The sequence below is a fragment of the Urtica dioica genome, chromosome 7, assembly GCF_054948205.1.
Source record: "Urtica dioica subsp. dioica isolate 48M chromosome 7, U.dioica_male_clone48M_v1_H2, whole genome shotgun sequence".
NCBI lineage: Eukaryota > Viridiplantae > Streptophyta > Magnoliopsida > Rosales > Urticaceae > Urtica > Urtica dioica.
In genome coordinates this window covers 44,444,114-44,582,888 of record NC_142762.1, presented here as the reverse complement: position 1 = coordinate 44,582,888, position 138,775 = coordinate 44,444,114, and the positions used below count along the sequence as shown (strand labels likewise).

The following is a 138,775-nucleotide window of genomic DNA, read 5'->3' as shown; positions in this document are numbered from 1 at the left end:
CAACCCTAAATAACTCCTCGGGAGACCTTACGTTATCCTCATCATCATTTTCTTCAAAATGTTTTTTTTCTACGGATGACTCTTTTTTCACGAAATTTAGGATTTATGTTCATCTATTTTGCAATTTCTTTTGCCGAAGTCATAGCTGATGTAAATCCATCTTCACGATAATTTTCAAGAAAAGAAACAAGGCCTTTTAGTTGATCTACAGCATCGTCAATATGAATATCTTCACTCTGAAAGCTTTTGCTAACCGAATTAACAACAAACAAAATATCATACCAAATAGTCATACCTAACAAAAATTCAAAATCTTCCAATTCATATATTGCTAAACATTTAGCTTCACTTTTTATTTTGGTATGTTCACTTGTTTCTTCTAACTCGAATAAAGCATTTCGAATTTTAGGAGCTTGAAATTTAATTGCCTAAACATTTTCAATACGACTTTCCCAACGAGTTTGTGATAGTGACTTGACTGTAAGACTAGATATATTATTTTTTAAAATTTTCCATCGTTTGGGAGAAGAATAAAATAACGAATAGATTCGTTGAAGAACTCCAAAAAAAGATACGGCCCTAACACAAGAGTTCGCAACATCACAAATTACTAGATTAAGACTATGACAACCACAACGAGTATATAATGCTTTAGGATTTATATCTAACAATTTTTTTTACACACCTTGATTTTTCCCTTTCATATTAGATCCATTATCATATCCTTGACCTCTTGCATATTGTATATCAAGCTCTAAGCATTTAAGTTCTTCTACAAGCATTTAACTTCGCATACCAAACAAAAAATGATCTATAACTTTGATTTTTTGACCATTAAGTAAATACAAAAGAAAATAAAAATATATTTTATTAATGATATTTTTGTACCAACATATATAAAGAAATCATACTTTTTGATTAGTTTTGACTTATTGAACTTTGATCATAAAGTACTTAAGATGTCATAATTTAAGAATAATCTTATACTATATATATATATATATATATATATATATATATATCTACACATATAATTACCAGATATAATAAAATTTTGAAAATAAAAACAAAATAAAACATTTCTACAAAATATTAAAATTTTCTATTAAATCCCGAATCTTAATATCCATCGTAATGCTAATGGTTTGCTTAGTAAACTATAGCATTGCAATTAGAATATAATTAATAATAAATAAATGTTTCCAAATCATGTTAAAAAAAATAAATAAATAAAAATTCTTTTCAGAATTGGAAAGAATGCAACAAATTTAGCGCTAGATACGACAAAAATTATCCAATTCGAAGCCGACTTTAAGACCCAAGTTCAGTCGGATTTATTAAATTAAAACAAATAATAAAAGCAAACCAATTTTTTTGATAGCGTTACAATTACGCAAAGAAACCTATAAATACAAACCTTTACGAATCAAACCATCAAAGCCATCAAAAACTCAAACCTAAAGATCTCTCAGACGTCAAATATCTCCCAAACCAAAAACACGATACACCACTTTTCCAACAAATCAATTATGGCTGCTCTGAAAAGCTCAGTCCAATCTTTTCGACTCCTCGAGATCGACCTGATCTCGGCCTTCGATCTGAACCCGCCGACGGGAATCGCCGCCAGCGACGTCAACACCTACGCCATCGTTTCGATAAACACTAACCAGAAGTTCAGGTCTTGCGTCTCCAAATCCACCAACCCGAAGTGGAACGACAAGTTCGTGTTCATCGTCGACGACCACACTCTCAACTCTTTCACCACCGCCGAGTTGGTCGTGGAGCTCTACGCCGCCAGTGAGAAGAAGAAGGAGGACCAGCTTTTGGGGATTTCTAGGGCTTCGCTCTCAACCTTGACCATCAATTGTGGCCGCGACTATCGCTGCAGAGGATCGATCGGAGCGCTTAAGGCTTTGAACGTTCGTCTATCGGAAGGTCTTCATCGTCGTCACAGCGAAGGTGTTTTGCAACTCGGAGTCACGCTCTTGGAAGGCTTGGTTTGCAAGGCGATCAACGAGGCTCCGGCAATTGGATCGCCGATCCACTGCAAAAAGATCGCCCCCGGGAACAAGGTCGCCGATATGTTCGGACATTTGTTCGAAAGTAAGTAGACAATTTCTCTTTCGGCCATAGTTTAGATATTACTTTGTGAAAGTTTTGTATTTATTTTTGGCGCCACTTATTGCAGAGGATAGAACGCGGTTCCTGGAACAACTGTGTTTGAAGACCCGAGTGCTCTTTTTCCCTCTCTAGAGATGTTTGAGAGGTTTTTAGTGAGGCTCGGTTGCAATGGTAAGCCTCCAAAGGGAGAGTTTAGGCTTGACTTTGTGGAGGTTACCCTCAGAGTCCGAGTCCGAGTACGAGTCAGAGTCAGAGTCAGAGTCGGCGTCCGAGTAGAGAAGACATTTTCCCACAATTATTAGTTTGGGCAGTCTTTGTGATTTATGTAATATATTTAATCCAAAGCATACATTGTTTGTACATATTACATTAGTTATGTGAATTGAATCAAAGATAGTCATACAGATGATAGAAGTTTTAGCAGGTGCCAACCTAGTTGGGATGTGTTGGAATTTCTTGATGTTTGATGTATTTGTTACTATTTCTGTGCGTCAATATTTCTTATAATGGATTAACTGGATATGGTTTGATGTCTTGTGTTGGATCCTTGCCAATATCGCTCTAGCGCCTATGTCTTTTTAAAAAAAGAACGAACATTGAAGATTTGATATATAGTATCTCAGATGCATGTAAAAAATTTTGATGAATGAGAAACTGATTTGGTTTAATGGAAGATGGGAGTTTTTGTTACTTGGAGAAGAATATCACAGTACAAAATATCATTCAAGGCGAGCTTAGTAGAAATATGCGGACTGCAGACAAATATCTTGATACATCTATCATTAAATGACTAAATAATGAAATCTGAAAATGTAATAAGAGGCAACATTGATGCAACAGCCTTGATGGTAAGCCATGCCACTCGATGAAGAACTCAATCAGAAATAAGTCTCCACTTTCGACTGCTCATTGGTATGTTGCAACGCCTCAAATGCCCTAATATTGGTCACTCTTCCACGAGGACACTCTAGTCGTGACTAAGTTTGGTCATCATTTTGAGTGACCCAAAAATATCTCATGTGGTGTGTTTATTTGAGAGAACATTATTAAGAAAGAAAAAAGTCAATATATAAAATGCTCTGATGTCCTCAAAACAGAGGACATACCCCAAATGATGTCCCGAAAATATTCGATTGTAGCGTTCTCCGGTTAGAAGACAATTTTAAGCAATTTTCTATAGGAGCACTTTCCATCTTTGATGTAAGGGACTCTTCTTAGACCTTCATCGAGACCTCACATTCCTCTCCAAATCGCTCAGCTCCAAGCATCCTATATGCTCTCTTCACCAAAAAAAAGCCCGGTTCGAGTCTTCACTCAATAATTGCCGCCTAGTTCTCATTATTTTGTCGGCGATCTTTGCTGAGAAAATCAGTTTTGTTTTCTCAGCCTTCCTCAATTTCCATCCATTGGAGAGTGACATTTAGATTCTTTTGTATGGTGATAAACATCTGATACAGCTTTTTTCACTTGTTTTTAGTTCCTCATCTCAATTTTTTTTTTTTATCATGTAAGAAGATATTATCGATATTATGAAAGAGAGTTAAGTATCAATACTGGTGAGCTGGCTGTTGATAGTAGTAGCTAGGTTGGTTATGACTTATATCTAAATTTGTGTGAACCTGATTCTTGAAGCTTTGATATTTCAGTATACTGATTGTGGAAACATTTGCATTGATAAAAAAGACATGAAAAACCAGAGTTAAAGAAAATTTAAATAAAATGTTGTTCCCAAAATAGAAGAGTTCATCAAATTGCCATGTTTGGCTTAGTTCCGTTGTTTGCCTATTATCGCAGACAGCTCTCCGGAACCTGTTGATGCATCAAATTGCCTTCTCCAAAATCCATCACGGTATCTGTTGCATAGTCGGCATAGACATGATATGGTTTAATCGAAGCTCGTAAATGATGAAACACGTATTACTCTTGTCGTACTTTTAGTGTGTGAGAGATTGATTTAAACTGAAATAGCACAGCTTCAAGAATCAGGTTGACACAAATTTTCTGATTGTTAATGTTGATTATTCATAAGTCAACATCAACAATTTAACATTCTATTAATAATAACCTCTCAAAAATAATATCAACAATATCTCCTTACATGATAAAAAGGAGATTGAGAAGTGGAACTAAAAACAAGTGAAAAAGCTGTATAAGAGGTTTAAGCCTTAAGGCAATTCAAAATAATCTAAATGTCACTCCACAATGAATAAAAATTGATCCATTGATGGGATACGGTTAGAAGCCAGTTGAAAATAAAGCAAGCAAGAATAACTACAGGCAGAGCATTTTACAAATTGATTTTTTTTTTCTTCTTTTCTAATGTTCTCCCAAATAAACACCTTACATGAGATATATTTGGCTCACTCAAAGCGATGACCAATCTCAGGCACAACGAGAGTGTCTGCATGGAAGAGTGACCAAACTCATTCCGGTCACACACATACCAATGGGAAATCAAAAGTAGAGACTTGTTTCGGATTGAGGTCTTCATCGAGTGGCATGGCTTACCATCAAGGCTGTTGCATCGATGTTGCCTCTTATTACATTTTCGGATTTAATTATTTAGTCATTTGCTATTGGTAAGAGAATTGCCAGGTATTTGTCTGCATTTCGCATATTTCTACTAAGCTCATCTTGACTGATATATTGTACTGGTGTTCTTCTCCAAGTGAAAAAACTCCCATCCTTCTTTGATCAAAATCAGTTTTTCATTCATCAAAATTGTTTACATATATCTGAGATAACTATCATATCTTCATTATTCGTTCTTTTCTAAAAAGACACAGGCGCTAGAGCGATATTGGCAAGGATCCAACACAAGACATTTCCATTCTCTCTATAAAAAGAAGAAAAAAAACTAAGAAATATTGACGCACAGAAATGGTAACAAATACATTAAACATCAAGAAATTCCAGCGCATCCCAACTAGGTTGGCACCTGCTAAAACTTCTGTCATCTGTATGACTATCTTTGATTCAATTCACATAAATAATGTAATATCTACAAACAATGTGTGTTTTGGAATAAATATTACATAAATCACAAACACTGCCCAAATTAAAAACTGTGGGAAAATGTCTTCTCTACTCCGACGCCGACTCTGACTCTGACTCTGACTCCGAGGGTAATTTCCACAAAGTCAAGCCTAAACTCTCTCTTTGGAGGATTACCATAGCAACCGAGCCTCAGTAAAAACCTCTCAGAAGCCTAGAGAGGGAAAAAGAGCACTCGGGTCTTCAAACGCAGTTCTAGAAAACCACATTCTATTCTCTGCAATAAGTGGCGCCAAAATTAAATACAAAACTTTCACAAATTAATATCCAAACTATGGCGGAAAGAGAAATCGTCTACTTACTTTCGAACATATCGGCGACCTTGTTCCTGGCGGCGATCTTTTTGCAGTGGATCGGTGATCCAATCGCCGGAGCCTCGTTGATTGCCTTGTAAACCAAGCCTTCCAAGAGCGTGACTCCGAGTTGCAAAACACCTTCACTGTGACGACGATGAAGACTGTTGTAAATTGTCGATCCTACGAATGAACTAGCGTTGCAAGATTTGAACAGAAAATAAAAGAACAACACAACCTTTTTACCGAGGTTCACACAAACCGAGATTTGTGCTAATCCTCGTTGAGCTCCAATCGGAAAAGCTCTGCGCACTAGTATCCTTGTTCAGTTACACCCTCAAGACAATCGCCTCACCTCTCAGAATCTCACCCAGTAATCACTCAGTGTTTTACAAGTTCTCACGCTATTCACGATCAAGACGATCGAACGTATCCAAGAACACTCTCAGCAAAACTCACACGATTACAATCAAGATCTCAAAACACACTCAGAGTACAAACCCTAGTATCAGAAGAGAGAAGACGAAGTAGTCAAACCACGGCTGACTCTCGACTTTTATACAGGTTATGAGGCTTTGGCTTCTTGTCCATTGGATTGAGTCAGATCGAACGGGCAACGACTCTGGCACGTCATCAAACACAGGGTAAAGTCGGTTTAAGGACTTTATGTCGTTTTCGGTACCAGTAGTGCTACAACTCGTCGTTCTCTGACTAATGGGCTTGGGCCTCAATCCTCGGAGATGTGGGCTTCACTTCCAACAGTCTCCACCTTGAAGCTCCATCGACCCGTGTACTGAAGTTTCTAACTAATGCGCAGGCTTCTTCAACGATTTTCATCGCTCCCTGCCAGGTTGAACTATCCCACGTACAGCAAGTCCAGGCAGTGCCTAAACTTGTTGCAAGTAACCACCTTCGTGCCCATATCTGCAGGATTATCTTCTGTTGAAACTTTTAACAGCTTCACAGTATGGTTAGCAATCAAATCTCGGATAAAATGAAATCTAACATCAACATGTTTAGTACGCTCATGATAAACCGGATTTTTACTAAGATGCAAAGCACTTTGACTATCAGTAAAAATAGTCACAACAGAATTTACCAACTGGGCTTCCCTCAGTAAACCTTGGAGCCACACAGCTTCCTTGAAAGCATCGGCCACGGCAATGTACTCTGCCTCCGTGGTTGACTGGGCTACCAAGGGTTGAAGCTGAGATTTCCATGTGATACAATTCTTACCAAGCGTAAAACAATAAGCAGTTGTTGACTTCCTATTGTCTCGATCACCTGCAAAATCAGAGTCTACAAAACCAACCAAGTCGAAAGCAACATTTCTCTTACCATAGCACAAACCATAATCAACAGTGCTATTAATGTAGGCAATAACCCATTTCAAAGCAACCCAATGATCATAGCCCGGATTTGACATAAACCTGCTAAGAAGAGATATAGCAAAAGACAAATCTGGCCGGGTACTTATCATAGCATACATTATAGAGCCAATAGCGTTTGCATAAGGTATATGCTCCATCTTAAGAATATCAGACTTGGATTGAGGACACTGATTTTTGCTCAACATAAAATGAGCTGCTAAAGGCATATTCACAGACTTTGTGTTCTTATTTCCAAACTTATCAACCAGTTTCATCAAGTAAGGTTTTTGATGAACCTTAAGAGTACAGTTCTTTCTGTTTCTTTCAATATACATTCCCAGAATTCGCTTAGCTGGACCAAGGTCCTTCATATCGAATTCAGAGTTCAAGTTCTGCTTTAAATTGTCAATTTTCTCAAGGGAACTACTAATCAACAACATATCATCAACATAAAGCAGAATGTAAACAGGTTTATTATCAAGAGAACAGAAGTAGAAACAAGAGTCAAAATTACTCCGAGTAAAACCAAGTTTAAGAACAAAAAAGTCAAAGCGTTTATACCATTGCCTCGGAGATTGTTTTAGTCCATACAAGGACTTTTTCAGCAAACACACATGACCAGGGTGTTTCTTGTCTTCAAACCCCTCGGGCTGTCTCATGAAGATAGTCTCCTCAAGCTCACCATGCAAGAACGCAGTCTTAACATCTAGTTGTTCTAACTCTAGGTCTAGGCAAGCTACAAGGGAAAGCATGAATCTAATGGTTTTGAACTTAACTACTGGTGAAAAGATCTCATTAAAATCTATGCCCTCTCTCTGAGTATACCCTTTAGCAACCAGTCTAGCCTTATACCTAGGTGGATCTGAGATTCCTATCCCTTCTTTCAGCTTGAACAACCACCTACACTCAACCAGCTTTTGTTTCTCAGGCTTAACCAGGACCCAGGTTTTATTCACAGCTAGGGAGTTCATCTCTTCTTTCATAGCCTCTACCCACTTATCACTATCCTTAGACTCTAAGGCTTCTAGATAACTTTCTGGTTCGGAACTCTGAACTTCATGAGCAGCAACCAAAGCAGTAAACACAAGATCAGCAACGGAAAACCTATTAGGAGGCCTTATGGTTCTCCTATCTCTATCTCTAGCAAGCTGGTAGTGATCTAGATCATTGTGGTTAGAGATATCTAGGTTTTCTTCTAGGTCAGGATGTTCATGCTCTATGGGTTCATTGTCAGGGTGCTTTTCATCAACAGGAGGTTCAAGCACAGGTTCTGGTTCTACTTGATCAGTAGGCGCTCTAGGCTCCACCTCAAACTGAGTACTAGGTTGAGGATCAGATTCTACCACAGGTTCTATGGCAGGCTGGGAGGTGTTATTTTTACACGGGAACGAAGTTTCATCAAAGACTACATCACGGCTGATAATGATCTTCACACCTCTCGAGTCTTTTTCCCACAATCTATAGCCTTTGGTTCCATAGGGTTGTTGGTAGCCTATAAAGACACACCTAAGAGATCTAGGGTCTAATTTTCCCTCACGGTTATGGGCATAGGCAGAGCAGCCAAAGATTCTTAGGTGGTCTAGACTAGGTTTCCTACCATCCCAAACTTCCATAGGGCTCTTAAGGTTCAAGGACCTATTGGGGCTCCTATTTATCAGGTAGGCTGCTGTGGATAAGGCTTCACCCCAGAACGGTTTAGCTAGGCCAGAGGTAAACAAGAGGCATCTCACTTTTTCCAACAAAGTCCGATTCATCCTCTCAGCAACCCCATTTTGCTGAGGGGTTTTTCGGACTGTGTTATGTCTCAAGATACCGTGTTCCTTACAATAGGCATCAAACTCAGAGTTACAGAATTCCAAACCGTTATCAGTCCTAAGGGCTTTGAGTTTTCTGCCTATTTGGTTTTCCTCTAAGACCTTCCACTCTCTAAACCTAGAAAAGGCTTCATCCTTAGTCCTAAGGAGGCAGGTCCACATTCTCCTAGAAAAATCATCTACTATGGACAGGAAATATCTATTGTTCCCATGGGTTTCACACTTTTCTGGTCCCCACAGATCCGCATGCACATAGTCTAACCTATCCTTAGACAAATGTACACCCGTGCCAAACTTCAATCTATGTTGTTTGGCTAGGACACAAGGCTCACAGAAACTAAGGACAGAGATAGGATCCTTACCGAGCATACCTTGTTTGCTTAGTTCATTCAGGCCACCTTGACTCATATGCCCAAGCCTTAGATGCCATTTCTCTGTACCTGAAAAGTTAGTTCCAGCAGTAGTGGTATTCGCAGAAGCAGTACAATGAATACCATTCAATACATAAAGGCCATGCCTTTTAGTACCCGTCATGAGAACCTTACCATTTTTCCATACCTTTAACACACCATTTTCTGCTCCATATGGATAGCCTTTGTCATCAAGAACACCAAGTGAAATCAGGTTCCTCTTGAGGCCAGGGATCAATCTGACCTCTGTGAGGGTTACCTTTTTCCCACTATCAAGAAGAAAGGTGATGGAGCCAGTACCAGTCACGTTACATGAGTTGTTGTTCCCCATGAACACATACTCATTAGTGATAGGCTTTAGGTCGCTAAACCAGTCTGCATTCGGACTCATGTGAAAGGTACAACCAGAATCTAATATCCAATTCTCATGACTTACCAAGTCTGAGACATTCAGTACCTCAGATGTGGAATTTTGGTCTGGGGCTGCTGCAAGGTTGGTCTCAGGATTGGTCTGTTTGTTCTTGTTCAAGAACTTATAGCAATCTTTCTTGATGTGCCCAGTCTTGTTGCAGTAGTAGCATTTTCTGGACTCTGTCTTGTTACTGGTGTCTGACTTGGAGGATTTGCTATGCTTCTTTGACTTGTTTGAACCAGAAGAGGTACCTGCATCCTGCTTACTCTTCACAAACAAATTAGTACCAGATCGTTTCTGGTTTTTCAACTCAATTTCTCGAGTCTTCAAACCAGTAACAATCAGATCAAAAGAAGGCATAGTACCAGTGTATTGAAAGGCGTCCTTGACAACTTGATAATTATCTGGTATTGAATTCAATAAGATCATAGATAGGCTAGTCTCACTCAAGGCAAGATCGGTGCCTTTCAATACCAGAGTCATCTTAAGAAGTTCATCAAGGTTTTCATCAATGGATTTAGAGGAATCCATTTTGTACCCAAACAGAGAGCCTTTCAAGAAAGCAAGGTTAGAGGAAGACTTAGCCTGAAATATGGAGGCCAACTTTGACCACAGCTTCAGAGGTGTGTCTTCACCATCAACCTTTCGAAGAACCCCATCAGAGAGGTTCAGGACCAGGAGACTGTAGGCTTCGTCGTCGATTTCTGACTTCCGAGCCTTTGACGCTTCTGGCCACTTCTCGGGATCCTTTTCCAGCGCAATTGCAACCTTGTGATGGGTCAGCAGAGCCTTCATCTTCTTTTGCCAGACTCCGAAATCCACTTTGCCGTCGAAGACGGACATGTCGAGGCGAGTCGTGGCCATGAAAGAAGACACACAGAAAAGAGGAGGAACAAATCAGAGCAGATCTATTCACGGGTAACAGGAACACGATATTATAAACTAGCAAGAGCAAAGATTAGGGCAAAGAAATAAGAAACCCTAATTTCTTTTCCAAAGAACTCAAAAAAGAAAACACAGGGAGAGCCAAAAGAAAAAAAAACGCAGCGGAAGATTAAAGGACCGAACAAAAAAAAGAATCGATCTAAAGATACCAAAAGCTCTGATACCACTGTTGTAAATTGTCGATCCTACGAATGAACTAGCGTTGCAAGATTTGAACAGAAAATAAAAGAACAACACAACCTTTTTACCGAGGTTCACACAAACCGAGATTTGTGCTAATCCTCGTTGAGCTCCAATCGGAAAAGCTCTGCGCACTAGTATCCTTGTTCAGTTACACCCTCAAGACAATCGCCTCACCTCTCAGAATCTCACCCAGTAATCACTCAGTGTTTTACAAGTTCTCACGCTATTCACGATCAAGACGATCGAACGTATCCAAGAACACTCTCAGCAAAACTCACACGATTACAATCAAGATCTCAAAACACACTCAGAGTACAAACCCTAGTATCAGAAGAGAGAAGACGAAGTAGTCAAACCACGGCTGACTCTCGACTTTTATACAGGTTATGAGGCTTTGGCTTCTTGTCCATTGGATTGAGTCAGATCGAACGGGCAACGACTCTGGCACGTCATCAAACACAGGGTAAAGTCGGTTTAAGGACTTTATGTCGTTTTCGGTACCAGTAGTGCTACAACTCGTCGTTCTCTGACTAATGGGCTTGGGCCTCAATCCTCGGAGATGTGGGCTTCACTTCCAACAAGGACCTTCCGATAGACGAATGTTCAAAGCCTTAAACGCTCCGATCGATCCTCTGCAGCAATACTCGCGGCCACAATTGATGGTCAAGGTTGAGAGCGAAACCCTAGAAATCCCCAAAAGCTTGTCCTTCTTCTTCTTCTCACTGGCGGCGTAGAGCTCCACGACCAGCTCGGCGGTGGTGAAAGAGTTGAGAGTGTGTTCGTCGACGATGAACACGAACTTGTCGTTCCACTTCGGGTTGGTGGATTTGGAGACGCAAGACCTGAACTTCTGGTTAGTGTTTATCGAAACGACGGCGTAGATGTTGACGTCCCTGGCGGCTATTCCCTTGGGCGGGTTCAGATCGAAGGCCGAGATTAGGTCGATCTCGATGAGTTGGAAAGATTGGACTGAGCTTTTCAGAGCAGCCATAATTGGTTTGTTGGAAAAGTGGTGTATCGTGTTTTTGGTTTGGGAGATATTTGACGTCTGAGAGATCTTTAGGTTTGAGTTTTTGACGGGGCTTTGTTTCGTAAACTCGTGTATTTATAGGTTTCTTTGCGTAATTGTAACGCTGTCGAACAAAGTTGGTTTTATATTACGGGTAAATTAGCAAAATAGCCAAATCAAACCTTATGATTTGCTATATAGCCAAGGTTTTGTAAATACTAAGTAAATAGTCACTCGGATGACGTGGTCCAATAATATGTTTTTTCATATCCAAAATTTACCCCTGTTGCGTTTGAATTTCGAATTTTTATGAAATTTCTGATTATATAACTTCCCGGTTTTTTTGAATTTAAATTCCTCATATAAGTGTGAACATGATTTAGTCAACTTAATGATTCCCTTTATTTTAGGAACTAATTTGGACGTGGCAGTTGCAATTTATTTGTTTCCTATTATATTATTTTCTTATATTTACTGCATGATTTATCTTGTCTTGTTTTATTATTTAAATTTCTTGTTTCTAACGCACATATATTTCAAACGTTGTTATATCTCTCTTCCACGCCAGGTTCATCCCAGTTTATTAATGTATTTACGTATATTTACATACTGTTATAATGCAGTATATTTACATGCTGTTATTTACGTATATTTACATGTTGTTATAACGCACATAAATGATGTTCCTGTGGCGGCTATGAGCATGATTGCACTTCGGGGTAACTTTGAATTCAGGGTCCAGAGATCTAGCAAAACCCGATATAGTATTGTTTGTTTGACCTACATCCTTGTAAATCCAAAAACACCAATTTTAAACTCATTTACAATGGTATTATGTGTAAATAATGACTTACAAATAATCTGGGCGTGTCTGACATTTACACATATTTACTGCAAAATATGTCAATCATATTTCCTTCTAATATCCAAAGACACCAATTCTTCAAACACATTTACAATGGTATTACTCGTACACTAACACACATTAAAACAGAATCAATACACTACTCAACAAGATCTAGATATAACACATCAAGTTTTAGACATCATACCCAAACCACCAACATTTAAACATTTAAAAAAGATTTACAATAAACATTTAAAAATGGAAATCAAAATAAAATATATTCGTTAACCAGGTTCCCCTATAATTTTAACATATTTACAATCACTAAATGACACATGCATAGGTGTATTATAAACACAATAGTCGGATCCCCCAAAATACATTGTGAAGATTAGGGTTTTGTGAAATTTTTCGGATAAATGAACAATAATCCATTGATTCATTACACAGAGGAAGAAGAATAAGCAATACCATCTTATTTCATAACCGATTCCTAAAAAAACACTTTTTCCATGTTTTAATGGGTAAATCGATGTTGAACATTAGTAAATACGAGTTACAATCGGAATGAATTACACATGCATACATGTTTGAGATCCCCTCGCCGAAATCGGTAGTCGGAGAAGATGGATGCAGTTCGTCGGAGAAAGTGACGCGAGTTGGAAATTTTTTTTGGGAGAAATCTTTTTTTTTTCTTAATTGCCGTGTGATAAGAGGTTGTGAGTTGATAGGTTTTAAATTTGCAGTTATTACTCCCCTCAAATCTCGGAATCACGTTTTTTTTTTAAAGTCAACTGCTGTGACTTATGGGCGGGAATCATTTGGGCGTTTTTATAAATTTAGGAGTGTATTAAATGATATCTGACTATTTACTTAGTATTTACAAAACCTTGGCTATTTAACAATTTTAAAGGTTTGAGTTGGCTATTTTGCTAAATAATTGTTATATTATTTTAAAAAATTCGAATGAACTTTGGGTTAAGTCGGCTTCGAATTGGATTACTTTCGTCGTATCTAGCGCTATACTTCAAATTTGTTTAAATATTCGTCTTATGCGAATTGTTCATTGAATTTTTAAAATTTATTTATTATTAATTATATAGTAATTGTAAGCTGACGAAGCAATATTGGCATTATGATGGAAATTAAGATTCAGAATTTAATAGAAAACTTTAATCTTTTGTAAAAAAATGTTGTATTTTTTTTTGCAATTTTTTATTATATCTGGTACTGGTAGTTATATATGTACATATGTATATTATGTCTTTTGATCGAATTTATTTGTGTATAGCCAACTTTGATAACTTTTTTTTTTTTAGTAAATCAGGACTGGTTTTATTACTAACTGGAAACAAATGAGGTCGCCTCGGCCATCATAAGTTCATGAATACAATTTGGAGGTTCGGCAAGCCAAGTAGCCGACCTAGAAATAGAATAACAAGTAGCAATGGTATGAGCAACCTTGTTGCCTATTCTATTAATCCAACTTTATACGTATATGCTTTTCGTATTAGAAATTATATAGCACATAGTAAGTTAAGCTTAGAAAATCATAAATGGACATTTCCTTGGCTAGGACTAACTTAAGGCCCATTTCCAATTTCCTACTTTTTTCAAAGATTTACCAAACTACGACTAGTAAAAAAAAAAAAATCTTTTACTTGATGGGCTGAGCGGGAAAAGAGATAGAAAGAGAAAAAATAAGAGATTTTATTGGGGAAGATGATAGGTTGGTAATTAGTATGATGGTATAATAGGTAGAATTTAGTGTATCTCTCGTTTGACTTTTTTTTTTACTAGTCCTAGTTTAGTAAACTTTTGAAAATAGTAGGAAATTGGAAATTGGTCTTAATTTAGTCATACTTTTGGCAATTTTCCCTAAATATTTTATCATGTTTAGTTTTTAAAATTTGTTTATGGATATATGTGTATTTTTTTTAAAAAAAAAAAAGGCTTTTTAGATCTCTAGAAATAAAACTTTTCGTTAATGACCAAATTCATATTTTAAAAAATTTAAAAAAGTTAGGTAGCTAATTAAGAGACGTTGATTTTGAAAAATGTGTGAAAAAATCATAAGAGAAAAACAATACAAGTATCAAAATATGGTTACAAGCCACGAGATAAAAACTATTTTATCAATATTATGGCATTGATTTAATATAATAATAATTTTCTCCTTCTAAATTCACAAGCTCCAAAAGTCTTTATGAACACCAAACAATCATGAGTAAAAGTCAAGACTTTAAACTCAAAGCAGAATCAAAATGATTATTAAAAAGTGTGCTAATAGTGAACCAACGGTGTTACAAAATCAAATTTTTGAAGAACAAAACTCAGCGAGGCGCTCAAGGGGAAGAGAAGAGAAAAGAGAACACTAGATCACAAAAAAAAAAAAAAAAAATGAATTAATTAACTACGTTCTCTCTCTTTGCATTTAAATATCAAAATTCAACTAATATGAAATTTTGCAAAGTGTTAAGACCATTTAGGAGCTTATCAATAACACTTTGTCCGATCATATACTCGTCCACAAAATAAATTCATGTCTCACTAACAAGTTGACAACTAAGCAATCTCTACCAAAAGTTATAAACTATACTAATATAATTACAAGTATCATTTTGTAATAAATTCTATACCATTAAATTTAGACATTTTGGCCATATAATAATAATTATACACGACGATATGAGTAAAAATAAAGCCATGATACAATCACACGTCCCTTTCAATTATACTTGGGTTCTGATAGCTTTGTGATGACTCTCATTAGATGACTCGCCATGGAATTTCATTTCTCAATTTTCCGATCAAATTGCTTTGCGTTTATTAAGCCAAGGCCGTGGCCGAGGGTGGTTTGTGATTGCGAGAGCCTCCTCAAGTTTCAAGGTGATATTTTAAGTACATTTAGGAAGTAGATATTTGTACCCCAGCAAAAAAAAAAAAAACAAAAAAAGGATAAGATATGCTAATAATACCCTTTTTATTGTTATTTTACTTAATGATTTGCTTGAATTTTTTTAGTATATTTCATATGTGAACAAAAATATCACTCACCTCATAAAATTTAGTTTCTCTCTCTAATTTTCGCTGAAACGTAGGGCCTTTTCTTCTATCAGTGCATTGCATAATGGTGTTCACGGTCCGGTCTGAGGTAAAACCGGTCTCCGAACTTGACAGAGTCGTTTTAAACGTTGGTGCGTCCTTCCCAGTCCTCTCTTACTAGGGAAAGGTCCTCTCCATTGTACTGCGCTCTCCAAGTGTGCTTGTTCCTCCCTTCTTCCTTACCAAGGCAAGTCTTTGTGAACTAACCCCGATGAAGATAATTCCTATATTAGGGTATGTTCTTTATTTCTAAGGTCTATTCTTAGGCTTTAATGAAACAGAGGATGAGAGAGACAGGCCATCGATCAGTTGCAAACTTCAGATCATAAGAAAAAATATAATCTTGAGCCTTCATCTGCAATCGTTCAATGTGTCCGGCAATTCTATTTTCATAACTTATCAATCTATTTCGGGACTCGCGGGGAAGGAAAGGACGGACTTGTATAGATCAACTCTTTCAGTCTTAGTCTTTCAGAGTGCCGGTTTCGTTTTCCCATTCCTTAATCCTTAACTTGACCTTCCGTTACTCTTTTCCAAACCCTTCGCCCTTCTATCTATTACAACGATAATAAATAGGTTGTATCGGATTTCATTAAATCTCACATTCTTTTTCCCTCTACGATGAAAATTTGTAGATCGGACTGGACCGGATCATTTAAGAAAATAAACCAAACCATTTTTTTACTGGTCCAATCCGGTTAGTATTTTTTAATTTTAACATAAACATATATTAATTAAGATTTCTAACTCAAATTAGTTCATTCCAATGCCTTAGAATTATTTAAAATAAATAAAAAACTTAGAAAATTAAGATCGGTCCGTTCCGGTCTAAACTGCGGTCTGGAATTTTCATATTGGAAAGGATTGTATTAGACATGTCCAAAAAACCAGACCGGATTAGACAAAAACCGTTTTAAATCGGATCGAAAATTTTAAAAACTGACGATCCGTTCTGATTTATGGTTTTTCGCTTTTTTCCCATCCATATTGCATATGATTGTAAATTAAATAATTTCATTGAAGTGAAGTGAGCGATGTAGACTATTGAGAAAACTGAAAGAAATTACATGGAAATGCACATCTATTTTTAATCAACAATTTAAAAAAAAATGACAATACTTGTTAGTTTGATCTTTTGAGCCATACTATCTCCCTAGTCTACTATTGACACATCCATTGATCTTTAGAGCAACATGGCGTGCATAAGTAGAGAATTAGTAGTCATAAACATGCTTATGGTGTTTGCATTTTTATATGAAAATTCGTGAGTTTTTGTCAGTCGAATGTTTGAGCATATTTTAATTTTAACGGAACTTAATATACAATGAGTTTTTGTCTTTTGAATATTTGGCCTAAACGAGTTTATGCATTCGATATATCTGCTTCTCGCATGTCGCCAAGTTCTCATTGTGCCATGGTTTAATGTATGATTTGTGAGTCGCAAGAACATTAGCGCATGATTTATAACGTATACAAATTTATTATCGCCTTTAAACCGGTCTAACTTTTGCGGGGGTGGAGGGGAATTAATCTATTGAGGAGCAGAGAAATACCATAACAAAATGAAATGATTCGAAGTACATGCGCTTGCAGGCACGAAGCCAAGTGGAGAGCCCCCCCTCAAAAAATTTTTTTTTTGCACTTTTTACCCAGTTTTTAATTTATTTTTACATTTTTTTACCCTCAAAATTTACAAATCAGCCCCCCCTGAACTTTTTGTTGCAAATTAACCCCCCTAATCTATATTCTTGGCTTCGTCCATGTGCGCTTGTGTTAAAAATATTTTGTGAATGTAGTTCTAAAGATATGAATGGCAAACAATAACGTAAGCGTCTATGCTCGAATCAATCCAAGTTAAATGCCGTTAGAACTATGATCCGCTCCAATTTTCGAAAGACAAAAGCCCCATAAGAATTTTCAAAGAAAAATGCAAAACACCATAGGCACGACATGTTATCTTGAAAGTTCATAGGTGTTCACTCGGTTTATAATGTTATGTTAGGGTCAACCATATAATAGGAAGATAGTGTGTGTGACTCAAACGATCAAACTAACAAACATTGTGATATTTTTTGAAATCGTTCATTAAAAAATCGATATGTTTTTCCGTGAAAATTCTTTTCGGTTTTGTCACGAGTCTACATTGCCTACTCCACTTCAATGAAATTATTTAATTTGCAGTCGTATGCAATGCATTGATAAATAATAAAATAAAAAATAAAAAAAGTCCCTGTATTTTTAGCGAAAATTAGAGAGTGAGAAAGTGAATTTTATGAGGTGAGTGATATTTTTGTTCACATGTTATATATACTTTAAATCAAAATCAAATTTAGCAATAATTAAGGGGTTTTTTTTTTTTTTTTTTTTTTTTTTTGGCATATTATCCCCTGTTTTATCTGTGGGGTACAAATTTATCGTTTCTAAACGTACTAAAAATTCCGATAAAAAAAAGTACTAAAAATATCACCTTGAAACTTGAGGGCTCTCTATACAAAGCGAAATAGAGTGAAGAGCAAAAATAAACGCAAAGCAAACGTGATCGGAAAATAGAGAAACCAAATTCAATGGCGATGAGAGACATCACAAAGCGATCGATAGCCACACTGGGAACGTGTGGCTTCAGAAAAGCAGGTTTCGTCTTCAACAATCAGATTCAGAGCCAACAATGGCGAGCACTTCCTTCGCCCCAATTTCTTCGCCGATTTTGCAGCTCGTCTCGGCGCTCCAAAACTGGCTTCGTCGGATGGTATCTGAACAAACTAGATACGCGTCCCATTTTGACCAAAACTATATCCTCGTCGCTCATCTACGCAGCTTCCGATTATACCTCCCAGGTTTCATAACAATTCCTTCTTCTTTTCCTGTGTAGTGATTATTAGACTAAAAAAGAATTCGTTTCGTTCGTTACCTGAGTTCTTCTTTAGCTAAATTAGATTCTTTCATTTTGTGTTTGTTCATTCTTGAGTGCATTTTGTTACGATTTATCAAGAAAATCCTGTAGCCTGATTCTTCACAGAATATGAAGACAGTAATTGTTGATGCCAAAAAAAAAAAAAAAAAAATGAAGACACTAATTGGGGATTCTTTGTGTCCACAACTTTTGAAAGAAGGCCACCAATGCAATCTGATTTAGTTAAAAAAAAAAAAAAAAAATTGTAATCTGATAAATGTATGATGATAAAAAAAAAAAAAAAAAAAGCTGTGCAGTATTGCTTTGGATGGATTATGTCTTATATTTTTTAATGAAATTAGCAAGAACATTGGCTGGAATGAATTTGGGTTCAACTGTTACTAGTAAAAATATTTGGGTTCAACTGAATGATCTCTCTTTTTCAAGTCACAGCTTTGAGGTTTTTCTAGTTCAGGTTTCATAATCCAGGCATTTAATTCATACACTCAATTTATTCAATGTATTTCAATTTTTAAAATAGCTGATCACAGCTCCGGATTCTGGCTCTTTCGACCCCATAAGGACGCTACGCATGGCTGCTTATGGATTGCTAATTTTAGGGCCGTCGCAGCATTTGTGGTTCGGTTTCTTGTCTAAAGTGTTGCCAAAACGGGATCTTCTTACGACGCTGAAGAAGATCTTCGTGGGCCAGGCTGTTTTTGGCCCGTGTATCACGACTGTTTTCTTCTCTTACAATGCAGGGCTACAAGGTAATAATAAATAAGAACATATTCACTCGCACATCTCTTAGCTTTCGTTCTTCCGAGTCTTATATGCCACGGCCATGTACGCTCAGGCGAGAATGGTGGTGAGATTGTCGCCAGATTGAAGCGAGACTTGGTTCCGACTCTGGTTAATGGGGTCATGTTTTGGCCCGTTTGTGATTATATCACGTTCAAATTTGTACCTGTTGGCCTACAGGTATGTTCTTTTTTAGCCTCGGTTTTGTTGTCCTAAATTAAGCTGTTTACTTATTCGTTCGGCGATGTTTATGGCAGCCATTGATGAATAGTTCGTGCGCATACCTGTGGACCATTTATTTGACTTACATGGCAAGCTTAGGAAAGGTGGCCACAGAGTAGTTTTGGAATTTTGACTTGCAGAGTTGAAATTCAATTCTGTGTCCAATTTTTTTTTCTCCCTTCATTATAAGTAAAAGTTGTAAAACTGTTTGATATCATATTACAAAATTACTTTCAGTAAAAAAGTTGTTATATCAAAATTACAAAAGAAGAAGATCGATACGTTGCTTCATGAGGTATACGATTGCCACAATTTTTTTAGCGGAATAATTATTGTTATTTATTTGGAGTATTGAAGAATCCTTATCCCTCGAGAGTTTGGTCACCAATTAAGTCTAAGGTACTCTTTCTAAGGCCACGATTCTAAAAATCATGTGTCTAACGTCCGTATCTTATAGCCAATAATTTTGATAACTTGGACTAAAATAGTAGCAATTATGTTTTTTTTGACACTTTTACGAGAATCTGTAGACATGAAAGTATACAATTATTATAAAATGTTGATTTACAAATCTGCAATTAATAATAATTGTAAATAAGTCAATAGTTACTAGTAAAAGTGTCCAAAAACATAATTACTACTATTTTAGTTCAAAGTATCAAAATTGCTACTAATTAAGTCCATTTCTCACCCTATAATTGATCCGACCCTTTAGGCCCAGGTCAAAAAACATAATTACTACTATTTTAGTTCAAAGTATCAAAATTGCTACTAATTAAGTCTATTTCTCACCCTATAATTGATCTGACCCTTTAGGCCCGGGTCATATCGAAGATAATAAAAAAGTAATATTTTGGACAACTTTGCCTTCAAAAAATCAATGAAAATATTTATCTATTGTAATATTTACATGTGAAGTGATTTAATCAATAAATTGAAAAATTTAAGCAAATGCAATAAATGAAACATTTCAGAAAATGTAAGCATTTGAAGTTGAAAATAAATAAGTTGCCATAATGTAAATATTTCCATAAAACATTTCTGTGTTTTAGCTAATTGCCGATTTACAAAGATCTATGTGTTTGCACCATGTCTCAATATGTTTTTTGAAAGTGAAAAATTGTTACAATATTTTTATTGACAATTAAAAAAAAGTGGACAACTTTTACTATTTTGATAGTCAATTAGTTTAAAATGGATCATTTATAAATATAAATAATTTTTAAGTAGTACTTATTCAAAATATAAACAGTTTCAATATAAACATTTTTATATTTCTTAACTCGCTTTCTTCTATATATTCATGTATGGATAATGCCATAATGGATAATGAGATGACATATATGGTTATGTGTTAAGACGATTATACCATCAAATATACAGTTTTCAGTATACATTTTACAGTATTCAGTATAAAATTTTCAGTATATATATATGTAATTAGTATACATTTTTCAAGCATTTGATTCAATATATATTTGTTGAACTGTGCATAAACATACATGTATAAAACTGTATACATTCATAGTAATGTAAACAAAAAAATTAAAGTGATAACGATGACATAGTATAGAAAATGATTTAATGAGGATAAAATTGACACTTCATTGGAGACACGAGCTATCTTCAATATAAAATCATTGTGCATGCTATTTTAGCGATAATTTATGTTTCTAATGTTACGTTTTAGTTACGCCGTAAGTATTTCATCTGTTAAGTTTGATGGAAACACACGTGGTAGCTTCTAATTTGATGAAATATATATATATATATATATATATATATATATATATATTTATAATACAAAAAAAATACTATCACACCTCAACCTCATGAATATACAAAAAAAAAAAATCAAACTAATTAAACATTACTGTTAGGAATCTCACATCGAAAGTGAATGGGAACTAACAAGAGCTTATAAAGGTCATGAGTTACTCCTCTCATAACCAATTGGTTTTGAGATGAAACCACATGATACTTTCACATGGTATCAGAGTCCATTAAGTCCAAACGGGTATCCGATCCAATCGTTGGGATTCGGCCCAAGATGAGCGAACGCAAAGAGCCGTCATCTTGAGGGGACGTGTTAGGAATCTCACATCGAAAGTGAATGAGAACTAACAAGAGCTTATAAAAGTCATGAGTTACTCATCTCATAACCAATTGGTTTTGAGATGGAACCCATGATACTTTCACAATTACTTATTTACAAGGATATTTATTAAAAAAAAACACACAATATACGCAGAAAAAAAAAGACTATATAAAAAAAATACTAAAAATACATCTTGATATAACCTATATATAATGTGATAAAATTTACAACATTTAGAAAATAAAAGAATCAAATTTACTATTAAAATCTTAATCCTAATATTCCAATTTAGAAGCCGACTTTAAAACCCAAGTTCAGTCAAATTTTTAAAATAAAACAAAATAAAATATCCAATCAAATTTGTTGGATAGCTAGCTTTACAGTTACGCTTAGAAAACTATAAATACACGGTACCCCGAAGAACTCAATCAAAAACGGAAACTTAGAGATTTCTCAGACCTCAAAATCTAGACCCACCCAGAAAACACGATACACCACTTTTCCAACAAATCAGTTATGGCTGCTCCGAAACGCTCAGTCCAATCTTTCAGAATCCTCGAGATCGACCTGATCTCGGCCTTCGATCTCAACCCGCCGAAGGGAATCGCCGCCGGGGACGTCAACATCTACGCCGTCGTTTCGATAAACCCTAACCAGAAGTTCAGGTCTTCCGTCTCCAAATCCACCAACCCGAAGTGGAACGACAAGTTCGTGTTCATCGTCGACGACCACACTCTCAACTCTTTCACCACCGCCGAGCTGGTCGTGGAGCTCTACGGCGCCAGTGAGAAGAAGAAGGAGGACCAGCTTTTGGGGATTTCTAGGGCTTCGCTCTCAACCTTGACCATCAATTGTGGCCGCGACTATCGCTGCAGAGGTTCGATCGGAGCGTTGAAGGCTTTGAACGTTCGTCTATCGGAAGGTCTTCATCGTCCTCACAGCGAAGGTGTTTTGCAACTCGGAGTCACGCTCTTGGAAGGCTTGGTTTGCAAGGCGATCAACGAGGCTCCGGTGATTGGATCACCGATCCACTGCAAAAAGATTGCCACCGGGAACAAGGTCGCCGATATGTTCAGACATTTGTTCGAAAGTAAGTAGACAATTTCTCTTTCAGCCATAGTTTGGATATTACTTTGTGAAAGTTTTGTATTTATTTTTGGCGCCACTTATTGCAGAGGATAGAACGCGGTTCCTAGAACAACTGTGTTTGAAGACCCGAGTGCTCTTTTTCCCTCTTTAGAGATGTTTGTGAGGTTTTTAGTGAGGCTCGGTTGCAATGGTAAGCCTCCAAAGTCAGAGTCGGATCGGCGTCCGAGTAGAGAAGACATTTTCCCACAGTTATTAGTCTGGGCAGTCTTTTTGATTTATGTAATATATTTAATCCAAAGCATACATTGTTTGTACATATTACATTATTTACATGAACTGAATCAAAGATAGTCATACAGATGATAGAAGTTTTAGCAGGTGCCAACATAGTTGGGATGTGTTAGAATTTCTTGATGTTTGATGTATTTGTTACTATTTCTGTGCGTCAGTATTTCTTAGTTTTTCTTGTTTTGATGTTTAATGTTTGATATACATGTATGATGGATGAACTGGAAATGGTTTGATGTGTTGTTTTGTATCGTTGCCAATATCGCTCTAGCACCTATGTCTTATAGGAAAGGAAAGAATAATGAAGATTTGATAGCATCTCATATGTATGTAAACAATTTTGATGAATGAAAAAACTGATTTGGATTGAAGGAAGAGTTTCTATTTTTTGGAGAAGAAGATCAGTACAAAATATTATTCAAAGTGAGCTTAGTAGCTAGAAATATGCAAAATGCAGACAAGTTAAAGCGTTTTCTGAGCAGTGAAATGCAATCTGATTCAGTTTTAAAAAAGAAAAATTGCAGTCTGATAAATATGTATCATAAAAAAATGTTGTGCAATGTTGTTTATCTTTTTCTATTGAAATAAGCAAGAAAATAGGCTAGAATGAATTTGGGTTCAACTGAAAGATCTTTCTTTTTCAGTTTACAGTTTTGAGTTGTTTCTAGTTCTGGTTTCATAATGCAGACATTTAGGCGATAGTCGTGTTTTGGCCCGTGTGTGATTATATCATCACGTTCAAATTTGTACCTGTTGGCCTATAGGTATGTTCTTTTTAGAGGCTTCTTTTTCAAAAGAATTGTGATTTCAAAATATATCGAAAATGTTGTTCCTCGAATATTTAGGACGATATTACCAATCAATATAAAGTTTGTATACATTATACATTCTCGGTATAAATTTTCAATATATATGTAATCAATATACATCTATAAAACATTTGAATCAATATATATTGGTTGAACTTTATTTCACATTTTAAATGTGCAACATACATGTATAATACATTTATAGTATTGTATAAAATAAAATTAAAGTGACAACAATGACATCGTATAAAAAAAAGGTTAATAGCGGCAAAAATATATCTAATGTTTACCCAAATAATATTTAAATACTTTTTTCCGACAATAATACCGAATGTTACGTTTTAGTTACACCGTAAGTACTTCATCTGTTAAGTTGGATGGAAACACACGTGGTAGCCTATAATTTGATGAAAAATTAATATTTTTTTTCTTAAAATTAGTTCAATATATATATATATATATATATAAAAAAACTCTCACACCTCAACCTCATGAATATACAAAAAAAATCTTCAAACTAATTAAACATTACTTATATCAGTATATAATACAAAAACTTTAATAACTATATTTTTTAAACTAGTAAAGATTAATTATATTAATGTATAACACAAAAAAATTATTAAGAACTTTTCTTAAAAATGACTAAACGTTTATTATATCATTTTATAATACAAAACATATCAATAAATTTTTTTTAACAATAGTAAAATATTTCTTACAATATTTTTTTGTATTAGTGAAGAAATATATTTTTTTCTTTCAATTTTTTTTTTGTGTGCAGTAAGCAATGATATGATAAATGTTTGTTTAGTTTTAAAAAGAATTGATAATTTGTATATATTAATGAGGAGATTTTTTTTCTTTATAATTTTTTGTATTATAAAATGATATAATTAAAGTTGAATTTATTTTAAGAAAAATATTAATTTTTCATTAGATCAAAGGCTGCTACGTGTTTTTCTATCCAACTTAACGGATGAAATATCTACTTTGCAACTAAAACGTAACATTAGCTATTATTGCCAACGCAAAAAAAAAAAAGGTATATAAGTATGATTTTGGTTAAACATTATAAATTTTTTCCGCCATTAACCCAATAAAAAATAAAATTGATACTTCACTAGATACACGAGCTATATTCGATATAAAACGACTGCGCATGCTAACTTTTGCGATAACTTTTTAAACCACAACAGCACGTGTAATTTTCAACGATATTAGTTAAAAGAGAAACCCCATCATAAAGAATAGCTATCATAGGTTTTCCTTCGAAATAAAAGATACATTAAATAGACGGTTATGATTTGTAGCTAACCAAGCCATGCATTTGCACACAAGATTAATGGAAAGTATAAAACTGCGGTTTTTCTTGAACTGCGGGAAACCGGAAGTAATTCGCTAGAAAACCACAAATTACCGAGAAAACTACGGTTTCTATGGGTCCCTTTTTGACACAGCCTAGAACAAATATTATCAAAACTAGGGTATTTGTCTATTTACCACACACAAAATTTTATAGAGAAGCGACTTTTGCGGATAAAGAAGCCAAACCATCAAGAGATTATGTGCTAAAAACACTAGGTAACTATGAGCTTTGTTCATATTTCGACCAGGCAACACCCCCAACTTTTTTAAATTTATTATGGAATTGTTATAATTAAGCTTAATTTTAAGTTTATTTAGCTTATATAGATATGCTCTTTAATTTCCGTAGTTAAAAAAATGAGATTCGTTAATAACTAGCTTTCTACAGGGGATATTAAAATAATAGCCAAACTATGCATTTACTTGAGAATATAGCCAATATTAGCCCAGAGTCTCTAAAATACCCTTTTCTCCAACTCCAACTGTCTCTTTCTCTCCCACGTTTAATCCACTCTTTTCGTGAGCTCCATCTCCGCCGCCACAAAACTCTCCCCAAATCCCTCCTCCGATTTAACGATCAACGCCTTTACCGGAAAAACCACTGCATAGCTCCATCGAAGCGGACCAAATCATCGTCGGCGAAGAGAACTCTGACTCCAGATCTAGACAGAGAAGAGTGAAAGTGAATAGAGGAGGAGAGTTCGATCGAAATTGATCTCCTCAGCCAAGTCCGGCGACGGAGACGAGAAATTCACCAAGAAATAAACACACACGCTCTCTCCTTCACACAGAGCCGCAACGCAGAATTGTCGACCACCGTCGAGAATCAGCCTCCGTCGTCGGCGTCGGAGGAGGAGAACAACGACGAGTCAAAATCTGGAAGTTTACGGCGACGAGTCACAGCTATTTTTCCCTCCTATCTTTCTTCCATCTCTGTCGCTCTCTCGTCTCCGTTTGATTTCTCTTATTTTTCAGATTCCGACGATTCGAATCACAATCTTTCCATTTTGAGTCACTCTTCTTTCTCGCGATTTCAATAAAAAGGTATATACATCTCTTCATTCTTTTGATTAATTCAATGATTTGGTCTCTCTTTCTTTCGATTTGTAAAGATCTAGGTTTTTTGTTTGTTTTATATATGTACGAACATGTATAACTGACCTCTTCTTTTTTAAATGAGTAATTAAAGTGAATATATACAAAATCACAACGGCGATGGCGATGTTGCCGACGGTGCGCAGAGGCACTGCGTATGCGGCGGCGGCGGCGACAGCAACAGCGTTCACTATGGACTCCTACTACTCCACTGATTCAGCTTCAAACATTCTCTCCGTCCTTTTCCATTCCTCTCGCGCCTTCTCTACGGTCCCTCACTTTTTTTCTCTCTTCTTGTTCCTTTTCTCATCTTTCTTCCAATTTTAGAATCTTCGATTCTTCTTTTCTCAGATTGCGCTCACCGCCGCCGATTACAAGCTTTCCTTACGTGGATTGCAGTCTGACTCCGATCAGTACCGTCGAAAGCTCTCCGAGGTCGCTCTCTTTTTGTCGTTTTTGTTCTTTGTCTGTTTGGTTTATGATCAAATGAATGTTGCCGATAAATTCGTGTTTGATTTTGTGCGTGTTTGTTCATCCTTGTATAAAACCACGTGATCTGTCTTGTCTCAACAAGCAATTGATTCTTTAAGGAGATTTGTCTTTTCCAAGGCTTTTTTTGGCTGATCAGCTAGCTGAGCTCTTTTTGAAAATTGAGAAATGGAAGAAGAAATTAGTTTACTAAGTTAGTTAACCTGATTAACTAACCTGGAATCAAGCTAATGTATAAATCGGTTGATAAATATGTAAGTTAATCTAGTTTACTAAGGAAGTTAATTTGATCTGTTGGTAAATATGTTAGTTAATCTAGTTTACTAAGTAAGTTAACCTGAATAACTAACCTGGAATTAAGCAAATGTTTAAATCGGTTGGTAAATATGATAGTTAATCTAGTTTACTAAGTAAGTTAATCTGATTAACTAACCTAGAATCAAGTTAATCTTCAGGATCGGTTGGTAAATATGTATTCTATTTATACGTTGTTGTGGGGTTTAAAGCTTATGTCATCCCTTCCGATCAACATTTCATTCACCTTCCTCATCGCGAACTCTATCCCCACGCCGGGCGTCGCGTCCTCCACCGCTTCGGCGGCGGCGATCGTCGCCGCTGCCTCCTCCGCCACCATCCTGGCGGCTCCGGAGCCAGAGCCAATGGTCAAGGCTCGGAGAACCTCGTCGAGCTGCTGGCCGTGGCGATCGCCGGTGCGGTCGATGCGGTCGAAGCGCTCGTCGGCGGCTGATCTTCTCCATCTTCTGCGTGAGTTTGTAGTTCTTATAGACGTTGTAGCGGTTTGAACGGAGAGCCGTGTCGACGAGCTCGAGACCTTCGCGGAGGGTTTCGGAGAACCTGTCGAGCTGAGATTGCCGGAACTCCGGGAGCTCGACGCCGGAGAACTTGATCTCCTGTATGATTGGGAAGGTCTTAGCGATGGAGGCGTGGAAGTTCTCGACGACGGACTTGCGGAAGTAGGACTTGCGGAAGTAGGATTTACTGTTATATTTACCATAGAAACGAATGATTTACTCAATGGTTAATATGATTTACTTTCGGATTTTTAGTTCTCGATTTGTTCACGGAAATAATTAGTAAATCGTATTTACTGTTAGATTAACTAGTCATATTTACCATAGAAACGAATGATTTACTCAATGGTTAATATGATTTACTGTCGGATTTTTAGTCCACGATTGTTCACGGAAATAATTAGTAAATCGTATTTATTGTTAGATTAACTAGTCATATTTACCATAGAAACGAATGATTTACTCAATGGTTAATATGATTTACTGTCGAATTGTTAGTCCTCGATTATTCACGGAAATAATTAGTAAATCATATTTACCGTTAGATTAACTAGTCATCATCTCTGATACTTTTCCTGGTAGATTAACTACAAAATGTTACGGTAAATAAAATTTACTTTTGTTCTTGTTATGGTAAATAAGATTTACTGTTGTTCTTATTACGGTAAATAAAATTTATTGTTTTCTTGTTACGGTAAATAAGATTTACTATTGTTCTTGTTACGGTAAATAAGATTTACTATTATTCTTGTTACGACAAATAAGATTTAATGTAGTTTTTCTTATTGTTAATTAGATTTACTAATTTTTTTGTTATGGATGATATTATTTACTATGATAGTTAATAATATTAACCTAAGGGTATAATTGGAATATTGGAATGTTGTCGTGATAAATTGGCTATTTTCCTAAATATGTTAATTGTTTGGCTATAATTTTAAAGTAGGAGTGTCATTTTGGCTAGTTCTTTAGCCGACCCTAAAAAAATCTACGCAGAAATGTATATAACTTCTATATATACAAGCATATATTTATTAAAAAAAATCTAATACAATACACGCAGAAAAACTAAAAAATATATATAACCACAACTGTGATAAAATTTACAACAATTAGAATATAAAATATTCAAATTTACTATTAAAATCTTAATCCTTATAATATCAATGCTTTCCTTCGTCTGCAATAGCGTTAAAATCAATATAGAATTAATAATAAATAAATGTTTCCTTAACAAAATAGGAAAAAAAAAAAAAAAAAAAAAAAAGAAAAGCAAAGTGTCAACAAACCTGAAAGGATAGTTCTGGTCGCTAGATACGCCAAAATAATCCAATTAGAAGCCGACTTAAAACCCAAGTTCAGTCGAATTTTTAAAATAAAACAAAATAAAATATTCGATCAAATTTGTTGGATAGCTAGCTTTACAGTTACGCATAATAAACTATAAATACACGGTACCCCAAGAACTCAATAAAAAACGCAAACAGAGATTTCTCAGACCTCAAAATCTCTCCCCGCCCAGAAACACGATACACCACTTTTCCAACAAATCAGTTATGGCTGCTCTGAAACGCTCAGTCCAATCTTTCAGAATCCTCGAGATCGACCTGATCTCGGCCTTCGATCTCAACCCGCCGAAGGAAATCGCAGCCGGGAACGTCAACATCTACGCCGTCGTTTCGATAAACCCTAACCAGAAGTTCAGGTCTTGCGTCTCCAAATCCACCAACCCGAAGTGGAACGACAAGTTCGTGTTCATCGTCGACGACCACACTCTCAACTCTTTCAGCACCGCCGAGCTGATCGTGGAGCTCTACGGCGCCAGTGAGAAGAAGAAGGAGGACCAGCTTTTGGGGATTTCTAGGGCTTCGCTCTCAACCTTGACCATCAATTGTGGCCGCGACTATCGCTGCAGAGGATCGATCGGAGCGTTTAAGGCTTTGAACGTTCGTCTATCGGAAGGTCTTCATCGTCGTCACAGCGAAGGTGTTTTGCAACTCGGAGTCACGCTCTTGGAAGGCTTGGTTTGCAAGGCGATCAACGAGGCTCCGGTGATTGGATCACCGATCCACTGCAAAAAGATTGCCACCGGGAACAAGGTCGCCGATATGTTCGGACATTTGTTCGAAAGTAAGTAGACAATTTCTCTTTCAGCCATAGTTTGGATATTACTTTGTGAAAGTTTTGTATTTATTTTTGGCGCCACTTATTGCAGAGGATAGAACGCGGTTCCTAGAACAACTGTGTTTGAAGACCCGAGTGCTCTTTTTCCCTCTCTAGAGATGTTTGAGAGGTTTTTAGTGAGGCTCGGTTGCAATGGTAAGCCTCCAAAGGGAGAGTTTAGGCTTGACTTTGTGGAGGTTACCCTCAGAGTCCGAGTCGGAGTCGGAGTCAGAGTCAGAGTCAGAGTCGGCGTCCGAGTAGAGAAGACATTTTCCCACAGTTATTAGTTTGGGCAGTGTTTGTGATTTATGTAATATATTTAATCCAAAGCATACATTGTTTGTACATATTACATTATTTATGCGAATTGAATCAAAAATAGCCATACAGATGATAGAAGTTTAGCAGGTGCCAACCTAGTTGGGATGTGTTGGAACTTCTTGATGTTTGATGTATTTGTTACTATTTCTGTGCGTCAATATTTCTTAGTTTTTCTTACTTTGATGTTTGATGTTTGACATACATGTATGATGGATGAACTGGAAATGGTTTGATGTGTTGTTTTGTATCCTTGCCAATATCGCTCTAGCACCTATGTCTTCTAGGAAAAGAACGAATAATGAAGATTTGATAGCATCTCATATGTATGTAAACAATTTGATGAATGAAAAACTGATTTCGATCAAAGGAAGAGTTTCTATTACTTGGAGAAGAAGATCAGTACAAAATATTATTCAAAGTGAGCTTAGTAGAAATATGCAAAATGCAGACAAGTTAAAGGGTTTTCTGAGCCGTGTAATGCAATCTGATTCAGTTTAAAAAAGAAAAATTGTAGTATGATAAATATGTATAACAAAAAAAATGCTGCGCAATGTTAGATTTATCTTTTTCTATTGAAATTAGCAAGAAAATTGGCTAGAATGAATTTGGGTTCAACTGAATGATCTTTCTTTTTCAGTTTACAGTTTTGAGTTTTTTCTAGTTCTGGTTTCACAATGCACAGACATTTAGGCGATAGTCGTGTTTTGGCCCGTGTGTGATTATATCACGTTCAAATTTGTACCTGTTGGCCTACAGGTATGTTCTTTTTAGAGGCTTCTTTTTCAAAAGATTTGTGATTTCAAAATATATCGAAAATGTTGTTCCTCAAATATTTAGGACGATATTGCCATTCAATATACAGTTTTCAGTATACATTATACATTCTCTGTATAAATTATCAATATATATGTAATCAGTATACATCTATAAAACATTTGAATAATATATATTGGTTGAACTTTATTTCACATTTTAAATGTGCATAAACATACATGTATAATACACTTATAGTATTGTATATAAAAAAAATTAAAGTGACAACAATGACATCGTTTAAAAAAAGGTTAATAACGGAAAAAATATCTAATGTTTACCCAAATAATACTTAAATACCTTTTTTTCGCCGATAATAATACTTAATATTTCGTTTTAGTTACGCCGTAAGTACTTCATCTGTTAAGTTGGATGGAAACATACGTGGTAGCCTCTAATTTGATGAAAAATTAATATTTTTTTCTTAAAATTAGTTCAATATATATATATATATATATATAATACAAAAAAAAAAAAAAAAAAAAAAAAAACTCACACCTCAACCTCATGAATATACAAAAAAAATAAAAAAACCTTCAAACTAATTAAACATTTCTTATATCAGTATATAATACAAAAACTTTAATAACTATATTTTTTAAAACTAGTAAAGATTAATTATATTAATTTATAACACAAAAAAATTATTATGAACTTTTTTAAAAAATGATTAAACGTTTAATATATCATTTTATAATACAAAACATATAATAACTTTTTTTAACAATAGTAAAATATTTCTTATAATATTTTTTGTATTAGTGAAGAAATATATTTTTTTCTTCATTTTTTTTTTTGCAGTAAACAATGATATGATAAATGTTTGTTTAGTTTTAAAAAGAATTGATAATTTGTATATATTAATGAGGAGATTTTTTTCCTTTTTAATTTTATGTATTATAAAATGATATAATTAATGTTGAATTAATTTTAAGAAAAAAATATTAATTTTTCATTAGATCAAAAGCTGTTACGTTTTTTTCCATCCAACTTAACCGATGAAATATCTACTGCGCACAAAAACGTAACATTAGCTATTATTGCTAACGCAAAAAAAAAAAAAAAAAAATTGACACTTCATTAGACACACGAGCTATATTTGATATAAAACGATTGCGCATGCTAACTTTTGCGATAACTTTTTAAACCACAATAGCACATGTAATTTCCAACAATATTATTTTAAAAAATCGAAACCCATCATAAAGAATAGCTATCATAGGTTTTCCTTCGAAATAAAAGATACATTAAATAGACGGTTATGATTTGTAGTTAGCCAAGCCATGCATTTGCACACAAGATTAATGCAAAGGATAAAACTATGCGGTTTTTCTTGAACCGCGGGAAACCGGAAGTAATTCGCTAGAAACCACAAATTACCGAGAAAACTACGGTTTCTACGGGTCCGTTTTTGACACAGCCTAGAACAAATATTATCAAAACTAAGGTATTTGTCTATTTACCACACACAAAATTTTATAGAGAAGCGACTTTTGCGGATAAAGAAACCAAACCATCAAGAGATAATGTGCTAAAAACACTAGGTAACTATGAGCTTTGTTCATATTTCGACCAGGCAACACCCCCAACTTTTTTAAATTTATTATGGAATTGTTATAAGTAAGCTTAATTTTGAGTTTATTAAGCTTATGCAGAATATGATCTTTAATTTCCGTAGTTCAAAAAAATCTACGCAGAAATGTATATAATTCTATATATACAAGCATATATTTATTTAAAAAAATCTAATACAATACACGCAGAAAAACTAAAAAAATATATATAACCACAAATGTGATAGAATTTACAACAATTAGAATATAAAATATTCAAATTTACTATTAAAATCTTAATCCTTATATCCTTATAATATCAATGCTTTCCTTCGTCTGCAATAGCGTTAAAATCAATATAGAATTAATAATAAATAAATGTTTCCTTAACAAAATTGGAAAAAAAAAAAGAAGTGAACCTGAAAGGATATTTCTGGTCGCTAGATACGCCAAAATAATCCAATTAGAAGCCGACTTAAAACCCAAGTTCAGTCGAATTTTTAAAATAAAACAAAATAAAATATTCGATCAAATTTGTTGGATAGCTAGCTTTACAGTTACGCATAATAAACTATAAATACACGGTACCCAAGAACTCAATAAAAAACGCAAACAGAGATTTCTCAGACCTCAAAACCTCTCTCCGCCCAGAAACACGATACACCACTTTTCCAACAAATCAGTTATGGCTGCACTGAAACGCTCAGTCCAATCTTTCAGAATCCTCGAGATCGACCTGATCTCGGCCTTCGATCTCAACCCGCCGAAGGAAATCGCCGCCGGGGACGTCAACATCTACGCCGTCGTTTCGATAAACCCTAACCAGAAGTTCAGGTCTTGCGTCTCCAAATCCACCAACCCGAAGTGGAACGACAAGTTCGTGTTCATCGTCGACGACCACACTCTCAACTCTTTCACCACCGCCGAGCTGGTCGTGGAGCTCTACGCCGCCAGTGAGAAGAAGAAGAAGGACCAGCTTTTGGGGATTTCTAGGGTTTCGCTATCAACCTTGACCATCAATTGTGGCCGCGACTATCGCTGCAGAGAATCGATCGGAGCGTTTAAGGCGTTGAATGTTCGTCTATCGGAAGGTCTTCATCGTCGTCACAGCGAAGGTGTTTTGCAACTCGGAATCACGCTCTTGGAAGGCTTGGTTTGCAAGGCGATCAACGAGGCTCCGGTGATTGGATCACCGATCCACTGCAAAAAGCTTACCGCCGGGAACAAGGTCGCCAATATGTTCGGACACTTGTTCGAAAGTAAGTAGAAGATTTCTCTTTCGGCCATACTTTGGATATTACTTTGTGAAAGTTTTGTATTTATTTTTGGCGCCACTTATTGCAGAGGATAGAACGCGGTTCCTAGAACAACTGTGTTTGAAGACCCGAGTGCTCTTTTTCTCTCTCTAGAGATGTTTGAGAGGTTTTTACTGAGGCTCGGTTGCAATGGTAAGCCTCCAAAGGGAGAGTTTAGGCTTGACTTTGTGGAGGTTACCCTCAGAGTACGAGTCAGAGAGTCAGAGTCGGCATCGGATTCGTCGGAGTCGGAGTAGAGTAGACATATTCCCAGAGTTGTTAGTCTGGGCAGTTGTTTTGATTCATGTAATATATTTAATCCAAAGCATACATTGTTTGTACATATTACATTATTTACATGAACTGAATCAAAGATAGTCATACAGATGATAGAAGTTTTAGCAGGTGCCAACCTAGTTGGGATGTGTTGGAATTTCTTGATGTTTGATGTATTTGTTACTATTTCTGTGCGTCAATATAAAAAATTTGAATATATATTATAGCAAATTAAAGCAGCAAAATGTGTTGGACGAAACTGGGTATCTGTCCCAATTACCAATTGAGAGAATTGGGGTAAGGTTTAGAGGAATTTTTTTATATGTGCAGTAAATCTAGGTCAATGCTGTATAAAACTTTAATAATCAACCAAATCATCTAAAGACACAAAGTACGCAACACTGAAAGAAAATTTCTTAGTGCTTCTGAATCAGCAATGACACTATGGTAAATCAACGCTGAAGCAACTGTAAAAGAGCATACATACCTTGTCTTTGCTCATAGACTCGAATAGTACTTGCAAGCGAAATTGTTAAAAATCACCATTAATTCTGCAAATTTCATTTACCATATTAATTAGAACACACAATCTAGAGCTTATTAATAAAGTACTAAAATTCCGTTCTGCATAGAATTCATAGTCATGAATATAAATAAATAAGCCAAGGCCTGTAATTTCATCTCAACCATATTTATGTTTGACCATCCTAACAAACATGTATCAGACTTGAAGAAAGCTAGTAAAACTCCCAAGAGTCTTTGATGGCATCAAGTCTTCATACGAGCTCAATATAATCAAAAGATTGATCTCAACATTAACAAGGAAGCAAAGCAAGCAAGAATTTTAATTTTGACCAATTACCCAAACTCATAAGATAAAGCCAAAACTACTAAACTCAAAAGTATAGTCAACGAAATAATATTGCAGTCAATTTGAGAGCTAAATACATAACACCAATCTAATAAATAAATAAAGATAAATTTCATTTTATAGACCTAAAAATTAACAAAATATCGAGATTTGACCTCATACTTTAAAAATATCTAAAAATTGACTTTTGTCCCAATTTCGGACACAAATACCCTTTTCAACAAATACACTCATTTCACTTTCACTCTCTATCTTCTCAATCCCTCATTCGATCTTTCACCCTCGATTCCGACAAGATATAACTAAATTCGATGAGATACGAGGGAATCCGACGAGCTATGATAACCTAGAATGACAAAGGTTCACTTTGACTTTTTTCACTTAAAATACCCAAAAAGTATGAATTTTATCGTATAACATCGTACATTATCGTATGGTATCGTACACTATCGTATATTATCGTACATTATAACACAATTTCATTTATATGAATTTTATCGTACATTATAATTATAATGTATCGTATTATATCGTACACTATCGTACAACATCGTATATTATCGTACGTTATAATTATAATGTACGATATTATACGATGTCGTACGATAGTGTACTATATAATACGATGTCGTACGATAGTGTACGATATGATACGATACATTATAATTATATTGTATGGTAAAATTCATACAAATTATAATGTACATTATAATTATAACGTACGATAATATACGATGTCGTACGATAGTGTACGATATAATACGATGACATACGATACATTATAATTATAATGTATGATAAAATTCATACAAATGAAATTGCGTTATAATGTACGATACCGTACGATAATGTACGATGTTATCCGACACAGGTTTTCGCAGTGATGTAAAAAAACGGAATGAGACTATTAAGTCTTATCAGATCAGTTCATAAAACCGAACCTCAACCAGAACTCAAACATCTCAATCCTCATTTTTCAAATTCTTGGACCAAATATTCCTCAGATAAGAAAACTTCTTTACCTTGACGAACTCATCAGAAATCGAGCTACAATTCAAACTTCAATCCCAAAACCCTAATTTTCTCTTTTTAAATTCAAAGAGAAGAAGACTTCAAGTAGATATTTGAGTGATTTTCAAGTCCTATAGATTGACAATGACTAGAGCTTTAGACCATCCACATCCCATCTCTATTTTTTATCTCTATTTTACATATTTACATCAGTGAACAATATTTTTTATTTGCACTCCATCTTTATTTTACATCTTCTTCAAAGAATATTCTAAGTATATAATCTCTCACTATAATTTTTTATAATTGAGTTTTAACTCATTATTGTTTTTATATATTAAAAATTTTACTAACACCATTAATTTTGTTCATATTAGTCCAAATATATATATATATATATATATATATATATATATATTATTAATAATATATCCGAAAATTAAAAAAAATTATTCATTAACTGCACAAATATGACAATACATTAATTGAAAATAGAGTACATAAATTAAAATATTACATTTCATAATAAAATAAAATAAAAACACACCACAACATAAGTAAATGCATTATTCATTAATTGTCTATTTAGTATTGTGACTTAAGTTTTTTAATTATGTAATTTTTAAATGTCTTGATATTTTTTTAATTATCTATGTAAAATATTGTGATTTCCATTGTAGTAATTTAATTTTATTTTTTCAAGTATGAGTTGTTTTTTAATTAATAATTTTTAGAATACACTAATTTACAAATAAATACATAATACATATAAGTATTAAATTGTAGTTATATATTAAATTTTGGGCTAATAATATAATTTTTAAAAGTTTTGGGCAAATATAGAGATGGAATAGTGTATCAAGAATGGAGATATATTTGAAGATGCATTGCATCTCTATCTCTATCTCTATCTTCATTATACATATGCATTGTGGATGGTCTTTAAATGATACCAAACTTGCTTGTCAGAAGTTGCTAAGTGCCATGAAAGTTTGCTGGAGAGGAACTGAGGAACTACGTCCTTCTAGTGAGTTCTGCCGAGCAAATTTTTTTAAATTAGACTAAATATTTTTAAAAATATTATACATGAACATCTTATTTAAGAAATTTTTCCAAATAAACTTTTGTTCCTATTTCACGTAAAAATACTCCACATTCCATTTAAACTTGATTTTTCTTTTTTATTTAAAAAAATTATTTCAAACTTTATTATTGAAAAAAATATTGAATTTTATTCAAATTATCGGAAATTCATTGAACAAAATATAAGACTAGGTTTTATTTTTATTTATCTTACTAGTTGTAACTCAACAAATAATTTGCAACCGCATAGTTATCCTTACGATGTTAAGCATTCAAATTCGGTACTAGAAACTGTTTATTTGGTCAACAAAATCTGTAATTCAGAATTAATCGGTCTAAAAAATCTATAATTCGATATCAATTGGTTACAAACCTCAAATATTGTTGATCGATCAACCACAAATTTTTTAGAATTGGACATGAAATTTTGAGAATTTGTGATGAATCGATTATGAAATTTTGAGAATTCGTGACCGAGTTCATAAGGGCATAAGAGACTTTTCACAATTCATTTTCCGTAAAATTTAAATTTTGGTAAAGTATTCTTGAAACGGTAATATTTAAGTAAATATCCCAAATTTTGAGCAAAAAAATATATATACACCAAGGAAAAAAATGCCGTTTTCGTTGCCGTTTCGAGCCTCCTGATTTACGGAAAGTCGTCATGCCGATGGAATTTCCAACGGAAAAATTGTGGAAATGGGCAAGTAAAATGCCGTTTTCAAATGCCGATTTCCATGGAAAACCGACGTGCCGACGGATAACCGAACGGAAATAATGTGGCGAAACAAACACATAAATATATATATTTTTAAATGTAGTTCAAATTTAAAACACTTCAAATCATACATATCTAGCATAAATGTTCCATTTGTTCATGAAATAAATATGTTTCACAACCATATAGTTACAATATTAAAAAAAAAATATCAATAGAATCCCGATGGACGTCCCGGTTGGATAAAACTCGGTTGGTTTTCTTGAAGTTCAAATTTATTTCAACATGTCAAACATTTCTATTCAAAGTTCAAACTAATTTCATTTCAATTCAAAACGTAACAATTTCAATATATCAATAAATTCATACACTGAAGTCTTAAATAATTTCATTTCTAGCATATACAAGATACAAATTAAACACATAAACTTACTTAAAAAAAGAAATAAAACTTGAACTTCGGTTTTTTCAGTCGCCGGAAAATTCAAGGTTCGCCGGAAAAAATGGTGTTTCGCCGGAAAATTTCAAGGTTCGTCGGAATTTCACCAAAAAATCTGGAAAAAATATATACGATAGATCGTCACATTACAAACAACTTTCATGAAGAGGATTATATGAAAAAAAATCAAATTACTCAAGAAATTGAAGGTGCAAGTTTCAGAAGAGAAATTTCATTTTCTAGACTCAAAAGTTATGGAAATATCTCAATTAGACCCGCTAGTTAAAAAATATCCAAAATTGGACTTTTGTACCAATTTTGGACGAAAATACCCTTAATTAAAAAATAAACCCTCTCTCCATCTCTTTCATTCTCACTCTCATTTTCTCTCCACACCAAAGAACACCAAATCCGACGTGAGCCCCATTCCGACGCCCAACCACACCAAATCCGACGAGTTCCAACGCCCACCACACCAAATTCGACCGAATTGGAGGTTAATTTTTTTTTTATTTTTTTTAAGGTTGATTTGAATGAGATTTAGAGGTGATTTTTTTTTTTTTTTTTTAAAACTGGGAATTTCCGATGAAGATCATCGGAATCCATCGGATTCCGACCGAAATCGATGGATTCCGATGGTCTTCATCGGAAATTTCCGATGGATTCCGACGAAGACCATCGGAATCCATCGGATTCGGTCGGAATCCGATGGATTCTGATGATCTTCATCGGAAATTCCCAGTTTAAAAAAAAAAAAAAAAATTCACCTCCAAATATGGATTCCGACACGTTCCGACGAGTTCCGATGGATTCCGACACGTTCTGACGAGTTCCGAAACCCTCAAAAACTATGGAATTTTTTTCAAAAACGATGCGAAACCCTCAAAATCGAAGCTAAACATATACCAAAATTCCTAAAAAAAAAAAAAAATTCGAAAGTTCTAATCCTAGCGCAAACAATTCGAAAGTGACAAGAATTGTGATGAAGATGATTTGAAAATGAGAGAAGAATATGAGTTATTTTGAATTAAGGGTATTTTCATCCAAAATTGGTACAAAAGTCCAATTTTAGATATTTTTTAACTAGCGGGTCTAATTGAGATATTTCCATAACTTTTGGGTCTAGAAAATGAAATTTCTCTTTCAGAATCTAGGGTTATCAAAACGACTTGGAAATTCCTTCAAATCGGAGGAAATTCGTCGACATCTTGGCATCGTTTGACAAAGCTTTGTTTTAAAAAAAAACGCTTTTAGTTTCAGTTTTTGGAAAAAACTGTTTTTTTTAACTGATAGGTGTTTGGTAAACTGTTTATAAAACAGTTGTTGCTGGTAACAAAAGCTGATTTTGCGTTTGGTAAAATAAATGTATTATAGTAAAAAGACTAAAATAGACATAAAATAAATATTTAACAGTGTTATGGATAATCACGTGAGGATATTAAAGTAATTTTATATCAAATACAAAAACGCTTTTTCTAAAAGCTAAGATTCGTAGCTTTTGTGACTCATGTACAATTTTTAAAATCGCTTTTGAAATTTTTTCTAAAAACTGTTTTACCAAACAGTAATATTGCAGTTTAGTTTTTGCTAACAGCAAAAACAGGCTTAAAAAAGCTGTTCCAAACACACCCCTTGTTGATTTATATCTTGAGCGTGACGAAAATGGTGGAAACTCGTCGATCGCCGTCGAATTCCTCCGACACCCACGTTCTATCCTTCACAGCCGCGAGTTTTTTTTTTTTTTTTTTTCTTTTCCTTCGAATTTCCTGGATATGAAGATGGTTTTATACACAAAATGGAACGACATCAACCGGCATTAAACGACAGTTCTTGGAAATTCCAGCGACATCACACATGGAAACGACATATGTCTCTTCCGCTCGCCGTTGACCCATGGAAATTAGGGATGGCAACGGGTACGGGTAAGGCCGGGTACACCTATTCCGTTACCCGTACCCGTTATAATTTTTTACCCGTTACCCGGACCCGTTTACTCGGATTTTGAGACGGGCCGGGTAACGGGGATACCCGTCGGGTAAACGGGTTAAAAATGTTGGACCCGTTACCCGTTTACCCGGTTTAAAAAAAAGGTAGCGGGTCGGGTAGACCCGCTTACCAGTTTATAAAATAAAAATCTATCAACAATATAAAGTTTAAAAATAATATATCATCTTTAGGTAAACATATGATTTATTATATTTTTTAAAAACAATGTTTAAAATAAATCATCTAATTATGTAAACATATGATTTATTATATTTTTAAATATTTAAAAGTTAACGGGTCGGGTCCCGGGTAACCGGGTACGGGATGACTATTCCGTTACCCGTACCCGGACTCGTTAAAACCTTAACGGGTATTACCCGTTTACCCAAAAAGAACGGGTATTACCCGACCCGAATAAATCGGGTAACGGGTCGGAACGCGGATAACGGGTCAAATTGCCATCCCTAATGGAAATGGAATTTTCAGCCGAAATTCCGGGAAATTCGCCGGCATTTAGTTCCTTGATATACACAAAACAAAACCGAAAAATATAGAGCATGGCTTCGTGTCACTTTACTTCATTGCTCTCTCTCCGCGCACAGCACACGCGATTTCCCGCACGTGTTATAAAACCGATACTGTCGGTCGGTCACCGGGTATTGAAGAACCATAAACAGACGAGAGACGTGATGACATGGGTCTCCACTAACGACAAATAATATTTTAATAAAGAAATGCACGCTCAACCATAATAGGACACGTGTACAACAACGACCGGTTGTATTGAATTGTTTACTCGATCCGGACAAAAGCCAACGGACTGGAAAATACGTGGCGGTCGTTGGCCAGGCCTTCCCATCCAGGTGGGTCCCGCGCTCGGCAACTAAAAGAAATATAAAAACGACCAACCGAGTTAAATAAAATCAGAATAAGATAATCCCCTTCACACAAGTTACACAACAACGTGGACAAGAAGAAGAACACTGAGGAAATTGCAAAGAACAAAAAAAAAAAAAAAAACTAAATCTCTCAATTCCGGCGAGAAGAAGAAAGAGAGCGAGTGAAGAATCAGAGAGCCAAAAAGAAGGTTTGTTTGGTTCGTTATTAGTTGCTAATTTTTATATTGTTGTGTAATATATATTTGTTAATTTATTATTTTCTTCTTGTTGGAGGTGATATTTTATTATTATTTCGCGATTTGGTGCTTTAATAATTGCTTATTGTATTCGATGTCACCATTGAGTATAATAGGAATATTTATATTCCGATTCCTTTTGTGATTTGGTATTGTTATAAAATTGGGCATTACTGATATACAGGTTCGGTGAAGAAGGCAATAAAATTAAAAGCCCTATATATTTGTGGCTCTGCTTCTTCACATATTGTTTGGGAGTGAAATTATGGAGAAGATCTCCGGTGGAACGGCGTGGTGGCCAAAGGTAGCTTTTCCGGCGCGCAGAGTCTGGAACGGCGTCGCTTCTCGCCTCGGGATTCGCAAACGCGGTTAGTCTCTCATCACTCTCTCATCAATATGTGTATTTATCATATATATATATATAAATACAATATTAGGGGTGGAGTTAGAATTTAAACTGAGGAGGCCGGGCGTATTTGATAAAAAAAAAAAAAAAAAAAAAAATCAGAGGGGAAAAATATGAAGAAAACATAAAAATTTGGGATAAAAATAATAAAATCGATCTAATTGTATTTGGACGAAATTGATGGGAATAAAGTTTTGTTCAACTCTAGTCTGCTTTTTCAGTTTGAATTTTTTATTTTTTGGCCGATGGGTTTTTCACGCCGTTAATAATCCGATATTATTTAAGATGTTTGTAGGTGGTTAGTCTTAGTCATGTCATGTTGTTGCATATTTTATATTTTATTTTTCAGTACTTTAGTTATTTTAATATTTAGGTAGATTTTTTTGATCGGAATATTTAGATAGATTAGATTAGAGGTCTTGCAATTGGAAGAGATTAATCGATCTAATTGTATTTGGAAGAAATTGATGGAATAAAGTTCTGATCATTCTCGACTGCTTTTCAAGTCTTCACTTTGTTAATAATGCGATATTCAAGAAGTTTGTAAGTGGTTAGTACTTAGTCCTAGTCATGTAGTCATTTTTTATAATATTTTTTTAATGCGTTAGATATTTTAATATTTAGATTATATTAGAGGTCTTGAAAAATCGGAAGCTTGATTAATTAATAATAATAGTTATAGTGGTTGGCGATTAGCTGTGCGACTGTGAATGTGATTGAGGAACTTTGTTGTCGTGTCTCGCATATTGTTGTGTTTCATATTTTATTTTAACGCATAGTATAAAATTTAAAAGAGTCAATAGCTCATGAAACGGGTATTAAATTATTTCTGTTGGATTTGATTCAATTGCCTTGTCTTTCCACGGCTGATTTTTATAGAGCACACAAACCACGACTGAAATTATATATAAAAAGGGCTAAAAATATTTTCCTGAATTTTATTTCTTTCTAATAAGAGATTTTTAAATCCTAAACAGGTTCTGTATTGAATGCCAATGATTCGTAAACTTTTTGACCCTTGGCTGCCAAAAAAAAAAATTTGTTACGTGATAATAATAGCTACTAATTAATTAGTTAGATTGCATTCATAAATATATAAAACAAATAAATAAAATAAAATTAATTTTCGATTAGCTGTGCGACTGTGAATGTGATTGAGGAACTTTGTTGTCGTGTCTCGCATATTGTTGTGTTTCATATTTTATTTTAACGCATAGTATAAAATTTAAAAGAGTCAATAGCTCATGAAACGGGTATTAAATTATTTCTGTTGGATTTGATTCAATTGCCTTGTCTTTCCACGGCTGATTTTTATAGAGCACACAAACCACGACTGAAATTATATATAAAAAGGGCTAAAAATATTTTCCTGAATTTTATTTCTTTCTAATAAGAGATTTTTAAATCCTAAACAGGTTCTGTATTGAATGCCAATGATTCGTTAACTTTTTGACCCTTGGCTGCCAAAAAAAAAAATTGTTACATGATAATAATAGCCTACTAATTAATTAGTTAGATTGCATTCATAAATATATAAAATAAATAAAAAAATAAAATTAATTTTCGTGTGTGCATATTTTGTGTGAATAATAGGAAACCTGAAACGCGACGTCCAGGCTTGTCAGTACGAGGACGTGCAAATAATGTGGGAAATGCTTCAGAGAAACGAGAGCGATCAATCAATGGGAAAAAAGAGCGATGACCGCCTCTTTTGGAGGTTCTTTTGGTGGGCCCACCCACAGCGTCTCTCGGAGGAAAAATAAAAATAAAAATAAATAATAGGGTTCTAAATATCTGAGATGATCTGCTGATCTCCTATAGCTGCTTGTAGATACATGACTGAATAAAGTTTCTCTTGACTTTGATGCTTTTGTTATGTGTGTCCATGCTTTTGTTTCCGTGAAATAAAGGTTTCTTTGTGACATCCTTAAATATGCGTGTTTTGGCAAAAAAATGGTTTGATCTAGATTCATTTGCAAGCGCTTTCAGTTATACCAATATAATCTTCATATTCAGAGCAAAAAAAAAATATAATCTTCATACGAATTGATAGTTTACGAGATTGTGTTTGTGCAATCTTTTCTGGGTAGTGGCCGTGGGTGACTCGTATATGAATATGATCTCATCTTTATGTATAAATTTTAGTTTTTGCAGGGTTGGATTTCAGTTTTATTCCGTACCAAACTGTTGAATCAATCGAGTTTTTTAGCATAGGGTGTACAAATTTATCAAGAATAACATCATCCAAAAGAAATTCGTCAAGATTTTTTAGAATGTTTTTTTATTATTAAAATACATACTATATAATTCACATGTAAAAATAAATAAATTAATACTTGAGATCCAAATGATTAATACGAATTCACAAATCATTCAAAAATAAATAAAATAGTCTTGTAGGACATAAATTCGAAGAACAATCTATTTTCAAAAAATTAGGAAAATAGCCAATTTAAACGTTTGACATTGTTAAATAGCCAACGTTTGGTAAATTTTAAGTAAATAACCACGTTCAGACGTAAATCTTATGTAAATGATCAACATTTAGTATATGAAACTGGCTATTTACATAAGATTTACGTCTGAAATTGGCTATTTACTTAAAATTTACCAAACGTTGGCTATTTAACAATGTCAAATGTTTAAATTTTCTATTTTCCTAATAGACCCATCTATTTTTAATATGTAGGAACAACAATTACCCATATTAGTATATTAATTAGATGAAAATTTCATATAAGTCTTAGATGAAGAAGGTAAGCACGAATACATCGAACATCACTTCTCACTCTCACGGTCTTACCCCATTCATTTGTGCAATTTTTTTTTTTATGCCTATAGAATCTTTGGCGTCACCTAAATTGTCAAAAAAAAAAAAAAATCAGACTTGCTGACAACAATAGGGAGAAAATAATATTTAAAAAATTAAGGAAAATTTTGGTTGATGTAATAGGTATCAAGTATAATCTTATAAGATTTTTTTTTCCAAAGACTTGGCACGTGGGATATTTTAGGTTTTGATTTCAAACACATATTATTCAAAGAACACTTTTGTCCACTTTGAGGTAACTAAGTAATTTCACTTTGTGATTAATATATCACCGATCTACGAACATACAAATCTATAAAATAAAATAAAAAATATTATGTATCAGCATGCTGACAATGTTAATACACTCAAATAAAGTGAAACCCACACATGGGAGTACTATTGACATGTCAGCGCGCTGTTAAATATCTATGTTTTTTTTTTTTTTTTTTGAGAAAACAGGTCTCCGACCTTAGATATCATTAGGCATTTCCGCCAAAACTCGCTCTTGTAAATCAAGAGGAGGCAAAGAGTTCCAGATTACATCCGAGGCAAAATAAAGAGCTTTCTTGGCAAGGATATGAGCAATAGAGTTACAGTTACGTGGAATAAAAACCACTTTACACCAGCAAAAAGTGCTCATAATGCTAAAAATGTCCACCAAAACAAGACCAACTTCCGTCGGCGGCGCCGTAGTAGCATGAATAAATTTCACCATCGTCTCGCAGTCCGATTGCACCAACACCCGCTTGAACCCTCGAGTTAGAGCTTCTTCAAGTCCTCGCCGAATCGCCACCGCTTCCGAAATCAAGGGCGTGTAACTTCGGTGTAGCGGAGCACTGTAGGAAAGGAGAACAACACCAAAAGAATTCCGGAAAATACCTCTCACTCCGCCATTCCCGCCGTTGCTCCCGGTCGCCGCGTCAACACTTACCGCCACGATGTCCGGAGGAGGATGAGGCCACCGGGGCTTTTGGTGGGGAGCAGCCCGAGTAACGTTTGGGCAACCGGACACACTTCGGAACTCACCAAGGAACCCAATGGCATCGTTGATGATATCGGCCGGAGAGCCCACCGGTGTGTGATGTATCATTTTATTCCGGCGATTCCACACCCCCCAAAGAACCATAGCGAGGAGCTCAACCTCTTGAGTAGGTAGAGTCGAGGTAAGGTGCATGAGGAGATCGAGAGTCTCCCCACAAAAGTTGTTCTTGATCATCTTCCACCAACCAAGAGATTTCCACACCATGATGCTTTCCCGACATTCCCAAAGAGCGTGGTAGGTAGATTCCTTACCTTTTGGGCACCGAGGACAAGAGGGGTCAACCATCATACCCCGTTTCGCGAGATTACCGACGGTAGGGATCCAATCCTTCGCCACTCTCCAAAGGAACATACGAACCTTCGGCGGCACCCGGAGCTTCCAAACACGCCCCCACCAATCCTCCACATCTCGAGATGAGGAGGGACCCGCCACACACCACGAGTCGCTCGCAACCCGATACCCGCTCCGCACCGAATAATCTCCATCGGAGCTATAGTGCCATATAATACCATCCAAAGAAGACGACCGGGATTCCGGGATTCGTAGCACCGCTTCCACATCATCTTCGCAAAGGACATTCCGAAGGAGATTGACGTTCCATCTCCCGTAGTCGTCTTTGAGCTCCGACACCTTCATATCATCCGGAATTCGTGAGGAGTCCCGAACGCAAAACCCCCCGTCCCGAGGGAGCCAACGGTCTCTCTTAGCGTCAACCAATTCACCGGTTCCAATCCTCCATCTAGAGCCTCCTATAATGATTCTTCGTCTCCAACGCATGCCATTCCAAATGCTAGACGCTTTGTAGGTCCAATTTGAGTTGAGAACGCACGATTCGGGAAAATAACACCCCTTTAGCACCCGCGAGGCAAGGGAGTCGGGAAAACGGATAACTCGCCATACGGTCTTCGCGAGAAGGGCTTGGTTAAACCACTCGAGGTTCCGGAAGCCCAAACCCCCCTTAGACTTACGACGGCAAAGTTTTTCCCATGTCCCCCAATGAGTCTTCCTTTTCTCGTCATCGCTTCCCCACCAAAAGTTTGCCGCCATGCGGTGAAGTTCGCTAATGAGACCCTTAGGAAGCTTGAAACAACACATAACATAGCTCGGTATAGCTTGTATTATTGCTTTGATAATCACCTCTTTACCGGCCGCGGAGAAAAAATTACGTTTCCAATTCCGGATCTTGGCCCAAACTCGGTCTCGGATGTATTGGAACACTTCTTTCTTGCATCGTCCCACCGTCATCGGGAGACCCAAATACCGGTCAAGACCCTCCGAGAACCGCACCCCCAAACTGCGAGCAAGGTCTTTGCCATCGTCTTTTCCAATACTTTTTCCAAAACACACTTCCGATTTGTCAAAGTTGATCACTTGGCCGGACGCTCGTGCATAGGTCTCAAGGCATGTCTTCACTTCCCGACTTTCCTCCCGGTTGGCTTTGAAAAAAACCAAGCTATCATCCGCGAAAAACAAGTGAGACACGAAAACCCCCGGGTTCCCGAACTTTAGTCCTCTAAGATTCCCAAGATTCTCCGCCCGTTTGAGGATGGCCGATAATCCCTCCGAACAAAAGAGGAATAAGAAGGGCGAGAGGGGGTCTCCTTGACGGAGGCCTCGTTGGGGGATAATATTGCCGACCAAGGTCCCGTTAATATTGAGAGTGAACCGCACCAATCTAACACATCTCATGATCAAATCAACCCACTTCCCTTCATACCCAAGGCTTCTCATGACCGCCTCGAGGTAGTTCCATTCTACTCGATCGTAGGCCTTCGACATGTCAAGCTTCAAAGCACCACATTTACCGTTGCCAAACCTACCAAGCCTCATAGAATGGGACCCTTCAAACCCCACAATCACATTGTCAAAGATTTGACGTCCCCCTACAAAGGCGCTTTGATTCTCCGAGATTGTCTCCGCCATCGTCTTCCGAAGCCGCTTAGTAATGCATTTTGAGACAATTTTGTAGAGCACGGTGCATAAACTAATTGGCCGGAAATCCTTCACCCTCTTAGGCTCCTTGACTTTCGGAATGAGGGAAATGATGGTGTCGTTGTGGTCCCCGAGTTCCCGGTTGTCATTTAGTATACCCAGGCACTCTTTGGTTACTTCATCACCTACTATGTGCCAAAACTTTTGGAAGAAAAGCCCCGGAAGACCGTCCCGCCCCGGCGCCTTTAGAGCCCCGATGTCAAAAACTGCCCCCTTGACTTCCTCGCTTGTGAACTTTTCGGCAAGAAGCTCATTCATCTCCCTCGTAACCGTGGGCCGCAAACAGCTCGTCACTAAATCAATGTCACTCGGAGAGGGTTGAGATGACGAGAAGATATCCGAGAAATAGCTAGAAATCGTACCTTCAACCACCTTTAGGTCTTCGGTCCAAATGTCGTTGGAGTCAAACAGCCCGGATATGGAATTTTTCTTCCTCCTTAGGCTAGCTTTCCGGTGGAAGAAGCTAGTATTTCGGTCCCCGCTCCGAAGCCAAGCCACTTTGCTCCGTTGGCGCCAATACTTGTCTTCCTTCTCGCAAAGGGCATTTAGAGTCATCTCTTCCCTTCTTATCGCCTCCGAATCGAAAGTTGAGGTCGAGGAGTTGAGGTTTTCTAGGACGCGTTTATGCTTACCAATCTCCGTCTTCAAATAAGAGAATTTGTCCTTCCCCCATGAAGAAAGGGAGCTGGTACATTCCTTCACGGCTCGCCTATACCCCGATTTCCAAGAACTCTCGATGATCTTTTCGCACTCTTGCTCCTCGCACCAAGCCTCTTCAAAGAAGAATCTCTTATGTCTCCGCCGAGGGCCTTGCGAAGAAACCGGGCTCTCCCCCTCGGGTGCCAAGAGGAGGGGTCGGTGATCGGAGCCCCAAAAATCAAGATGGGTAACCGTGGCACGGGGGAAAGCCTCCAGCCAGTCCCCATTCGCTACACACCTATCGAGTCTCTCGACAGTGGCCTCCACCAACTTCTTACTCCTCCAAGTGAACGGGTCCCCGGAATAGCCCACATCTTCAAGATTGCACTCATCGAGCGCACATCTAAAAGCTCTCATAGGCCCTGCCTCCTTCGGGGTCCCTCCTTGTTTTTCGAAATTGTAAAGGATTTCGTTGAAATCTCCTCCGCAAAGCCATGGCCCCTGAGTCAAGCCATGCACCTTCCGGAGGAGTTCCCACGTGAATCGACGTTGGGAAGGGTTGGGATTCCCGTAAATCCCCATGAACCGCCATCCCTTCCCATTAGTTTCCATACACCTTGCTTCAATGTGAAACCTAGAAAAAGAGCCAATACGAATGTCTTTGTCTTCCTTCCAATAGAGCACCAACCCACCACTCATACCCACCCGGTCCACCGCAAAGCATCCCCCGAATCCCAAAGAGAAACGCAATCTCTCCACATAAAGCTTTGAAGATTTTGTTTCCGACAAGAAGATGAAATCCGGGTTATGGACTTTGATGTGATCCCGGAGAGCATTCATCGTCCCGGGGCCTTTCAGCCCTTGGACGTTCCAGATCAAACCTATCATTGCGCCCGGTCGCCCATCTCCGAGGAGGGCGCCGATATCTTGGAAATAGAGCAATCGGTCTCATCTCCACGGGGCGGAGAACAAACCGGATTGGTAACGGGGACCGCAGAGGAAACACCTTCAGATAGGCCTTCGACGGTAGTCGTGTCGTGAGTGGGGGGAGAAGCAGGCAGAACAGCCGGAGTCTCATCCTGAGGAGGAAGGAAGAGAGCATGGCAGCCACGTTTCCTCGGTTTAAACCCAGGTCGGTTCGGTGTGTGAGCCAGCAAAGCTCCTTTTCTCTGGGAGACATTTCTTTTTTTTTGGGATAGCCGTGGTATTAACTTGACCAAAGCCAAGAAAAGACTTCTGCAGATGGGCCGAAAATGCAAGGACTTCACCTTTTGAGGGAGAGGAAAAGGATGGCCCAACCAGCCCGGGCCCATTAGTCCCAGCCCGAGATGGAGAGAGGAGAGAATTAATTGCACCTAGCGGGCCTGTTTCCATAGGCTCCGGCCCAAAGCCCAACTTGGTACCCTTAGTATAAACCCTATTCTCTTTCCTCTGCTCCCCATTTGTACTCGTGCCTCCCAACAAAGAAAAGGGCGCAGTAACCTTTCCAATCTTCAGGGAGTCCAACGCCTCAGGATCAACCGAAGTGGCAAGGGTTTGACGTGACTCGCCGACACCGCCAGGCTGAGGAACCCCAGGCGCACAGGTTCTCAGATCTGATCCAGTACGCTTCTCGGTGGATGATTTCGGTGGGCGTGCATCCCGAGGTGTACTTTTTGCAGAGGCTCCAACGTCTTTCTCGTACCCAGACTCTCTCTCCTCGGCCTGGGCTAATGGTGGTGAACAGGTTTTCCGGCCGCCATTCGTGAAGCAAGACGCGGTTTGCGAGAGGTGGTGGATCCAATCGCCATACAGAGGTACTGCCGGAGTTCCAGGTTTCTCCACACACGCTTCCTTTCTCCGGGAACACTCACCTTGGCTATGGCCCAGGACACCACAGGTAAAGCAAAAAGTTCCCAGATTCTCAAACTTTGCTTGGATCCACAGAGGAGGGAGGTTCGGTCTTTCCAGGAAAAAACCCGGAAAAAGTGGCTTGGTGACCAGGACATTCACTCGGAGCCGGAGAGACGACGCAAACCGAGTTCCGGCCTTCACCCGACAGTCCAAGACCTCCCCAAACAAACCGGCGAACTTCATAACACTCTGGGTGTGTATCAGTGCCGGGGGTAGACCAACGAGGTGAACCCAAAACGGGCATTTAAGAAAACTCACTTCCTCCAAGCTGAGATTCTCTGGCCACGGTTGGATCAGAAGGTGCGTCCCCTTCACGGTCCAGGGGCAGTTAGCTATGTAATCTATGGTCTAACTTTGATTCTCTTTATCCCCTCACATTTTTTCACTAAATGACTTTCATTTATTTCAAACTTAGTCCGTTAAATACTTGATTTATTTTTGCTCTAAATACTTTATTTGTATTTATTATTATTATTTTTTTTAACTTTTTATTCATTGTTTAAATTTTTATTAAGATAAGAAAAATAAAAATAAAAAAGCAATTGTGAAAGATTTGAAAATTAGAATTATTCATAGACAATAGCATTTCAAGTGTGGTTATTTGTGTAACTCTCCCAACTTTTGCTGGAGGGATCAGACTAGGCCTGGACCGTGAGTTCTACCTTTATGTTACCCAAAAAAAAAAAAAAAAAAAAAAAAACAATACAAAACAAAACGACAACATAAAAAAGGACACGAAAGAACGACATGCTTGCGTATTCCAAAACATAAATAGGGTTTGAAATCTTAGGTTTTAGTAGAGACGATCAGATAGTAGACGACCAAATCCGCGGCGCAAGAACGGAACGAGAGACCATTAGCTTCATAGAATCTGAAGAACAAGAAAAATGGGTCACTCCAATGTCTGGAATTCTCACCCTAAGACCTACGGTCCTGGGTCTCGTGCTTGGTATATTTTCCCCCTAATTTCCTATTTTCGATTTTCGCACCTAAATTGATTTGAAGACATTGATGAACTACACATACATAGTTACAACTTACAACTACAAGAGATCTCACTGATCAATTGCGTTTTCTTTACCAGCCGAGTGTGTGGAAACCCTCACGCCATAATCCGAAAGTACGGCCTCAATTGTTGCAGGCAATGCTTTCGCAGCAACGCCAAGGAGATCGGATTCATCAAGGTCTGGCTTTTTTTTACATGTTGACTTATTTTTATTGTTTCCATTTATTAGGCGAAAAGCTTATTTATACGTGTCACGTCTGTCTTCTTTGCAGTACCGCTGAAATGCCCTGAGGAAGTATGAATCTGCATCGAGCTCAAGTAATGAAGTTTGAGAGCTTATCCATGTATTGCTTTCAACTAGTTTTTATAGCTCGAGACTCTCTTTGTTTGGTGAACAGTTTTTGCTTTAGATTGCTAGTATAATTTGAGTTTTTTGTTTATCTCTTTCATTTGTGTTCTGCTATCCATAAATACCAACCTCTTTCAATATAATACAAGTTTATTCGTCAAGTATTTCAGCTGTTTCTAGTTATAGCTGTGAAACCTTATTTTTGTTTCCGAGTTGTTTTTTAGCCATTAGATTCGTAAGTGTCACATTAGTTTTTTTTTTTTTTTTTCCTTTTTATAACGTCATTATGTTTATAAAGTATAAACAAGAAGTAAAGATCACAGAGAATTAGAAAGACGAAGAATCAGAGGACGAGTGAAGTTTAGGTTTAGAAGGGTGAAAAGAGGATTAAGTTAACAATTAGTGTCCTGTTAAAGAATGGTATGATTTTGTTGTGTGTTAATTGTGTTGGTTCTTGCATTACAACACTTGTGTTGGTCGTATTAGTGGTTGAGGTGCGTTAGGAGTTACAACTCAGATGGGCATATATGTGAATATGGTTAAAATGAACGTTGGTTCTCTGGTTTATTTACTTTGAAACTGTTTTCTTTGTTGATATGTGAATAAAGGGTTGGTGAGGTTGTGTGATAAAGTGTATGGTGAATATAGTGAATATGCAGTTTAGAACTTTGGTCAAGACTTAGTTGTGCTTTGACATGAAATAGAGAGATGTGTCCAATAGAAAATTTAAGCTCTACATGAGCACATTACATTTCCAAGTTAGTAGTGACATAAATTCGAATTTTTTTTTTTAAGGGCAGCTTTGCTGCTGGTAGGGAATGGGGATTAAACCCGCAACTTATGCTTTGGAGGTGGTTTAGAATCACCAATTAGATTATGTTAGGTACCACATTAATTTGATTATTATGTGCGTTTTAATCAATTTATCTTTAAATTTATAAATCATGATAATACTTATGAAATATTTTAGTGTAAAATCCTCTAATATTTGAGTTATTTTTTATTTTTTTTAAATGATGTTGAAATTGAAAATGCGCGGTTATGCCACAATGACTATCAGGAAGGGAAAAAAAAAAGTTGTGGTTTTATGGTGTGCACACTTAATATGAGCACTTATCACATGGTGAAAATTACATTTTCAATGCTATAACTATTTTGGGGTTATTTTACACTATAAATAATACAAAATCTTTATTTTTTCCAGTAGTCCACACCATATTTTACATTAAAGAGAATATCTTAAGAATTTATTTTGAGTTTAATTGATTTAGTTTTATTATCTACTAATTATATGTCTAACCTAATATATAAACTTTAAACAGGTAATATGAATTGATTAGATTATAAAAATTAGCAAAAGGAATTGTACACTACTCATTAAATTACATCTAGTATAGAGTTTTTGTGTGCTATTGGAGCGCGCCTCGACTCTTATTTATGAAATTTTGGTGAGTTACTAATTTAAAGCATTTAATACGTATTGAAAACCAAACTTTAGATATTTTTGTGTAATAGCGAGGTTGAAAAATGAGCATAAATATTTTCATAGGCAAATAACAAAATAGTATGAAAAAGCAGATTATCAAGTGCACTTGGTTGAGAAGCACTTTTTCTATTGCTCTCTCTCATCGCTCTAAATAACCAATTTTCTCTCAGGATTTTCCCTAAAATCTATCGTCTCCTCCTTCTTGGAGTGATCAGACGCCACCATTGTCTTGATTAGAAGCTTTGACCTAGGAGAAGAGTCTCTGAAAACATATTTCTTCAATGATTATCCTCGATCGATTCCATATCCGCCTTGTACATGGACTCTATGACCATCTTGCAACACACTGTTATTCAAGTTTCGTTATTGGTTTGTTTCATTTGTCGCTGACTAACCTCGGCAATGACAAGTTTTAATCGCGGTAGACTTGTTTACATGTCGAGCTTGTCATCATTTTCCCTCGTCTCAGTCTGACGAAGCTATGCTACCTTCACCGACATGTTATGGGGCCAGCCATTCCCTGTGGGTGTCGGGTGGTTGTTTTTGGTTTTGCATTGTTAGCGGCGATCGGATGTGGGTATATGTGTGTGCGGTTTTTGGATTAAGTGCTTCTCAAAGGAGGGGTCAATTGCTTTTTAGACCAAAGTACTGTGGTTTTCTTTTAGTAATCTAGTAATTTTGATTTCATGTTGATTATCTTTGTTTGTTCATGTCAATCATGTCTTAGCTTTTTGCTCATGGATTATGTACATATGAATACGGGAATGATTTTTGACACGACCTCACGACTCATGATTGAAGCCACCAAAGTGATAAACACCAAAAACTCTTTAAAATTGTTCCACTTGTCAAAAGCCGTGTGGATCGTCCAAAATCGTGAGAGTGTTGAATAGCAGTGCTCATATGAATATGATTTTATCTTGTCTGATCATGATGTGTCATTAATTTTTAATAATTGTAAAATATTTTATAAGAAATGAATTTATTGAATATGAGAATCAGGGGAGAAGAAGAAAGAAAAGAAAGAAGGGATAAGCTTTTGGTTTGACAGAATAACAGACATTCAAAAATTTAAATACAACCGAGAAAAAGAGATGAGTCAAAGAACGACATAATTTCCATATACTCATAGACAACCAAAACTAATCAAAACGAAAGTAAAAGTAAAAAGGCTTTAAACAAGCGTAATAACTAAGCAATGATTCTAAGCTCCAAAAAATTTGAGTCCATACTTCAAATGTGAGATGAAAAATTCAGTCCCACATTGATAGAAAAATCCAACATAGGGAAGATAAATGCTTATAAAATAATGAAACAACACAAATTCAAAGCATATGATAAACTTTCTTCGAACATAGTAAATACAAAAAATTATACAATGCTAAAAACTTAGTAGACCATGTCTTCTATATGAATAAATCTCTTACAAAAACAGCATCAGCAAAGGATTCGAAAAAAAATACAGACAAAATCCACATTGATGTCTAATGTTTTAGTGATGACAAAATTTAATTGGTTGGTCTTATGAAAAGTAAAATTACATTCATATTTATACTTACATTCATTAACTCCATGCTCATGCATCTCATCCACAATAACATGAAATTCGGGTAGTGCAAAATAAAGAGGCGAATCTTATATCACAATTTAGAAAGAAAAAAAGAAAAAAAAGTGTTAGAACGAGAGATTAAGTGGTTATTGCATTATCCCGAGATAAGTGAGTAGAGAGTATTTGGAAAGTTACTTGCCCAGTGCTACTCCATTACTACAAAAGAGACTTTTAGTTGTAGATAACTTTTAGATGCGACATGTGACACTTAAAAGATCTTTGAATGCGATTTGTTGCCTCCAAAGTCATCATTAAATTTCACAAAAAACAATGATTTTTTAGTTGGATTTTAATGTTTAGATACGACAAATGTTAGTGGCATTAGATGCAACATTTATCACATCTAAAAGTAAAAAAAAATTAACGTAATATACTTCCCTCTTTTTTATTCATTTATTAAATTAGATCATATCTCTCTCTCTCTCTCTCTCTCTCTCTCTCTCTCTCAAAGCTAGGTATAATATGTTTAAAGCCATTTTTGTCTTTTCTTTTGTTTTTATGATTCCTTCGTCTTCCTTTTCACTCTGACTACAAGCTCTCACCCACGTCTCCGACTAGACATCTCCTCACCGTCGTCGATCCCTTCACCTCGCTCTCTCTCGCCCGCCAACTCTCTCTCCCTCCTGTGGTAAGAGTCTTTAACATTTCGAGATTTGGTTTTACATTTCGAGATTTTTGGTTTTGCGTTTTTAGCTCAAAGTACAACTCAAATGACAACTTTTTTAATATTTGCGATCTTTTTTACCGATTACTGGTGGCTCAAACAAGTTGTTCTAGTGTTTAAGTGATGAAGTGACATTCGACTTACTTGCAATTGACCACGTTGGCACTAAGATAAAATTTAAAAATTAATTCTTTTCATAGTAAAATTTCATTCGTGTTTATATGTACAACATATATAAATATTATATATCTCATATGTAGATATTATATATATATAATGTGGTGGTGGTAATTACATATTGTCTTAAAAAAGAAGATGCAAAAACAAAAACAAAAATTGTGAGAGCAATAATAATATAAAGGGAAATTTAGATGACCATGATCATTTCAACACCACTTTATTAAAATTAAAATAAAGAAAATTGGGAGTTTTCCAAAACTAGGAGTAAATAGAGGGCAAATGACTTTTTTGGACGTTTTTTTTAAAAGGTCAGCAATAGGACCTCTTCATTTATTTCTATTTATGTAATTACTATTATACCCTTATTTATTTTCTATTTATTTTTTTTTAAGAATCCTAAAAACTAAACCCTACTCTCAATCTCTCCTTTCTTTTCATTTCGGCTTCATCTTCTTCTCCACTGCACTTGTTTCATCTCCTCCATTGTCTCCGTCGCATCACCTCCATTGGCGTCGTGTCCCATTGTCGTCGGGGTGTCTGGATCTCAGCCGGCGTCCGTCCTCTCTCTCAAACTTGACGGCCATCCCTCATCTCTCTCTTAGTTCGCGCCGTCCGTCGTCTTCCAAGGCCACCCACCTTCGCCGCCGTCTCTCTCTGCCCTTTCCGGCGCAGCAAGCTCCCACATTGACACTCTTTTCGCTCTTTATTCCGGTAAGCTCCCTCATACATAGCCATTTCGTTACAGTGTTTGTGACCAACATTGTCACGAAAGATTCAGCATGACTCAATATTTTCGTGACAATATAGTCACAAAACGAAATTATTTCGTGACTGTCACGAAACTAAATTATTTCGTGACACCTATAGTCACGAAAGCTTCAGCATGACTCCATATTTCGTGACAATATAGTCACAAAACGAAATTATTTCGTGACACTATTGTCACGAAATTAAATTATTTCGTGACACCCATAGTCACGAAAGCTTCAGCAGGACTCCATATTTTGTCATTGCAGACTTTAGTTTCGTGACACTATTGTCACGATATTAAATTATTTCGTGACACTATTGTCACGAAATTAAATTATTTCGTGACACTATTGTCACGAAACTAAAGTCTGCAATGAAAAAATATGAACGATATTATATAATATGGATTCAAGTGCTTACTATATATCTGCGCATATAATAAAGTTTTATGAGAAAATAATTTAATGTGACTTTATCTCCACTATTTGTAGTTATGAAAGACATTCATACCTTCGTCAAGCATAGCGGTAGATGGGTGAAACATGAACGATACGAGGCTGGCCCTGGGTGTGCAGTGGGAATCTTAATACCGGCAAAAGCAACGTACGAGGTGTTTATGCAGCTATTGTATGCCACGCTCAATCGCTCACCTAAAAATCAAGTCCTCCGTGTTTCTTATGAGACAGAAGGGTCGGTACCCCCAGTAAGTATTGACTCCGACCTAAGTTTGAAATGTTACTTGCATCTTCGGAAGGAGAAACCGGACAGATCCAAATTTAGTTTGGTAGTAGATATAGAGCCATTGAAGCAAGAGCCGTTGGTTTCGGACTCAGGCGTTGGTTCAACTCCGACCACCGGTCAACCAGCACAAGCGGACATTCAGGCTAGTTCTCCTAAGTCGGAGGCTAGTTCTCCTAAGTCGGAGGCTAGTTCTCCCGAGATCCCCGACCCGAATCAGAGTCATTCAGGCACACCATGGCAGACCCCTCCGCGCTCAGGCACTCCAAAACGGTTTAGTACGCCTTGCTCTAGAACGAGGAGGACGAGTCAATGCGATACGCCTTCCACGGATAACCAAAATATGCATCCTGACCTTGATGTGTCAGATATGCACTCTCCGCTGAGACTAGTCAAAGGAGGATTGTACGCCAACAAAGCAACTCTGAAGAAACATTTATGCATGTTAGCAATCACGAAACATTTTACGTTCAAGACGAAGACTTCTAACAAACGGTATATCCATGTTGTTTGTCGAGATGACTCATGCGCGTGGTCTGTTCGTGGAGTAAAAAAGACTACATCCGAGATCTTTGAAGTGAGGAGGTGACTTATTACTTATTTCTACATTGATATTATCGTGGTGACCCGAAATTAACATTGCTCTTACATTCTTGCAGGTATGATTCTGAGCACACGTGTGCTACACAATTCAGACAAGGAGAACATCCTCAGGCTACGTCCACATTTGTAGGCGAGACTATGAAACACAGGTACATCGATCCCTCATGTTCACCATGCAAACCCAAAGACATCATGTCCTACATGCAACAAGATTTTGGAGTGGACATGTCCTACAAAAAAGCATGGAGGTCAAGACAGGCGGCACTAACATCATTGTTTGGCACCGATGATGCATCGTATAGATCTCTGCCTAAATTCATGTACATGTGGTCGACTAACAATCCAGGTTCGTCATTCGACCTTGTCACAACTCCTCGATCCCACCGTTTCAAATACTTTTTCATGTCGTTTAGTGCTTGGAAAAGGGGGTGGAAGTATCTACGGCCCGTAGTTATCATCGACGGCACTTTTTTGAAGAGTTACTATAAAGGCACACTGTTTTCAGCATGTGGTATGGATGCGAATGAACAAGTTTACCCCCTCGCATTCGGCGCTGGTGATTCAGAATCTACTGAATCGTGGGTTTACTTCTTGACAAGGTTAAAGGAAGCAATCGGGGAGAGGTCACATCAGGTCATAGTGTCTGACAGGAACGCGGGAATCATTAACAGTGTGAAAAAGGTTTTCACTAACTCAGACCATGGTTATTGCATGTTTCATCTTTTGAAGAACGTGAAGAACCAAATCAAAGGTCTATCAAAAGAGGTGAATTGGACGTTCTATGCTGCAGCAAAGGCATACACGTATGCAGAGTTTGAAAAGTATATGCTTATGATAGATGAGGAAGATCCAAGAGTCCGAGCGTATCTTCAGAACGACGTAGGCTACGAAAAATGGGCTCGTAGTTTCTACACGGAGAAGAGGTACTCAATAATGACATCAAACAATGCCGAGTCGCTGAATGCAATGAATGTCAAACCGAGAGAGTTCCCTATTGCCAAGCTATTTGATTTTCTCCGGGAGAGAATGAGTAAATGGTTTTACGAACGTAGAGAAAAAGCGTTGGGAACATTGACGATCCTTTGCGTTGACGCGAATAAAAAACTTGAAGAATACCACGCTAAATCTACTGGACTGGGGGTACGTGATAGGCATTCAATTTTTAATTTTTTTTATAAGATGTTTTTTTATTATAACCCGTAAACAAAATGGTATTGGGTGCGGAACAGGTGCGTCCATCATCGGTGTACGAGTTTGAAGTCGTTGATAGAGAGGGGCAAAAGTGGGCTGTAAATTTGAGAGAGAAGACATGTAGTTGCCGTGTCTTTCAAACTGACAACTTTATCTGTCCCCACGGCATTGCGGCTTGCGGTGTTCGAAACTTCGCAGTTGAGAAGTACATATCAAATTACTACACCACCGAATATTGGAGAAGTTGTTATGCAGGTGTAATTCATCCAATTGGCAGCGAGGAGTCGTGGAATTTTCCAGAGGAAGTCACGCAAAAAATAGTAAATCCACCTCATGTTGCGGCTCGTGCCGCCGGAAGACCGAAAAAGAAAAGAATACCCTCTCAATGGGAAGGGGATGAGGATAGAAGGAATAAATGCAGTCGCTGTGGTGGAGTAGGACATAATCGAGCCACATGTCGCAACGCGATCCCGACCCACCATAGCCGACCCCGAACATGAGCTCGATTGTTCCTTTTTTTAAAACTTTTTATTTGATGTACCAATTTGGATTTGTACTTTACTTTATTTCTCACTTAGTTTGTTATGTTTGTTATGGATTTTTATATTTCTCATTCGTGACGTTTTAGTCCCATTAAACAATTTCTCACTGACAGAGAAGTCACGAAATAACAATTCTTCGTGACATAGAAGTCACGACATCAAATTTTTTCGTGACAGAGACGTCATGAAATCATCATTTTTCATGACATATAAGTCACGACATCCAATTATTTCGTGACAGCGAAGTCACGACATCATCATTTTTCATGACATAGAAGTCACGACATCCAATTATTTCGTGACAGCGAAGTCACGACATCATCATTTTTCATGACATAGAAGTCACGACATCCAATTGTTTCGTGACAGGGAAGTCACGAAATCATCATTTTTCATGACATAGAAATCACGACATTCAATTGTTTCGTGACAGAGAAGTCACGATATCATCATTTTAGTGACAGAGAAGTCACGACATCAAGGGGCTTAAAGCATTTTATTTTATTTTATTTTAAAACCTCTTTAAACCATTTGTACGTATAAAACAATTGAGAATTATTTGAAACCCTAAATCCCCAAATTCGACCCAGATCTCTTTTGCTGTCTCTCGTCTGATCTATCTTCATCGCCGGTGAGGTTTCAACTTGAGAATGGCAGTGAACCGCGCTTCTTCATCGCAACACTCTTATTCTTCGCACACGAAGCACGAACGCAGAGACTCGACAACGACGAGAGACTCGACGACGATGAGAGACTCTCCAGGTGAATTTCTGTGTAAATGCGGCGTGCAATGGGTCGAGAGGACGTCATGGACCAAGGATAATCCCGGTAGGAGGTTCAGAAATTGCCACGTGACGACGGTAAGGATTTTGATTTTGAATGTTTGGTTGAAATTGATTAAAATCCTATTCTGAGAGTGGTTTGGATTTTTGGGTATTTGGGTTTTTCGTCCCAAAGGTATTTGGTTAATATTGGACTTGCAGTTGTCCACTTTGCAGCTAGCCCGGATATTGTATCCTGTTTGAATACAACCAGAACTCATATATGCTCTAATACAAGAAACAAATACCTGATTTTTGAGGCTATAATTGGTGATTTTCAGGCAGAGGGTGGGTGTGGTTTTTTTCAATGGGTTGATCCTGAAGTTTCTGAAAGAGCAAAGAAAATCATTCCAGGATTGCTGAGAAGAATTGACCAGTTGCAGTTGGATATTGAGCATCACTGTCGAGCAAATCGGAGGCTGAGATTGATTATTGTGTTGTTGGTTATTATGATGTTTGCTGTAATATATGTGTGTATGATGTAAACAGATTTCAAGGTAACAGATTTATGTGTGTATGTGTTGTATTGGATTATGTATTGTGTTTTGACCGACTTGGTAATTGGGATATGGATATTTAATATCAATAAATGGCATTAATAGCAATTAAATTACTGAACAACTAACTTTGGAAGTTAGGTAAGAAAATTTATTTTAGCATTTACGTACAAAAGTTAGGTAAGGAATCCTCATATTTATCCGACCTTAAATATTTACCTCAGATCAAACTGATAATATTGTTCGAAAGAGTCTAACGGTGAAATGGACGCTAAAGATCCAACGACGAAGGGAAGCGATTCGAGTAAAAAGGTGTCGACGGTGAATGAGACGTCGGAGATGCCTTCAGGAAGTAGAAACTCGACCGCGAGATATTACATGATTCCATATCCGCGCCCTCCCAGGAAATTAAAGAAGCGTCATGACATGAGCGACGCTGAATACAACGAGTATGTAGAGATGCATGCAGGTGAGGATTACAAATCTCCGGTTTTGATGGCTAACTCCGTTCTTGAAGAAATATTCGGCGAGAATTGGGAGGAATTTTTGAAATCAAAGGGAGCTATTATCGAAGACCATAAAGATTTTCCGGCTTGCCAAAGGGGGGTTGACGGAAAGAAATAAAATGTAGTTCGAGATGAGGTACTCAATATTTACAATGTTTTAATGTTTTAATGTTTTGATTTTAATTCCGTGACTGGTATGTCACGAAAACGTACCGTTTCGTGACTTGAAAACTTCATTTTCGTGACAGGAACGTCACGAAATCCCCATGTTTCGTGACTGGAACGTCACGAAATCCCCATGTTTCGTGACGGGAACGTCACGAAATCCCCATTTTTCGTGACAGGAACGTCACGAATTCCCCATGTTTCGTGACGGGAACGTCACGAAGTCCCCAGTTTTCGTGACAGGAACGTCACGAAGTCCCCATGTTTCGTGACAGGAACGTCACGAAGTCCCCATTTTTCGTGACAGGAACGTCACGAGATCACTATTTTGCGTGACAGGAACGTCATGACATTCCCTTCTAGACTCTTAAATGAGTTGTTTTGGGAGGACTACCAACGCTATTAAAATTCCAACATTAAGGAGAAATTAGAGTTGAAAACGAAATGTCGGACGACATGACGTTCAACCTCATTCACCTATGTTCATATGTTTATTAGAGTACTTTAAATTCTGTCCCTTTGAGATGATGAAATGAAATGGGACAAATGAATGTATGTTAACAACACTTCACGATACAAAACACATTAGCTCGTCAAGATGTTCTAGGTAAGTAGAACTCACTTACCATTTATCCTTCTCATATTTTCTTGATATTCAAGGTAAGTAGAACGGCTGTCCATTTATTTTTCAAATTTTATCATTTTAATATTCATAACAACCATTTATCCCCTACGACGGATTTAATGAAAAGAAGAAGAGATTTCTCATTAAATTCCATCAAAGGGAACAATTTCGTGACTGGTATGTCACGAAAACGTACCGTTTCGTGACTTGAAGACTTCATTTTCGTGACAGGAACGTCACGAAATCACCATTTTTCGTGACAGGAACGTCACGAAGCCCCCATTTTTCGTGACAGGAACGTCACGAAATCCCCATTTTTCGTGACAGTAACGTCACGAAGTGCACAATATTCGTGACAGTAACGTCACGAAGTGCACAATATTCGTGACAGGAACGTCACGAAGTGCCCCTTTTTTTCGTGACAGGAACGTCATGACATCTTATAGACTCTTAAATGAGTTGTTTTGGGAGGACTACGAACGCTATTAATAAAAAAATTCCAACATTAAGGATAAATTAGATTTGAAATCGACATGTCGGACGACATGACGTTCAACCTCATTTACCTATGTTTATATGTTTATTAGAGTACTTTAAATTCTGTCCCTTTGAGATGATGAAATGAAATGGGACAAATGAATGTATGTCAACAACACTTCACGATACAAAACACATTAGCTCGTCAAGATGTTCTAGGTAAGTAGAACTCACTTACCATTTATCATTCTCATATTTTCTTGATATTCTAGGTAAGTAGAACGGCTGTCCATTTATTTTTCAAATTTTATCATTTTAATATTCATAACAACCATTTATCCCCTACGACGGATTTAATGAAAAGAAGAAGAGATTTCTCATTAAATTCCATCAAAGGGAACAATTTCGTGACTGGTATGTCACGAAAACGTACCGTTTCGTGACTTGAAGACTTCATTTTCGTGACAGGAACGTCACGAAATCACCATTTTTCGTGACAGGAACGTCACGAAGCCCCCATTTTTCGTGACAGTAACGTCACGAAATCCCCATTTTTCGTGACAGGAACGTCACGAAGCCCCCATTTTTCGTGACAGGAACGTCACGAAATCCCCATTTTTCGTGACAGTAACGTCACGAAGTGCACAATATTCGTGACAGGAACGTCACGAAGTGCCCCTTTTTCGTGACAGGGAAGTAACGAAGTTGCCACTGTTCGTGACAGAGAAGTAACGAAATCCCCTTTTTTCATATAAATCATATGAATTGTATTTCATATAATCACATCCAAAAGAGTATAGAGTTACATATTTAATAATTTACTGGCCCCTATACGTACTTATAAAACATAGACCATGTCTTAGTGACGACCTTGTCACACAAATTCTACAAAGGAGAATTAAGAGTCACACCGCCATCACAAAGACATTCCAAAACAATACACTTCACCCTATTTAAAAAGTTTGGATCACTAATCGCTTCTCCTACTTTCAATTCTCTTCGTCTGACTCAACATTGTTTGCCATCTTTAATGCCCCGTGCTTGTACAACTCGGTTGCCATCTTCTTTCTGTACATGGAAATATTGTCTTGATGCAAACTACTCACCGGAATCCCATGGATCATAAATTCGGCGGCCTTTACGCAAAACATGCCACAGTCTCCCCTGTTCATGGTTGCTTACTAGTATTAAATATACATCAAAATAGAACATGATATGAGAAGAGATCTTACCCATTGGATTGTTGTGGCATAGGCGCTATTACTATTTTAAATGGCTCCGAGTTGCCATCTCCCAAACCGACGACGGCCAACACAATGGGGATAAAATCCGCCATCATCTGTATGCTATCACGAACATTGCGTGCATACTTCGAGTCCATAGAGTCGTATATTGTTAGCGCTCTACGGCTTAGGGAAATTACGACAAGGAGCCAGTGGTCCGGCACATGGACAGGGACGTAGATAGTGTTAACATCTGCCCATGGAGTGTTTGCAAAACCTGTTTGTTTTTCGGCAGTTATGTAGTCAAGCACAACTAAATGGTCCGTCCAATCAAACACGTCCTTGTTCTTCGCTTTGGACCAAGCATCATGGCATCGGGTGAGCATTGGTAGAAAGTACGAGTTGGTTGTCGTAAACGGCTTTCGGACATTTCCATACTTCCCCTTCTTTCTCAAGTAGTAGAAAATGACGTCCATATGCTGCAAAATAAAAAATTCACAGAAATCAGTGACATATAAGTGTTCACTTCGTGATAATATTGTCACCAGATTCTTATCTTCATGTGGTGACAACAACACAGTTTCTGGTGACAATGTTGTCACGTACTAAATATTAACAACAAATAAATGCAGTTGACTATTACATGAAGTTCAAAAAACCAAATAAAAAACAGGTCACAACAAATAAATCCAGGTTCAGAAATTCAGTGTCACGACATATAGAATTTATTACATGAAGTTCAAAAAACCAAATAAAAAACAGGTCACAACAAAGCTAGAAAAATCATGGTTTTATCTATTTACATTGACACAAACAAAAAACAAAAAACGTCACGAAGTGCAGTGGTGTTTGTCATCCCTGGCTCTAAAAAACCTGGTTGAGCGGACGTACCTCTCCCGTAAGCCACTCAACCGGGGTCCACAAAGAGTAAAACCACGTCTTCGATGTAATCTCAACCACCGTAAAATGGAACGAGGGAGATAAATCTTCTTCTGGTGACTTGTACTTCGGACTGCTGAAAAATCACAAGTATTAGATCTCATTTTTATTTAAAATTACCAGACAATATATGTAAGAAGGAGAAAGATACTTACGCATTTTTGTGATTCGATTTAAGACCAACTTTAATCCATTTAGCCATTGCTGCAATATCTCCCACAGAAATCTCGTCTTTAGGGTAGGAGAATGGATAGACTGACGGTGGCCGAAGTGGTCGTGTGAACCTCGTAAACACAGCCGGCGCGGGTGTCGGTGTGAAGACCGCTGGCGCCCTCCTATGGCGAGTAGGCTTTTCATCAGATGATGAAATCATTATGAGCTTTCCAGGCATCTTCAACAACGAGGAACAGACCTCATCAGCCGCCTCTGGACGTCGCACAGGCGTTTTAGACTCCTGGGTCTCTTCAGCTCGGGCCTGGTCCTCGCCGGCTTGGGTCTGGTCCTCGCCGCCATCAGCGTGCGTTTGGTTCCTGTCTACTTCTTTTGGCCCTTCATCTTCAGGACCTCTCCCACCGTCTTCGTCGTCTTCACTATCATCTTTTTTCTTCTGCAGATCATCTTCTTTACATTGGCCTCCAATAGATGGCTGATCTTCATCATTTTTCTCGGCTTCTTTGTTCTCCAACTCATTTGATTTGTCCACAACTACTTCTTCCTTCTCCTCTTCTTTGTCCTTCTCCTCTCCCTTGTTCTCTTCTTTGTCCTTCTCATCTTCTTTGTCCTTCACTTCTTCTTTGTCCTGTTCCTCTTCCTTGTTCTCTTCTTCTTCTCCTTGCTTCTCCGTCACCTCCTCCTCATATTTCTAGAGGTTGACAAAATCATCATCCTGAGATTGTTGCTTGTCCAGAACCTCTTTCAAGGTTTCTGAAATGGATCGCATTTCAGTGGAAAACTGCTTCTTCCACTCAAGAAACTCAATTCTGAAATGTTTCAGATCCTTTTCCATTGCGGACATGCGTATCTGCAATGTACAAATAATTTTGTATGAGAATAGAATCACGAAATTAAGTATTTTCGTGACATACAAGTCACGAAATCAATTATATTCGTGACATACTTTCGTGACGTAGATGTCACGACATCACGTATACTCGTGCCATAAAATCACGAATTTACTTTACTTAAGAAACCATTACCTCAATTGATGATGATGCAACAATGTCTTCTTTTTTCTTCTTCCCCCTCTTCTCAGAAGGGCTCACAACAGTCCTCGCAGTTTTCGCAGACTCTACCTCACCACCGATCGGCTTGAATTCGATCTGGAAGAGGTCCGAAGTTAATCAAAATTTAATTAAATGTACATATTCTTATCAATCATATTCATACCTCTTGGAATCGAATCTTTTGTAGTTGGGACTCCAAGACCTTCCCTGATTTAGTAGCCCAACGCCTCATCAGCGGCGTTGCGTCGGCAACGAGTATTGAGGCGAACTCCAGCTCCACGAATCGTGGGATGCACTCGTAACCCCATATCTGGAGTGGGAGCACGAAACCCGGCAGGTGGAGTTTTGGGTTCTTACCCTCCTTGATGGTCTTGGCCTTGCTCACAAAGCCCACGATAGAACCTAGAAAGAAGTTCCAGGCGACGTCTCCCCATGGGTAGTTGTTGAAAACAACCGGGTCATCCACCATTTTGATGTAGCTATCGCAGGGGAGGTTGACGGTCTTCTCGGCCGCCAAGAGAACATTGTACAGAAAGTGGAGGAGGAGTAGTCTCACCCTCCTCTCATCTGGCCATTCGTGGCTACTCTCAAGGACTGCACCAATGTTGGCCCTTTTCCGGCAAAGAGCACCATTACAGAAGGTGACATTGTATAGCCCTCCCTCAACCACATTAGCGTACCGTGGTTGTTCTGCGTAGTTTTCGCTGAATCTTAACCCTGTGATCAGGGAAAAGTGCTCTTTGGTGAACTCGCGGGGTCTTCCACCAATCTCCATGACCAGAGAATCGTTAGATGCACCGGCCTCATCATAATAACCAGATCTCAACACCAAATGGCTTATTATTCTGGACGATTTTGTTATCAAGGGCATGTCTAGAAACTGCCCAAAACACGTCTTTTTGAATAAGTCTTTTTGGTTGGCGGTCATGCCGGTCTCCTTTTCGAAATCGTCCAAGTTCCCATGGAAGTTGAACGAGTAGCCGGACTCTATTTCATCTTCTTTTATCCTTCGTATGAAACCCTAAAAATTACAACATTAAACACATAAAAGTTAAAACATTAAACACATATGAGTTGGAACATTAAACACATAAACATTGTGGTTTTCGTGACAATTGTGTCACGACATTTCTGGGTTTCGTGACTCTTGTGTCACGAAACTTCTGCGTTTCGTGATAATTGTGTCACGACATTTTTAGGGTTTCGTGACACCTATGTCACGAAATTTATGGGGTTCGCTACAATTGTGTCACGAATTTCAGGGTATCGTGACATAGTTGTCACGATACCCAGAAATTCGTGATATAGTTGTCACGATACCCAGAAATTTCGTCACATAGGTGTCACGAAACCCATATATTTCGTGACACAATTGTCACAGAAATCCATAAATTTCATGACACAATTATCACGATACCCAGAAATGTGTGACACAAAACAATTCATAGAACCTACATCTAATATGAGCAAGCCTAGAAAAATCTAATTTTCTTACAAAATACACACATAATCCCCAATAACGTAAAAAATGAACACTTTTGTCAAACTAACAGTTACATGAAACACACAATAAACATGCAAACCCATGAATCAACACAAAATCCACACATAATCAACACAAAATTAACATGCAAGTAAAAAAACTCACCTTCTGATGTCTCTCGGATGTACAAGGAACAGAGGAGTCAGAATTTGAAGGCGACTCAAGAACCACCTTCCTCTTCTTCTTCGGCGGCGCAAGAACCTTCTTCCATTTCTTCGCCGGGGAGTTTTGCATTGGTGACTCCGAGCCAAAAGTCACGCGTGGACTCCGACGCGGGGATGCATGCGTCACTGGAGGTGGAGTTTCAGCCGATGATTGAGGAAGACTCCTCTTTTTAGGGTTTGGTTTTGGAACTTTAGGGGGGCGTTTGGTCGGCGACTTGTTCTTTATCTTCATTTCTTGGGCGAAGAATGGACGAGAGTGACGAAGAGATTATGGAGTTTGAAAAACAAATCGAGACGATTTGGTTAAGGAAGTTGGACGGTTTTTTTTTTTTTTTGTCGCTCGCTCTCACTCTCTCTCTCTCTCTTGTGGTTAAACTCGGTCAATGAAGAAATGAAGAGGAAGGTGACGTGGAGGCAAGGTAAATGAAGAGGAAGGTGACGTGGAGGCAAGGTAAATGAAGAGGAAGGTGAATCCGGTCATTAATAAAATAGTAACATTTTTTATTTAAATTTTAATATTCACGGGGGTAAAAGGGTAATTACATAAATCAAAATTAATTACCAAGTCCTATTTGTGACCTTTTTGAAAAAAAGTCCAAAAAAGTAAAAAGCCTTTTATTTACTCCTATTTAGAGCAATTTCCCAAGAAAATTTTAATGGATTTATTACATGTGCACGGCGGGCCCATGGGATTTATTACAAGTGTTAGTATAACTATATTTTTGTAGTATTGAATAATCAAAACACATGCTTAATTTTACAAGTGTTTTTTTTTTTTTTTTTTTTTTTTTTTTTTTTTTTTTGCTTAGATGATGACTTGTTTTTGCCTGCGAAGTATATAACAACTTCGACATTTCAATTTCAGTAGGAAATTCGGCGATGGTCAAAACTCTTGGACAATCACTTGTTTCTTATTGTTTTCGCTAGGCCTTTATTCGTGTTGGAACTTTATAATTATTTTATGTGCGAATAGCCGAGAATATCGACTTGAATCGCCCCAAAAGAAATTATAATGTTAGATCAGTTTCAGCTCATGTAAAATTGATTGAATCAATCCAATTATACCCACACTAACATGAGTTTCTTAGGCCTTTATTTGTAGTGCAAACTTTATGATTATTTTATGTGACAAGTAACTGAGAATACCGACTCGAATCGCTCCAAACCAAATCGATGAATGTTACTTCGCAACTCTTCTTCAAAGTTGGCCTATATTATAAAATATCATAGAGTTGGACCATATTATTATGGGCGGTTTTCATAGCATTATTCGAGATAAGATACTGCCTAAATTAAGGGTCATTGTCTCTTATGCCATACGTACTGACTCGCCTATGCCCATGATTATTCGATGTAGCATTCTTTCTGTCCATTCCATTCTCTTTACGGCAATGGAAACGGTATTGTCAAGTGTCACGTAACTGTTGAGAGCATATAAACATATATAATAAAATCATCACACCGGAAAAGAAAACACTAAATTAAAATAAGTAACAAAAGAGCAAAAAAGTTGGAGGTGCGGGGAATCGAACCCCGTGCCTCTCGCATGCGAAGCGAGCGCTCTACCATATGAGCTACACCCCCAATTGTTGACTAAATGGGAATTAATTTCTATTTAATTAAAAAAAAACTTAAAATGACTCTAACGGCTCACATTCCACCGCATGCATTTATGAGTGTTTTCCTTTCCCTGCAAAACCCACTGAGCAAGCGCAATAACTTCTCTCTCTCTCTTGAGTTTTAAAAAGCTTGTTAATATATTTATGACAAACGAGACACATGTTCGATTGCATATTTTACCTCTTAAAAAAAAATAGCATTATTATTGCTCCACATTCAAAGCCAACGCACTCATATCATATGGGTTCTTCTTACTTTCTTTTAAATCTTCTGTCTCTACTCTCAAGCTGACTTTCGGTGTTGGCTCTAAAATGAGCTAGCTTTTCAAACTCAGATTTTGTTTGGGAGATCTTTCTTATGGTGGTTTGGTCTTAAAGACTCTGCTTATTATTATCATTATTATCTTTTCAGGCTTCTTCAGATTTCTTTGCATAATGAAGGTCTCTTTTGGCTTATTTTTTATCTTCTCTGTGTTGCTCTTCTGTTCTCTTTCTCCCATATCTGCCTCCAAAATCCATGGTAATTCCTTTTTCTTACTTCTGAGGATTTCATTTTCCTCCCTCTTTTAATTAGGGATAGAAAAAATTTCGTGATTTTCATGACTCTCGCCTCAGTTTGAATGTTTCTAATATTTAGAACAAGTCTTGCCATAAAGAAGAAGAAAAAAAAAACAATTATTTGTGGCAACTGGCAAGTATATTTATCGCATGCAAAAATTTGGGGAAAATTGTCGTATTTCTGTACAAACCAAGATTCTGTGAAGTTATGTCCTTTTTGTATCTACTCAAATTAATAAAAGCAGTTGTGATCAGCAGTGACGAAATGTCGTCTAAAATCAATATGCACATCATTAGCTGAGAGAGTCGAAACGAATTTCGTACAATTTATGCAATATTATACCATCAGTGACACATGATCAAATAGCTTATTCTTATCATATTATTGAATGGTCCAATTCCTACGTTTTCCCTCAAATTACCCATTTGAACTAATTTATTTAATTTGATTTTTTTTTTTACAAGTTTCAGACATGTTTCACAATCACCATGGTGGCGATTCTTCAACCGTGACAATAATTAGCAGGAAGCTCATGGTAATTAACTTCACTCAAAACTCACAACTTAGGCAAAAAAATTTATATGATCTTATTATTCTAATTGCTTCTTAATTAATTGTCTAGGAGAAGCAAGGTTTGAGCAAGGTGATTCTGGAAGACTATCATCCCATAGACCCGAGTCCGAGCTCAAAGGCCTCGGTGAAGCCCGGGCCCATCGAGCACGGGGCTCCGATGATCCCATACATCCCAAGGCCCGCTCCTCCGGGCCCGGCCCCCGGTGGGTCCCGCTAAGTCCTCCATGTAACTCAATTATGTGATCTCCAACTCCAACAATATTAATTAATCATGTTTCAGTAAATTATATGATGTGCTACAAGAAACTAAACTAGACAGTAATGTTGCCACTTTGTTTATTTTTATTTTATGCTCTAGAGTTCTAATTAAGACAGCTTGTATATTACATACACTGCTGATGAAACTCAAAACTTTGTTACTATGCTTGTGAGTTGTGAGTCATACTATTTTGCAGTGTTGGAAGTATTTTATGAGGTGATTGTTGCGTTTGTCTTTGGATGGGAATAATTAATTTTGTGACATGGATATTTTTGTCTTTAGGTCTGTTTTTGTTTGGTGTTTTTGAGTTTTAAGTTTTAACATATAATTCCCGTGCGTTTGTAGGGTCAGGGTGTAGGGGAAATGCTAATATGATTATTATTTATTATTATTGTTAAATGGCATAGCGCATACGCGGCATACCCACTCGATCTTACCAAACCCAACTACGACATTAATACGATATAGGATATAAATCGACAAAATATTTTTTTTATTTTTACATAGTTTTTTTGTTTTATAGTTGCCTCTCGAAAAGCCTCGAAAATTCGTATAATTTTTCGCTAAAATCCATTTTATTTTGTTTAATAAGGTTTTGTCTACATACTAATCTATCTATGCTACATAGCACCGTACAAATTAAAACCTGCATATTTATATTGTTGTTTTAAAACCTAGAGTGATTTTTTTTTTTTTAGGATTTGATTTATACAGGTTGAAGAGTTATACTATTCATGGTCATCGAATCGAAATTGATTGGATCTTTCCATAAATCATCATGGATAATTTGAAAGAGTCATATATATGCTCGAATTTTATTGTGCTAATCGTTCTTTTTTTTCGGAAGTAGACACAAAATGTGCGATAGCATTAACTTAATGTTATATTCACTTCGGCTTAGGTCGTTGGCGCTTCTTGTACTAAAGTGTTATGCTCTTGTATTTATGGGTGTTTTACCATCTTTCTAATGGAATCTTCGCAAAATTTCCAAAAAAAAGGCAAAATTTTAAAGCGGGTTGCTTCAGATTGGATTGTGTCATTTTTTCAGCATGTATGACTCAAATGTGATTTTATATTTGATGTTGGATTTTAACAAATTTAAACAGAAAAATAAGATAAAAGGAGGGAAATTTAATTTCCTCAACATTTTGACCTAAATGCTTACCCTTAACGCTCACGCGCTTTAGTTTTACTTTCGAGATACTTTCTTTTATTTTCTTAAGTGTTTTTCTGAATTTAGAGGCTTAGAGTTATTCTTACTCTCTTGGGTGTGTTTTTTCTAGTTGTGTACTTTCTATACAAGTACCTTGACCTTGAGCCTGTATTGATTAGAAGTAGACGTTATGTTTATGTTTTTGTGTGAGAACATATGCATGGAAAAGGAGTCACGAAATGAGATTTTATGTGAAAGTGAGTAGACCTCGGACTTAGGAGAGTTTTGAGTTGCACTCACTAAGGTAGACATAGCCTTCGTAGCTAGTAATAAAGTCATTGAGTGTCGATTCATATTGTAACGTGTTTGACATATCATGGGATTGATTTCCACCGATCTAAGGCACCATACATAAGTGATGGTCACTGAATTGAGTTACCACATCGTGTATTTTTTATTATTTCAAAATTATATATATTATTCTCTCCGCAATTAAACTGAAGAGTCATTTATACATAAAATCTGAACATATAATTTGATCGACATTTCTCTTTTTCATTGATACCGGAAATCGAAAGTAAATTTTCATTTCTTTTAAAATATTCGTCAAAAATTGGTATATATGTTAGCAATAATCGACATTTTTTGCAACTTAGAAAATAATTTGTGATTTGGATATCTTTTGTTTGTAGTTATCTGTGGTTTATAAAATAATTTAATTATATACGGCTCGGATAATTTACAATATATTTTTTATAGTTACAATTTTCAGTAGAATAGTTAATAATGTAAGCGATGAACTACTATGTCAAAACTATGCTCTGCATTTGTATTCAAATTAATCCATAAAGTTGGCAATATTTCTAATTTAGTAATCAACTATATTAATCGTTTATATTTTTGTTTTATTGTAATTTTTATTAGTATATATATAATCTAGATATATAAATAATCATAAATTTGATATGATATCTTAGACATCCTCAGAAAAAGGGACATTTGACTAAATTAAGGCTCATTTCCACTTTCCTACTTTTTTCAAAAATTTATCAAACTAGGACTAGTAAAAAAAAAAAAAATTCTCGATGGGCCGAGCGGGAAAATAGAAAGAAAGAAAAAATAAGAGATTTTATTTGGGAAGATGGTAGGTTGGTAATTAGGATGATGGTATAATAGGTAGAATTTTGTGTATCTCTCATTAGACTTTTTTTTACTAGTCCTAGTTTGTTAAATTTTTTAAAATAGTAGGAAATTGGAAATTGACCTTAATTTAGTCTTACTTTTGGCAATTTTCCCAGAAAAAAATCAAACAGAAACAATTGGCTGTCTTGTCCAATATACATCAGCTTTTAACATCATAGAGCACCCCTCTAAAAAATATCTTCCACTGCCAAAGAAGTGAAATTCACGCATGGATTTTCATCACTAAAACCTTTTTCTTCTAACATAAAAAAAGAATCAACAAGTTGATCGTTCTGGAACTGCTTTTAAATTGCATAAGGAAATACCAACCATAGTTTCCTAATATGAGAAGATCATAATCTTTGGCTAATTAAACACGTAATAGTATGAAAAAACACATAAGAGACTTGTCCCCACGGTTTAATATCATTTGGCCTCATTAAATAAAAAGCCTGAAAGTCTTCATATACTTAATACATCCCTTAATTACAAAGCATAAATATTCCACTACTCTTTATAATCAAGCACATATATATCTACCAGCACTATAGTATTACTAATTTAGCTACATGCTTATTTTAAAATGTTGGTTGACGTGACCTACCCATTGGCAACAAGCACACAAATGCAATAAAAAAAAATGCAAATGAACGATCATAATGTTTTACATAAGGAGTGCTTACTGATATATATATATATATATATATATATATATATATATATATATATATCTGTGTATTTATGGTGCATTATTTGGAGGATGGCCAAACTCGCTGAATGCACCGAAACCCCATTTATAAAGTAGGAATGATACACCAACTTCATTGACCAGTCACTATACTCACTCTCACTAAATAAAAATATTTTATTTGTTAGTTTCTTCTTGTTCAAGCTAAATGTAATAGTCTTATAGTCTTTTCTAAGAAATTATAATAAGACTAAGAGTAAGATTTATGTCAATAAACTATTCATTAGGCTATAATTTGGATTTGTAGCATTTTACTCATTTTCAAAAAAGATATTTTCTCATATAATCAACGCCGAAATAGCTTAAAGCATATTTGAATATAGAAATAACTTGTTTAAACTCTTAGAAAATACCATTTAAAAAAATATCATCCCAAAAATCTAAAGTTGTTTAAATTTAGTTTAGTGTTTCTTAGAGTACTGGTAAAAAAACAATTTGTTTGTTTTAAAAGAATACAAGTTAGTTGTAAGCATCTCAAAGGTGTGGGGTTCCATCTAAAACCAAGCTTGGTATCAGAGCGGGGCCCATTCTCGGTTGTGGGTTACCTGATCGGGCCTATACTTCACGCTTCCAGTGTCTGTGCCAATGTGTGCCTGTGCCTGTGCGCGTGAGGGGGTGTATCAAGGATATTCCCACATCGACTGGGTATTACGATCATGGGCTCTTTATAAGGCTTGTGGGTTACTCCTCTAATTACCAAGCTTGGTTTTAGATGGAACCCCACACCTTTAAGATGGTATCAGAGCGGGGTCCATTCTCGGTTGTGGGCTACCTGATCGGGCCTATACTTCACGCTTCCAGTGCATGTGCTAATGTGTGCATGTGCCTGTGCGCGTGAGGGGGTGTATCAAGGATAGTTCCACATCGAGTGGGTATTAAGATCTTGGGCTCTTTATAAGGTTTGTGGGTTACTCCTCTAATTACCAAGCTTGGTTTTAGATGGAACCTGGCACAGGCACTGGAAGCGTGAAGTATAGGCCCGATCAGGTAGCCCACAATCGAGAATGGGCCCCGCTCTGATACCATCTCAAAGGTGTGGGGTTCCATCTAAAACCAAGCTTGGTAATTAGAGGAGTAACCCACAAGCCTTATAAAGAGCCCAGGATCGTAATACCCAGTCGATGTGGGACTATCCTTGATAAAGCATGTAAATATATTTTAAGTTGTTTACTTGGGTTTGGATTTCATAAATTTAAATTTATTTTTTAGCAGATGACTAAAATGCTACAAAATCAACAATTTAAGGATATATGTGCTGAAAAATACTTATAGAGACCAAAATATTACTCTCATGATTATTAAAGAACTATTTATGTTAAAAAAAAATATTTCAATACTACACTTGCTCCTTAACGGACCATTCACATCACATAAAAAAAAAAAAAAAAAATTGGCTACTTAAGCCACCTAAACTATATGAATTGTAAATTAGTCAACCTTTAGTAAATACTTTGTAAATAGCCAACTTGCATACGTGACAGCATATTAACTACTTTTTTTATATGTTTGACTAGATTAAATAAGTCTTTTATTAATCTGTTAATAAGTTAACTTGGCTATTTACAAGAAATTAACGAAAGGTGGGTTATATCTCAATTCACTATAACCGTGTGACTATATAACTTAATAACCCAAAAAAAAATTGTTTCTTCTTCCCTAAATACTCTAGCCAGTAGTCTTGTTACTAGGGTATGTCTATTTGTTAAGCATTAATATTTAAGATTTCATTTAAAAAGAGTCTTATTTTCTAGGTATAGAAACATATGGTCACACACTCACATTTTTTTCCATAGGTGAAGTGGAAAGAAGAATCATGACAGTGAAATATAACAATGGGACCATTAATTTAAATATCAATTCTTTTCTTTTGTGGGGTATATAGAATCACTTTCAACGTGGGTTCATATAGGTGAAAGTCATGGGAATGAATGAATGTTGCTTAATCCGAATGTTTGTTACTCTTACTAAACCTTGATTATATTATAAGTATTTCTCAATTCATGAAACCCTTAGAACTTCAAACCTTTTCATGATTTCTTAATGAAAGCCATGCTTTAAGTTTAATGTTTACCTTTATCACTTTTGTTAACTAATAAGCCCATTGATTATTATTGGCACATGTCAAGTCCAACCACATGCTATCCTATCGAACAGTTATACTTTTTCAATTAATTAATTAATTAAATTCTGTTGATTTATACTTTTATTTTTGCTCTTTTGCTGTCTGATGCTCATCCTTACTTTTAAGTATCTTACTATTTTTTTTTTTTTTTGAAAAAAGTATCTTACTAATTTAGTGGACCCGTTTTGACTGATCATATGGTCACTCCTTTCTCTGGCACATTCATATGATTGTCACGCTTACGCATAATGATTTAAAATCAAAATTGATTTCAAGCCATACTTCTTCTTAATTAAAAATTTATTACATCCTATAATGCCCTTTTTATTCCCAAAATTTAATACTGATATAAGTAATAAATTTTGTAGCTGTGTACTTCTTGAAGGAGTTAAATATGACAATTGACATATTTAAATATTGTCTAGTTATATGGTGACATTCTCCTTTGTCTGAATTCATGTTTTGTGAAAATTTTATTTGCAGAAGATACTAAAGAAGAGAACCCAGGGATTGAGCTATGCCAGGCTGTAGACAATGCACTATGTATTAATAATAATTAATAAGTCACTTTTTTAAAAAGTTAATAAGTCACTTTCTTGGTCACTTGAAATGTCTCAAATTACTATCCAAACAGGGCATCTTCAAAATCAGGGTTTATTTCAGACCAAACAACACAACTGATTAATTGAATAATCATATTCAGTCATCAATTTCATAGAATAACCATGCATGTACGTGTCAATTGTTTTTTTTTTGTTATAATTGTTATTAAAAAGAAGAATGTGAGCATATTCATAATAATCATGAGAAGTACTTGTCAAATTAATTAAAGTACGGTTAATATGAATATTGATGCTCGAATAAATGACCATTCATGAGCTAATCGAAGATCAATTCGATAGAAGCTTGCTCGCGCTAGACTCGTTTAATAAACTTGTCAAACTTGAAGTTGAAGGTTTTCTATAGCTCATATAAATTAATTATTCTTGAATTCTCATACATTCGTCTCAAATACGCTTGTAAACCTCGTTTAAAGCCCATGAATAAGCTCGCTTATGAGCTTTGTAACCTTGATTTCCAAGAGTTTGCTAGCAAGCTAATTGACTATCAATTAATGATTTCGGAGAACCATATCAATGTTGGCAAATATATATATATATATATATATATATATATATATATATATATATATATTGTTTAAACGGTCAAGCTCTAAATGAGTGTGTATTAATTTGAGCTTCTTAAACGAGTAAATGTGGGTTAAGCTCAAATTGAGCTCATACTCTATACGAATAAGGTTCAACTCGAAATTGAGTTGTTAGCTTAATCAATCTCGAACATTCTTCTTCTTCTTTTTTTCGTTCAAATTTTTTGTTATCATTTACATTAGATATTCAAACACAAAGAACAATCAATATTATTCAAAACTTTCACCTTCATATACAAGATGTATAACGACGTCATATCATTAGATGTTCAAGTGGATTTTTTTTTCTTTTGCTCCAAGACGAGAACTTTCAACATTATCGTGACTTGTATTAGAGCGTACGATTTTCTAAATGATTGTGTGTAAGCTTCATCTTGTATTTTTGTTGAAAGTTCTAATACATTTTATTATTGTATAATCATATGTCGTTGCTACTGAGACTCAACCATCTCAAGTTCCAAGATCACCCAAGTTTCCATAGACTCGATAAATATATATATATATATATATTGAATTGGAGGAAACGCAAGTTGAGTAGCGAAGAAGGAAGAGCTTTTTGGAAGGTGGTCCATAATTTTCACGCGCTATGAATCCCCCCCGCCATGTGCAGTGTCTTTATACCTTTTTCTACAATGTGATTTTGATACCCTCACACATGCATGGTTCGCGTAATTTATATCTGTTTACTTTTATCATCTGATATTACATTGTCAATCATATTTTGATTAGTAGATAATTAGAATTATGAACCACATTTCATACCATAATCATTTATACAATGTCATTTAACACAAGTTATTAAAATCGTGGCAACGAATGATTCAAGTGGGAGTAGAATCACGTAAGGAATATTAAGGAGAAAAAAAAGGGAAAGACCACAAAAAAAAAAAAAAAAATCGGCCAAGAAAAACTAAAATAAAATTAGCTTATGGGAATTAATAATTTTATAGGAATATGGAGGTTAGAGATAGGTTGGTGAGCTTATAATGTTGTTAGGAAAAGGGTCATGATGTCTAATTAATAAGAATGCCTTTAGATTAACTTAAAGAAAATTGAGTTATTTAAACTCAAAGGTGGCATTAGTACCTTTCTTTATTTATTTTACTTTTTAAGATATTCCATTCAAGCTTTGTTGTAGAGAAATTTGGTTATTCCTGACGTGAATGAATCTGTCAAGTTAGTTATCAGCCAACTACCTTTTTACCGCAAATAAACACTATATGTACAAGGCAATACTTATGATGACGCACTAATGTCAAAATACACTAATGTCAAATGAATATTATTGTAAAAATATTAAGTAAATAAACACATCAGCAAGGCTTGGGTCTAACTGTTCGATTGAGCTCCAAAATTTGAGAGAGATATATATATATATATATATATATTCAATCCAACAAAATTTTGGGTATATACTATATATATACTCAATCCAATATACTATATGGAAACTAAATCCAAAAAATTTGAGTATATTTTTTATATTTAAATTTTTGTTACTTTCCGAAGGTCCCAAAATATTAATTCGCCTAGGACATCTAATGAATTCGGACCGGTCCTGCACATCAGTATTAATTATAAAGCTCTAAATATCACAAGTTTTATTCAAGTGTCATACGTGTTTTGCTGTATAAGTCCACAATATTGTCGTATGTTAATGAAATATTTATACAAAATAATTATCAAAAACTTGTTAATTAATAGAATAGTAGTGGTATCTACCATATGCTAATTGATACTTTCACGCCACTTTTAAAATAGAGGTCGTGAGTTCAATAAGCACCTTATTTTTATTCTAATTATTTCCTTATGCTAGATAATCCATGACTAGCGTACTACGTACCTACTTTTATTAGTTCATAAATGATCATAACTAAAGAGTGCAAAACAGATAATACAACTATCAGTCCTTCAAAAATAAATAAATAAAAAGCAATGAAAAAATAATAATTTTATGGATAGTGTTTCAACAAAACATTATTATGTTCGTTGTTAAGGAAAAGGAAATTATACTTTGAATGATTTTGTTTGTATGTTGTCATTTACACATCAGATCATATAAAACCAAGCATTAGGATTAGGGTATGTAGTTTTATTATTTTAGTCCTGCTTTTTAGTGATAACATAAAAATTTTCATTAAAAAAAGGTAATTAATACTCACAAATGCATACATTAAAATAGTTTTATCAATAAATTAAAACCTTAAGTTATAAACGATTTAAAGCTAGAATCAAATGATAGTCTAAAAAGATTAAATACACTGAATTTGGATCAATTACATGCTTCGTTCAGAAATCCCTTGAAAGTTGATGGATGAATCAAACACCTAAAAACCAACCACCTCTAAAAATGGCGTCCGAACATCAGAATGGTCAAAATTTCGAAAGAAAATTAATGTTAAAGATAGCTATCCCATATTCAGAATAAAATACCCACATTTGGAACGTGGACATTACAAATAGTCGCCTGACACGACACGTATATAAAATGTAAATAAAAAAATCAACCAAATTCAACTTCATAAAACTCATATAAAAAGTGCCTATTTGACTCGTAAATAGTTTTGGATCGTACTAGTGCGCCACTTATTACCCGAAATAGAAGTGATTACTAAGAGTCAACAATCATGACAAACGAATAGTACATACCTCCTCTAAGTGAATCTCAATAACAAGAACGACAAGAACGGTGAGCAGCCTCCGGCTATAATTAGCTGACCATATAGGAAATGAGAAAAACTCATATTATGAACTGTGGTACCAGAACTTTTGTCCCGAAACTATCCATTAAATGGGACGGAACCGAGATTCTCGTTTAGCATCATTTAGTACCATTTTTTAAACTTTTTGTCATACAGATATTATTAAGTTATATAGCCACACGGATATAGTGGATTGAGATATAGCCCACCTTTGGTTAATTTCTTGTAAATAGCCAAGTAAACTTATTAACAAATTAATAAAAGCCTTATTTAACACAACCAAACATATATTTTAGGTAGTTAATAGCCTGCCACGTATGCAAGTTGGCTATTTACAAATTATTTACCAAAGGTTGGCTAATTTACAATTCCTATAGTTTAGGTGGCTTACGTAGCCAATTTTTTTCAATTGTATTCATGATTAAAATAAAAGAAAAAATATGAGAATCCCGAAACCGCGAAATATAGTACCGAGAATTCTTTGCACCATTGAAAATGCTTCTGGAATTTCTTTGTACCGTTTTTGAAGATTTCGAGAGTCTCATTTCCCTCAAAATGTGGGATGGGACCAGGAGGTTCAATTTTTCGAATTCTACATGGCCAACTTTAACTATTATCATTGCATTCAACGATTTCCGGATTTTCTGGTATCGCTTTTGATGATTTCGGGACTCTCATTTCCTGCAAAATATAAGACGGGACCAAAGAATTCTATTTTACGAGTTCCATATGGTCAACTTTAATATTATTTATTACCATTGCAGTCTATGATTTTTTTTTCTTTCCATGGCTTCCACAAATTAAAATTTAAAATATGCTTTCTAAGCCTTCAACTTTCTTTGTCTCTCGTTTCTTTCTTTCTTATAACTATTTTCTAACTCAAATTGTAGGTTCATAGAATGATACGTTTTCATATTTCGAAACAAGCAAGTAAATCTTCATAAAAAGGCAGCCGCTCACAAAAATTACATAAATACTCACGAGAAAATTTACATTAATACTCTATTAATTATGTCATTAGTAGGCTCAACAAACCTTAATTTGGTCAGACTTTTGAGCATTCGACGCCAAATTACAACGGCCATTTTGCTTAATCCCATCACTATCCGCAAAAAAGAAAAAATCAATTAAATGCGAAAATTCTTGTGTCGTTTACGTAACGTCTCTGCGAAGACTTCACACGTCTCCACATACCACAAAATCCAACGGTTCTAAAGTATCCACGTCAGCATCACGCCTTTCTAATGAATTTCCGATTTCCCGATCGATAACCTTAGCAATACCTGACTATTCTCTCCCTCGCTTTTCTCCTCATCCATTCAATCATCGAGCGTGTCAATCACGTGCCAAATCAACTTTTACTAAAACACCCTCGATTCGCAAAAGCAGATCGCGTGTGTTACAATATCCCCAATGTAGCGCGTAGAAGGGTAGTTTATTTTGGGTCTCTTAATAAGAAGAAAATTAGTTAAAAGAAATATGTAGTGTACGAGTACGACAGTTATGCTTATGCTCTCTTAAATCTCGCATTAACAAACTCTCTCCCTCTCTCTCTCGCCGTCGTCCGTAACGGTCATATTTGCTGGTGGCTCTCTCTCATACTCACTCTTTGAAATCCTTCCAATTAATACCACTACGCTCTCTCTCTCTCTCAAATTTTTGTTTCGCGTGTTTGGTTTCGGTGGTTTTAAGATTGTGTTTGATATTTTGAAGAATGAGATTTGAAGACGAAGTGGACTCCAAATGTGCACCACGAGAATGGTAGCAGCGGTCCGTACGAATCCAAACCCTAAACCGCTCTCCCATGGCGGAGGCGGAGGCGGAAGAGTAAGGACGACTAGGCCTCCTCTGACTCCGTCGGAGCCGGAGAATTCCCTCGCTCCTCCTCCGCCGCCGCAGCCTCGCCGGTCGAAGCCTCGCGATGTCACGTCTCGATATCAATCCTCTTCGCCATCGCCGTCTCTCTCCGCTTCTTCCAACCCGAGGCGATGTCCGTCGCCGATTGTCTCGAGAACGCCGGCGCCGAGCAAGATGGCTCCGACTCCATCGCCGGCAGCGAAACGGTCTCAATCGGCGGAGCGACGGCGACCGGTGACACCGCACTCGAGCGCTTCCGATTCGAGAAACTGGAGCGGCGGCGGAGAAGTTTCTTCCGCGCAGAAGATGCTTTGCACATCGACGAGGAGTTTATCGGTCTCGTTTCAGGGAGGATCGTTCTCGTTCCAGGTCAGCAAGGCGAAACCGGCTCCGTCATCGGCGATGACCTGTGCGAGCGCGAGGAGAGGCACGCCGGAGAGGAGGAGGACAGCGGCGGCGACGCCGATCGAGCAGCAGAGGTGGCCGGGGCGGCTGAGCCAGCCGCCGCCGCAGCCGAGTTGCGCCGTCAGGAGCCTCAGCTTCGACGAAGAGCGGAGGAGCGGGAATTGTGGATCTGGCGCGAATGTGGGAAGAGGAGTCAGTTCTTACGCCGGGGAGGTTTACTCTCCCGCGACTGGATCTGAGTCAGCTTCTGAAGATTCCGAGAGCGTTTCCTCCGGCGGAAGTCTAGGGCGGCGTGGTTCACGGGGGTTCGTGGTTCCGGCCAGGTTTCGGGAAGAGCCTATCTCTGTCGCGGCGGTGAGAGCTTTTGCCACGGGCTCAAACCTCATGGTTCCTCCGAAGAAATTGTCAATGGAATGCTCTGTGGTGAGCGTCAGAAGACAGGCCTCGCCGGCCCGAGGGGCGTATCGGCCGGCCTCGCCTGGCAGGGCCATGATTCCGACGCCGTCGAGGGGAATCAGTCCTTCTCGAGCGAGGAGCTTGGTTCCGGGAGTGAGCGGAGGCAACTACTCGTCGCCGTCGATTCTGAACTTCGCGGCGGACTTGAGAAGGGGAAAGGTGGCGGAGAATCGGATAGTGGACGCCCATGTATTAAGACTGTTGTACAACCGTCTCATGCAATGGCGGTTCGTGAACGCTAGGGCTGATATTGCGCTCTCCGCACAGAAGTTGAACGCAGAGGTAATACTCGGTATTCATGATTGATTGAGATGCTTATATCAGTATTCTTGTTTTTAACTCTTTGTCTAGCTTAACCACACTGTTTGATATTCTTCAGTTTCACTGATTTGGACTTGCTTTAATGCCTTTCTTCTAGTTAAGGAGCTGGGTTTTCCTAATGTGATGATTCCTTACGTGAATTTATCTAGTTGATTGCGATGTGTGACCCAATAATTGATATCAAATACCACTTATGGAAGGATTGGAAAACCGTTTTGTTTTTTGGCAATTAATAAAAAATACATCTAAAAAAGCTCATTCTTAGTTAGGAAATGCAAGTGAGGGCCAAGGGGGTAAAGGGGATTTGTTTAAAGGGGTTTGTTTAATCTTAGTAAAGATTTCTGCATATTTAACAAGTAGACTGTACGAATTGCATTTCTTAGATTGATATACGAGAAAAGGGATTTTTTTTTTCCAATCCAGGAGAGTGACATTTAGGCTAAGTTCACTATTACTCACAGTTAATGATGAGTTGGGTAATTAATAATTGACTGGAAACTAGTGTAGAAAGGGAATGGTGTTATTCCTACGTTTGTATTTTCATAGACCGTTTCTCTGTTTATTTTATACGAGGTTAGACATGGACTTAGCACAGTTACGAAACGAGGTTAGTATTTGGCCATGACTTGATGAACATAGGCACCTGGTGGTTTGATTGTCCAGTAACAGTCATATTTCACCACCAACGGGTTACATTTATAAGAAGAAAACATTACTTTATTAATATGTGTCTTGATGAATTTATCGTTTTCATTGTGCTGATATAAGAGTAAATAAATATATAATTACGTAAAGTAACATTGTGGGGATGGGAATATCTATATTGATGCTTTATTAACTCTCCTCTGAAGGGATGTTATCGTCTGCTGTTTCTTTTTGCATCAGGAAAGCCTTTATAGTGCTTGGATTAACACTGGAAAACTCCGAGAATCTGTCAAAGCCAAAAGAGCTGAATTACAATTCATGAGGCAGACTTTGAAGCTAATTTCTATACTCAAGGGGCAAGTAAGACTACTTGCCACAATTTCAAGATTTCAGAACAATTTCAGTCGAATTTTTTTTCTCAAACCTGCCTTTCTTAGTTATTTGCAGTTAAAATTAGGGTTATTAAGCTATATAGCCACACGGATATAGTGGATTGAGATATAGCCCACCTTTAGTTAATTTCTTGTAAATAGCCAAGTAAACTTATTAACAGATTAATAAAAGACTTATTTAACACAGTCAAACATATATTTTAGGTAGTTAATAGGCTGCCACATATGCAAGTTGGCTATTTACAAAGTATTTACCAAAGATTGGCTAATTTACAATTCCTATAGTTTAGGTGGCTTATGTAGCCAATTTTTTGTTAAAATTATGCTTGTATTCAACGAACTTGAGTGTATCTATTTATTTTATAATTTTTAGAGATTGCTTGTCTTGTACTTCATGGTCATGGCTACCACTGGGTTATACTCGTGGAAAATCATACTCAAATAGCAGTAAAATCAATAGCAATCAAGCACTAGATATATCTCACACAGTTCTCTTTTTCATTATCTGTCCGTTCGATCTCCGAAACCAAACACGAATAGGAGACTGATTAGTGCAACAAAACGTAAGGGGTTTTAATTGATTGTTTTGCCTTGATTACAGATGGTGTATTTGGATGAGTGGTCACTCGTTGACCAGGCTTATACGGGAGCATTGTCAGGAGCCATTGAATCTCTGAGGGCTAGCACTCTACGCCTTCCAGTTATTGGCGGTGCAAGGGTACGAGGATTATATTATGTTTTACCTTCTTACCTCTTTAGCTTCTCCTTTTCTACCATTTTTCATATTTAGACTAACTTGGATCATCCTTATGAGGATCCATATTTCAGGTTGGTTGCTTTTAGTAATTCTGACTTCTAAGTTCTTCTGCACTTTTGGTTTCTATAGGCAGAGATACAGGACGTAAAAGATGCTATTTGTTCGGCAGTTGATGTGTTGCAGGCAATGGTATCTTCAATAAGCTTGTTGTCGCCAAGGGTGAGAATATCCCTCTGATTACATTTTCTTTAATGCTAATGCCGTTGTGTGTTAATAGAAGAATATCGCACTTTCTGTTCTGTTTTGAGCATTGAGTTGTAACCTTGCAACGTATTCATCTTTCAACTCATCTCATTTACACGATTCTTTTGTATTCACATGATCTTTGAAATCATTTTCCATTGAACTATATTTCTTTAAACAGGGTTTTTTTTTTCTAACTTGTTTGTCATGCCATTTATTCACATTTATAATCTTTCAAATGGGATCGATTCAATCATCTTCTCTGAATAGCTACAAGTATCACCACAATAAAGTTTTCTTTGAAAACACTATGCCGACAAAAGCTCTCTGAGCCTTCACTAGTACTGTGATACCATTAGGCACTTGACTTGATTACACTTTTTTGGTTTGTTAGGTTGAGCAAGTGAACTCTTCAGTCGGAGAGCTTTCAACTCTCACGGCAAAGGAGCGTGCTTCGCTTAGTCACTGCAAAATTCTATTATCAACCATCGCAGCTCTTCAGGTCAGTTATATATCTCCTTCAGGTTCTAGAGATTCCTGAAAATAAAGGAAATCAGTTTCTGTATAATCTAATGAGACTAAATCTGAAAACGGGTGCGCTGATAATCAGGTGAAAGAGACCAGCATCAAAACCCAGGTCGTACAACTAACACGCATGCAAACATGATATAGCCGGGCCAAGTGTAAAGCTTCAACTCATTAGCTAACAACAAAAATGATATGAGAGTCTTTCTCTTTCCTTTGTCTGATCCTTTGATTGTTTTCTTGGTTTGTGAAGCCATGGTTTAATAATAAGGGTAACGGTTTGGTTTGTGTTAACAGTAGGAGAAGAGAATCAGATTAGATTACTAGGAAACGTTTTGGTTGGTTTGGTTTGGTCTGGCTTTGGTTTTGGGTTTTATTCAAGCTGTCATGTATTCGTAGGTGTCAATATCAGATTAGATTGTACACTTCGTTCATTAAGAGGATTATATATGTAAATATATGCAGTGATAAATTTTTCCTATCTAGCAAGATTAACTTTCTGGTCAAATGTATTATAAGCCACTCGGCGTTGGTTACTTGATAGCCGTAATGTAATGTGTTTTTTTTATAAATATTTTCTTGTTTCTCTTCCCTTGAGAAGTACAGAGTTTGATGAGCATAAAAACTTTATATCAGATTAGATTACTTGTTGAGTGGACTTAAACTCGGCTAGTTTTTGTGCGAAGTAACATATCGTCCTTCCAAGATTTTTTTTTTTTTTTTTTTTTTTGAAGGATCCTTCCAAGATATCATAAATGTACTTTCTTTTGTCTCTTTGAAATATTAGTTTTTATCACATTTGTACGATAGCGAATAAATTATGGCCCACGGAATCCTAATCCTGTTTTTGTGTGATACTTTAGTCTGGACCTGTGAAATTCCATAATGAATTCGATGCTTGACTGCCAAGCTTTTTGAAAATTGTATCCATTTTGATTGGGACATATAGGGCGTTTAGTCTTTGCGTATTGAATTACAATGGTGTAATATAAGTGCTTGTTTCATAATCATTAAGTGCTCTGAAATAGCTATTACTTGAGCCAAACTACCCTAGTGGCAGGTCTTAATTGACCTTGAAAATTTGTCTCTTAATTCAATTATGTAATTATTAAAACGCCCCCTCTATATAAATAATTCGAGGTAAGATCGTAAAATATTTCTAGGGCCGTCTACTGCGTTTACTATATTAATTATTGCTTTTATATAGTAAAAAAAATTATTGCTTTTATGAGAAACTAGCCGGCTTAAAAAAATTAATTTTAATAGTTACTTCCCATTTTTCAAAATTACTACTATAAGAAAAGAAAATTAGGTGAGCACATTTAATAATAGCTGAAATCTGGGATTATTATTATATCATTATATGATAGAATAATTGGAGATGTGGAGAAAAATAAAATTTAAGCAGGGTGTATTTTCATTTATGGGTGTATGAGCAGACCTAATGTTTGGAGGGAAACTTGAGGACAGTTTAATTTGTTGGTCAAAATATTTATCTGTGATTATCTGTTAACATTAATTTTTTATTTCTACCATTCCACTTTAGCTCATTTATGCGTCAATATGTTGGATACTTTATCAATATTTTCTTCTTCTCATATAGTGCTTGCTTATAAGTTATAACTGTTGATGATGGTGTCTATTTAAATGCTACCAACTCTAAATTCAACAACCTAAAATATTTGTATACCTTCTATTAAATTATTATACTATTGAGTATTGCCATTGTTATCATTTGTGTTTTTATCAATGTAATGTAATAAGTTTTGTTGACTATATTTAATAGACAGATGAGTTTAACTACCTTTTTTTATATATTTACCTTTGTTATATCACGTATCAGTTAAATAAGAGTTCTGATGACGGAAGGTTCAAAATATCAACGATATATTGTTTTTTGAAGAGTCTCGATAAATTATCAGCTATAATCGTTATCATTTTATAAATATCGTTAAAATATCAATGATACATCGAAAAATTATCGATATTTTTTAATAGTTAAAAAATCCAAAATATCGACAAAATACTGTCCAAATTTAAATTATTTTAATAAAAGAAAATAAACAATTCATTTTTTCTTTATTTTTTATTTATTATATCTTATTCTTTATATCTTTTATTTATTAATTTTATTTAGTATTATCAATATTTCCTTATTTATATTTTATAATATATATAAATATATATGACAATACCTATTTATATGTATATAATATATATATGTAAAATAAAAAATCAAGCTTTTGAATATATATATATATATATATATATTATTTATAATTGTTATAGGATTTTTGTCGATATATTAATCGGGATCGATATATATATATATATATATATATATATATATATATATATATGGGATCAATATATATATATATATATGTATATATATATATATATATATCATCGGTACTATCGGTAGTCGATATTAAAAATGTTATTGGATATTCATTGATATATTCGTCGGTAATCGATATATCAATAAAATCATAACTTCGATATCGATACCGATTTCAGTATTTTAATCTTTGGCTATGAGTGAGTAAAACTTGACACGGTAACGGTATGCAAAAAATTTGTTCGGGACTTGAGACTCAGTTTAGTAGCTCTCTGATGAGACCTTATTCTTCTTAAAATAAAGGAAAAGATTCGACATCTATAAATCAAGAGTTCAAATAATTATAATACCAGGAAAAGGTGGTAAATGGGGTGGTTAAAAAGACACGTCTTATGTATGTGATTTTCATGTGATGCCCTATGAGGCTTAGCCTCTCGTGCAGTCAGTAGTGGAATATTTTCTATTTTCATAGTATCTTTGACATGTTTGAAAATATTACCATACCCAGAACCCAAACTAAGTGTCTGTTTCCTTTTCCTCTCTCTCTCTCTCAGACACACACATACTTTCGAGATTGAGAGTTACTTTTCGAGAACAATGAATGTTGCTAATAATACAAAGTCTTCTTATTTAATAAACTAAAAGCCTCAAAATCACCAAACCAACTTGCATGTATTACGTAATCGGTTTTGTACTTCTTTTCATTGAAAATTATGAAAAAGGAAAACTTCGTGACAAAGACAAGAAAAAGAGAAAACTTGGGTCTGCCAATTATCGTATCATTTGGAGGAGGGTGACGGAAGTAAAATCTATTAATTATTGTGAAACAAAGAAAGTAGTAACAATATATTATATTTATATATTGTAACATATTCCCATCGTCAGTAGTGTCACTCAACTTATAATTATGTTTATTGGCCATCTTCGTATGAGGGTAGAAATAGAATAGTACTATTAATACGCATATGATGATGAATTAGCAATATATAGCTATTCTCATTTAGCAATATAATGTCTCATTTTACGTCTGGTGGAAGTGGGACTAGTCCATGTGCTATTGGGACGCGGCGAAACGAATGTGATGTTGTCGTTTTCATGCTTTAGTAAATAATGTAAAATCCCTAAAAAAATATTAATTATTAAAAAAAATTAATTCGGAAAATAGGTGGTGATGCCGTGGAACCCACTTCCTATGGCGGAGGACAAAGTCCTCCGAGCCCATGGCTGACGTGCAACGCACCAAAAAACAATTCTTTTTATTTTTATTATTATTTTGTTAAATATTTTACAATTTATATAGACCACACTACAAAGTCCTATATATATATATATATATATATATATATATATATATATATACTTTGGGTCCCACCGTTTTCATTTTACATAAAAGAAAGAAGAAAAACTTCCTCCGATCGCTGCATAACATTGTGATCCACAAGTCCATTGGCTTAATAAAGGTATTTACATAATTTCCTTATCAGCAATTACTAGATATTGACACAGCTGTTTAATTAAAAGAGAGTTCTATGGTAGGACTAGAATTTCCTTAACTTGAGTGGACATGGTTTAAGGAATTCCCACGCAAAGTGATATCTGAAATTGTAAAGGTCTAAACTTGCACTTCAAACTACTGCTCAAATTATAAATATAACTATTTATGGTCTGTACTTTTCCAACTTATTTTGTTTATTGAGCATGAAGGAAAGAAAACGTTTGATAGTTCAAGTTTTTATGAAACTAATCCCGCGTGAATTTATATGGGTAGGTCTGTTGGTTAATCTAAAAAGGCCACAAAATTAAGAACTCGTATAAAGATTAATTGAAATTATTCTTGGCAGTAGATTAGTTTTACTCAGAAAAATGATGTTATTACTTGAAATTAACCACAAAAAATAAAGTATTTTGTGTATTGTTGGTGTAAAAAATGATTTTCTCAACCAGCTGAGATTAATAATATTAACTCTTTCTTTACCTTGTAAATATAATAATTAATCGAAATCAATATTCCAAATATGTGAACATTTATTTATGCTATTTAAAATAATATCCCCAAACATATATGAAATTTATTTATGCTATATATTAAAATATATATATATATATACACACACACACACACACACACACACATATATTAGGTCGTCAAATTTAAATCGAATATATTTTGGTTTATATTACATGCTTTCAAAAACTATTTCAACATTCCTTTGTTATTATTTTTCTCTGATCATTTAACTGCTATGTATTGTTCTAAAATGTCTTATATATTTTTATTCGATATGGAAAAATAGTTGAAATAAAATCCCTGTATAAAACTAGCTAATATTCTCTCTAGCACAACAAGGTGTACTAATGCCAAATTACTTGCTTTCTCCCAAATAACATATCAAAGCGCATTAATGCGAACGAATATTATTATTATTATTATTTTAATTATTATTATTGTTGTTATTATTCACTGGTGACGTAATTCTGTGAAGAGTGTGTTCATTAAAATTTGGCATATACCAACCTTAAAAATGTCAAAGTGACACGCCAGTTAATGGTAAGTTTTAATTTTATGTTTAGGAATTGGAAAAATAAACGCACACGCCATCACTTTATTACTCAATTAATCATCAATCTAGACTTTTAAAAATACTTTCTCAGTTACAACGAGAAAAGGGCTCATAGAGTTTCAGTTGACGTCATCTGAAAATAGGTTCGTCTTGTTTCGGAATTTGGTTCGACCGACCTATATCTCCTATTTTCTATTGAACATTTTACATGGATAAGTCACATTAGATACTCACCCTGTATATAAAATTATTTTTGTTTTTCATCGCTGCAAATATGTACACTTTTCTCTTTGAATTTAGTGATGAAATAAAATTATTTGAGAGATTAAAGACAATGTAAGTTCTTGTATATGTTTTATATGGGGGACCAACTACGAGTCACCGCAATGCTTATTTGACCTCAAATGATTAAATCATCATGTGCGTCACAGATGGATATTTAATTTCATGTTATGAAGATTTAATTGGAGTGGTGATGTACAACTATGATTATAATTTTTCAACTTGTGCTTGTATACGCGAGGAAAGAAGACGTCTAGTTCCATTTGAATATCTACTTTTTTAATACATTTTTTTAGAATTGGATATGGTAAGCAAAATGGACGTCAACAATAAAGAATTTGAGGTGTCATTTTCATTTTTTTTTTATAAAATATGTTTGATTGGATGGTGTTACTATTGTGGGTTCCAAATATGAATCCCTTAAGGTGTTGACTTTCTAAGTGCACTTAATTTGATGGAATTTTCAATTTTGTGTGTTCTGATATCATATATCGAATGTAATAAGAATTCAACAACATCAATCGATTAACACATCATCTTATAAGTACTTTTAATTTTTATTTATTAATTATTTTATACGGAATCTATATATTCTGGAATATAATTAAATCAATATCTTTGTGATTAGTCACGATTAAGGAATAAGGTTTTGAATATATACCCTCTTCAAACTCAACTTGTGTGGCGTACGACCTCAATAACAACTAATATTATGTTATGATCGATCGAGAGTGATGACTCAGCTAGAGGTTTTGTTATAGGCCAATATAGTAGGAAGACATTGAGGAGTTTAGACGTGTAAGTGTAACTATAGAAAAGTCTTCTGAAAATCACGAAGAAGTCTTTGTGGGATATGTTGGTAAGGAGTTTATATGTCCACGAAGTCAGTGAGTTTCATGTCAGATGCTCATCGATTTCTATTCGGGGTACCTTGGCGTAAATTTATCCAACCCGACACCCTTTCTAGATGAAAGACTTTAATGGCATCATCGTGCTATGATGGCTGACGATGTTCTCCAACGCGATAGTCAATTCTACTGGTGGGACTTGCAACGTGTTGTATGTAAATCACGAGAGGATAAAAATGATGCGGGCTATGTTATGAGTCGTGTTAGTATTCAGGTGCACGTGTCACTCTTAGTCAAGTGTATGCATACTTGGGAAAAGCCTATGAACACCCTTTTAGAATGAGCTATTACTGACTAAGTCTTTATCAGAGCTTATTACATGCAACATCCGTGTAGAGATTTACTTGGGACAACGCTGATGCGGCGTATGCCTTGACGAGTATAAATAACACATTTAGAAGCGACAAAAAAGTCGCTTCTAAAAGGTAAAAAAGTCGCTTATATTTGGCTTTAAAAAGCAGTAAATTCGCTTCTAAAACAAAGTTGTCACTTCTAAAAGTGAAATTTGTTGTAGTGTACGAGGGTCTATGAACGAGACAAATGTTTACGATATGAAGTGTCACCATTTCTTGACACAACGATGTAATTGTGATCAGCTTTGGTGAGACTCTTTGAGAAAAATTATTATCAATCATGTCTGAATTAAAAGACATGATGTGTGAAGGTTATTGAAAGAAAATCGAGAAAAAAAAATATTGGCGTTGACTCTCGGAATCTCAACGCCGAACATCAGAGTTATTCTATTTATGTTGGCAAAAGATTCCCCACAGTTAATTCATCACAATAGTGTTCGAAAAATAAATATAGAATTCAAAAGTTAAGCTAATAATTAACCAAAAATTTGTATAGAAATATTCAATTCCACATCTTGTATCAAATTTTATAATAGAAAGAATAAGATTCTCAAATTTTATTGGACCAAACAAATGTGAAAGTAGATTCAAGGGAGAAATAAAATATATAGAGCTGAAATCTTTATTCCCACCACACCATTATTATATTATAACTTTTTTCTAGAGTTAAATATAATTGTTTAGATATGCGTGTATTGATAATACTCGTGTGTATAGTGTATGATGATGAGATTCGCCTAATTCGGGGTTAGGCCATGAAATCAGGGAAAGCGCACGTAAAGCGCAAGAAACGACGGTGTTTTATCTGCGTTTTGTTAACGAAACGCACACACACATTTTTTTGTTTCGTAACGCTCTAATTGGAGAGGTGTTTGTTTGGCGGACAAAACCACACCACCATCACAGGAAGCTGACAAAATTAAAGCCCGTCGAAAAGTGCTTTTTACTAAATGCCAACCCATGTCCACGTCATTCTTTCTCAAGCATCAAATCCCCCAATTATCCGCCCCAAAATTAAATAACATATTATTATTATTATAATTATGCAAAAGAAAAACAAGTCTGAGATGTCGCCGGAGGATTCAAAATCGCCGGTGAACAAAGGAGAATGTTTTTCATTATATCAAGCATCTCCTCTTACATTTCTTATTCGCTAGCTCAATTCTTCTATCAAAACTCTCACTCTCTCTCACTATATATATGGATAGATTATTATTATTATATATAGATGATTCAGAAAAAGAGGTTTAGAAGCTTTCGTTCCTTCCGATCTCCGATTCCGTATCCCGAGCTCATAACCGACTCCTCAGACACCTGGTGGTGGTCTCGCCGAAGCCACTCTCCGCCGCTCGATCTCTGCGCCGCCGCGGACGACAGATCGAAGCCGTCGAAGGTCACCGACGAAGAGTTCGAGCGCCGATTAGACGCCGCGGAGCCTCGGCACGTGTCGTCACCGCCGAGCCTCGCCGCGGGCGAGGGAGGAGCCAGGATCCCCTGCATCGGACGCACGGTGCCTCCGGCTAGGACCGTCTCCACCGCCGCCTGGCACACGTGCCAGTTCCCGCTCGATAGCAGCCCCACCGCTCCGTTGACCGGGTTGACCGTACGGCCACACGCCTCGAACAGCAGCGACTGAAATAGCGCTGCCAAAAAAAAAAAAAAAAATCAGAAATCACCATTATTAATTTATTTATGATTATTATTATTATACCTGGGCGTTGGTTTTGGGGGACAGCGGAGATGAAGGAGAGAAGGTCGCTTCGGCCGAAGAACTTGGCGAGGAACAACGTGGCGTTTCCTTGGGCCTCCGGGGTTTCGATCCACTGCAGGCACGTCCTCAGTACGCACCCTTCGCTGCATCCTTTCCGTAGCACTCTGCACCCGTTGCAACTCATGATCACCGCACACGATCGCACCTCTCAGTTTCTGTTGCTTTCTTGACCGCGAAGCAACAAAGAGAGAAAGAGAAAGATAGAAGAAGAAGAAGAAGAAGAAGAGTCTGTCACTGCCAGCCTTGGAGTGTGTGCGTGAGATAGAGAGAGACAGAGAAAGAGGTTTTGTCTTTGTTAAGGAAAGAAGAGAAGTTTGGAGAGTGGAAAAATGTATATGAATGAATGAAAGAAGGAATGAGAGGGCGTGAGTGGGGTTGAGTTTACACAGCATGAGTTGCTATAAAGGCAAACCATGGTTGAACTTTTTTTTTTTTTTTTTTATGTACGAAAAAAATAATAATTAATAGAGAGGCTAATTGGTTTTTTTTTTTTTGGTGACTTGTGGTGGTGGGCCCCACAGAAGTGTGTCGGAGGAGGGAATATATTTTCCAAACTCTGGGCGAGAGCGGCTCCGTGTTTCCGCGGCTGTATTTGTTCTTCCTCCGCCGTCGGATCGTCCTTTCGCGGACATCCTCCGCCGTCCGATTCACCTTTTTCTTTGTTTTCATAAATCGATGCGAAAACTCGGCTCAGTGGATTCGGAGGCCCACTTTTTGGCTTTGTGGGTGGTGCTGTGACTCCGAAACACAATAAAATATTATAAAGAAAAAAAAAACAAGTCAAAACTCTTATAATTTCAGACTACGGATATGATGAACAATCATTTAATATAATAATTTATAACACAATTCATATCATTTCATCTCAATCTAATTTGACCGTATTATAACATAATAGATCTATTGTAGACTAGAGACATACACATAAATGTCGTCCTTTTTTGTTATCCCTCCAATAAAAATCAAATTTATCATATGATTTATTTTAAGGATAAGTTAAAAAGTTGTCTAATGGAGATTATAATAATTTTTTAATGAGTTTTATGGTTACTACTTAATACAAAGGGTTTCTCTTTCTTTCAAATGCCCCAGATAATGTCGCGTTCATACTTGGTATCTTGCTTCATACACAGATTGCTCTATAATATAAATTTGCTTTTCTAATTATTAAAATCTTTCTAAGACATAGAAGCAAGTGATTTTCATGACAAAAGTGTGACTTAAGACCTCAAACTGCGATCCAAATTCGATGTTCAATGGGTATTGGAGGCTATAAATATTATAATGGTTTACTAAAAAATAAATAAAAGTATATTATAATTGCAACTTGCAGCTTAAAGTAAGTAGCTACAATTTAAATAAAATCGTATTTATTTTTTTTATAAAGTTGAGTCGACATCATATCTACATTTCATTGGCTAGCTTTTTAATTATTTAATGTAGGCTTATTTTTTTCTCTTCATTTTGTGCTTTCAATTTTAGGTCATTTGCACTATCCAATAACCTGCATTGATTTATATATAGTTGGAAGGTTGTACTACCATTCACTGGCAGCTTATATAAAATATCATTATTATCGTATCAAATTTTAAACTTACATTTAATAAGACGCTCTAAGTTTTATTCTTTTTTATAATTAAAAGCATCCCAAATTTTTTTCTTTTAAGATATTTGCTATTGACAAAAATTGAAACTCACGATCTCCATTTTGGAGGTAATGTGAAATTACCACTAAACCAAATTAACTAACACGGCATCTCTATTCGACCTTTTTCTTGCCACTAATTGTTATCTTTTGTGTAGACCTTGTTAGAATATGTTGTGACTACTAATATTATTAAATAATTGTGTAGGGTCATTATTAATTATGTCAAAATTGATGTAGTCTAATTCAGAATAAAGTTTGTGACTTAAAACATGATTGTCATGATATTATTATGTGGATATTATAAGTGTCAATTCTAATCTGATTAGGGGTTAATTTAGAAATAGACAATAATTATTAGTAACTGTCAAACAGTTATTAATAACAAATATAGTCTTTGATTGTAGTACATATTTTTTTGTATCTCAATCAACAAAAATACTTTAAATTCAGACAAACTACAATTGGAAGACTATCACCATCTTGTGCATTCAAATTCAATGAATTAGGATACGCTTTCACTATTTAAATCTTTAGTTTATTTCTCTTGAATTGAATTGAGATTAAATTAGGGATTCATAAAATCCTTGCAGACCTTACTTTTTTTTTCCCAGAATATAGACCTTACTTTGTAATCGTCTTCTCTCAGTTTCATTTAGAATGACAGGCCATATCATATGATTTTTTTTTTTTTTTTTCTAAAACACTGAGAGGCCATATGAAATGAGTATATGATGCATGATCCACAATAGGGCATATTTTTTACAATATTGTTTGTACGTTTAAATACGTCATTTCTCCAACTCAGGTGTCTTATAAAATGTCTTAACAAGTCCTCATGCTGACAAGTGTCCCGAACTAACATCGAACTTAACTTAGACCTGTATTATTTATAGACATCCATTCGGACAAATTGAAGGAAACAACAGTCCAATTGTGAACTATCCGTGTAATATTTAAATACCTTCCTATATAAAGTACATGAATATAAATGGTCATGAGTGTATAAGTATATATGCTGATTTACATGTGCCGTTTTGTAAAATGTGGGATGCTAAATATGCTTTGATGTTATGTTAGTACTTAGTACACAGATTTAAGCCTTGCCACCAAAGGAAAATTGAAGAAGTAGAAATAAGAGTACACGAATTAAAAAGAGTATCAGCGAAAGTGGAGGTTGAAATTGAATTAAGCAATCATATCTTTAACCAGCAATTAAGAAAGTGAAAGTTGAAACTATTCCCAACATAATTTGATACAAAAGTAATTTTTGCCGACTCCACATGATTTTTCTTAATAAAGAGTAACGCTTGGGGATAACGAGTACGGCTTCATGATTTTTTTTAATAGCTTTTTTTCTCCAAAAGAATAATCTTCTGTACTTTTTATCTTCATTGCAGGGGAGGAAAATTGGAAAATATAACTTTAGTGTCTCAATTTCAAATCTTAATTATTCTGAGATTCTGTTTGGTTTGAGGGAAAAAAATGGAGGGAAGTACACATATGAGAATTTGAGTATTACTCCTACAAGGATTATATATTCATATATGCACATGATAAAACTACTATTATATTTGCATTTTATAATCATTCATAACAATTCTAACTAAGAGTACACATTTTTAGTTCCGTCTCGTTTCACGTAACCAGAAAATATTGGAAAATAAAACTACTGGTCTCCAACCGCTAATTTTAATTTATCTAATTAACAAGCCGTATTCCAACAACTAGTTTAATTTTTTATAGGAAAACAAGTTTTTTATTGTTTATTTTTTGCGTGATTTTTAAATTAATTTAAAATACAAATAACAATGTAATTTAAAATAAATATATTTATATATCAATTAATAAATATATTGTAAACAGAAATGGGATTCCGCGGATCTATTTTGTACACCTAAAACCAGAAGGAACAAAAGATCTCACGCACTTGCCTGGTCTTGTTTTAATTACCACAATGCTAATTGTTGGCGCTTTGAGTGTCGCCTGGTATCGAACTTGTAATGACAATCGGTTATGTTGACTTATCTTAGTGAAAAAGGTGATTTCATTTCAAAGAAAATAGAACAACGGATGACAATATTGCAATTTAAAAAGAAACAATATATACACATATCTTTTTTAACATATAAGTGAAATTGAGGTTTTATTTATTTACTTCACCAAATCAATTTAGTTTAATCTAATTCTAGTTTAGTCTAAAGTTAAATATGATTCAGATAATAATCTCAATTTCAATGTGCCATCAAGTAAATTATAATTATATGACTAGCAGTCTAGCACTGTAAAATTATATGACTATCATACAAAAAATCACAATACAATAAATTTAAATTATCAATTAAATATCAAAATTATTATACTTTTTTTATCTGCTTTAAATTTTATAACTCAAAATCGCATCTAGTAACTATAGTTTGAAATGATCAATTTTTTCATTAACAAATAACTATGAGTAATTTTCTAAGCAATAAAAAGGAGTACGTTTAATTTTTGTTTTTTTAATGTTGTTTACCATCAGATTTTATTTATGAGTTTTGTTTATGGTATGTTCAGCAATTAACAACACAAACGAAAGGATTTATAACTTTTTCACGACTCATTTTCTATCATTGATATCAAGTTTAGAGATCAGAGTAAGGTTTGGGTAGTTGAAAGCTATTTGGGCCGGTAGCAACAAAAAAAAAAAACTTTTTCTATAACCACCAGCTGATAGTTTACTGTAGAAAGGTATTAGTAACGGGTTTTGTTAATGTTTTCTGTGGGCCTTTATTATTTAAGGGAAAATTACAAAAATAACAATTTTTAAGTGTAACACTTAAAAAAAAAATAGTTGCTATTTCAAATTCTTATAAAAATAGCTCATTTTTATAAACGGTAAACAATTAATTTTGCTACCAGAAGTAATTTCCACATTAGTTAACGACATTTGGGCTTACGGTAGGTTTAATCTTGGTGGATCTACATCGATGCGCCGCCGGAGTGGGATATACCACGGCGCCGACGTGCTCGTGGTAGCCCCGGAGCGCGAGGGAGTTACCGACGTGTTCGCCCACTCCAGCGGCGCGTCGATGTAGATCCACCAAGCCCTAACCCGTTCGTCCTCGATCCACCAAGTCGTTTTGATATTAATGAAACAACTTTTGACAGCAAAAATAATAATAATAAAAGATTGAATTGATATAACATTTTGCTGTACCAAGATGGAATTCACATTATCATCAAATGGGTATTCCCTTTTTTTTAATTTTAGACATCGATGCTTAGAAAAATGCTTCTTCTGTACATAATCACAAAAAAAACTAAGAAGTATGTGTGTGTGTGTGTGAGAGAGAGAGAGAGAGAGAGAGAGAGAGAGAGAATTGACTGATGTTTTTTTTTTCTCTTTTTTTCCTTTGTTTTATTACAAATTGTTTATTTATTTATTTTGACAAAATTACTAATTTGTCCTCTAAATTTTGGTCAGTTGAGAGTCACATGTTCAAAATATGAACGTTAAAAAATTTGATCGGAAGGGGCATTTCTGCATCAAAACGAAAATTCAAACATTGATTTGATATAAAAATAAAGTTGAAAAGGTAAGTTGTTACTCGAATTAGAGTTCAAAGGGATTTATGTAATTTATCCTATAATTATAGGATCATGCATCAAATAACCATCAACATTGAGTGTCCCTCAAAATAATAAGAGATTATTCATAAACTATGACATCCACACTAGTTTATGACCAAAATCCAATATGTTTAATTTAACCCAAAATTATGACTACCTTGCATTTTTTTTAACAAAAATACCCTTAGTAAAATATTATTTTCTTTTTATTTCTCTCTCTCTCTCTCTCTCTCTCCTTGTGCTTAGCTAAGAAGGATTTCACATTTTTCAGTGACTTCATGCGCAAGAACGATTTTTAGAATTATGAAAAGTCTGTAAATTTTGTTTGAAAATTTTGGGAAATCGTTGAAGATTTATTGACATCGATGTCAATAAATCTTCATATCCTTTGAAGATTTATTGACATCGATGTCAATAAAAGGTAAAAATGTCAATAAATGTTTAAACGAATTCGCAGATTTTTTTTCCCAGTTTTTACAGATTTCAATAAAAAAAAACCTTTCTGATGAGTTTTCTCTTCGCCGCGTAGGGCTAGGTAATCGTAGGGTTTATAATAACGTGGCTTAGTTTTTTTTTAAGAGAAATAAGAGGAAAAAAAAAGCAAAGAAAAATTATAAAAGGTAAAAAGATAATTGCACAAAAAATGTGATCATAGTTTTGGATTAAATTATATATATTGGATTTTAGTCCTAAACGGGTGTAGAGGTCCTAATTTATGAATAATCACAAAAAATAAACAATGAACATTGAGTAAGATTGTTTTGGTCTTTGAAGAGCCCAGTAAGAGCAGTGGTGTTTTGTATTTTCTAACGCTGTTGGACCAGATTACGATGAACCGAAAGCTTTTTATTAAAAACGTGGCAAATATTTAGCACATCAAATTTGCCTTCACAGTTTTTTCTTTTGTGTTTTCCTTTACATTGGACCATTTTTATTATCTTTGTCGTGCATTGGACCACCATGATAGGATATACCACCACATAATAGTTGACCTCAAAAGAGAGGGAATTGATGCGGTGGCTTGTAGTATTGGGGGCATTGGAAGCCACGTGGGTATTTAGTTAATCCACTTGCCTTCTTCTTGTGGGGCTACGCAGAAAAGAGACTTTTTTATTTTTTTTTATTTTTTATTTTTAATAGAACTCACTTACACTGGCTGAATATACATCTTGAAATCCACCAAATTAATTAAGGTTTGAATTACCGAGGTAATCGATGAATTACCATACAATATACTGTTTACTATCAAATTTTGATAGCGAAACATATAAAATTATGAAATACTCATAAAATCGACGTTTATTACACCGGTACGTACTGATAAATAACTTCGTGGTGCAAAAAACGACTTGACCCAATAAAAAACTTCATAAAAATCGGGTTTATCACGGAAAAATCGACGTTTACTGCAATTTTAAATAAAATAAATTTAAATAAAAAATAAAAGTTATGAAAATTTATTTTATATCTATATATTATGAGAAATCTACTGATTTTTTCAGTTAACTCGTTCGGTAATGGTTATATCCATAAAATTTGAGTGCCGTTACAATTACGATAAACTGTATCTCAAAACTTGCACCAAACTCTATCAGCGTAGGAAGATATAATTCTAAGGGTCATTTAAATTGTTAAAAACCAAAATTGAATCTGATAATAGCCGCCATATTAGATGAGTTAAATCCTCATTTGATAGAACTAAACTAGTGCGTTATGATTTGCTAAAATACCATGGTGTAAGTTGTTAAAATAGTGCGTTTTTTTATTAGCACTAAGAACCGTCCGTAGTTCGATCTAGGGCCTGACCCTATGACCGCAGTAGGTTGGGTTTGGTGAAGTTCTTCTCTTCTCGTCGTGTTCATGTTATTCAGAACTTTGGGTCTCTGGATCCTTGATTTTCCGGATCTTTGGATCTTCCGCGAATTTCGTGTTCTTTGCGTTCTTCATTGAGTTCTTGAGTCTTTTAATTCTTCCACCTTCACCTAACCACAGGAAAATGTGAATCTAGAGGGACGCGGATGGTTTTCCTTCAGCGCGCGCTCCGACGCTCAACATTAGTCGTGTTGTATTGTGTTCTTGATGAACGATTTGTACTATTCTCTATGTTTTCTAGAGAGATAAAGTCGTGGTGTGATTTTTGTAGAGTTTTGGACAAGTTGAGAGAAACTTATTTTGTGTTGTGAATGAGTGGGGTATTTATAGGAGCCAAGAGGTTTGGTGAAAAGTACTTGATTGAGTGGTGGAGATGGCCGGGTGGTATTGGCCGAGTGAAGACGGACGGATTGTCTTAGCCAAGTGAAGACGACCGGATGGTCTTGGCCGAGTGAAGACGACCGGGTGGTCTAGGCCGAGTGAAGACGACCGGGTGGTCTTAGCCGAGTGAAGACGGTTGGGTGAAAACGACCGGGTGGTCTTGACCGGGTGAAGAATACCGGGTGGTCTTAGCCGAGTGAAGACGGCCGGGTGGTCTTGGCCGAATGAAGACGGTCGGGTGTTCTTCTTTTTTGACCGATCGGGTGGTCATTTTTGTGGCTTTGTCTTGAAGATTTCTCAATAAATCTAGTTTGAAAAGATTTTTTGGGAGTCTTTTGAAAGACATTTTATGAATTTTGACTCAAAGCTTGCTGTGTGAATTTGCCTGTGGGCTTGATGTGTCATTTTTTACTCTCGGGGTATTAAAGTAGATATCTAGTCGTATGAAATGTTAGAATTTTGAAATAGCCAACGTTTCGTTAATTTTTTGTAAATAGCCACACAAATCTATTTACGCTATAAAAATAACAAAAAATGCAGAGTAAATTTCTAGTAAATATGATTATTTACGGACTATTTCCAATAGTTTTTGGTTATTTACAAAAAATTTACAAAACGTTGGCTAAAACACAAACACTTATGTTTATGCGGCTTATATCGCTAAATTTTGTGAAAATAATGGCATAACATAAGCTTTGAGCGAATTATTTTAATCTATTCCATCCAGATGCCTAGGAATTTTTTAAGATTTGAGGCTAAATTTGATCTAAGCGAAAAACTATTAAAAAAGGAACAAGATAAAAAGAAAATACATTTGTACTAATTTACTCTCAATATAAAAATTACGTCCATTTAATGGATGTAAGCATGATTAATCTCTCAAATCGAGAGTTATGTTTAATCTCTCTTGCAGTCTATAGAAAAAAAGCGCATAAAATAGAAATAGATTAAAAAAAAAAAAAAAAAAACCTAAGGCTAGCAGATACTAACCTAAAATTTCTTAAAAATATGATTAACTGAATTTTTTTTTTCCAATATCTATTGATAAGTCTTTATTTCACACTTATGACTGTAGTTATCATTAAAGACATTTTTTATAACATATTTATTATTAAAAATAATTTTTCATGACAGGTGTTGTTATAAAGTGGATTTTTTTTACTAATAAATAATAATAACAATCTTCCATTGATCATATTTTTAGAATAATTCTTTTTATTCTCTTAAAGACTACTTTTAACGAGCATATTTCAACAATATTTTCATCGAACAGATTAGTTAGGTGGGTGCAGCTATAAACGGCCATGTATCATTATTTTTCAAATACATGTTCGACTTTTCGCCACGTACGTAGAGTCATAGAAGTTGGAACTTGGAATACAAAGTCGGTAATTTTTACTATTTGGCTATTTTCCCTACTTGGTTTCTTTGGAAGCATTATTTAGTTGCCACCCCAATTAGAACGCCGTCTTAAAAGTCTTGCCGTACATGCTTAGGATATTCTTACTAAGCTTCTAGTACTAGCTTTTGGCGCTTTTTGAATAAAATGACTCTTTAAAAGAAATATAATGGAATAAAATAAATGCCGTCAAATTTCAATGAAGGATGAATATTTAAAACTCTTATAACAATAAAAATGTTTTCCTAAATAAAAAACAATAAAAATGATATAATTGATCATAAACACAATCGTAACTACATCAATAATTTTGACTTACCATCAATAAAAATTTCTGCTGTTACGTAGTTGTATTATTTTTGGTAAATTTTTTTGTAACTGTGATCCATGCTCATACAAAATATTTGATCCGAGATTCAGATATAAAAAAAATAGAAGTAAAACTACAACAATTAAAAAATAAAATCCTTTGTAATAGACATGTCAACCAACACTGATTCACCCGATAAAGATGGTATCTCTGTGGTGGAGACGGAAACTACTGTGTGTTCTAGAAAAAGACATTTTAAAATTAACGACCGCTTGAAGTTAAAACTCTCGTTTTTAACAAATTTGACGACAACCAACGAAAAGTAATTAGAGTAAAAAAAAGATAGTAGCATTGGCCATTGGAGATTTGAATGCCTATTTTTTATTCCCTTTTTTCTGTTGAGTTGTAGTATTATTATTCATTTATTGAAGCTAGTTTGGTACAGAGCGCACGTGTTTGTCATTTCGTAAATTACCTTCCTAAATTTTTTGCTAATTAATCAATGAGCTAAATGCATTGATTGAAAATTCAGTAAAATCAACAATTTTTTTTTTTAATACAACCAAATATTATTCAAGTAAGGAAAAGTCGATAAAGTGATTTATTCAATAAATTTAATTCAACACACGTCTAGAAGATGTGAAGATGTTTAACTGTGAAGATTGACCTGTTTTTCAAAATCTAGACCCCAGATCATCATATTCAAGTTCCTTAAATGTGTGTATAAAAAAAAATTTAAACCGTATACTTCAAAAATAAAAAAACATTATCAAACAAATTGTATTATGCTCCCGATATATGTACCTAATGTGAAGTATTTTATAGGGTGTTTTTATACAATTTTAAGCTTACATTAGAATATCTATTAGATATATAGCTATATTTACAGTTTTACATTGCTATATACCCAACGTTTCGTAAATATTAAATAAAGAATCACGTCTATGTATTTACACGCATAAATTAACGTAAATATCTCAAAATTTTATTTCAATGCAATAGCAAATCAGAAATGCCACATTATGTTTGTGGATATTTACTTAAGATTTATAAAATATTTACTATATAACAATTTCAAACGTTTTAATTGGTTAATTACCGAATTTTTTGAAAAAATATATATTACACGTAAAAAAAATTAATTGAGGGGCGGTTGATGTCCCTATCCCCTACGACTTAAGTAGTTTCGTATTGTGACAACTTATTCTATATTTATTTTCCTCGCTAATGTAATATATTTATATGTTACTAATAAACAATATATACAAAAATATTAATATTACACACTTATTTTCAAGTTGCGCTCTTCCTTGAAATAATAATAAAATTCAACGTTCCCTTTCTCAAATCTTTTTCTTATATAAGTCTCACGTACGGATTAATACCCCACTAGGACATATAGTTTCATAAAAATATCAGGCCGTGGGTACAATTTTATGAATGTTAAAGTATAGATGCTATGACATGCCGAATTGCCATCTCCAGGATGATGTGTCGTATTGTGAGTCGTCGGTTAGCCGACAATTAGGTTAATCGTGAATTTATCAATCGTGCTTTCTTGTTTGGAGAACTAACACTAATGCATGCTGTAATGTTCTCGATAGAGCTAATGAAAAAAGTGGTTGGGCGCTCTCAACAAGTGGGGTGTTATATATATATATATATATATATATAAAGAGTTCGTTGGAGAGAAAGAGAAGGTTGTTATTAAGTTCAAAATAAAGAAATATAAAAGGGAATACTAATTAACTATTAATAAAAATCGATATTTTACATTTTAATTGATGTCAAATGGTTATTCCCTAATATTTCTCTATATTTATTCACCCAAACACATGATAAAAAAAATTATAAATGAAAGTGTCGTAATAAACGGTAGTGTGAAAGTGGGCTTTTATGTATGCGTTGTGAGTAGACTTTATATGCTATTCGAATCGGTTGTCATTCACAGTGGATTATTATTATTTTACTTTATAGTGAGCTTAAAAGTTGACTTCTCTAATTAATTATAGTGTAATTGGCAATAGTATATAATATATATGTGTTTAGTCATATAATCAATTATTGCTCAGTGTTTGCGTGGGATATAAACTGAGTCGTATTCCTTATCTCCTTCGACACGCAATACAGGGTATCGTTGTGACTTACTCTATTCTTATAGTTGATTCAGTGAATACAAGGGATTTTTTTATTTAATTTTTTTTTTTAGAGCTTCACTCACGAAGGTTCGTAGTTTCGTTACTAAGTAGTCTATTTATCACATTAAATTGACGAATCAGTCTATCTATGTTATTTATCAAAGCTAATATTAAATGTTATTATTATTTTCACGCAGCAGTCTATTTTGTCAGTTTTTCTTAAATCAATTTGCTTGTGTTTGAAAAGTTTGGACGTACGGTATAAATACTTTACTTTACTTTAATTTTGGCCTGAGAATTTGAGCATTTGATCATCATTAAATATTTAAATGTAACTCTATAATTCTGGAATATTAATATAAAAAAAAAATAAAAAAAAACTTTTTTAGTTAAAGCGATAAGCATCAATTTTTTTTTTTTTTAATAAATTGATGAAAAAAAATCCTTACGTCTCAATTGGAGTTTTAATGATATGCCACAGCACGTAGATTGGTATAAGATGTAGTGTGACACGATTCAGCTATTAATTATAATATTATGTAGCGTGGCACATTTTTTTGGGACTACCAAAAACCTAAATTGCCAAAATCCTTTTATAAATCTGAAAGTACGAAACCTAAATTAAATTAGCGACGTCACAACCTAAGTTACTTATTTGTATATTTAAATTTAAAATCACCAGCTTCAGTTGACCAGACCAGCAAGCCTTGCCAAAACAGTCACCCATGATGTCTATCCCTTCCGTTAATTAAGCTTCGATTATTACTCCATTAACTATTATTATTTATATATAGCAATAAATTACAACTGCTTACATACAAAAGACTAATGACAGTTAGCCAGGTAATCTACACTGATTTTTTTTTACATATATTTAGATTCCTATTATTTCCTATTAGTGCAGTAACAATAGTCTTTGATCAATCAATTATCCTAAAATTGATTATGTATATATAAATAAATTAAATCTACACATATAAAACGCCGCTGATGTAGCATCCCGCGTCGTGGCATAGATAAAATCTTACCATGCAGAAATGGACGAATTTTTTTTTCTCTCTAAAATCCACACACGTTTACAGAGAGAGAGAGAGAGAGAGAGAGAGAGATTCAAAATCACGATAAAATGGCATATGCGAGAAGGTTTGTGAAGTTGAAAACGTTCCAAAAATGTATCTTTACGTGGCATTACCAAAAAAGCCTACTACACAAAAAAAAATATCATCCAATGCAAAATCAAAACGTCGAAAGAAGAAGGAGAAGAAATATCAATAGTCCAAATAATACATTAAAAGGTACAGCTGTCACGCTAGTAAGTCCCACACGCAAAAGAACAGCGTGCCTAAAAAATAAAAATAAAAACTGTCTTCGCTGTATCTCCTTCTTATCCTCCAAAGTCCTAAGTTCGTTCTAATCCTCATCCACCACTTCTCTGGGCTCCCACACTGATTAGTGATTAGCGAATAGATTCAAATTCAATTAATAATTATTATACACACCCAAAAGTATTTTAATAATGTGTAGAACGAAAAGGCAAAAAGAAAATAAAGCAGTAGAGATGAGATGAGAGCGTAGTTGAGTGAGCATAATTAACAGTTAAACCGTCACACTCGGCAACATGTGCTAAACTTGTGGCCTCAAGCCACCACTTTTCGCCTCTCAACTTCCTTCCACGCTATTCATAATCATACCCACACTAGCTAGTGATCAGAAATCAATTAAAAAAATAAAAAAAATTCAATAAATTGATCCGAGTTGTTACAGAGCAGAGATATAACTAAAGAAAAATGGAAAAAAAAAAGAAAAAAAATCAACGTAATAAACCTTCAAATACTGGTGTGTATATGTACAGAAAAATTCATCTGCATATAAGACTAGTCTAAAAAAGAAAAGAAATCCAAATAATCTATTGATTTGAATGATCCAATCAGTGAAGGTTGGGAAGCGTGATGAGGAGGCGAGGCCTCTTGAGCGGGTGCGGGCTCTCGACCTCGTCGTCTCCGGCGCCGGCGGAGGAGAACACGAATCCACCGCGAGCCTCCGGCAGAGCGGGAAGGTTCAGGTCAAAGTCCCGGTGGGCCGTGTTGTGCGAGGTGGACCCCACTCCCTCGGATGACGTCACCACCGACGCCGACGCGGCGGAGGCGCCTCCGTCGTAGTGGCAGCGCTTGTGGCCGCCCAGAGCCTGCCCTGTCGGAAACGTCTTGTGGCAGATCGAGCACTCGTGGCTCTTCCCGCCGGAGACCGCCGTGGTTGTCGACGTGGAGACGGAGGCGGCGGAGTGGTCTTCCCCTCCGGCGGAGGCCGAGTTTTTCCTGTGGCTGGCTTTGTGGCCGCCTAGGGCTTGGTAGGAAGGGAAGGCCTTGTTGCAGACGGAGCACTTGTAGCTCATCGGAGCGGGCTTCGTCGCCGGAGCAGAGTCGGCGATGGCGGTTTGGTGGTGGTTGTGGTTGTGGCCGCGGGCGAGCATGATGAGGCAGAGAGCGAGGTACTCCTCCTCCGACGCGGCGGCGATGGAGACCGGGTTGCTCTCGAAGCGAGGTCGCTTTGAGCGCTTTCTCTTCGCCCACGGCTGTTCCAGCTGCTGAGCTATGCTCTCCGCCGCCGCGGACCGCTCGTCGAACCGGAACGCTGCCGTGGCCGCCGTTGGGGATGTGAGTGCTTCGCAGGCCATTTTTTGTTTTGTTGTTGTTTGGTTATTTAGGTTTTGAGAAGAAAGAAAAAGGAGTTCAGAGAGAATGAGTATTGAGTGTTTGGTTTGGGTTTCGATTGTTGGAACGATATGAGAGAGTTGGAATGAGTGTGTGAGTTGAGTTGCGGTGTTTGTTGGGTATATATTGGGTGGGCGAGGAGAGAAGAAAAGAGGAAGTTGCGTGTCGCCTGGTGAGAAAAGGTTTGTGGGGTCCACTGGATCATAATATTATAATAATAATAATTATAAGAGTTTTTGAAGTGTGAATGAAATGAATGAATGAAGTGAAGTGAAGCTAGCTAGCACGTTTATTCGGTAAGCGCTTTCTTGGTGGGCAAGGAAAGATGCGATAATCGTGAGAGAGAAAAAGCCTTCTCTTTCTCTCTCTTTCTCTCTCTCTCTCTCTCTCTCTGCGAGTCGGTCAAAGGGAGTGAGACTCTACTCCATCGAAGAACATAGACGGAAAGTGTGTGGGACCCACTTAAGTTCAAGGAATGACTAGTTGACCAGATGCAACAACAGGCATATATATATATATATATATATATATATATCTCAAGAGTCTAGAGTGGACTTGGGCTACAAAGACGGCTTCAAAATAATTGGAAAGTCAAATTTTTTGCAAATTAGTATTTGTTTTGTTTTGTTCACATTTTTTTTACAAAACGAAAACGCGGTGACAGTGAGCTAATTTAGCAGCCGGCGACTAGGCTAGAGTAGACGGTGAGCTAAGCGACTTTTCCTTTATACAAATAATATATATAAATTAGTTTAGCCAGAACATTGTACTAATCAAACATAACAAAAATAATTTAGATATTTGTTACTTATGTACATGTATATCTTCACTTGTTTGGCAAGTTGGGTTCGGTTCCATGTATTAAGACAAGACCGCCATATTAAAATTAGATAGTCGTTGATTACGAACCCACAAACACGTGGCCTTACTTCACCCAAGTGGATACAACGTTCTTTCTTCTCTCTCTCTCTTTTATTTTGCCTAATTCATTTCATATGGTCCTTAATATTATTCACTTGTTACAGTTTTAAATCTCCGATCCGATGGATCAATAAATCAGCTTTGGTTAAAATTTAAAAGATCCGCTACTTTTCTTCAGTCTCCTATGCTCTATTCTATCTTCCCACCGCACCCCGTGTAACTTGGTCAAGTCTAAGTCAACGGTCCAAATTGGAGCAAAGCTTGTGAGCATTAATATTCATCTCTCTCTCTCTCTCTCTCTCTCTCTCTCTCTTCTGGTGGTCGTCTCTCGTGGAGCTCACTGCTCTCCCACTTTGGAGTTCGAGAAGGCTTGAGTGTGAACGTCATATATGAGATCAGCAATTTTAAAAATGATAAATAAAAATAATAGAGACTTAATTATGAGAAAATGATAATTTTATTTTCTTTTTGAAAATGTAGACATGATTGAATTGAACGTCAAAGCAAATAGTGGTAACAATAACATCACTTGTCGGCTAATGTGGTGTCGACATATTTGGCGGCGGTCTCTCTTAAATGTTTTCCATTAGATTTTTTGGCCGTCCAATGAGCAGCGATTAAGTTTAATTACTCTCTAAACTAATCAAAATGAAAAATAATAATAATGCAGGATTAGATTAAAATACTCCAAGTGGGGGTTCTACTTTAGTTTAATTAGTTGTCGTAATTGGATCATTTTATCAAAACTGGGAAATTGTTATTGTTTATTTGACTTTTGACTGAGTACACCTAATACATATCCAAAACAAAGGAAGAAATTTCGTACATACACGCAATTTTAAAGAAAAATAATAAATCGCTATTACACGATTAGTATTTGTTATAATTTTTTTTTCTTTAGCTGGGTTGCATGTTTATCATAATTTTTTCATGTTGGTCCATAAGGAACTAGGAGAGGTAAGTGCGTGGTGGATAAATATGAAAAAAATCTCATTATCTTGTGTTATTTTGAAGAAAATTCCACTTTTTTAATGGTAGTGTATATCAAATTGGTAACATATATAAACGGTGAAGCCCAACTTTGAACCAGAAGATATTCTGAATGGTTGAATGCTTAATTTGACTTATAACTTTTTACCTTTAACGTACGTTACGTGGTAGACTGGTAGTAATTGGATCAAGTTTTTGAGAAATATTCTTAAGAAGGGTATGAACAATGTTCCACGTGACTGAAGAATAAGAAGTGTTTTATAATGAGTTCACTTCTTTTCTAAAAGAAATAAAAAAGAGTTCACAAAACTCACCCCAACTCCTGACTATTTATATTATCACCTCCACAATTTGGGGGGGAAAAATTGTAATATATAATATATGAATAGCATATGAGTTTTTTTTAATAATGTCTCATCTCAATACGCGCTTTAAATTTGGGATCAGAGTAACATGTGTTTGTAAATGTAATTATACAAATGCATTAAGAGAATATTTATCTAGAGCACGAAATTTGAATCCCGTTATTTTATTGTTAAATTTGAAATCATGGAGATAGCTTTATATTATTTTTTTTCATATAAATTAAAAGGAAACAAGAAAGTCGTTAATGATAATCCATCAAATAGTATACTGAAAGTTATAGATATATAAATAAACAAATAATCGAAAGTGTTGAGAAATGCCATTTGACACGCGGTGCTTATATATTGTCGCAACTTAACTTTTAATTAGCAGTCAAATTATTGACTATGAATAACACGAGTACTATATATTTAGAAGGAAATATATGGTGAACTAATTTAACCTACGTAAGAAACAAGTTAGCAATAAAGATTTCGTGAAGTCACTGCTTATATAATAAAAATGGTGAATTACGGTTTTCCCATGAAAGTGAAACGTGCACGTAGCTGAAACTGATTATTTATTTGAAAACGAAAACCACGTGATTTAATTTTTTATAACTCTGAGGATAACTTATTTACAAGCTTATGAACTGTTCACCAGTGTGGTTGAGTGTGCTTGGTGCTATTCTTTGTTGGATCAAGTTGTTTTTATTTGTTGCTCGGATGTTGCATCAAGTTGTTGAGCTATAGAGGATGGTCTTTTATTTTCAATTAAATTTATGATCCTATCTGAAGTTTCAATTCATATTTTTTTTTCTTTTTTCTTTTTGTGTCGTGCTGAGAGGAGGATTCTGTTTCTTTTTGTATCTCACTGCTGAAAAGTGAAATAAAATTAAATAGCATTAAGGTGACGCGTCATTTCATAACTGTTTTCTCGGGCAATTTGAAAGATAAATTTTATTTTGTAGACCTAAAAACTATCAAAATATCAAGATTAGATCCATTAGTTTAATAATATTCGAAATTGGACTTTTGAACACTTTTCGGACAAAAATACCCTTGCAAGTCCATATATGATAAAAAAGCATCGGATTTTGAGCACAAATTTTGGGTTGAAGGTCATTGGAAAAATCCGATGAATCTCATCGGAGATCATCGGATTTCCGATGAGATTCATCGGATTTTTCCAAGTTTTTTAAAAAACTCTCACTATGGAAAAATCCGATGATCTCCGATGAGATTCATCAGATTTTTTCATTTTTTTTTTAGAAATTCTAACTAGCGCAACCAATTCGAAGGTGACAATAATTGTGATGAAGAGAATTTGAAAATGAGAGAGGAATATGGGTTATTTGAATTTCAGGGGCATTTTTGTCTGAAAAATGTGCAAAAGTCCAATTTCGGATATTATTAAATTAATGGGTCTAATCTTGATATTTTGATAGTTTTTAGGTCTACAAAATAAAATGAAATTTTTCATTTGAAATGCATAAACTGCAAAAATAAAGTAACACTTGTAGAGGAAGAGTTATTTATAACTAATGATTACTGTATGACGTCATTTTGATATACATATTTATATATGTTTTTAGATTTTTATAATTTTATATTTCTAATTCCTATGTGATTATTTATAATTTTAAGTTAAATTAATTAATTAGTTGTAATATAATAATCTAAATTGAAAAATAAATAACCAATACAAACTAAATAACTAACAAAATAGGTATAATAATTTATTGAGGGAGTTAGACATATAACCCATTCAAACCGCATACGTTAAAATTATGTGATTTGTAACTAACTAGGTCACTTTAAACATGTGATTTTGGATCTAGCATATGTTTGACAATATTTAGTTATATAGCCAAATGGCTTATGACACAATAATTAAAGTCTGATTTGCCCTTATTTATTAATAAACTCGTCACTTTTGCTCTCCTATTTTTTTTTCAAATAATTTTTTTTTTTCATCAAAACTTCAAAAATTCGTATCTTTCTCATACGAACTCGAAATTGAGTAATTTCAGATCCTACAAATTCGTGACGTCGAGATCTTAAAAAATAGACCCATTGTGTTTGATTATAAATTATGTTTAATGCATCATATTTACATTTACATTTCCATTTATTTTTTTGATAATTTCAAATAATTTCAGTTATTTCCATATTTAAGGTAGTAACGCGATTTTCTACATCTATGATATTAAACATGATTTTTCATCAAACATAATGGCTTGAAGATCTCAGCGTCACGAATCCGTAAGATTTGAAATCACTCAATTTCGAGTTTATATGAGATAGATATGGTTTTTTGAAGTTTTTATGTAAAAAAAGTGTAGGAAAGAAAATAGGAGAGAGAAAATGACGAATTTGTTAATAAATAATGGTAAATCAGACCTTAATTATTACCACATTACATGTTGGTTATTTTCCTAAAAGTTGTGAAACGTAGGCTAAAAACAAATTTCATAGTTTCATTTTGCTATTTCGCTAGACTGCCCTAAAATTATAGACAAACTATTTAAAAAATTAAAAAATAGCCAAAATTAAGCCATGATGTATGTATCGTATAATGGAGACATAGAAATATGTTTGATTATTTCTTTACTTATTTAAATAGTTTGATTATTATTTTAATGGAGAGTAGCTATTTGATTAAATGATATATTTTTTTTCTAGTTTATTTCAAGATAATACACTTAAAATGGACAATGAAGTAAGCGATGGGCTTAAGTCTAATATGGTTCGAGTTAAGGTCCAAGGCAACTGGGCCATTGCTAATTGAACTCGCCATTACAAATTATCTACTAAGCTTTTAAAATGACATATATATATATATATATATATATATATATATATATATATATATATATATTTATGTGTAAATGTTCACGATTCATTATATTCAACTAGATGATTTTATATGCTAATTATTATTGTTAGTAGTTTTCTAATTTAAAGTTTAGTTAACTACTATTTGATTCGCGAAACTCAAAAAATGTAAGGAAGCTCAAATAAATGTAAGGAAGCCCAATAACACTACTATGCACTATATGAGTCCCGCATCGGTGGAAATTGCACAAATACCTTTGTTTAGAGATGGTGATTCTCAAATTTAAAACATTCAACAACTACCTAGGTTTTTCATTTTCAAAGAATGAAACTGCGTAAACAATTAAATAAATAAATCTTAGATAATTAAAAACAAGAAGGAAAAATTATACAAATTATATATTTTGTTCACAATAAAATAAAACATTCTCATAATAAAAATAAGAAGCAAAACATTCTCACAATTGAGTAATTTTCACTACCTTTCCACTCTCATATTGGATGGGCTATTGTAGATTCCCAAAGTGTTTTCTCAAGAGGTGATAGTGGGGAATTGTGAAATAGATGTTCTAATTCTAAATTAGCTATGTATGTGTACATGATTTGTTTTGAATGAGAGAGATTATCCGCATTTCACCATCTTATTATGGGGGTGAGGTAATCTTATTGATTAAATTATATAATTTTAGGTGACGTCCTAATATTAAGTTGGACAAAAGCATTTTATATTAGATCGACATTTTAATAAATTGTTATTGCAGTTCAATTTCTGAGTTTTTGATTTTCGTTCACATCCGTCATAATTTAATTTTTTTTTCTATGAATTTCATATTATCCTATATTGACATAATTCTATCGACTTCCATATTATCCTACATGGTGGCAGCCGGACGAAATTGAAAATACGTTCAAGATTTTTCCAAAATTCCAATGGTAAACAAAAAAATAATGTTATGTTCCGGAAATGACGGAATTCCGGCCAAAATAAAAAAAGGAACCTCCGTTGTAGTATAGCTCATATAAATAATTTAAAAAATTGATTTATCCTCTAATATAAAAAAAAATGGAAATCAAAATATAATTATATTTTGGCATTGTTCTAGCTCATTGAACTAGTCTGAACAAAATCACACTATAGGTAATTTTTTTACACTAAACGTACGAAATAAGAGTTCCTAGAAGTGATTAACGCTACCCCTTACCAAATAAATCCTATTATTTTGCAAAATGATATATGTGTGTGTGTGTGTATATATATATATATATATATTATTAATTTGTAGTTTAACCTTGAACCGTCGTGGTTTCATGCCCTTTTCGTTTTTGACGTAGCACATTTAGCTCCGGAAACTACTATTACCATAATGCCCCTTTTCAAACAAATGCTCGAAGATGATTACCCTTGTGTTTTCTTCTGAGAAAAAGAAAAAAGAAAAAGAGCCTTTTAAGCCTGCTTGTGCCCGTGTAAGGATTATTATTACCACCACTTAGTTTAATGACGCAAAACACCTCAGCATTGTGTTGGTCAAATCCATCGTCTCTATCGGCGATCTGTGCTAAGAAATTTACAGAATCAGTGTTTTTCACTCACAATCCTTCTCAATTCAAATCGATTCGTTTCCATAACCATCGATCCATCGAATCTCCTCTGCGCTTCTTCTCTGGTAACTAATCAATTTTCATAATGTTTTTTCCGCGTTTTTTTCCTCTCTCTCTCTCGCTTCTGCTGAGATCTGGAATTACAGGGGTAATATAGTAAAAATATATGAAAGAAAGTCAGACAAAGATATTAATGTATATAAAATGGCCAATAGGCAATCAGGTCATAAAATTGTCGACCAATGTCTGCGAACTTTTTCTTAATACGTAATTAAATATAATAAAAAAGTAATTAATAGGGACCCATGCCCCACCAGTCACTCATTCCCTCTTAAACCCATTTTTCTTCAGTTCCCTCTTTCGTTCTGTTTAGCTCCAAAAGAAAATCCCTTACAGAGCGAGCGAGCGACTCAGGGACTCACACTAGGGTTTTGATTCTGAGCAGTGACTCGGTCCGCGAAACGTAATCCAGAAATGGCGGCCGAAGATTGCAAAGATGATCGCGTTTCCAGAATCGCCTCAGCTATTCGCGTGATTCCGGACTTTCCCAAGCCAGGTACTTCGGAGCTTTTATCTTTGATATCTCGTTTTTTTTTTTTTTTTTTTTTTTTTTTTTGGCTAGGGCTCTTTTGTTTTCGTTTAATTTACACTTAGATTTGGTTTGAGCGTTGGCTTTGAACTTGAATCTGCAGGGATTTTGTTCCAGGATATCACGACGTTGCTTTTGGACACGAAGGCTTTCAGAGACACTATTGATTTGTTCGTCGAGCGGTACAAAGACAAAGATATCTCCGTCGTCGCAGGTATAATCTTTCTCTCGCTTTTGTATGGGTGGAAATACTGTTTGGGAAGCTTGGCCTCTCGGTGCTTTATTTGTCAAAGTATTCCATGTCTGAGATGATGAAATCAGATCAACCGAAGGCTATTGACTATAGAAAGAGGGAAAAAGTAGTTGATATTGTGAGATAAATCCACTAGGTTACAAACACATCGGTGTGTATAAACCATAAAACTGTTGACATTCATAATCTTGATACGTTATATGGCACTATTGCTAAGACGTACATAGTGAGATTCGGCTTGTTTAACCTTTTATTTTACTGCTGATTTGGCACAGGCATTGAAGCTAGAGGCTTTATTTTCGGTCCACCTATCGCATTGGCTATTGGAGCCAAGTTTGTGCCGATGAGAAAACCGAATAAGTTGCCTGGTTTGTACTTCCTTGCTCGTTCTTTAGAATTCATATCCATTTTTCATTAGCTTTTAAGGGAAAGTAAGGAATTCAAAAGGCGATTGGTAATTTATTTTATGGACTCACTCTGGAAAATTAATTTTGTTCTGTGTGCTTATGTTATTATTATTTTTTTTTTATCAGGAAAGGTTATATCAGAAGAATATTCTTTGGAATATGGAACAGACAAGATTGAAATGCACGTCGGAGCTGTACAAGAAGGAGAGCGGGCTCTTATCATAGACGATCTTATTGCCACCGGGGGAACCTTGTCCGCTGCTATCAAGCTACTCGGTACACTATTCTATGCCATAAAATCTATTCTAGTTCAAGTCTGAGGAAAACGTATAATTAAAGTCTGTAGTCTATTTCCATTGAAAATAGTGGGGAAAATTAAAATGCAAGGGAATTCACATGCGTGTGGGATTTTTTTCTTTCGCATCTCGCACACATGTGCATCCATAATTTTCAGATTTTCATTGTTTTTCTCCTCAAATTTTCTTAACATATCCAAACAAGGATGATAAAATAGTAAGCAGCCTGCTAATTTTTTCTTCTTATTTTCTGTATGATTGTGACTCGAATTTTCCTCATCATGTTCATTTTACTTAAAATTTTCATTCTGCTTAGTCATATCCGAGTTCCGAACTGGGACCTAAAGTTTGGTGGTTTTGAGGTAGACTGGATGTTTTCCTGTTTCGACTCACAGATCGCCTATTGGGTGGTTTTCATTTTCAGAACGCGTTGGGGTACAAGTCGTTGAGTGTGCTTGCGTTATCGAATTGGCAGAGCTGAAGGTAAGACATCGTACAATCTATCAATGGCTCATATAGATTTATACAATACATCACCGATATTCTCTTGAATGTCGATTTCAGGGTCGAGACCGATTGGGCGACAAGCCTTTGTTTGTTCTAGTCAATGCTGCAGCGTGATGCGCTGATCCGTTGGCCATGCCTTTTCAATGACAAAAGCTAGGCTGAGAATGGTGAAGTGCTTCTTGATTTTTAAGGGGAGTGAATAAAAGGGTTGTTTAAGAGTTTGGTGGATGGCCTGGCTTGAAAGACTTTAGTAGTTTGTTGCTTTATTGTTGTTTTTTTATGTTACTAGTGTACTGATACGAGTAATGGAGACATTTTAATATTTGCTGTTATTGATATTGAGTGATATTTCTGCAGAGTAGTGCACACATGGCAAACTTTTTTTAATTGGTTGCTTTATTTAATAGTGATATTTCTTACATCTCTGATTTCACCGGTAATTGTAAACTTATTGTCAGCGGTATGTTAGTACCGTTACCGTTTGACTTGACATACCCTTATTTCTTCCAAAACTTGGCCTAGCGGTATTAACCGCTAGTCCCGTCCCGCCTAAAGCCCGGACTCCCGTTAATTGGCCAAACAGGAGTCCCGTCCCGTTACTCCTGTTCCGTTAAGTAACGGGACGGTAGCAGGATTTGCCTAACGGGAATTCGGATCCCGTTAGGCATAAAAAAAAGAAAAAAAATTAAAAAAAAGTTTTAAAAGAATGTAAATAATTAAATGGAAGGATGTAATTGAAATGATTTTAAACTAAGTGGGTAGAAAAAAATAATAAAGAAGAGTGTGAAATTAAAAATGGGCCTTCTAAAAAACTTCACCGACCCCTAAAAAGGTGCGACGGCGAGGAAAAAGAGCACTCATTTCCTCGTTAATTATTTGAAAATTTATCCCAGACAAGGGCTGGGATATCCTTTAGTTATACAAGTTAGTCTAACCATTTATGTTTACATTTGCGAAATCAACTTCAAAATCGTCAAGAATATCGAAGCACATGAATGTTTCTTGTGCTCGATTTCTATGTTGAATCCAATCCTTACCACATGTCAATGCTTCGACCATCTCCGATTTCAAGCTACATCTTCTATCGTCGATGATGCGGCCCGCGCTACTAAAAGCCGCCTCAGATGACACGGTTGAAACAGGGATGGTGAGAATGTCTTGTGCCATAGATGACAAGACCGGGAACCTCCTCGCATTCTGTCTCCACCAAACCAATAGGTCGATGGCTTCGTCATCCGTCCTGACCCAATCGTTCCGATCGTACTCTTGGATCTCCGGATGTGACCGTGCGTCAGTTACGCTCGACCTCGTCTGACTTGTCCCACCTTCTTATTGTTGAGGCGATGGGCTAAGCGGGCGCGTTGACGAAGACATTCGTGTATTGGTGTCTTCTCGGATACTGCGTCTGTGATTGAGATGGTTGTGCTCGATATTGCGGTAGGATTTTCGCCTCGTATACCTTGAAAAGATAAAAAAAAAAAAAAAAAAAACTTGCACGATCCTCGCGAGATCAAGTGAAATGTAATCTTGGTCCTCGAAATGGTTTCGAATGTACTTAAGAAATTTTTTTAAACCACTAAGTTTACATCGGCAGTCTAGAATGGCTCCAAAACCATATAGTAATGGAACCTTTCCAGCCCCCCAATATTTTAGAAACTTGGCTGTCATTGCTTGAATAGAATCTTGAAAAATTGTTTCGTTTTTATATTTATCAAGATGCACAGGAATTGCGGTCATAGTATGAAGACCGAGAAAAGAAGTAGGAGTGTAAACAACAGAGAGATAACAAGTTTCTTTGTAAAAAATATCGAGAAAAGAAACAAATGATTCAGCCATCCTAATATCATATTCGGATATAGCGTTTTCGTCATGTTCGCTGTTAATGTAAGAAACAATAACATCGACGTAATGCTCGGATAAGAAGTTGGTCAACATGAGAAAGGTAGAATTCCACCTAATTTTGTTATCTAGGTGAAAGGTGCGCTCTTGGAGACCGTTTACTCTAAGGCGTCTCTTAAACTCATCTACTCTAGAGATTGAACTGTTTATCCAACTAATGTAATTCCTAATCTTGTTGATCGAAGAGTCATAACTAGCGGCTCCGGCTTGAACTATGAGGTTTATGATATGGGTAGCACAACGTTGATGCAAAAGGGTATCGTCAACATTAAGTTTCTCATTTAACTCTCTAATCATGGCGTTGTTGCTTGTGGCATTATCTAATGTTACAGATATAATCCTATCGGTCAAACCCCACTCAGCTATAACACTAACTATGATGTCTAAGATGTTTTCACCAGTGTGAGAACCTTCTATCCTCCTAAAGACTATGATACGTTTGTTAAGGTTCCAATCTTCGTCTATATTATGCACTACAACGCTCATGAAATCCATCTTAGATTTACCAGTCTAGATATCCGAGGTTAAGGCTACGCTATACATATCAGATGATATTGTTTGTTTCATTTGTTCATTTTCTCCTAAAAACCATTTTAGGATATCGGATCTCAAGGCTTTCCTAGACATTATTTGAACGTTTGGAATTATAGAACTAATGAATCTAACGAAGCCTTGAGATTCGATATGACTAAAAGATTGATCGGTGAATACAAAATATTCTACTAAATCACGTCTAAAGCTTACAGGATCGATGTGACTTACCTGGCTTGACGAGGCTCCAGATTGATTCCCCTGGCAGTGCCTGTGATGACTCCACAATAGCGACGTCCCGACTCTTGTGTTGTGAGCGCTGAAGATTTTGCCACAAATGTGACATTTTCCGGCTTTTCACCGTTCGCAATCACCTCTTCAAAGAAAGTCCACACAACGGACCTAGCACGACGTCGTGGTGGTTGTTGTTGTTGTTGAGCACCTACACCACATTGTTGTTGTCGTGCTCGTCGTTGTTGTGTCTCCTCTTGTTGTTCACGTCGTCGAGGTTGTGGAACTTGACTTCGACGTTGAGGTGGTAGTGGTGATAGGTCTTCTTCTTCATCCTCCTCCTCCTCCTCTTCTTCATTTGGATTTTGGGTTTCATCGTCATCTTCTTCTTCATTTGGATTTTGGGATTCACGATAATGTTGCTCGAATACTTGAAATTCTTGAAAAGCCACTTCGGATGGCGGAATTTGAGCTTGATAAGCTTGCTCGGGATCCATTTGAGGGTAATATGGCATTTGGGTGTTTGGAATTTCGGTGAATTCCGAATGGTTGAAAGTATGAGCAACATAATTTGGATCGAAAGAGTATTGGGTGGTTGGGTCGGGGGCGTTTTGAGACAAGTGCAACCAATTTTATTCAAAACGGTGCATTCATTCACCTCGGGAAGCTCTTCCCCTTCGACCTCATCGGTTGTGGGATGAGGATGTCATGAAAAATTGAAAGCGGTAATGAGTATTAGAGATTAAAATCGAGAGCGTTTCGAGAGTATTTGAGATTGAGATTGAGAGAATTTGAGAGAGTTTGAGAGAAAGGTGTGAAGAAAATGAATGAATTGGGGGAGTTTTTATAGATTTTAGAAATAAATGGGTAAAAAAAAAATCGGCCGAAAATGGGGCAACGGCTATATTCCCAACGTTTAAAAAAACGGCTTTTTTTTTTTGCCGTTGGATCCAACGGCCGAAATTAAAAAAAAAAATACACGGGACTAACGTGAGTCCCGATCCCGTTAGTCGCACTAACGGGACTCCCGTCCCGTCCCATTACCAGTAACGGGAGTCCCGCTCCCGTTACTGTGCCTAACGGTAGCGGGGATTCCGTCCCGTCCCGCTACCGTTAGGCCAGGTTTATTTCTTCCATATATATATATATATATATATATATATATATATATATATATATATATATATATATATATATATATATGAAGGTTACAAATAACCTATTTTACAAAGGTTTTTCTTAAATAATAGTTAAATACACGTAGAAGTTTCAATAGCAGTAAAAAATATATTTTTTTATGTTATATATATATATATATATATATATATATATATATATATCACTAGTACAATTGATAGCATCAGGTGCGACAAAATTCGCACCTGAAAGCATAAATGTCGCACCTGAAAGTATCATCAGGTGCGACTTTAGATGCGACAAAGTCGCATCTGAAAGTGCGCACCTGATGATATTAGGTGCGACTAGTCGCACCTGAAAGTCATCACTATCAGGTGCGACATTTTAGGTGCGACAAGTCGCACCAAACGTCGCACCTAAATATCCCTCAAAATAAGAAATTAAAGCGTGAATTATAGTATCAGATGCGACTAGTCGCATCTGATACTTTCGCGGGAAGAGTATCAGATGCGACTAGTCGCATCTGATAGTAATTCCCCGCGAAATATTTGGCGGGTGTTAGTACAATCCGATGCGACTAGTCGCATCCGATACTCTTCCCGCGAAAGTATCAGATGCGACTAGTCGCATCCGATTGTCTGTAATTATTTTTTTAAAAATGCTGATTCTATCGGTTTCATCATCCCATAAGGCACACACATCTCGGATCGAAAAACAGAGAGCTCTTGCACTTGAACTTCATCTACACTTTTTTTATCTTCAAGATACCTTGCAACGAACGTCAGAGCTTCTTCTACAACATAAGCTTCCGCAATAGAGCCTTCTGATCTAGCTCTATTTTTTACAAAATGTTTTAATGTCCCAAGGTATCTCTCAAATGGGTACATCCACCGCATATGCACCGGGCCGCCATACAACGCTTCATCTGGTAGATGAATCGCCACGTGAATCATGATCGTGAAAAAAGCTGGTGGAAATATCATCTCAAGCTTACACAAGATCTCGATGATAGACTCTTGCGCATTTTCAAGATCTTCTACTCTCAAGGTTCTCGAACTTATCAGCTTGAAAAAGTTGCAAAGCTCGGAGATCGTCTGATGTATTTCTTTTGGCACAAAAGGACGAATACCAACAGCCAACAACCTCTGCAAGATCACGTGGCAATCATGCGACTTCAAACCTGTGAGTTTTCCATCAGCAGTCACATTTTTCTTCAAATTCCCAGCAACCCCATCTGGAAATTTGACAGATTGGAGGAACTCGGTAAATCGCTGCCTCTGAACAAGGGTTAAGGTGTAAGATGCTCGCGGTTTGTACCACGAATCCCCTTGTTTTTTCAAGTGGAGAGCGGTCTTGATGCCCAAGTCCATCAAATCAAACCTCGCCTTATCTGTGTCGTAGTTCTTCTTTTCTAAGCTGAGCAAGGTTCCGAGAAGATTCTCGCACACGTTCTTCTCTATGTGCATGAAGTCCATGTTATGCTTCAACTCCAAATCTGACCAGTACGGCAACTCGTAAAAGATGCTTTTCTTGGCCCAATTTAGTTCGCACTCGGCTCGCTTTCGTTTTCTGCCCACAGAGCCAGCATGTTTGCCAGTTGTCGTGCAAGAGACACTAGCCAACTGAGCGAGTATGTCTTGCGGAGTCAACTTCTCGGGTTTACTGCGTTTCTCGTGGCGATCCTTGTAGTGATCGGTGCTTTTTCTCAATCGGTGACGCATACGCAAGAATCGACGATGGTCGTAGTAGACGATCTTCTGACTTTCAAAGACGGCGTGTCAAGGTTGCACGTCGGGCAAGCGAGATACCCTTGGCCACTCCATCCCGATAAATAGGATCGAGCTGGAAAATCGTTAATCGTCCAAAGTAGCGCGGCACGCAATCGAAACACTTCATCGTTGGCGCCATCTCGAACGCGGAATCCGGTCTCCCACAGTTCTTTCATGAGGAAGTACGACACGCTCGAGCTTGCCGTGATGATACCATTTTGTGTAGCCTGGGGTAAACCCCTTGTTCAGCAAATGATTCCTGACAACCCCGATGTCGTGCCATCTCACGTTGTTGCAAGGTTTGCAAGGACACCGATATTTGCCAATTTCGTTCGGGAATCTTCTTGCAGCGCGAATAAACTCGTTAACACCGGTTTTGTACTGCAATGTCACCCGATTATTCTCCGTGATCCAATCTCTACTTGGATTGGACATTTCGCTGAATGAGAGCGAGAAATGAAAGTTTGGAAGAGTTATTGATAAAGGACGACGGAGATCAAAATGAAAGAGAGATTATGAATTCTATGTTATTTTGAGCTCGGATTGAATAAGTTGGGAGGTTTTAAACTAATTAATTCGAAACTCTACCGAAATTTCGGCAGAGTTTCCCCTATTATACTGACAAACCAAAAACCTGCAAAATTATTTAAAAACATACACAAACCATCCAGAACTATCCTATAAATTAGCTCAGCCCTAAACCGAACCTCCGTGGTTCGATCACAACATTTATAAATGAAAAATCGAAATAAACAAAATATCACAAACTATCAAACATGTCACAAACTATCAAAGCATGTCACAAAACTATTTTTCTTATTTAAATTACAATTTAATTACATGTTAAATCAACTACGTAAACTTATCACAAATTAATTAACTAATTATAAACTAAGCAACATAAATGTAATTATTAAACTAATTACAATTTCTAGGTAATAATTTACTTACAATTAATCTAAATTAATTAAAAGCAAAAAAATTAAAAATGTCACAAACTATATTTCAAAACATGTCAAAAAACAACTAAAACTTAATTTTAACCTAATATAAACTAATCACATTATTAAACTTAATTATCAAAATCAAACTTATTTTAACCATATATCATATTAATACTAACTAATTTACAATAAATTATCAAAATTAATTATCAAATTACTAAACATGTTAAATTAATTATCAAATTAATACTAATTAAGTTACACATTATTATTAACTTACATAATTCACATTAATTAACTAACCTAACATATTATATATATACACTAACCTAACATATTATATATATACACTAACCTAACTAACTAATATATACACTAATATATATATACACTAACCTAGGACGGCCGGCCGGGGACTCGGGGACAGCGGCTCGGAGGCTGGGACTTGGGGACAGAGGCTCGGTGTGGCTGGGACTCGAAGGCAGCGGGGTCGGGGCTGAGCGCACGGTGAGGTCCGGAGGCACGAGACGACGGCTGTGAGTTTAAACCGAGTTAGAGAGAGCGAGGCAGAGAGGGAGCGAGGCAGAGATTGAGTGAGAGAGAGAAATACCGAGTGAGAGAGAGAGTCGGTGGTGACTCGGAGGCAGCGGGGCCGGGGCTGAGCGCACGGCGAGGTCCGGAGGCACGAGACGACGTACGGCTGTGAGTTTAAACCGAGCTGTGAGAGAGCGAGGCAGAGAGGGAGCGAGGCAGAGAGGGAGTGAGAGAGAGAAATACCGAGTGAGAGAGAGAGGCAGTGGTGACTGGCGAGGTCCGGTGGCCGGATGAGGCGGAGGTCCGGTGGCCGGGTACGGGTACGTGGCGTGGTGGTCGGCGAAGGAAGAGGCCGAGAAGAGAGGGACGGAGGAGATGGAGCAGCGACAGCGGCGGAGCTCGGTGTGGCTGGGACTCGGAGGCAGCGGAACTTGAGACTCGGCGGCGCAGCTCGGTGTGGCTGGGACTCGGCAGAGCTCGGTGTGGTGGTCCGGTGGTGGTCGGCGAAGTGTTCTTAGGCGAAGGATTAGTCGGAGAAGAGAGGGACGGAGGAGATGTATGTGGGCTAATGAGTTTACAACCGGAGAAGAAGAGAAGTTCGCAGGGAGAGAGAGCGTTTTTTTTTTTTTTTACAGAGTTTGAGCGGCTGGAGAAGAAAGGATCCCGAACTGGGTTTTTAAACAAAACCCTAATAATCAGGTGCGACAGAATCGCACCTGATAATACTATCAGATGCGACTAGTCGCATCTGATGAGTTATCAGGTGCGACTAGTCGCACCTGATTATAAAAATAAAAAATAAAAATTTCATTCGCCACGTCAGACTAATGAAATAAAAGAGGGGGAGATGAGGCCCGCTCAAAATTTTCAAACTATCTGATGCGACATAGTCGCACCTGAAAGTTTCAACATATTTTCAGGTGCGACTAGTCGCATCGGATTGTCAAAATCAAAAGACAATTTGAGCGAATTTTTTCGGCTTCTGAAAGACTATCAGATGCGACTAGTCGCACCTGAAAGTCATTTAGATGCGACTTTTAGGTGCGACTAGTCGCATCTGATAGTCTTGCGCATCAGAAAATCAATTTTGTAGTAGTGTATGTATATTTTGTCTTGCGTTTCAATTTCATTTAATTAATTTAAAACATTCAAAAAAATATAATATAATATATGCACATATATATATATATATATATATATATATATAATATTATTTGGGTTGGAATATTCTAAAGCACCACTACTCCAAAATTATGGAAGAATTTATTTTAAAAAACTAACAAGAAATAGGGCGCTCTAGCAAGTCGCCAAATTAAAACATTGGAATTTTAATTTAGTCAACATTTCATAAGTTTTAAACAAATAGCGCCATTAGATGATGTGACAATATTTTATAATTTAATTGTATAAAAAAATCAATTTTGCCATTTCCTTAATGGTAGGAGATTAATGAAACAAATTTAAAAGTTATTGCTAAAATATTTAGTAAACGTTGCAAGTTTTAAAATTTGTAAATTAACGACCATTTTTTCATTTCATTTTCTAGGGAAAAAACGCAGGTTAAAAAACCCTAAAGAAGAATATAACGACGACCAACTATTTACAGTAATTAGCTTTAACTAACTAGGAAGAAACCCAAAAAAAATCCTGAAGACGAAGATGAAAACAGTCATATATTAACAGAAATTAACAAAAACTAACACATATTAACGATTATTAACTTACAATATTCATAAAAAAAAAATTCAAAACCCATCGATTCAAGCATGATGTCGAGAACTTCAATGACATACGTGTTCTTCTTTTCCTCGCCGAACATTCATAACCATGTCACATAAACAAAAACAAACAAAAAAACTCAAAACAAAATAAAACACAAAAGCATCACATATCAACAAAACAGAAAAAAGAAGCTGAAATATGAAGTCCTCCGTCGAGAACATCAAGGAAAAAAATATGTTATAGAGCCGCGTAGTTTTGAAATTTTGAAAGAACGAAAATACAAAGGAGTCGAAAGCGAACAAGAATCAAGAAATTCACATGGAGCGAAGCAGCGCAATAAACAAGAATAAAAATCATAGTAAACCAAGAAAATGGAATCAACTTCGCAGCCGTAGAAGAATCTTACAAGTAAGATAAATCTATCGAGAATTAACCTTGCGATTAAGATGTTCAACACGAAGCAGAAGGAAGCAATATGCCAGGGACTCGCAGTCGGACCGTCACTGCAAGGCCGTATCAACCCCATTAGAGAATTTGAAACCAATATCTCCATATTCCGGCGCAGGGACTAGTGCAATAAAAACAAAATGCAAAAAAAATTATCCTTGGACTTTTTTGTTCTAAACCGCCCATGGAAGAATAAAAACAAGAAGATAAGAGATTTTCGCAGGTTTTTCTATGTTCTCTCGTAACATGATGCATGCGTCTTGTATGTGAAATGAATTGAGAAAATAGAGTTGATGATTGAGAGTTGAAGTCCCATATCGATCACACATCAAATTTGTAAAAAGAATATCTTCTATATGAAGGAGAAAGGAAAATCGTATATATCATATTAAGGCAAGGTGAAGATGATTGAGATGTATATGGGTTATACATGAACGGAAGCTTGTCCACACATGCATACTCTAATTTAGTTCAAATTCTAAGTAAAAACTTAATTACCAAACAGTTTTCACAATTGTCAATATGAATGCTGAATTCATGATTCTTAATTCTTAATCGCAATTTTCAATTGAGTCAGAGAACCAAGCCAAAACTAAATTGTCACACAAAAGTCTAAGTCTAATTTAGAATATTGATATTCGTAATTAATGATAAACTCTATCTCATATAAATGTATTTGCTTCAACCTTATTAATCTTTCCTTGTGAGTTTCCATTTTGACAATGAAATTATTAGTTTACGTGTATCGTATAATTAGTAATACTACATTGAAATTATTTTAGAAAAAACAAATACTTAACGTACATCAAACTACTACTTACTTACGCAATGGGTTGAGTGGATGCAACTTTAGAAGAGCATAAGAAAATAGTCTTCATTTGCTTTTCCGGCTTAAGAACAAATGAAGATTGAAATCATGCGAGCGAAAATCTTAAATTCCTTGTTAATGCCACCAAAACAAATTTCATTTTAATTTTAATTTTGTTATTTATGTGTATCGAAAGTCACCCAGCAATAATTATTCTACCTATAGCTTCAACCAATAAATATGAATTGAACGGGTAAATTTCAAACCCCGAGCTAAAATATATGTTTTGTAGGCAATGTCAACTTCCAAGTTTACGTATCTGACTTTGTTTATCAACCCTGTTCTATTCATATCCAATTCAAGCAGTAAAGAAAGTGTAAAAACCGTGGTTGGAATAAGCCCAAACAGATGACTCTGATCGTTTTATATTACGTAAACAATAGAAAATGAGGTTTTTATAAATCTATACAGCCGACTAAACTAATATTATTAGCTCTCGCGGTCAATTCCTATTAGTCAACCAAAGCCTAGCTGGTTAAAGAAGTATAAGCTAAACCCATTTCCACAATCCTTTCATTATTTCAGAAAAAAGAAATATGGTACTTTCCAGTTTCCATGGTCTACATATTGATATTGTCGGCGAAATACTTTCGTTTACATATATTAGCTAACTCACAAAATATTTATTTCAGTGAAAGTATGTTAGGTTAATTAGCAGTACTGTTGCACTTATTAGTCAACATGTACTATAATGATCAACATTATAGTTTACTATTAAGTGCAAGTATTTTAAAATTTATAATGAATGTTTATGTGTGAGGTTATAACTAATCTGTATAATCATTTGTCATGCAATGTCTTTTTCATGCTGTTCCTGAACTTTAGTTTATTTATTACTATTGATAATAAATAGCAGTCTAACATTTTTTCGGTCAGATGAAAAAAAAGCCATTCTGATTGATTGTTTGTTTATTCCGTTGTTTAAATATGTTTATATACTATATCAAGTTTCGTTTGCTGCGGCAACATAAATTATTGCAACAAGTCATTAAAGGAATTTATATTTAACCCACATAATTAATTGTTTTTCTTCCAATCATTTCTCTATCTCAAGAAAAAAAAAATATATTCTCTTATCAAGAGGCAAATATATTATATCCATTTATAGTTATGGAGGTATATGTACAAGTCACAGCGTACAAGCACGTTTCTATTTTTCGTTACATTGAATTCTACACATGCTATATTTATAAACATATATGGTTTATATACGAGTATAAAAACACAAATATCTACGTGTACGTTATAACCATACTTTTATTTTTTGAATAGCGTATTAAGCAGTACGTAAAGTGCTAAACCATTAAATAATTTAACGCGAATGTACAAGATTAATTTACTATCGGAGAGAGTCAACCTCGATAAAACCTTCTCACCAACCATTTAACGTGTTTATTTTCCTATTGGTTCGGACTTTTGGACTTTGAAGCTCACAAAAAAAAACCTCATCATTTGGTCTCTGAGTTCAAAAAAAGAAGCAAAATTATCTTCAAATTGGTTTTATTTTATTTTATTTATTATTATAACTATTTTTCATTCATCTTCCAATGGCTCAGGGAAGTCGTTTTCAAAACAGCTAATTCGCATATATATGTTACAGTTTTTCAAACTTTTTCTAATTACATTATCTTGTATATAAAATAAATATATTTGTTTGGGTTATTAAAAACACTGCGGGGGTTAGGGAAACCGAGGGTGTTGATTAAAAAAGCTAGGCATGAAGTTGAGCTGTGTTTTGAGAATCAAGGTATTTTAAGACCTAATCCTTGAAAAAATGAATTTTAATTAAGAAAAGAGGGATGTTTTAAGATAATTTAATATCTTAAATAATAAAGAAACAGCAAGCTGTCATTTTACGGATTGTTAATCAAGAATTGGTGCGAAACGAGGCATGAATAGAGAATACGCAAATCGTGGTGAATAATAAAGACCAGAATGACCAAAATAAAGCCAGCCTTTCATTCGGAGAATAAAATCAGATTTCTGAGAGTTTTCCAAATTCTTTGCTTTTGTTAAGAGCATCTCCAATCGAATGTGATAATATTAAATTTAACATTTGAGTGCAAAGAACATTCTCGTTGTTGTCTGTGTATTTTTTTTTTTTTTTTTTTAAATAATGGCAAATATAACACATACCATAACTTTGAAGAAAATTTCCTATCTAATTCAGAAAGCGTTAAATTTAGCACTTTGCTTCTATTAGTCTATGTTCTTTATGTTCATATAATTGATAATTTTTTTTAAAAATGTTTATTATTAAAAAAAATCTACTTTTACGATTTATATAATTTTTATAAATATAAAATAGCATTAATATTATGCATTGCTTAGCAGGGTACGTTTAACATGAAAAATATCCATTTACGTTATTTTGTAATTATATTATAAGCATATCTTATATTGAAGATGTTCTTATGTCATAGATTTTATTCCTGTGTTATGCGATACCCCATTTAAAAAAAATATATCTTTTAGGGCTCAATTCTATGTCTCATTTCTGTTTTCTCGCAAAGGTCGTGCGTTACTGGATATTTGCTTTGGCCGGTGCAATCTTCAAAGAACAGTATATACGTACAACGAAGGAAGAAGGAAAATGGAAACACATTTTTTTTATATATATCAAACATTCGTTGAACAGATACTTTATTAATCACACACACACATATATATATATATATATATATATATATATATATATATATATTAATTTATGACGCGTGGAAGAGAATAGCGATAGAATCGGCGGAAGTGAAGGATAAGAGTTTCGTACGTGTTCGTGACTTGGTTCAGGTAACCTTTATATTTCGTCTATTATGTTATCTTATTACATTACATCTAGCTGGATTTTGGCTTGTAAGGTTTATCGTAAAAATTGTTTTTATTATGGAGAGCTTTTTAGTAATTTTTTATATACATTTTTAGTTCTTAACATTCGATTTTAGCTTTGCTTGCTTACAGTTACACCAAATTTATTATCTTTCATTAAACTGATCATCTGACTTACCGAATCATCTATTGTTTCAATGATTATATCTTTGTTTTTATGCATATATATATATATATATATATACACACACACACACATTTTAAGTGTTTTATTTCATATATATTTTAGAAATTAATTTTAATCAGTTTTACTTTCTATTTACGTATATGATTTTGTATTATTATCAATTCTAAGTTTTTATTTATGTTTGTGGTTTAATATGAATATTCTTAAAATTATTGTTGTTTATCCGAGTAAAAATATGTAAATATATATATATATATATATATATATATATAATTTTTTTTTGTATATATGCTTGTTCATTATCAATTTATATTGTTTGAGGTTTCTAATTTACCAGTACAAACTATATGTTTGATGAACGTCCAATTTTTTTTTTTTTTTAGGAAATGCGATTTAAAAATAATAAATCACGCCTTTAATCATTTGAGTGTAAAAAAAATTTGGAGACTTTTTATTATATATTTTGTATCTTTAATTTTGTTCAAATTTTTTTTATTGTATCCCCTCTCAATTTAATTTTTGGCTCCATCGTCACTGCATGTAATAGATCAATATTACACAACGTACTTAATGTTTGAAGGATTCAGTGGATTTTGGTCTGGCTTTAACCTTTTCATGAGTCATGACAAATGGGAGAGAGAGTGAAAATGTAAAGAAGAAACTTGTCTATATTATTTTGCTGCCCTTTCTTTTATATTTTAATATGATAATTTTTTAGGAAGAGAAAAAAATTAGAAGAAGCAATCTTTGACTTATTGATATATTAACAAAGGCTAATTAATTATATTTAATATATCATTTTAATATTCATTCTTTTTTATTGCCGACATACTAACAAATTTATAACAGTGCTAGCTTCACACATAATTTAATAAATTCATTGGACCTTAAAATAGAATATAAAAGCATTTTTTATTTATTTAGAACCCATCTTGTATTATAACAATATATTTTTATATATGATTAAATGATCAATTAGTTCTTAGAATAAGTGTAGCTCCTAATGCCAAATTCTAGCTACAAAACAAAATTGCGTATTTTTATACTATTTTCTATAAAGAATACACGTATCTTCCTTAATTAAGTTATGCATGATATACAAGAGTCCAATTATAAAATGTACACACTCTTGGAAGTACGTATAATATATGCATTAATACACGTAATTTGTTATAATTAGCTAGGTTTGAGAATGATGATGGCAGAAATTTAGTATGAGCAATTGACTTTAAATACAAGGGTTAATCAGTCGATCGAAAAAAAAAAGTTGACGGCTTTGAATTTCTTAATAACCTTAACTAAGATGCAAGGTAGTAATTATTGTTTGCTAATTATTTGGATGATTTTTATCCAGAGCAACAAAAAAAAAAAAATAGTTTCTTCCAAAAATAATTAGCACACAATAGTTGAAAGGCTTTTATTATTTTTTGTCGTTACATCAATTATGTCCAATAAATATGGCTACAATGCTAATAATTTTCCTTCCTTGCAAATTGCAGGCTGGAAGATATCAAATAAGATATACGTATTTTAATATGTCGTATCTCGTATGTGTTTTTTTTTTTTTTTTTTTTTTTTTTTAATTTTATAACTACACCTTTCATATATACACCACTAGTTTCAGGGGGATATATGGTCTAATAAGATGCCCGTATGCGATTTGTAGAGTTATTATAATTTATGTATATAAAAAGAAAAAACCCACTTCCAAAGAGATTGGCAATCAAGGGATTAAAATGTTAATAAACGCTTAAAAAATTAAAACAACCACGATCTTGCAAGACAGTAGTTATAAACTTATAAGTATAACTAATACATATATGCGCTGTAAAATTAATTGAAATGTGTGCCTAGATCGTTTTACGCTGATAAGAATTTTACATAATTTTTGTTGTCGTTGGTTAAAGCTTAAAGTTGTAACTGTAACACGTGTGTAAAAATGATTGAATGCATAATTACGCATCTGATTGGTGTTTAAGTTTTAAAAAATATACTTTCGCTTACAGTATAAAGATCGTTGTTAATTATACTAATATAAGCAAATCAGAGAAAATGGTCGCATGGATTTTTTTTTTTCCTTCTTAATCTAAATTCAGATCTATATATATGTACGTATATGGATATGAGTTGTAACCAGAATGACAAGTGGCATTTTGGTAAATTTTATAGGTCACTCAATGAAAGCCCTGGAGAGACATTTAGTAGGTTCAAGCCAATCAGAGAAGACACAAAGCGAGTATTGGGTTACAATGTCGGAAAATTCTAGTGCTTTTAATTCAGTTTTAGCTTAACAAATTATTATTTTAATATCAAGAGAATGTCAAGACTCATCCGAGCGCACGATGTTGCCGTCCAATTGTTCATTATTTTTATGCCTCACTCCAACAGATCAATTCCCTACGAACTATATAATATATATATCTTATATATATTATAATCTGTATTTTATGACGAAGACTATAATACACGTTCTCATTATTTATAATAATGAAGTTTTGGTGCCCCAATTTTTCTCTTCTTCTTTCAATTCCACGCATGGCATGCCTAGTTTTAATTTCTAAAAGAGGGTCTTAGCATTATAATCTCTTCTGTTTAGAGATTAGTTAATAGAATAAGTTATGACACTTCAATGATTGTACGTTCATATAACCCGTTTTATTAACAGACTTTTATCATTATTGATGATAACTCTCTATTAGAGGTGTTCATCGAATGAGGGCTTACAAGGTTTTGATGGGTTATTATGTACAAAAAATAATTGAGTGAATTTGCTTTTGAATGAGCTGTACAGTTTTACTTGGCGGGGTAATTTAGCCCCGCAGTGCACTCATGAGTTCAGTTAAATAGAATTGTGATCACAATGATTGGCAATTAATTAAGTATGAAAAATTAGACGAATTAGATCACTTAAAATGTTGTATTTGCAATTTAATCAATATTTTAAATGTTTTTAAAATTTAGTCATATTTAGTGACGTGACCTCACTAATCAGATAGTATTTTACATGATTGTACTCACTGCCGGCTTTGGGTTAAGGCGGGGGTCCATATGTGGATGGACTCCAAAAAATTTACACTTTTTGCTTATTTTTAAGAAAATTTACATTTTTTACCCTAAAAATTTACACTTTTGGCTCATTTTCTAAAAAAATTACATTTTTTACCTTGAAAATTTAAATTTTTATTAGTATTATAGGGCTCCAAAATATTGAATGCCTAGAGCCCCCGGTGAGTTTGGGCCGGCCCTGATTGTACCTATTATTTTTATATGTTAATTGAATAAATTGCGATAAATAATTTATTCACAAAATAAAGAAAGCATTGAATAATTCTTTAAAATTAAGTTTGAAATTGACTAGATAACTAGAATGGTCATTAAATATTCGTTATATACAATTAGGTCAATCCCTCCTAATAACATTCACTTCCTATAGGTGGCATCTTTGCTAACATTCTCTCTAGGCATTGAAGTGTGGTGTAAATATAAGGTAATATAGTATTGGTATGTTAAAAATCAAATATAATTTATACATAATGAAATCTGAAAATGAAAAATAATTATGTTATTTTCATAAATCATTCTACTTGTTGCAAAATAAATAGTACAATGCATTATTCCAAGATGATGCAAAAATTGTACTACTTTAGTGTAAATTTGCACCAAATTTGAAGTACATTGGAGATGAATTTAGCACTAGCCTCTTAGAAGCTTTCCTTGTTTTTATACATTTTTAAATTTAATTCAACTATTTTTTTACATATTAGCCCCCAATTTTTTTTTCTTCAAAATAACCCCCCTAAAGATCTACTCCGGCTCCGATTGCAGCTTAGCACGATCGAAAAACTTTGTCAATTTGTGAATAATTCTCTTAATCTTAGTTGTAACAATCACAATAATTAACCCCCCATGTTAGAAGATCAAATATGAATCAACTACGAATTCATAGTGATCCAAATTAAATCTATTCAAATCAACTCAACCTCCTACAATCGCTCTACCATTACACCTACCATTATAATAGATATATGAATCACAACATATCCAAATATTTTATGAATATAATCTATAAAAATAAATTAATAGCAAAAAAAAAAAATTGTGGCCCACTTGGTCATGTCATGTTTATCAGATTATTGGAACCTACATGCATTCATTAATCACCTATATATAGACAGAACTCATAGTTTATGTCTCAAAGCATGCAAAAAAACAGATTCCAATCATTTGTAGTACTACTATCACACTAAGAGACAAACAGAAATCAACAACCAACCCCACTTTATTTCTCTCTTCCCCCAAACAAAAAAAAAAAAAAAACATATTATTCAATGGATTTTGTTGGAGCTTTCCCAGAAGAAGGAGACTGGGAGTCACTCATGAGCAAGATGTTCTCAGCTGAAGATATGGAATTCTCGCCTCATTTTCTTAGCCAACATTTATACAACAACAATACCAACAATCTCAACTCTCAAAACACCAATTTTGATCAGCTCTCAAACATCAATACTATCAATATTCATGAGGGCTTGTTTCATCAGCTATCACAGGAAGCTAGTACCAGCGCCGATTCCGGGACTCAGGAGAGCTATAATTACGTCCTCAATAATAATGATCATGACTCTAATTACCACATTAACACCGACGAGTTCTTCGCGCCCAATTTCTTGATGGATCAAAATATCATCGAAAATATTCCTTCCAACTCTCTTCATCCCCTCAAAAGGAATATTAATGAAGAAAACTCCAACGCTGCCGAAATGTCTGATCAGAATCCCAAAAAGAAACCCCGGGTGAGTAAATTATATATTATTAGCAATCTAGCTTAATTCGTTACAATGTTTCTCAATGTATATAATTTTTTCTTACATTTCTTATATAATGCAGGTTCAAAGGAGTAGGAAAAGTAATGCAAAGATGGGTCAAGAAGAGAAGGGGAAAATAGAGGAATTAGAGAATGGCAACACAAGTAGTAATAGCTCGGAAGACGAAAATACCCCTCAAGATAATAACGGCTCCGCTGTTGTTACCTTGTCCGGCAAGGCAAGAGCCAGCCGAGGCTCTGCCACCGATCCCCAAAGCCTATATGCAAGGGTAATAATATTAATATTCTCAAATAACTAATTTTAGATTTGTTAATAATCGTATTGATATATATATATATATATATATATATATATATATTCTTATTTATTTTGGTACCAAGAAAATTTTGACACTAAATTCACTATCTCTGATTAAATCTTCCAGACTATAAGAGAGAGGATGCATGAGATATTGAATATCTTACATGTCACTAAATTCACTATCTCTGATTAAATCTTGCAGAAAAGAAGAGAGAGGATAAATGAGAGATTGAAAATCTTACAGAATATTGTACCCAACGGAACTAAGGTACGTGCTAATATTTATGTATAAGTACGATAAATATGTACTAAATATGCTTATAATTATTTATCAACTATATTTCAGCCAAAATCTTACGCTGATATCTTTCATGATTTGTGTCATTACAGGTTGACATAAGCACTATGCTTGAAGAGGCAGTCCATTATGTGAAGTTTTTACAGCTCCAGATCAAGGTGTGATTTTTTACTTGTATAAAAAAAAAAATACTTCTATATTTACTTGATCATTATAATTTATATACAGTGTGACTGATATAAATTTTCTTTTGTTTTTGTTTGTAGCTTTTGAGCTCCGACGATATGTGGATGTATGCTCCGATTGCTTACAACGGAATGGACATTGGTCTGACCAATAAGCTTTCTCAGCTTGTATGACATCAGAGAATGTTTCGCATTGTATTTTTAATTTATTTTTAAATTCCTTGCTTTTATGGTATGTTATTTTTTAAATTCAATTGTATTTGTTATCCATCGGCATTATTAAGAAGGAAAAAAAAAAGAGAGTGAGGAGGAAATGTATGTATATTAATTAATTGAGTACATCAATCAATGGTTATAAGAAGAGAATCACGAGGAGAATCCTCAAGGTTTCTCAAATATTACGTCTTTTTTTCTTCTTCTATATGGAATAGATCAGTTAATAAACACTAGCCCCATATGAAAAAGAATTAAAAAAATAAATAACTATTTAATCATCCAAACAATGCTTTGTTGGCATTTGAAAATATGCAATTTGTTCGGTTGAATTAATAAAGATTTTTTTTTAAAATGTTCACGAATGCTAACTCATGTGGTTGTTAGCGCAAAGAATTTTTTTATAATCCTAGATCATTAAGAATGAGAGACGTACGATAATGTAAAATAATTAGGGCCGACTATATATTATATATGCATTGTAGTTATTATCATTCTTTCTATCTTTTTGTGTTCAGACGCGAGAAATTGGTCGTCTCTAATCATGTTTATTTTAAATAAAATTGCTGAAACAAACACTTCCTCAAGCATTAGTTCATTAATAATTGGACGTTCCGTTTTGAGAGCAGCTACAGGCTAGAGTACGTACGAGTTTCTTACGATAATATGTAGGTTATTATTTTAATGTACGGTTTTATTATGTGAAAACTTAAAATAATTCTATATGGCTGATTATTAATTCGAAAGGGCAAATTGAAAAAGCAGAGTTTGTTGGAAGAATAGTGGGATACATGATTCGAACTTCTAAGAGTTTGCACACGCTTTAGTATATACACAATTATTCTATCCTTGAAAAAAAATATACACAATTATTCAAAGGCATGAAATATTATGGGATCTTAAGTGCTATCTTGTAAATTAAACGCCTAAAACATCTCAAACAATATAAATACAAACTTGAATAACTTATTTTTAATATAAAAAGTTATCATTGAAAGTAGGAGAAATGGTGACAAAAATACTCATTGTTTAGACAAAACACTACTTGCATACTCATTCTTTTTTGAGAAAATATCAACAATATCCACTGTGTTTAATCGAAATGCACGATTTATACCTTCAATTTCCAAAAGTATCAGACATATTCCTTAGTTTAATATAATTGACATATATCTCCCTTACAAATATCACCATTTTTGTTTATTTTTAACAAACAAAAAAAAAAATTGAACTCCCCAAATACCCTTAATGAAATAATTTTTTATTTTCTATTCTATATAAAAAAAAAAATTAGAAAATTTCTTTATAAAAAGTTAAGGATTTTTTTTTATAAAGAGAGATTTTGATTTTTTTAATAAAATAGTAAATAAATATTTATTCTATTAAGGGTATTTTGGGGATTTCAATTTTTTTTAAATGAAAATGGTGATATTTGTAATATAACATTTTTTTAGGGAGATATATGTCCTTTATATTATACTGAAGGGATATGTCTGATATTTTAGAAATCGAATGGATAAATCTCGTATTTCGATTAAACACGAGGGATACTCTTGATATTTTCCCTTTTTTTTATAAAAGTATCATATGTTACTATTTAGTAGCGCCGTAACTATTTGCACCGTTAAATTCAAACATAAATTTTAATGACGGAAGTATTTACACGTTACTATAAATTTGTAACATGAGGTATTTTTGCCTAATAAAAAAAAGAATGAGTATATAAATATCGGTTAGAGTAAACTTTGAACATTTTTGCCGCTATTTCCCCTTGAAAGTAAAATATTATCTAACATTGTTTATCTTTCATTCAGTGTTCTTAGGGTCAAAATATAAATTTATTGATTTCTTTTAAAAATCAATAAGTTCTTTTTGTTTGTAAATGTTATAAGGGGAATATCTATAATCCACCAGGGATGATAAGATTTATGATGAGATGCTAATAAAGAAATTACATAAAGAGTCAAGACCGATACGAGGAACAAATAAGATCATAGGTTAAAGTTCAATAACTATAAACAGATAAAAAAAGATCGGAGAACACTTAAATAACTGTTTACGCATTTGAAACCAACAGTTACATAATTATCATAACGAGGCATAATACAAGCGACTATTTGAATAAAAAGCCACGTCCTAACCCCGGCATATAGAAACTAAAATATTTGTATTCCAATTTTAAAAATTACCTTTAAAATCAAAATGCTCTTATAATCTAAATTGTTTAGCGTATATTTAGTGTGTTACGGATGAAAATATAAATTAGTTAATTTTTTATTTATAAATTCAAGAAGATATTTTTGTAACAAATATGTTTTAAGTTGGTCAGGTTTTGAATTTCATTATAAGAAAAGAAAAAATAGGAAAATGACAAAAATTATTCAAAATCAAAATGCTAGAGATTAAAAATACTGAAAAGGGGTTAGGAAGCAACGTAAAAGTTCATGGGTATATATACCAAGTCGTTTAATCATCTTGAAAGTGTTGAGGAAGTCTCATTATATAATTACAAACGTCAAAGATATGTCGATAAAATCGTATTTGTAAGGATGATTTGTTTGTCTGTGTGTTGTTGTTTTTTTTTGTTTTGTTATTTTTAAACTATGAACTCCTCGATATTTTAGAATCAAAATCTAATGTCAAAATTAATTCAAAAGTATGACTTTCATACATGTGTAAGTATAAAAATATCCTTAATGAAATGTCTTTTTTTTTGTATTTAATTTTGTTATTTACTTAATGGTCATAAAAGCAAAGTTAGAGATCATTTTTTGTTTGGTATGTGAAAGTTAAAAAAAAAAAAAAAAAAAAAAAAAACCCTTAGAAAATTTGAAGAAAAAAATTTGGTTTGAAAAATTTAGAATTTCGTTTGAAGATTTATTTTTTGACATTTTGTCATTTTACTGACATGAATGTCAATAAATCTTCAAACGATTCTGGAAAATTCTTTGAAGATTTATTGACATTTTTGTCAATAAACTTTATGCATGTCAATAAATTTTCAATAGACCAAATTTTTTGAAGATTTATCGACACCTAGAGAATTTTATTGACATCGATGTCAATAAATCTTCAAAGAATTTCACATAATCGTTTGAAGATTTATTGACATTGATGTCAATAAAAAGACAAAATGTCAATAAATATTCAAATAGATTTCCAGAGTCTTAAAACTTTTTTTTTCCAAATTATTAAGAGTATACGAGGCTTTGGAGGGAGTGAAATCGTAAAACATGTTGATATGGACATAAATATATATATATATATATATATATATATATATCTTCATCTCCACATCAATTCATCATCTTTTTCGTCATGATTTATTATTATTATTATTATTATTATTATTATTATTATGTTCATCTCCACAAAAAATGAAAAAGAAACACCAAAACCCAAACTCAAACCCTAAAGTTTTGATTTTGGATGTATAGTTGTTGATTTTCGTTTGGTTTGCTTGAATTTTTTTTCCAGATTTTCCACGTTTAAAAAAAAAATTCGTAATGTCGACAATGTCAATAAATTAAATAGATTATCAACGATCATGTAAATAAATTAGACAATCGAAATATAATAGAAAAATATATTTCATTGAGGGTAGTTTTGTACTAACAAATATAAAAAAATCATACATTTGAATTAATTTTGACATATTAGATTTCGATAAAAAAAATATTGAAAAAATCATAGTTTAAGAATAATCGCTTCCCTTTTTTTGGGGAGGGGGTCAAAAGCTATATAGTGTGCAAAGTTCAATTGGAAAAAGCGTGTATATTGAACTACTTATTTGATAATTAAAAAAAAAAATTACTACTCGATAGATTTAATTCTA

At 35.2% G+C, this 138,775-nt stretch overlaps 13 protein-coding genes, 2 long non-coding RNA genes and 1 other non-coding gene across 17 annotated transcripts; 11 read left to right on the top strand and 5 right to left on the bottom strand.

Moving 5' to 3' along the window:
* Positions 1 to 11,170: 11,170 nt before the first annotated feature.
* On the bottom strand, positions 11,171 to 11,593 carry LOC149392008 (uncharacterized). The gene has a single exon (XM_089620084.1). It carries the CDS (start codon positions 11,591 to 11,593, stop codon positions 11,171 to 11,173), a length of 423 nt encoding a protein of 140 aa, XP_089476210.1.
* A 6,414-nt stretch (positions 11,594 to 18,007) lies between these two features.
* Positions 18,008 to 19,796, top strand: LOC149392007 (protein SYM1-like). The gene is made up of 4 exons (XM_089620535.1): positions 18,008 to 18,397; positions 18,995 to 19,223; positions 19,310 to 19,434; positions 19,512 to 19,796. Exons 1-4 carry the CDS (start codon positions 18,128 to 18,130, stop codon positions 19,593 to 19,595), a joined length of 708 nt encoding a protein of 235 aa, XP_089476661.1. The 5' UTR covers positions 18,008 to 18,127; the 3' UTR covers positions 19,596 to 19,796.
* Positions 19,797 to 26,075: 6,279 nt separating this feature from the next.
* Positions 26,076 to 26,716, top strand: LOC149392006 (uncharacterized). Its single transcript, XR_016299996.1, has 3 exons — positions 26,076 to 26,172; positions 26,318 to 26,493; positions 26,575 to 26,716. It is a non-coding gene; the product is annotated as an uncharacterized LOC149392006 (long non-coding RNA).
* A 2,096-nt stretch (positions 26,717 to 28,812) lies between these two features.
* LOC149392005 (uncharacterized) lies at positions 28,813 to 30,088 on the top strand. Its single transcript, XM_089621325.1, has 2 exons — positions 28,813 to 29,654; positions 29,740 to 30,088. The coding sequence occupies exons 1-2, from the start codon at positions 29,081 to 29,083 to the stop codon at positions 29,802 to 29,804; spliced, it is 639 nt and encodes a 212-aa protein (XP_089477451.1). The 5' UTR covers positions 28,813 to 29,080; the 3' UTR covers positions 29,805 to 30,088.
* Positions 30,089 to 33,059: 2,971 nt separating this feature from the next.
* On the top strand, positions 33,060 to 34,135 carry LOC149392004 (uncharacterized). Its single transcript, XM_089620083.1, has 2 exons — positions 33,060 to 33,633; positions 33,719 to 34,135. Exons 1-2 carry the CDS (start codon positions 33,060 to 33,062, stop codon positions 33,781 to 33,783), a joined length of 639 nt encoding a protein of 212 aa, XP_089476209.1. The 3' UTR covers positions 33,784 to 34,135.
* Positions 34,136 to 41,375: 7,240 nt separating this feature from the next.
* LOC149392003 (uncharacterized) lies at positions 41,376 to 43,526 on the top strand. The gene is made up of 2 exons (XR_016300322.1): positions 41,376 to 41,556; positions 43,188 to 43,526. It is a non-coding gene; the product is annotated as an uncharacterized LOC149392003 (long non-coding RNA).
* Positions 43,527 to 50,706: 7,180 nt separating this feature from the next.
* On the top strand, positions 50,707 to 51,555 carry LOC149392002 (small ribosomal subunit protein uS14z/uS14y/uS14x). Its single transcript, XM_089620316.1, has 3 exons — positions 50,707 to 50,921; positions 51,057 to 51,156; positions 51,251 to 51,555. The coding sequence occupies exons 1-3, from the start codon at positions 50,860 to 50,862 to the stop codon at positions 51,257 to 51,259; spliced, it is 171 nt and encodes a 56-aa protein (XP_089476442.1). The 5' UTR covers positions 50,707 to 50,859; the 3' UTR covers positions 51,260 to 51,555.
* A 6,071-nt stretch (positions 51,556 to 57,626) lies between these two features.
* On the top strand, positions 57,627 to 59,170 carry LOC149392001 (protein FAR-RED ELONGATED HYPOCOTYL 3-like). The gene is made up of 2 exons (XM_089620889.1): positions 57,627 to 58,497; positions 58,587 to 59,170. The coding sequence occupies exons 1-2, from the start codon at positions 57,676 to 57,678 to the stop codon at positions 59,046 to 59,048; spliced, it is 1,284 nt and encodes a 427-aa protein (XP_089477015.1). The 5' UTR covers positions 57,627 to 57,675; the 3' UTR covers positions 59,049 to 59,170.
* Positions 59,171 to 65,066: 5,896 nt separating this feature from the next.
* Positions 65,067 to 67,505, bottom strand: LOC149392000 (uncharacterized). Its single transcript, XM_089620082.1, has 4 exons — positions 67,215 to 67,505; positions 65,730 to 66,587; positions 65,540 to 65,662; positions 65,067 to 65,364 (listed from the first exon to the last, which is right to left on the bottom strand). The coding sequence occupies exons 1-4, from the start codon at positions 67,503 to 67,505 to the stop codon at positions 65,206 to 65,208; spliced, it is 1,431 nt and encodes a 476-aa protein (XP_089476208.1). The 3' UTR covers positions 65,067 to 65,205.
* A 1,279-nt stretch (positions 67,506 to 68,784) lies between these two features.
* On the bottom strand, positions 68,785 to 68,857 carry TRNAA-CGC (transfer RNA alanine (anticodon CGC)). Its single transcript has one exon. It is a non-coding gene; the product is annotated as a tRNA-Ala (tRNA).
* Positions 68,858 to 68,991: 134 nt separating this feature from the next.
* LOC149391998 (Glycosyl hydrolase family 35 protein) lies at positions 68,992 to 70,543 on the top strand. Of its 2 annotated transcripts, none has more exons than XM_089620727.1 (3): positions 68,992 to 69,412; positions 69,922 to 69,986; positions 70,074 to 70,543. In XM_089620727.1, the coding sequence occupies exons 1-3, from the start codon at positions 69,328 to 69,330 to the stop codon at positions 70,239 to 70,241; spliced, it is 318 nt and encodes a 105-aa protein (XP_089476853.1). In that variant the 5' UTR covers positions 68,992 to 69,327; the 3' UTR covers positions 70,242 to 70,543. The 2 variants fall into 2 exon arrangements, with proteins under 2 accessions (XP_089476853.1, XP_089476852.1); XM_089620726.1 differs by having other exon boundaries at positions 68,993 to 69,412; positions 69,916 to 69,986.
* Positions 70,544 to 80,906: 10,363 nt separating this feature from the next.
* Positions 80,907 to 85,633, top strand: LOC149391997 (QWRF motif-containing protein 2-like). The gene is made up of 6 exons (XM_089620390.1): positions 80,907 to 82,397; positions 83,322 to 83,441; positions 84,075 to 84,191; positions 84,360 to 84,449; positions 84,868 to 84,975; positions 85,084 to 85,633. The coding sequence occupies exons 1-6, from the start codon at positions 81,141 to 81,143 to the stop codon at positions 85,138 to 85,140; spliced, it is 1,749 nt and encodes a 582-aa protein (XP_089476516.1). The 5' UTR covers positions 80,907 to 81,140; the 3' UTR covers positions 85,141 to 85,633.
* Positions 85,634 to 92,538: 6,905 nt separating this feature from the next.
* On the bottom strand, positions 92,539 to 93,595 carry LOC149391996 (LOB domain-containing protein 39-like). The gene is made up of 2 exons (XM_089620296.1): positions 93,155 to 93,595; positions 92,539 to 93,086 (listed from the first exon to the last, which is right to left on the bottom strand). The coding sequence occupies exons 1-2, from the start codon at positions 93,336 to 93,338 to the stop codon at positions 92,677 to 92,679; spliced, it is 594 nt and encodes a 197-aa protein (XP_089476422.1). The 5' UTR covers positions 93,339 to 93,595; the 3' UTR covers positions 92,539 to 92,676.
* A 12,233-nt stretch (positions 93,596 to 105,828) lies between these two features.
* On the bottom strand, positions 105,829 to 107,403 carry STZ (salt tolerance zinc finger). Its single transcript, XM_089620281.1, has one exon. It carries the CDS (start codon positions 107,243 to 107,245, stop codon positions 106,499 to 106,501), a length of 747 nt encoding a protein of 248 aa, XP_089476407.1. The 5' UTR covers positions 107,246 to 107,403; the 3' UTR covers positions 105,829 to 106,498.
* Positions 107,404 to 113,856: 6,453 nt separating this feature from the next.
* LOC149391994 (adenine phosphoribosyltransferase 1-like) lies at positions 113,857 to 116,382 on the top strand. The gene is made up of 7 exons (XM_089620293.1): positions 113,857 to 114,039; positions 114,420 to 114,530; positions 114,667 to 114,777; positions 115,092 to 115,184; positions 115,350 to 115,499; positions 115,944 to 116,002; positions 116,084 to 116,382. The coding sequence occupies exons 1-7, from the start codon at positions 113,871 to 113,873 to the stop codon at positions 116,138 to 116,140; spliced, it is 750 nt and encodes a 249-aa protein (XP_089476419.1). The 5' UTR covers positions 113,857 to 113,870; the 3' UTR covers positions 116,141 to 116,382.
* A 17,067-nt stretch (positions 116,383 to 133,449) lies between these two features.
* Positions 133,450 to 135,085, top strand: RSL4 (root hair defective 6-like 4). Its single transcript, XM_089620081.1, has 5 exons — positions 133,450 to 133,911; positions 134,006 to 134,212; positions 134,447 to 134,512; positions 134,635 to 134,700; positions 134,809 to 135,085. The coding sequence occupies exons 1-5, from the start codon at positions 133,450 to 133,452 to the stop codon at positions 134,899 to 134,901; spliced, it is 894 nt and encodes a 297-aa protein (XP_089476207.1). The 3' UTR covers positions 134,902 to 135,085.
* Positions 135,086 to 138,775: the final 3,690 nt, after the last annotated feature.

Bases quoted from the DNA above. Each gene is read 5' to 3' on its own strand.
- LOC149392008 (XM_089620084.1), bottom strand. From the start codon at position 11,593: ATGGCTGCTCTGAAAAGCTCAGTCCAATCTTTCCAACTCATCGAGATC.
- LOC149392007 (XM_089620535.1), top strand. From the start codon at position 18,128: ATGGCGATGAGAGACATCACAAAGCGATCGATAGCCACACTGGGAACG. The intron at 19,224-19,309 runs GTAATAATAAAT...ATGTACGCTCAG, and splicing joins TTACAATGCAGGGCTACAAG to GCGAGAATGGTGGTGAGATT. The intron at 19,435-19,511 runs GTATGTTCTTTT...TGTTTATGGCAG, and splicing joins TTGTACCTGTTGGCCTACAG to CCATTGATGAATAGTTCGTG.
- LOC149392005 (XM_089621325.1), top strand. From the start codon at position 29,081: ATGGCTGCTCTGAAACGCTCAGTCCAATCTTTCAGAATCCTCGAGATC. The intron at 29,655-29,739 runs GTAAGTAGACAA...CACTTATTGCAG, and splicing joins GTTCGGACATTTGTTCGAAA to AGGATAGAACGCGGTTCCTA.
- LOC149392004 (XM_089620083.1), top strand. From the start codon at position 33,060: ATGGCTGCACTGAAACGCTCAGTCCAATCTTTCAGAATCCTCGAGATC. The intron at 33,634-33,718 runs GTAAGTAGAAGA...CACTTATTGCAG, and splicing joins GTTCGGACACTTGTTCGAAA to AGGATAGAACGCGGTTCCTA.
- LOC149392002 (XM_089620316.1), top strand. From the start codon at position 50,860: ATGGGTCACTCCAATGTCTGGAATTCTCACCCTAAGACCTACGGTCCT. The intron at 50,922-51,056 runs GTATATTTTCCC...TTTCTTTACCAG, and splicing joins GGTCCTGGGTCTCGTGCTTG to CCGAGTGTGTGGAAACCCTC.
- LOC149392001 (XM_089620889.1), top strand. From the start codon at position 57,676: ATGTACATGTGGTCGACTAACAATCCAGGTTCGTCATTCGACCTTGTC. The intron at 58,498-58,586 runs GTACGTGATAGG...GGTGCGGAACAG, and splicing joins CTAAATCTACTGGACTGGGG to GTGCGTCCATCATCGGTGTA.
- LOC149392000 (XM_089620082.1), bottom strand. From the start codon at position 67,505: ATGAAGATAAAGAACAAGTCGCCGACCAAACGCCCCCCTAAAGTTCCA. The intron at 66,588-67,214 runs GTGAGTTTTTTT...TGTAATTTTTAG, and splicing joins CATCCGAGAGACATCAGAAG to GGTTTCATACGAAGGATAAA. The intron at 65,663-65,729 runs GTATGAATATGA...GACCTCTTCCAG, and splicing joins AAAAGATTCGATTCCAAGAG to ATCGAATTCAAGCCGATCGG.
- LOC149391998 (XM_089620726.1), top strand. From the start codon at position 69,328: ATGAAGGTCTCTTTTGGCTTATTTTTTATCTTCTCTGTGTTGCTCTTC. The intron at 69,413-69,915 runs GTAATTCCTTTT...TTTTTTTACAAG, and splicing joins ATCTGCCTCCAAAATCCATG to TTTCAGACATGTTTCACAAT. The intron at 69,987-70,073 runs GTAATTAACTTC...TTAATTGTCTAG, and splicing joins TAATTAGCAGGAAGCTCATG to GAGAAGCAAGGTTTGAGCAA.
- LOC149391997 (XM_089620390.1), top strand. From the start codon at position 81,141: ATGTGCACCACGAGAATGGTAGCAGCGGTCCGTACGAATCCAAACCCT. The intron at 84,450-84,867 runs GTGAGAATATCC...TTGGTTTGTTAG, and splicing joins TAAGCTTGTTGTCGCCAAGG to GTTGAGCAAGTGAACTCTTC. The intron at 84,976-85,083 runs GTCAGTTATATA...GCTGATAATCAG, and splicing joins CAACCATCGCAGCTCTTCAG to GTGAAAGAGACCAGCATCAA.
- LOC149391996 (XM_089620296.1), bottom strand. From the start codon at position 93,338: ATGAGTTGCAACGGGTGCAGAGTGCTACGGAAAGGATGCAGCGAAGGG. The intron at 93,087-93,154 runs GTATAATAATAA...TTTTTTTGGCAG, and splicing joins CCCCCAAAACCAACGCCCAG to CGCTATTTCAGTCGCTGCTG.
- STZ (XM_089620281.1), bottom strand. From the start codon at position 107,245: ATGGCCTGCGAAGCACTCACATCCCCAACGGCGGCCACGGCAGCGTTC.
- LOC149391994 (XM_089620293.1), top strand. From the start codon at position 113,871: ATGACGCAAAACACCTCAGCATTGTGTTGGTCAAATCCATCGTCTCTA. The intron at 115,185-115,349 runs GTTTGTACTTCC...TTTTTTTATCAG, and splicing joins AAAACCGAATAAGTTGCCTG to GAAAGGTTATATCAGAAGAA. The intron at 115,500-115,943 runs GTACACTATTCT...TTTCATTTTCAG, and splicing joins CGCTGCTATCAAGCTACTCG to AACGCGTTGGGGTACAAGTC.
- RSL4 (XM_089620081.1), top strand. From the start codon at position 133,450: ATGGATTTTGTTGGAGCTTTCCCAGAAGAAGGAGACTGGGAGTCACTC. The intron at 133,912-134,005 runs GTGAGTAAATTA...TATATAATGCAG, and splicing joins ATCCCAAAAAGAAACCCCGG to GTTCAAAGGAGTAGGAAAAG. The intron at 134,213-134,446 runs GTAATAATATTA...TAAATCTTGCAG, and splicing joins CCCAAAGCCTATATGCAAGG to AAAAGAAGAGAGAGGATAAA.